Source organism: Archocentrus centrarchus, chromosome 9 (assembly GCF_007364275.1).
Source record: "Archocentrus centrarchus isolate MPI-CPG fArcCen1 chromosome 9, fArcCen1, whole genome shotgun sequence".
Classification (NCBI taxonomy): Eukaryota; Metazoa; Chordata; class Actinopteri; order Cichliformes; family Cichlidae; genus Archocentrus; species Archocentrus centrarchus.
Window position 1 is genome coordinate 1,566,557 of NC_044354.1, and position 144,179 is coordinate 1,710,735.

The following is a 144,179-nucleotide window of genomic DNA, read 5'->3' on the forward strand; positions in this document are numbered from 1 at the left end:
TAAGAGAAAACTTAATATCAGGGTGCACACAGCCTATTTTGAAGTGAGTGGCTCATGGAGGCTTGAAAATAAATCTCCACAGTAACCTCTATTTTCTCCTTCTACAGCTTGTTTGGGAACAAACTGCGTGACCATGGAGTGCTGACCCTGTTGAACGGAATAGCTGAGCTGCAGGAACAAACAGCAAGAGCTGCTGCTGCCATCCAGCAGGCGATGGTTTTCCCATCAGAGCAGGATATGCTACTGCAGCTGCCCTCTGGATGGAGCTCTTTCAGGGCTTTTACACTTTCAGAGCTGGATATTGGGGGGAACGGTCTGAGCAGCGATGGCGTGAAGGTGTTAGCATCATATATGAGATCCCACTCGTATCTTCAGTACTTAGGGCTAGCGCAGACCAGCGGTGCCGATCTGGCAGCATGGAAGGAACTTTTTGACAGCTTAAAAGGAAACAGCTCACTGACTCAGATCATCCTAGACGAAAATAACTTGGGTGACCCAGGGGTCAGGCTGCTGGCTGACATGCTGAAAGAGAACATGAGTCTACAGCAGGTGGATTTAGACAAGAACTGCATCAGTGATGTGGGAGGAAATGACATCATGGGGGCTTTGCTCTGCAGGACGCAGTTTCCGCTGAGGCATCTGAGCCTCCAGGAGAACAACATCAGCGCAGGGCTAATGAGCAGGATACAGGAGGAGGTAAAATATAAATGAGTCCTGCAGGGGTGGAAGGACATATTCACAAATCCTGAAAAACTATGAAACATAAACAAAACGCTGACTTAAAAGCTCAAAAGGTTTGTTGTTTACATTCCAGAGGTCAGAGAGGCAAAACCTGACTCATCTGACTTGTTTGACCATCTCTCACACACACACACACACACACACACACACACACACACACACACACACACACACACACACACACACACACACACACACACACACACACACACACACACAGATCTCTTCCTTCCTATACCGGGGTGGCCCTGCTAAGAAATGCTGCATCTCAGTTTAGCTCTGGCAGGTCGTGTAGGAGGCATGTTTACTTTGGTCTGGATGGATTTTCAAAGCGGTATCAATGAACTGAACCTCATTTCTGTATGCCAAGGTTACATCTTCATCTTGATTTTTTTTCTTCCTTCTTCCCACCAGTGTTACCCCTCATGACTCCACACCTACTTTGCTAAAATCGACTCCAGCAAGACTCCAGGCTCGTTGATACATCTGTCATTCTATTGAATAATTTGCTGCCTCCTGACAAAAAAGAAACCACAGTGATTCATTCCACCCACAGTATTTACAAGTGGATGACTTGCCCACAACATTTCCCCCTCCAGAGCACTGCAGTAGCCCTTCTCTATTTCCACAAATCAAAAAAGAGTTATGGACAGTTAAGCCACGCCACATCAACTAACCCTGATTTTGTTGTTCTTGTGTCTTCATGTGCTAGACAGTGCCTCTATTCATAATCTAAGAAGCAAAACTAGGCCACACTCATCTGGATTTCAAGGCCGTCATCTCATTGTTCTATCAACACAGACATTCTGAGAATAACTGTACCTGTGATCAAAGCTTGTCAAAGCGGTAATTATCTCCTCCTCTCAAGGCTGCCAGTAGTGATTCTGTTGAAAATAACCCATCCATATTTCATCTGCCGCTTCTGCGAATTCCTTTCTGTGGAACCCCGATAAAGGCGCTCCCCGAATCCCCCGGTGGATGACAGATAAATGAGGCCGGTGTTCCTGAAGATTACATCTGCAGACGTTATCCTGCTTCGCTGTACCACACTGAATACGCTTCTGTTTGTGGTGTTTGCACATTTAGAATAAAAATGTCAAAATTAGGGCATCATGATTTGTCAGGTAAATTCTTAGTCCTGCAATAGGATGCTATCAGAACCAGAATAAGCCCATGTTTCTTTTATTCTGAAATCTTAACAGCCACGTCCGCAATGGATTCAATACAGAACTAAGTGGTACACCATAACGCTTGGCTAAGCATAAGCCGGCAAACAAGAGTCACACTGTAATTCACAGACTCCTTCGATAAGGACTTTGTGCTTCTCTGTTACAAGTAAACCTTGGATCAGTGACCCCATTGTCCATCCGCTAATGTATTTAGCCTGAAAGAAATCCTGCAGGGCTACAAGCTTCTTTCAGCTGCTTTTCTAAAAACAAGGCCTTCAACCAGAAGCTCAATCTGTTAGGAATTTACAGGTTGGCTAAAGAAACAGTTCCCCCTTTCAGGCCTTTGTAGATTACCGCACAGGATTGCTCGCTGCCGTACAGTCACATAAGGTCTCAGATGTCCTGTGGTGTTCACTGCTGTTTTAAAGTCAAGGGATAGCCGAGTCAAACACATCATTCATAAGTATACTGCTAAAAGAGAAGCTACCTAAATCCTTAAAAAAGCAGCATAGGTGCTGCTGATACACAGGTACATGGGAGGAAGGTTTCAAATAACTGATACTGTGCTGTGGGGAACTGGATAATGGAAAGTCTTCTGAATTGAGTTTCTTGTCTCTGACTTAGGGCAAAAACAAAACAAATGAAGTGAACAATAGTTACCTAACCACCTCATGGGAAGTTCAGCGATTCACACGTCCTTTAGGGCAGCATGATGCAATTTATTTCCACTTACAGTGTATAAAGGGTCAGTGTCTGTTTGCAGAGCCATTCATTTTTGATGTCTTTGTAATTCTGTCCCACAGATACGTATAGGCAAATTCAAATTTCAAGCTAATTTTTAGACTTGCTTGTGACGTGGTGGCTATAAAGGTTTGAGTGACAGACTCAAATCCAGGATATAAAAAGAAGAGTTGAACCTCCTAATTTTTAATCAACAGGCTGAACTCATACACTTGTTAGCAGCTGGCAAAGCAAGCAAACTATGCGAGGAGCAGGAAAAAAAAATCTAATGATCTAATGATCCCAAATCTGCAATGTGAATTCCTGTCTGAAGAATAGTGGAGCTCAAAACCTCATATTCTTTGTGGTGCAATATATACATATGGAAAACTGGAGCTCAGCACTGTGCAAGACATTGATTGTCTTCTTTTGTTGTCTGTTTATGTTATGCCCAGCACCTGCCCCATTCTGGTGTGATTCTGAGTGTATGTTCCAGTCTTTTAAAAAGCTAAAATACCATATTGCATTATTTCCAGCACCAAGGCATGCCAGGGGAGACTGAATCCACCTCTATCTATTACAGGACAACACTCTGAGTCAGTGTATGACATGAGGGAACGGATGTGCCGAGGTGTATGTTGGTGTTGTGTGTTTTTTTATGGAAGCCTGGGGGTGGTGGACCATCTGCTCTATATGCCAGATCTATGCTGTCCACAGGCATACACTAATTTGTTTCATCTAGACAGGCCAAGTTGTGCATCTCGACCAGATGAGAGTTAACTTTGGTTCATTTCAAATATTTCTTCATGTGGACTGGGGACATGCTGCAAGCCCTGAAACATTGCTTGGCTTTGCGGCAGGCTAATTATAAAGACTTGGTTTGCCAATTTATGACAATGCAACACAAATCATCAAAGCCCTAGTGTTCACAAAAAATCTTTAGTTTCATCTGTTGCAATAAACAGAAGGGAAGCAGGAAGCTGATGTTGGCACATGCTTGCTGCACACAGCAAAGCAAAGAATAAAGATGAGGGTCTCTAGATTTATGAGATATACTGCAGGGCTGCAGGGATCAGAGATCATCAAAGGGTGCAATCCATAACACATTCCCTTCCGAATCCAGAATAAGAGCAATTTGCAGACTAGCTGTGATGACGACGTACGCATAGCTGCAGGAAAGCTGCAGAAAAGCAAACTGTTCATATTCCTACTGACATTCAAATGCAGCGTGCTCCATATTATGGCAAGAAAGAGAACAGCATCAGGTCAGAAAATGAGCAGAGGACGACTAGCAGTAAACCTACTGTTAAAGTCCTTTTTACCCCTCTGATTTTAAACAACTGTTTGTTCAGTGTGCACACTACATTACCACATTTATTAGTACACTGTGTGACACAGTATTATGAAGATGGTGAATGAAGAGCTTTAGAGTCCGCTCCTTGAACAATGGCTCCTGCTGCTGTCTGACATTTGGCAGAAAGAGCAGCTTTTCAATATGGATTATACATCAGTGGTTTGATCCTCCACTCAAATGTCACCACAACAATGCCTCTGACTTGGCAGCAGCATCTGTCTTTCTGCAGCTCCGCGGGGTAAGGAATTGGCAATAATTACTACATTACTAATGCAGCCTTCAGACAGATTCAGACTTTGACTTCTAGCACAAATTCAAATTATTATTAGCCTTTTATCAAGGGTTGAAATCTTGAGTCGCCATATCATTGCATTACTGTGTTCAGTGCACTGATAATGTATTTTAAATAAGCAGCAAAGATGTCCAATATAACAGCTGGTGCAACAGATCAGTGCAGCAGTTTATATAACGTTCCACACTGGTGATAGCTGCCTCTGAACTTCACCTGTCTGCTGTACATTAGTTTTTTCAGAGGCTTTTCCATTAAAATCAATGGAAACAATAAAGGTGAGACTGAACCGAACCTTAAAGCTTCAGGTTAAGGTACAGCTAGGCAGATCTGGCTTGGAGTAGATGAGTTATCTACACATATTCACAGACAAAATAATACAAACAGCGTGCTTTCAGATGTTATTATTCTCTGTGTACTTGAAGGGAAAAGCAGTGCTGTTAGTAGGGAAACTGCTGAAAATGAATGTGGTAGTATTTGATACAATTATATCACTTTATTATTTTTTTTCTCTAAGTTTCCTGTTGTAATATAAACAGAGCACCAGGGCACGCTCTTATTGGATCCAGCTGCGCCTGAGCAGAGGTTGCTGCGTTCGGCAGGCCCCAACTCCCCAAGACATGAGAGTAAAACAAAAGAGTCTGTGTTTATCAGCCAAGAGTTTCCATCTCCAGACATGAAAAGATACATGTGCTGCTCGCTAAGCTCATGTTTTAAGGCTCGTTATAAAAATAGAACAAAATATCCTAAAATATCCTTTTTATGTTTTTACTAAAATTGCATCCAAATGTAGTAGAATATATCAGCAAGCTGTTGCTCATAAACAATAACTGAACAAATATGTCTTGTATGCTAATTGCAATGCTTGTTACAACGACACCGTGTGCAGGAAAAAGACACCAATTTTCTGCAGACACTGAACTTCTCACTGCTGTCCTGAGGAAGAGAATCAACTATTAAACCACTCACAGAAAAACTGTTCCATCACAGCTCATTCATGATTTCCATGATTTGGGCTGAATGGAGGATGGAGGAGAGCATTTGACTGGATAGGAAGAAGACTCCTGTGAAACTACCATCAGGTGGAAAAGCAGAAATGTGAATCCAAGAGGACAAACTGAAACGGGCTCTCAAACTTTTTCATGTGGAGGACCACCGGCGTGAATTAGACCACAAACCTTGATGTGCCCAAAGGAGCCATATGTGGAAAGACTTCACATAACAACACATAACGTTTTACTGTCTGTCACACAGGAAAGCTTTTACTGAAGACCTTTCTGTTTAGGATAGCCTTTGCAGCCTGTCTGTAGTCGGATGAATCCAGATGCTCAAAAAAGTGTACGGCACACATTTACAGTGGCTGACATGTTCTCTAATTACCATGAAGATAGTAACTATAGTTTATGTCAGCACATATACAGTAAATTATCCTGCTGCTGTAAACACTCACTCACACAGCAGATGTGTATTGTATCCGTGGCCCTTTGCTAAAACCTAAAGAGTGCAGCTTCTAGAAGAGAACAGCTTACTAGCTAACGTTCATACTCCAGTGGTTGTTCAGTATTCTCCCCGAGGATATTTTGGCAAGATAATGCAGCAAGACTGCAGCAGAAAGGAATTGAACCACCAACCTTCCGATTAGTAGATGACCTGCTCTACCTCCTGAGCCACAGCCCCTTTAAGAACAAACAGGACAGAGTGAGGCATACACATTGTTGAGAACAAGTAAAATATAAAAGTTTTTCTAGAATTTACTTTGAAATGTAGGAAAATTAAAGGATCAGTCTGTCCTTTAATTTCAGGAATTACTAATGAAAAATTTAGACTGTGACATGAAACTATTGCCAGCAATTACTGTAGCTTACCTTAAAGACTGGAAACCATCTTTGGGGATGTCCATAGGTTGAATCACTGAAAAAAGTAAAAGAAAAATCAAGTCACAAAAAGTTGCTCAAGCATACAAAAAACCAAAAGCAGAATAAATCACCACATATCAAACATTTATGAAAGTCTTTTCATTAAAAATAAAAGTGGGCAGGCTGTTCCACAGCTTGAGAGCTCTGATGGCAGATGCCCTCTGACCTTTGTTTGTTAGTGGAGACCTTGGAATAACCAGCAGAGCCACAAAACCAGTCACTGCTCTCAATTAATGCCCAGGCACATACTGTAGGGGCTTAACACATCCTTGATGTACTTTAGAGAAAGATCATTTAATGCTTTAACAGCAATTAGCAAAATTTTAAAATCAATATGGAACTTAACAGGCAGACGGTGTAAGTTTGCCAGTACCGCAGTAATATGCTCATACTTCTTGGTGCCAGTTAAAATCTGGGCAGCAGGGTTGTGAATCAGCTGGAATCAATGAAGTGAGCTCTGAATGACACCAGTCTAAAGAACACTGAGACGGTCAAGGTGAGGAAAAAAGTGAAATGTGAGCTTCACTTTTAAGGCTCAATGAGTAATGCGCTTTGTCTTTATTCTGTCATACAAAAGCTAAACTGTAAAAACTGTAAGTTGGTAGATTTGTTACACTTAAACAGACATGTTACCTGGTTTATATTTTTAATGCCAAGCTAAAAAGTAACCATCTGCTTCTTCTTCTCATTTAATTCTTGGCAAGAAGACGAACAGGAATGCCTTTAAGAACCCCTTGGCAGTTCCTGGGCAACAGTTTGAGAATCACTTGCATCGGCTGCTGCAATAATCATTACAAACCCCATGAAACTTTACACTCCAGATTGAAGGTCTTCCTCTAGACTCTTCCACGGGACATAGCCCTCCTTGTCTGTAAACTAAAACTTGTGGTAACAAAAGCTCGCATCCGGTGATGCCAAGACAGGTACATGGGAAGTGCTCTTTCAAGGTGGTGAGCTCCCTTCCTTCCTGGTCATGAGAGGATGAACTGTGTGGGGACTCAGGAGGAGGAGGAGGGATCCAGTTGCAGACGGCTGAATCGGTGCTCTGTTGGGTCTCCCCTGGACACTGTCATAGCGTGTTTGTTGAAGGCGGGTCAATGAGGACTTTATTTGGCAGAGGAATTTTGCAGCACACGACAGCGCGCACGCACACACAACCAGTACAGCCCTGCAACCCAGATCCCTGTTATAATGGTGAGAAAGGAAGTGAACACTGGCGAGATGGGGGGGTGAAGAGGGGCTGTCACAAAAAGCTGGTTTAAGGGTTTAAATTTCACCTGATTAAATTAATTGTTCATTTGTTGTAGTGGAAATCTGTTCCTCATATTTGCTGGAGTTATGTTGGAGTTTGATGGAACTTGACACAGACGGAGTAGTTGCGAAGTACAAACAGCAGGAGTGTTTACACTGCAGATTTTTAAATGTCAGACAGATTATTCTGAAGAAGTTCAGTCTCACTTTTCACAAGATGCAAAATATTTTTCAGAGCACGAGAGTGGATTAGTGAGGCGAGTCCACAAATGTACTTCCATGTGACTTTGCCTCACCTGGACTGTTTATGTAGAAGGGAAAAGCCCCTGATACAAAATCCTGGTTTTGTTTTTGGTTATAACAATTTGTAGCAACAATTTCATGTTTTTGTGAAAGAAATTATCAGAGATATACTTTCAATATGAGCAAATGTGCAGAGCAAGCATCCAGTATCATGTTATATTCATGTTTCAATGGAGATGTTAAAACAAGACGAGCTGCACATTTGTTCAAATTTAGAATATTTAAATTGAATATTTTTTGTGCCAAAATAAAAATTTTGTGAATGCACGCACAGAAAAGTGCAGAGCAGTTATAAATTCAATTAAAGTCTTTTTGCAGTACATCAGTGCTGTTTAATAAATAAATACATACATAAACAAAGAAAGACAAAGAAACAGGTGAAACAGGTAAAACCTTTGGCTTGTCACAGACTGTATATAAAAGATGGACATAGTCACTGTGCCATAACACATGGATTTGTAGAGTAGATATTATGAAGCCTAACGTTAGAAGTTTAACTGCTGCCATGTTGGTATTTGTGTTGGAGCAAACCCTGGCCACATTTAGCCAAGACCTTTGACCCTTTATTGAGCCAATGTTTCATCCTATAGATGGAGCCGAAAAAACACACAAAGTGAGATCAACATGTAAACAATACACCCTCTCACACACTCCCACCAAAACCATACACAAGAAAAAAAAAAACACAACCAAAAAAAGAAAAACATATGAATTACCAAAAATCCAAAGCAAGTTCATCTCCAGTCACGCTGCACACGACCCTACTGACTCCCCAAACAGAAACAAAATCATCAACATTAGATACCATCTAGTGATACACAAACTCAATTTGTAAATGCACTGCCACCAGCCCCTTAAAAACAAACTCAGAGTTAACCAACCGCCACCTCAGTTTATTCTTCCGGGGCCAAGAAGGAGGAGTGCTAAGTTATCAGTTAATGCTAGCAAGCGTGATTAGCAAGTTGCATTCAAGAACAGATTAAAATGCATTAAAATTAGCAGAGTTAAGCAACAGCTGTCTGTTGGCACACTTCACAGTTGGTAGAAACTATCGATATTCTGCTGTGAAGTTGGACATTTTAAACATGAGAATCTGTGGAGTTTGACTCACTTGCTGAGCCAGACTCAAGTGGCCACTAGAGGAACTGCAGTTTTTGAATTTCCACTTGGGCTTCAAACCCATTAGGCCACTATCCCAAAACTGCAGAAGAGGTCTGGCTCCATAAAGAGTTGAGAGCTGGATCAAGTCCCAGAGGTGCTGGAAGTAGGTCCCTCAACCTTGGGCAAGCAGCTGACGTGTGTGTTTTCAGATTAGTCAGATTTATAGACTAAAATTAAAAATAATAATAAAAAAAATACTCCAACATCTCAGTAGCTTTATATCGCTGTACTCCTGACTCAGCACAAATGGAGCTGTTGTGGAACTTTACAAAACAAATATTTCCGTTAATAAACCCACAAAGTCTTAAGAGTACTCATTTTTTACTTAGCTCAGAACGAATTAACCTTTATTTTTAACATTTACAAGGTTCCGTTTACTGTGCCAGTGAGCTATGACAATGTGAGCTTTAATCTGCGCCATAACACAAAACATCATAATCATCAATTATCCTTAATTGATTCAAGAAAACCGAACAAGCTGGGACTTTTTAAAAGCTTTGTTTTTATGTCTGGACACCATATTTCTACACAAGGCTGACCATCTGTTTCTAAAATGGCTGCTGTTACGATTATTTCTAACATATAACAAAAAAAAAATTACAGGATTTTTTTCATTCATTAGATGAGCAGCACACTGACTGCACGTGCGACCTGACAGGCTCGCGCGCTCCGGAACGACACACCTTCAGCTGCGGGAGCGCCTCGTCACCGAGTGCAGCTCCACATTTGCTTCCCTTGGATGTCAGCTGAGGGCGACAGAGGGAGGTGGTGTCCCCCCCACTCTCCCGGTTCTCAAGATTTCTCTCAGTTCACAATAAACTTTCATTTTGGAAAGTCGACACACACACACACACACACACACCGCTGTCCTGCATGGATTCCCCGGGAAAGCCGGACGAGACTTGACGCTTGTTCTTATGAAAACGCGCGAGGGGAAGACGGAAAGAAATATAGGAAGCGCACAGGTGGAGCGTCTTTTTATTACTATTACTTTTTTTTTTAATTTGCTGTTATCTTCTGGAAGGAGACTAAAAGAAGACGAGGCGAGACGATGGCACAAAGCAGCTTTTTCATTGTTGGTTGATCCCACATCGTTTTTGCTGTCTTGCACTTTTACTCTTCGCGCGACCCTTGAAGAAATACCTGGGATGGAAAAACTTCATCTGCCTCCTCCGGACTGTAGTAAAAACTCCCAAGAAAGAATGAAGTAACCACTATGGAGCCGGACAATGCCCCGTACTCCAAACTGAAAAGCACTGGAGTCGGGGGGTGAGTCCACATATTCAGAAGTTCATAAATGAGTACTTTTCTTTCTCAGTTTTCTGAGTTCAAGACGGATTTGTTCGTGTGTTCCCGAGTGTAGCCGAATAAATTAGCTTCCATTCGTGACAGATACTGATGGCTTGCAGCACAGATACAAATAATATGTTTTACAGTAGTTTGAAAGTCTTGTGACAGTATTTCTGGGGTTATCCAGATAAATGACTCGAACTTTTAAAGGTATCTGAGAAATCATGCAGAACAGGTGGTGTACTTAATGGCTTGCAGAGTTAAGCATGTGGAAACTATTTTCTCTGCTCTTCACACAGTTCAGTGTAATCTGCTGTACTGTTCTTGAAGTTATGCCTTTGCAGCTTGTATCTGAATGACCTGCCAAACGATCTGGGACTGATTTAAGGGAAATGTATGAGAGGAGGAGATACTCCTCCTCCTCCTCCTTTTCTCTCCTCCCTGCTGTGCATCTTACTCAGCTGGTTGGCCTAGCCACCACAATGGGAGGAGATGGCTTATAAAAGTCCAGATGTTGCGTCACATAAAATCTGCTGGACATATAGGAGAGTGGTCACAAGTGGCACATACACACGCTGCTGCTGTAGTGAGGTTACAGGGAAACCAGAAGGACCAAAACTTTCTAAAGCTTCAACCAGCTGTCAGTGTGCCTGTGGTTGACCAGTGGTTTTATGGCTCTTCGGAGGAGAACCACAAATGTAAGATTTCCTGCAAATGCTTTAATTATAGCACTTGTCACTGAGTGTGTGCCGCTTCAAGTGGCACTTGCACAACTTTCATCCTGATTCATCTGCTGCATTTAAAGCCAAATGATGTGACGTGTGAAAACCCAGTATTATCCTAGAGGTCGCTGAAATGCTCATTCAACACCATTAGAACATCTATATGAGTAATCGGCCCCTCTTTTATCACTTGTCTTGACTTATAAATGTCACTGAAAAATCAATGGTGTAAAATTTGCTGTGCGCTGCCTGATGCTGGATATTAAGTGGCACCGTTGGCCTGTGAAAATAGAATTGATCTAAATCTAGTTGCATGATTACACGGCCCTGTGTGGGTTCACAAAAGCAGCTTTTTCACTGCTGTTTTTTTAGATGCGACCCTTTTTAAAACCCACAGTCAAAAAGTGCTCAGCTAGGCTGAAGCTTTCCTCAGATAAAAGTTAGATGCTCGTGATAAAGCACAGCGCTGACATGTGAGACATATTTTTTCAAAGCATTTTGTCTCTTTCACTTGGAATTGTTGGTTTTAAGGTGATGCAGTGTTTTTTTTCCCAGTTTGTCAGAGGTGTCCTTATGGGAGCATTTACCCGCCTCTGCTGGGCAGTAGATTATCTGGTCAGGCAGCGAGATAAACCAGAGCTTGTTGTCTTGAAACAGATGTGAGATTGTTTGAACAGTGAAGGGCTGCTGATGGTGATGCTGCTGCTGCAGCACCTGAGATCACTGTGGCACATGGATCTACAGATTTAGTGTGTCGCTTTGCACCTTACATGCTGTAACTCAGACTGGTACTGTATCTTGCAATTTCTAATGAAATAAAAAAATAAAAGATAGAAATTTAGGGCTCAGGTGACCTTCGTTAGGAATTTATTATTTTTCTGACACTTGATTGAAACACACTTGAAAGCTGGAAGATTTCACACGCCTCTAAATCTGCCCTGTTTCCCTTTGTCTCTCTTTTTAGGAGAGTTGTGATTCTTTGGACTTTACTCTGTTGCACCTGCTCTCTAAGACTGGCACAAGCACAAGGTAAGAGACTTTAGAGCAAAGGTGGGTGAATGTTTGTTATCCTTTTCATTAAATACATTATTGAGCATGTGGGAAAACCAATGGGAAGAAGGAAATTTAAATAAACGTGCAGTCTGCTGTCTACTGTACATAAACGCTGATTCACTGTGTTTACTCTTCCCTGGAAACCATATTAAGCTGTGGTTGAATGTGAGACAGTCACATCTAATACACAGTCATAGAGGCAGGAGGCTGAGGTCCTTAAAACCTGCTGAATTTTCCAAAGCACTTTAGTAGAAGTTCAGTTTCTGAAGTACTAACTTAAATGTCTCACATAAAACAGGTCTTTTTATAATAATATGTGCATTCGGATGTTTCAGACATTTTTTTTCTTGAACTTGCAAACCTCACGCCCCTTCATTGATAACTTAATTAAGGTGTCACATGACCTATCAGCCACACTTTGCAAAGTCTCGTCTGCTTTAAGTACACACTTCCACATTCTGGCTCACACTCAGCCGGGCATTGATGTCTGCTGCAGTCAGCTTGCTGTTATACATCTGAGAGGCCATTATCAGCATGTTGTCTCCTTCTGCTGTCAATCAAAATCTGCCAGATCTTTATTCGATCGGCGCTCTTCCCAGTTTATAGATGTCGTTTGATAGTGTAAGCCATTGATAACAGTTTCCGCCAATTTTGTCTGTAACTGTGCCTGCGTCGGATGATATTTTCTTCCTGTGATGACAGAGCGTCTAGAGACCTAGATTTTTATGTGTGAGAATGTGTTAATTTGCACTCTGTCGGATCCCACCGAGGCACAAATCTGTGCTCGCAAAAGGCTAAAATAGAAAAATAGTTTTGCCGGTCCATAAACCTGCAGACTGTTTGGATCATTTGCAAGAAGATGTTTTCTACTCAAATAGATCACATGGAGTAGTCATGCATATGGAAAATGACTATGCATGTTTGGATGCTGTTGGCTGTGCTGCACAATCCAGATTTTGTTATACCACATCTTTTAGTCTGTGTTGTTTAGAGTTCTACTACGTGAGCTGCTGCTTCTACATGTTGACATCAAACACCAGAAGAAATCTTCCTGCAACTAACGGCCCACACAGTTTTTCAGAAGGGTTCCCGATTGAGGTCAGCCGCAGTGCTGTAATCCCAGAGTAGATGTGGGAGCTCATTATGTATGTGTTGATGTAATACCAACCATCTTCGAGATGGCAGCTCATCTGTCAGTGGCAGACACTGAAGCAGCAAACCCCCGGGGTTACTGACTGAGTCCACACATCTACCTCTGTCATGAAGTCGCTTAGACAAGAAGCAAACATTTTAAATAATAATCATGATAGTAAATAGGAAGGCATACATTCGTGGGGCTGAAGTCTGCTTGCTAGTCCCCCCACCCCCGGTTGCTCTCTGGGTGCTTTCTAGCTGCCCCCTCCTCCACTTGTTGTGCTGTGTATGCTACACACTGCATGATGGATGACTGAATTTCACTGCATGTATATGTATGTGACAAATAAAGTTCTTCTTCTTGTTCTGTTAGTTAAGCCATTAGTAATATACACCATGTGTTGAGCCAAAAGGCGGTAATTCTTTCTATGTCAGTTGAGAAACTTAGTGAAAACAAAGATCTTCTTGTGCTTGAAGTTCTTGAAAACCTTAATTTTCAGCTCGTATGGACAAAGGACCGATGATCTAATGCCTTAACGAGGCACCCATCATCTTTCTGACCATTCACACACAAATTATTTCTCCTCCTGCAGTATTGTTTAGAATTTAATCAAACTTGCACAAATGATCACCTCATGGGTATTTTCCCCCCAAATCCTGCTCAGGGTCATGGCAACGGTCATGTTTGTCTTTTTACGGGTATTTTTCCATTTTCACAAGCATCACTGCTCCTCTTAGAAAGCATCAGATTTCAGTGAAAATTGCACAAAAATAATCATCTAATGGTATTCACCAAAAACTGTGCTCAAGGTCATGATCATGTGCGTCATTTTATGGGCAATGACTCGTGAATTGTGATTGATAGTGTCATAGTAGCTCATCCAGCTCACAATTGACCTGGTTCTTCAAACACAGGTTGTGGTTGGATTTTTTTTTTCTTTCTAGTCGTCCTACAAGGTGTGATCAAAATGTTCTGAGAACTACCTCACCAGATTTGTATTTGGCACTTCTCACATCCAGACTCATCTACTCTTGCACCCCTGTTTTCATCACCTTTGCATTGTTTAGCCATGGACAGCTAGCCGGCTGGGGGGGGGGGGGGGGTTTCTGCGTGTTCTCTCTGGGTACTCCGGCTTCTTCCCAGAGTTCAAAGTCATGTGTGGGTCTGCTTAATTGGCAAGTTTAAATTGTCCGTAGGTGTGAATGTGAGTGTGAAAAGTTGTCTCTGTTTGCCTTGGCTCTGCAATAGCCTGGCGACCTCTCCAGGGTCTAGTGTACCCTACCTTTAACCCCATGACCGCTGGGTTAGGCTCCAGCCCTCCTGTGACCCCGAATAGGACAAGTAGAAGAAAATGGATGGATGAATGCTATGTTTACATCTCTAAGTGGAAATCCGGCTATGTTCTGTTGTACATGAGGCTTTGTGATAAGCACTGTATCTCCTCCAGTGTGTCCAAATGGCAACCCCCCAGCTCGACTGTTATTTTTGGAAAATGGACAAACTTCCAGGAAGGATCTGGAGAGTGGTCGAGGAGTTGAGTAAACATTGTTTGCGTCACCAAGAAACATTTTCAGTGTGCTTTGAGCCGACACCAGATGGTACGCTGGCATGTGTCACAATTAAGACCGTTTCCTATAAATGCTCTCCCTCAGGTGCCTCAGGATGTTACTGTAGAACTCCCTGTTGACACGCTTACCCCGAAGAAAGAATTTACTGCGGATAAACTCATAAATGTTGAAAAAAAATGCAGAACATTTTTTCCGGTCTCACTCTCCATATGACACGCTGCCTTCGGGCTTGGAAACTAAGAAGTCTTCGATGGAAATCTGCTCAGTTGTAGCTGGAGACCCTCTCATCACCAGCGATGGTGGCAGGTCAGTTGGTGTTTGCTGTCTGAGCAGGTTTTAGGTCTGTGGTGTAATCGCACAGCAATGGTGGAAACCTTCAGAACATGCCAGAGAAGAAGACCTTGAATGGTCAAACTGAAATAAGGATTTTTACGGCCCTGTTCTCAGAACTTTTTGATCACATCTCATAAATGTAAAGAGCCACGGTTTGTTACTCAGCAGCTGTGCTTTTCTTGATTGCATCTGTAAAGTATACATCTCTATAGTCTTTGTCTCTGCAAGAATATTTCTGCTGTGAAGCTGCTGCAGAAAATACTGAGTCTACATTAGCTGCATACTAATAGTGGAAATGTATTAATCTTCCCCTGCTTTCTGTGAAAAGTTTTTGTTGTCAGATACACTTGTACTTTAGCTGTGCTTGTCTCCAGGATGTGTCAGACTCAGCTCTCAGTTATTATTTTTTTTCAGCTCATCAGGAGGCCACAAAAAGCCAGAGGCAGCCCGCCTACCCGCTTAGATTTAAATATGCAGCGTAAGCCCTGAAAGTACATCACACAATGAAAGAACAATTTTGCTTTCCTCATACCGTATTAACAATTCAAATCAGTTCTATATAAGAAATCTGACTGAAGAAGGCCTTTGTTCTTGTTTCAGTTACTGTTTGATGTGTCTTTTCCATGTGTGAATTTTTCAATCGAGCTGACCTCCCGCTGCCTGCACACACTGAGCTGGGTTTCCTGCCTCCTAGCAGGACTTGTGTCTATACTTGTTTTTCTTCTGCTGAGCCACGATTTATCACTTAGTGATTTATATTCCAGTCTTGCCCACATTTGTTTGTATTGTTTCAGAAAAGAATGGATATTTAAAATTTATATGTGAGCTTTTTGTCTGAGAAGATGGGAAATGTAAAGAGAAGATTAAAACTCTATATTTAGCGTATGAGATCATGAATTCTTTAGTTTCCAGTCCTGCTGATTTAACTAGAAAAGAGGCTTTGATTAGAATCACTGATTACCCAAATCAGTTGGCTAATAATAGAAAAATAATATAATGAACATTTCAGGTTTTTTGAGCAGTTCAGTCTACTGTACTGCTGTAGTCAAAAGAAGAACCTAATCCATTAAGTCAGACACAGCATGAAATGCATGAGCTGGGATTGAGGTGGGATCCTTGAAGATGTGCAGTGACCGTAGGAGGGCTAAAGCAGTTTAAAAAGCCCACCTCATGTGAGATTTGCCAATTTAATACATAGACGGGTGTCAGCTGAGCCGTGATGTGGGCTGGTATCGAGATCCAAATCAGCTGAATTTTATTCATCACACGCCGATTTATACTGTAGGGTAAAGACCCTGAAATATGAGGGAGAGGTGCAGTGATCAGATGATCTTATGTGAGCAAGCAGTTAGCGATGATGGGGAGGAAGCGCTGTGGGCCCGCCCTGACTTCTTGGCCTGCCTGAACGAATGCTTTGCTTCATGTTTGACTCATGAAATAAGAAGAGCAGTAAATGATGCAATGATCGTGAGTGCTGTGCCCACATTGGAAAAAAAACAAACAATTTTCTAATAATTAAAATTTTAAAATTTTGATGCTGTTGCTTTAATGGGTGTTGGTTTGTGGGTTGAGACCAACAATGTTATTAAATGCATAATATTTTTTATGTTTATATTCTTTGTTTCTGTTTAGATTTTGGTGTAATATGGGTTATAATGGTGCAGATTTACTAAAATAATGTGTTGCATTTCTTATACTAACCTTTTTCTGTGTGTATATTCTAATAGGTGGTCACCAGAGAAATGGGATACTCCCAAGTTTCACAAGAGTACATTTAATGTAAAGAATTCTCTAGAAAAAAGCCGACTGTTTCTTGCTACGATGAAATGCGGATTTAATTCAACTTTAGCACAAAGGTGTGGATCCAGTAAGGAGGAATATACAGAATACACAGCGCTGTAATGCGTCACTGTTACCTGCATTTTCCTCCCTTGAGAAACAAGTAGCAATTAAAACCCACAGAAAACACAACACTGTGTTTTCATGAGCTTTGGGGCCTTGTCAGAGTGATCATCTTTAATCAGCACACATTACCAGATAAAGCGAGATAGAATTTCTGTTTCTAATGCTCCTCTTTAAAAACCCACCACTTTCCTTTCCAGGGACTCGTTCAGCCTCCTTCCGCTGAAATTGTTCCAATTAAGACTGATGTAACGATCACACAATTTCCAGCAATCCCCAAAAGCAAATGCGGAAGTGTGACCGTATATTGGAAATTTTATGCAGCCTTTTAAAAATTGCTTTTGCCGCAGGTTTTTCATTAGTCTAATTTTAAACTTATGAATTCCCATTATGGTATCGTATCTTATTAAATGATAATTTATATTACTGCACTTTTGTTTTTACTTGGATGCAGATTGCATTTGAGTAAGATGTTAATAATCAGACTCTTGTGCGAACTGATACAGTATCTTTTAATTAGCTTGTTAAGTGCCAACAAAATGAAATGCATTATGCTTTTTTTTGCATTTTAATTTTAAAAGTAATATATTGCCTGCATTTTCCTTTATTTGTTGGGGGATTAGCTATCCACTAAAGGCATTTTTTTTTCTCTTGTTTCCCTAAAGATGTAGATGTCTTGCAGCAGCTTGGGCTTTCTGGGCGCAGGGCCGGCAGCTCTTCATCTTTAGGCTCTCGATCCATCTATAATGGCATCATCCCCTTCAAGTCAGGCGTTATCCTCACTGAGAGGGCACGTATCCAGGCACCTCTGCGCACTGTTATACCCGCTTCTTACAACACCACCAATCTCTCCCTCATCCTCAGCCTGTCTGTTCATCGCATCAACAGCGCTTTTCTTTTCTCGGCTCTGTCCAAGAAAAGAAAAGTTCAGCTCGGAGTGCAGTTTGTACCAGGGAAGGTCCTTGTACACGTAGGGCAGAAGAGCGCTGTAAGTTTTGACTATGATATCTATGATGGCCAGTGGCACAGTCTGGCTTTGGATATTCGAGGCCAACAAGTGTTCTTACACACATCCTGTGGGAAGAAAAACATACATGCAGATTTGCATTCTAAAAAACAGGATACTCTGGATCCAGAGGGCTCCTTCCTGCTGGGCAAAATGGACCACAACTCTGTGCCATTTGAAGGTGCCATCTGTCAGTTTGACATTTATCCCTCAGCTGAGGCAGCTCATAACTATTGTGATTACATTAAGAAACAATGCAGAGAAGCTGACACTTATCGGCCTGTGTTTCCACCCCTCCTACCTCTATTTTCCATAGACCCAAACATTGCTGTCACTCACATAACTCCTCTGTCTTTGACAGAGATTTCCAAAAAGGCTCTGACACCTACTTTGGCCTTTACCGAGGAAAACATCAGGACTACAGTTCTTCCTTCAACCGACTCAGTGATGCTGAACAAAACATCTGTGTATCAGGCTGTGAGCGCTCCCAAACCCAGTGCTGTGTCTGTTTCTCCACCAGTTCATCCAGGGCTTGAAAGCCCATCTAAATTTCCAGCTCAAGCTGTTACTACACCTCCTGGGATCTACATGACTCCACCGAACCCAAAACCAACCTCACACACCATAAAAAACACAAAGCCAGTGGATACTAACTCACCGCAACCTTCTGGGAAACGTATGCATTTACCTGTTTTCACCAGATCATCAGAGATGAAGCCAGATCGCCAAACCACAGCTGCTTCGACACAGGGGTCTCCTTCAAACGCCTACTTTCCCCATGAAAAGCAGCAAACCACAGTAGCTCCAAAGAAACCTGAGCCAAAGGTGACCATTGTGCTGGATGTCAAGCCCACCTCGCTCATTCCAGTCACTCCAGCTGCAACAGATGCCTTTCAGACATTTGACCTGGAACCGACCCAATTCTCTGTGCTCGCTGGATTACCTGGACTAAAGGGAGAACCGGGCCCACCGGTGAGTGTGTCAGCTCTAAACAAACAAGCCTTTTGCTGAAATCCGTGACTGAGTTCATGCTTCTTTGTTGCTGTATTAAAATAACTGTAAAATGATTAGATGGGTATATGAGTACAATGCTGGTGTTGCTGAAATCCATGATTTTGAATTGTGGTACAGCTTTAAGTTTTGACTTTGTATTGTTACAGTCTGGCCTAGTCTGTTACACACACTGTTTAACAGGCTGTTGTTTAAATGACGGCCTGTTTGCTGGTTCACTCTGTGATCTCCAGGTACTGGTGCTGCTTTATTGTGTGGTTTTGTGAAGTTGGCAGTCACCCAACATTGCGTGTTACTGTTCTGATTGTAGCAGTGTTGGTTGTGTTAATGACGGGGAGTTTTTAAAAAGCCGTTAAATCATTTTATATCACGGCTTTGATAAAGTGCTTGGAACCAGCGTTAATAATTTTTAAATCACATTTTCACTTTAGCAGCCGTGGTGGAAACAGTCAGGTTCATAGCCAGTTAGTGTTTGTCTTGGTGGAAAGGCTTGCAGTGAGGTGTTAGATTCCTCTGGGAGGGAGTGTGACTGCTCAGAGAATAAATACTTTTAAAGCAAGGTCGAAGGTAAAAAGGGATGAAGAACTTGTGCACAGTTAACTGTTGACTATTTCAATGCCATATAATATTAATGGATTGCAAGAAATACTAAAGAAATACTACTAAATGCGCATACTAAAATCTGTAATTGTTTATAATTGTTTAAAAATATGAATGTAATTGGTTTAGCCTTGTCAGAGCAACACAATGCATGTGAGGAGTTCAGTTATGGTGATGGTACTTCGACTGCTACTCACAGACATGTAAACTGTCGTCTTATTAACAGAAACTTGAACCTAGAAGTATTTCATCTCAGCGTGCTGACTGTGGAAAAGGTTACCTCCCCAGGGGTTTGTGTTGTATTTCTTGCTAATTATGTTGTCTGAACAGATTGCTGAGTTGGGTTTATAGTTCTTATTTGCCATTTAAATTAAAAACATTTTGATCTCACTCTACTGGGATACAGCTGATGTAAGTGGGCTGTTTGCAAGAGTTTCACAAGATTTGTTTTTAAAGTGGTTTTGATCAAATAAAATGTACAAATATACAAATGAATCTAAGCTCTGCTTTAAGAGAGGATAGAAGTGATGACGAGATAATAAAAGGTCTTCATTGGAGGACCAGAGTCTGTTTGATCCTCTGAGCTTTAGATGCTTATTGTGAATTAGAGAGGCATCCCTGTATTACAGAAAATCATAGATAATACTGAGAATACCAATGTTATTGTAAGATTCAGTGTTTCAGTTAGCTTTAGTCATCACTACTGTTCAGTACTGATGTATACAAGAGTATCAGAAAGGATGTAGTATTCTTAGTGGCAAATACTCATATATACATATGTATATGAAGAGTTCAGATGCAAAAGCCGCTAAATGCTACCTCCATCAAAAATGAGATAATGATATTTATAGAATCCTTTCCACACATACTATACACCAATCAAATCATTTTGTGTCATAACCCACTAAATACCGTCTCCGCCGAGCCTGAATTACCCGTGTGTTGTTAAAAGCCTTTAAACGCCACTTCCCGTTGCCCGCAAAGCCTCTACATCCCCAGAACCAATCAGAACGCAAGATTGAATCACTTCTTTTAAAAGAAACGTGTCCAGGTGGATTTAGAGGGTTTTGATTTTCTGAACATTGAAGAAGCGCTACTTTACAGCTTTGTTGTATTCAGGAACAAGATTCAATTCAATTCAGTTCAATTCAGTTTTATTTATATAGCGCCAAATCACAACAGTCGCCTCAAGGCGCTTTGGATTGTGGGTAAAGACCCTACAATAATACAGAGAAAAAAAAAAGATCTTCTATCTTGTCACTGTTTAGAGATAAAATTGTTGAAAGAATTAAAAAAAAAATCTCCTGATTAATAATCTCTAGTAAAAGTAGGATTCAACCCGCAAATAGTTTTGTGCCAGTGATAAAGTTAGCCAGAGATGTTTGAAGTCCGTGCATCCATCCTTCCGTCTGTCCGCCCATCCATCCGTCCGTCCGCCTGTCTGTCCGTCCATCTGTCTGTCCGTCCATCTGTCCATCAGTGCCTGAATCAGTGATTGAAAACAAAATTAAAAAGTTGTGCAAATGAAATTAATCAGCTAATGAAAGCAAAGGATAAGAGACTCTGGTCTCCTGGCTGGAAAACTGTTGACTTACCTCATCCACACCCCTCCAACCTAAATATGTGGGCTTTGTCTTTCTGTAAAATAGAACAGTTATCATTGGATGTCTGCTGTTGCCACACCAAGGCACTGATTCCAAGGGGGAGCTTGGGTTTAACTCTGGGATGCCAGAACTATCTGATGCCCTGGGAGCACATTAAGAATTGCTATCAATTAATATTCTATTTAAATGATGAAATATCAAAGACAGTGATTAATTTTAAAAATCTGCACTGCCAGCAGCAATCTCTCTCTCCTGAGTGGCACAGAATGCGAGGGTGGCTGGGGGAGTAAATGATATACACTGCTCCCAGTGCTGACAAAGAGATAAACGATTTAGCTTAATTGAGGAACATATGATCACAATTAGGGAACATGAGTGAGTGGGTGTTAGCTCAGCAATGTAAAAGCTAAGTCATAATATTTGTCTGCTAAGGCCCTGTGAGGAGGTTGGAGACATAATGTAATATTTGAATAGATTGATTCTGTGTTGTTTTTTTAAACACATGGTTCTTGGACAATGTTGACAGCACTTTTAAGACTACATCTGCTAAAGTTGACAAATGTTATAGGATGTCATTTTGTGTCCAAAAGGTCAAATCGGTGCTGATTATTTAGCCCTTCTGTGCCGCCGGAGTGTGAAGCATCCATGTTTCTGAGTTTTTAGCTTCTTTGCGACAGCATTTATTTAGCTTGCTTTTCTACCTTAGTCATGTTTTTTGGCAGACTGAATTAATGTGATCCTTTTTTTTTTGTTTGTTTGTTTTAATCAAATTCTGTTCTTCCTGGATGTAAACTGCAGTTGGACTGGTTAGTGGAGCCGGCGGCAGCTGCAGCTCAGACAACTTATCACGTGCGGACAGCCTGATGGTTGCAATCTAAAGAATCTAAAAGTTGTTGAAAGACTTTTGGATTTTCAGAGTGTAAGGGGGTTGAAATAGTATAATTATAGCTTGTGGTCTTGGCTGAGACAGACCAAAGTGCTCCATACATCTGACATTATTACAGTAGCCCAATTTCAGCAGGACTGCCGCAGGCTGTTTTAGGCCCATTTTCCCTTTCCCCTTTAAACTGCTTGAGGTATAAGAAAATAAGTAACAATGCCAACATTTCAAGCAAACTCAGGTTCCTCAGGTTGACCCCTCATTAAGTTTGACCTTTCAGAGCTTTGTTAATCCATGTATGAAATTGTTTCAAAGCTAGCCGATGCTTATAATTAATGTGATCGGCTGTGGCTGGAACCAGTGCCGACCTCCCAACCGGTGCAGTGACTCAGACTTACAGTGTAGGCACTTTAGTGGTTTTGGGCTGAAATAACATTGGCTGCAGAGGGAGAGTGCTGCATTAGTTTCTAACAAGACATCCTCATGCCTGCCAGCATCTCGCTGACCGAGTGCTTTGCAACTTATGACTAACTTCACCGGGAGGTGGGGGGTGGGGGTGGGGGCGGATACAAGCTCAACATGTTTTTACTGATTGAATCTTGAGCTTCAATGCCTTATTAAATGATTTTGATTTACTCTGAACACTCCAAACTTGTCTTTTATTATTCAAGACTGTTCAAGACTCCATTTAAATGACAAAACAAAAGGCAGCAGCTCTTATTTCCTCCTTTGTATTTCATTCTTTCTCTGACAGCTTCTATCTTTTTCCTTTTAGGGCCTTCCAGGACTTCCAGGGTTGCCAGGAAAGCCAGGCAAGAGGGGTCCACGGGTGAGCGTGTCTCAGTCTATCCAACCAATGACAAGTTTAACTGCAATTACCCACAATTCTTCTTTCTTCCCCTTCAGCTCTTCCACTGTGCCTTTCACACTCTAATCTATATGATGGCCTAATTATACGGAGATAACACCACTAGCTGAACACTGATGTGGATGAGCTTTGGAGTATTTTGACTCGTTGGATCACATGACTCGTTTGCTTGCTTTGGCTCTGGGTTTGATCCAGCTGATCTTCTTTACTGCTGTTTTCAAGGTCCATTTGCAAATCTTTAGCGCAAACAAACATAATCTACAAATATGTGGGTTAAAACGTAATTGAGCACATTATGCAGATATTTAATAGACATGGAGAAAAATTAAAGTTACAGAACATTAACAGCACTGGTACTTGAATCAGGCACGGGTCCTAAGTTAACATCGGTGAATACTTGTAGTGTGTTCTGATGTATGAGTCCTCTGGTGCCAAGTCTTTAATTTGTGGGCTCAGTGTAGGTCAACAGTTGATGGACGCAAATGGAGAAGTTGCAGATGTTGCTTCAAGCTCATGTTTTCAGAAGAAATTTAAGAAGAGAGGGAACACTGGGGCATGATTTGTCCTAAGGGATGATTTATTGTTATAATTTCTCTCAAAGGCATTGCCATTGATGGGTGTTTATGTAGGTTCTGCCCTGTAAACTACTTCTTCACCTCCCATGGATGAAATGAAAGAAGAAAGGTTTTCAGTGGTGGGATACTGCTCTTAGTTGCTCTTTTGCTGACCTGTCACTGAAGTGCGCCTGCAGAGCACTTTGTGTATGAGTGACCTGCTGCAGTCCGTGAGACTGCGCCCTGCGGTTGGGCCCCAGGGGTGGGTTGTGGAACCCAATCTCTTTAAACAAGGAAGAAAGAGGGCTTTGTCCCCATCTTATTAAAGGCATTTAAGACCCTGTCTGGAGCTCAGTAGCTCTCTCCAGTTGTACTCCATACCCTCTATAGAGTTCATTCATCATCAGGCTCTTTAGACTCAACTACAGGCCACACTGACTCAGATTGTGAGGGTGCAGTTTTTTTTAAAATTTTTTTTATTAGTTTATTTGACAGGGACAGTGTACATTAATTAACATTATAGTAAATGCACCAGAATTAGCCAAAAGGCTATTTTTCATCTGTTGTCCCTGGACAGATCTTAACATTGTCAACCTAAAAAGAGTAAGTATCTGGTTAGACACCATGTTTCTTGTTCTCGGCCCCACAAATTTAGAAACATGGTGTCTAACCAGATACTTACTCTGGATGGCATTACTTTGGCCTCCAGTAACACTGTGAGACATCTTGGAGTCATTTTTGACCAGGATATGTCCTTCAATGCACATATTAAACAAATATGTAGGACCGCTTTTTTGCATTTGCGCAATATTTCTAAAATTAGAAACATCCTTTCTCAGAGTGATGCTGAAAAGCTAATTAATGCATTTATTACTTCTAGGGTGGACTATTGTAATTCATTATTATCAGGCTGTCCTAAAAGCTCCCTGAAAAGCCTTCAGCTGATCCAAAATGCTGCAGCTAGAGTACTGACAGGGACTAGAAAGAGAGAGCAGATTTCTCCCATATTGGCTTCTCTTCATTGGCTCCCTGTTAAATCTAGAATAGAATTTAAAATTCTTCTCCTCACATACAAGGTCTTGAATAATCAGGCCCCATCTTATCTCAAAGACCTCATAGTACCATATCACCCCAATAGAGCACTTTGCTCTCAGACTGCTGGCTTACTTGTGGTTCCTAGGATACTTAAGAGTAGAATGGGAGGCAGAGCCTTCAGCTTTCAGGCGCCTCTTCTGTGGAACCAGCTTCCAGCTTGGATTCGGGAGACAGACACCCTCTCTATTTTTAAGATTAGGCTTAAAACTTTCCTTTATGATAAAGCTTATAGTTAGGGCTGGATCAGGTGACCCTGAACCATCCCTTAGTTATGCTGCTATAGGCCTAGTCTGCTGGGGGGTTCACATAATGCACTGTTTCTCATTCACCTTATTTACTTTGTTTATACTCCACTCTGCATTTAATCATTAATTGATATTAATCTCTGGCTCTCTTCCACAGCATGTCTTTCTCTCCCCTCAGCCCAACCGGTCGCGGCAGATGACTGCCCCTCCCTGAGCCTGGTTCTGCTGGAGGTTTCTTCCTGTTAAAAGGGAGTTTTTCCTTTCCACTGTCACCAAGTGCTGCTCATAGGGGGTCGTTTTGACTGTTGGGTTTTCTCTGTATTATTGTAGGGTCTTTACCCACAATACAAAGCGCCTTGAGGCGACAGTTTGTTGTGATTTGGTGCTATATAAATAAAATTGAATTGAATTGAATTGAAAAAACAACAATAAGAAGATTACAATGAACAGATATAAAAAAGCAATAAAACAGATTATCATTCTTCAAATCCTGTTGATAAAAACAGGATCCAAGTTAAATATAATACAGACAAAAAATTATACTTCATAATAACATAAAAACACAAGTGGCAACAGGGCTGGGTTGGGGGGAGACATTGTCCATAATCCTAATGCTGACATATCTGACATACCAGTTTTTTAGATGCTTTTTGAACAGAGTGTATGTGGTCAGTTCTCTGATGTTTTTCACTGTTTCTATGAGCCATCTGAATTTTCTTGGACAGTTTACATGATTAAAGGGGGGGAATACCAAACGACTACATGCATGAGCTGCAGAAAGCTAACAAGCAGACTCTGGCCGACAAATCCTTGGATTAAAAGTGACATTTGCTGTATTTTATATTTGCGGTTCATTTCCATATAATTCAAAACACAGTTGTTTTTTTGGCCCCAGTTCTTGTCCATTTGTCAAGAAAGTCATGTTGCAAATTTAAAGTAACAATGTTTATTAGAAAATTGAGTGAGTCAGGGTTGAACCAAGGCCAAATGTGACTGAGAAGCCTAGTGACTTTGTTCTGGTTGAATTCAAACTCACTAGAGCAAAGTCAAATTTAAACTAACGAAACTGTACACAGTGCACGGCTAAATTTGCAGAATTAAATTTAAAAAGTTAAATCACTAATTCAAGAGTCTAATCACTAATGCAGGAGATATTTGAAAAAAACTGAATGTAAGTGACTGTACATGAGGCTGTTCACTTATGGGACATTAAAGAAAATCATCTTACAGATTCTCAGTTTCTTGAGTTCAAAGAGCATCTCTGGTTTTTAGCAGATGATTATTTCATTTCACCTTCTCTCCTTTCTGTTCAAATATAAAACAAAGGTTCCAGGGAGACAAATATGTGAACGGTGCAGCGTTTCTAGGAAAGTGCAGGTCTTTTTGCCATCACAAACTTTTCAGCATGTGGAATATCGCAGCACTATTAAGGCTTTACCTCTCTGACATCGAGGTGTCATGTCTGACTGAGCAGACAGTCTCACCGCTGATACCACCTTAAAGCACCTCTTACACATGAGAACATCCACGTTCCCCGACACAGCCGTAAACCCAGCAGGGTGCCGGAGATCACCTGGCCCCGAAAGGGAGGCTTGAGAGAGGATCAAAGAGGGCTTTGTGCAAACAAACCACCCTGCCAGCGTATAATCAGCGTGCAGTGCCGGGTTATTGTGAAATTGAGAATATTCGCACAGTTGCTTGAAGAATGGTTGATGCTATCTGACACAAATTGGGTAGTCAGAAAATGGAAATGATTATGCAGGTTACATCTGTTTGTTTGTTTTTTTTTTTAACTCTTGAAATGCACCACGTGCAGTCATGAATAAACCGCCTCTTAAGGGTTAGATTAAATCTGGTGTTTTTCATGAGCACATTCGAGTTAAGCGACATTCTGAACAGTTTTTTGATTACTGAAAGGATCCCGAGCATGAACACAGAGACTGAGCGTATGCCAGTTTCACCTCAGGAGAACCCAGTTCTTGCTGCAGGCATGTTAAGTAAATGCAAACTCCTCACAGAAACCCCCAGCCAGTCAGCATTCGAAAGTAGAACCCTGTTTGACGGCTGCAAATAAAGGTGTTGGGGGCAGATTAGTCATTATAAAATGGATGTCAGGGTGCAGCTGCAGTTGAATTGATAGCCGTGCCACTGATCTTAGGGAAACAATTAGCACTTAGGTAGGACTCAAGCTCATAACTCAATAAAATTAATAAGCTAAGATCTTTTAATGTACATTATATTGCATAAGCATCATATAAAAGACAGTAATTCCATCCCTGTGCTCCAGAGAAGGCGTTAGCAGGTCTATTCTGGGTTAATGGTCTATAAAACTGTAGCGCTCCACGCACCACTCCTGTAAAAATCATTGGCCCACATCATAAACCTGGTCACAGCTCTGGCACATAGGTACCCTTCATCTGCAGGCCTCAGGTGTGTTTGCATGCCTCTATATCTTGTGTTCATTATCTTGTGGTTATTTGCTGGTGGTCTCCAAATGACTGCTTTGCAGGGCTCTTTTTAATAATTAATCATGTGACGATACACTGACAAAGTTCTGCTTTCTCCCCATTAATCTTTTCCCCATTGGGGTATCACCCAAGCAGCTTGTCATCATTATCAGTCCTTACCTTATGTACTGTGAGAATGCAATTTGTAATACTCTGTCCTGACCCCTCTTTTTCTCAGCTTCCCCTTCTTCCTTTGCTTCCTATCTGGAGGTAATGACTTCCATACGTTTTAATATTGAGCGAGTGAAAGGCAGAAGAGTCTGAATAGAAGAGGAGGAGGAAATCTGTAGATGAGCTCCTGTTAAGTGTCTCCATATGTCCAGCAGTAAGCGTCTGCTAGGGGAGAGGTCTGGCCAGTTTGAGGGGAACTGCCCGGGCTGTGGACTCCTTTCCACAGTGTGATGATACAGCACAGATAAATAACAGAGACAGAGACTGGCTGGATCACCCAACCGTACACTTGCACCTTTTGGCCGCGGTCTATTTTACTCAGAGTAATTCTATCCCTCACTTTCACCTCCAGCTTGGGGGGAAAACTGTGTCTCTTCACAACCCATGGAAAAGTCTTTACAACTCAAAGAACTGGTTGAAGTTACAGTAGCTTCCTGTTCAGGGCCATTTGAACATGTTTCAGTGCTTTCAACTTTGCTGGAGAAGATTTTCCATGCTCAGCATTTCATCCCCACTCTGTGCAAGAGTGCAGACGAACCAGAGACTCTTCCCTTGAAAGCCTCGGGAAATTGTGGCTTTAATTTTCCAAACATTCCCTTTTTGCAGACTGCTTGAATTTCTGATCAATTCAACTTGAAAAATAGAACTTGTCTCCTCATCCTCTATTTCTATACCTTCTCTGCTTTCTAGAGGGTGGCCCATTTGATAAAATATTTTGCAGATATGGCGCTTCATATTCCTACGGTTTGTGGCGCAAAGCGACCGAGCAATATGACGTGATGGATGAGTTGCTTTCACTTTGTGGGACCCCAGAAAACAGTGGAAAAGTGAGGAAAATCACATCCATATGTCATAAGGTGGACAGGCAGGCAGAGATGCAGCACATCTCAGAGGGTACCTATTCTCAAAGAGAGAGCACCTCAGGGCACTGCTGACCTGTCCCATAGCACACTGAGACTGTAAAGAGCTCAGCATGTCTGCACGTCTGTGAATACCACACATATTCTCCAGAGAATATCGGACCATATGACATAAGGTCTCAGAAGGATATAGCACTGTATCCCCGTTTTGCTTCTGTTTTAATGATTATCATGTGCGTCTTTGTTTTTAGGGTCCTCCTGGCCCCCATGGAAATCCCGGTCATCCCGGAGTGCCTGGAACGAAGGTACGGCGCTGATGATTCAACACTTTTGTTTCAGGAAGGATGTTTATGCAGATTCAGGATCTGGATCCCAAAAGTTAATGGACCACCAGACCAAAACAAAAAAAACCCCACAAACTTCTGCTCTGGGTGTGATATTTCCATCCATCACACAGAACATTACACTACACCAGGGCTCTTCAACTCCAGGCCTCGCCGTCCGGTGTCCTGCAGGTTTTAGATGTGTCCCTGATCCAACACACCTGAATCAAATGGCTGAATTACCTCCTCAGTATGCAGTCAAGTTCTCCAGAGTCCTGCTAATGACTTCTATATTTGACTCAGGTGTGTTGAAGCAGAGATACATCTAAAACCTGCAGGACAGGGGCTCTCGAGGCCTGGAGTTGAAGAACCCTGCACTACACCGTCTTCATACTTCAAACACCCGTTAACACAATCGATGTGCACCAATCCACTCATTGTTTACATTATTTTTTCTTATAAACAGCAGGAATACACGTTGTCATTATCTAACACCCCAAAAATCTTTACAAATGTTGAAGTATACAGTACTGTGCAAACGTTACCAAAGTTATGGGCATTTGAAGTTAGTCCTTAGTTATCAGTTGGCTGAAAAACCTTGGATCAGTTTTCGGTGCGAACCCCACAGGGATGCAAGTAGTTCCTGCCAGGCAAGATGGTATAAATAACCTGAAATAAACTGCAGGTAGAGCTTTATGTGATGCATAGAAACATCATTTCTTTCATTCTTCATATCCTACTGAGGGTAATGTGTGTGTGTGTGTGTGTGTGTTTCTTTTCCCCCCTAGTCATCCAATGTTTGGGATTTTACTGAGTTTGCATGTCTGAGGTCAGATCCTCTTGGCTCCTTCTACTTCTTTGAAAAGCCATTTGTTTCCCTTCAGGAGACAACAGCAGTTTTAAGTTTTTCTGTCTCAACCATTTGCATGTAGTTGACACCAGCCCACTCTTCAGCTGATTTCAATTGTCAGCACAGAGAGTTGCTTAGCTCCACAATATGTCAGCCTGCTATCACAAAAGGATCTCCTTGTTCAACTTTGTTGGAATAAAACGGAAATTGCCCGCACTTCAAGTCCATACCTAATCCATTTGAATGCATTCAGTTACAGCATTTTCCAAAACACAAGTCATATCTTGGTTTGGCCTGCTTTAACTGGGAGGAAAAAAACCTCCTGTTTTATGTTTATTAGTCTTATTTAGTACATATGTGTTAGCTGGAGCCTAACACAAAACCTGAGCTGGCTTGTTTTGACTCATTTGCACACAACCGACAAAAAGCATACTGTCTGATTTGGCCCAGTTTTCTGCACTGAGAAAAACTGAATCAGTCAAATGAAAACATGTTGGGTTTTTTTGTGCTTATTTTCATATTTTTTACTATTTGGGTATAATGATGATAAATTGAGACAAATCTTTTTTCACTTACTCACGACTCTACGCATCCATTAGGCTTAAAAATGAAAAGGAAGGAATAGAAAATGCATAAATCAGCAGAAGGTAAAAGTGCTTATTAAGGTCTTGAGCTTGCAGAAGTTGTTAACTAATTCCATGTATTTTTCCACTTAAACCCTTCAGATAATCTAGTTCAAGGAGAGTGAAAAGACACTGTTTACATATGCATGTTGCTCTCGTCTGCAGGAGCGCTCCTTGTACTGTAAAGAAATCAGTCTGGAGAAACTCTGCAAGAGGTTATTCAGTGCCAAGTGGTAACTGACACAAACATGCAAGTTTAAACGGCCCGATATACTCTCAAGGGGGGAATTATGCAGTACACTTGCCCGTCGCCCGGTGCAATAAAATCTGTTCTTTAGACGTAGTGCATGACTTTCCATTCATCCTGAACTGCTAATGTGATGATGCTATTTGCTGCAAGAGGTTTACTCTCTTTGAAAACAGGCTTTGGTGCAAGAGTGCAGCAAAGTGCGTCACAGTACGGAATGATTTATGTCCACACCCACCCATCAAATGAAATGTGTTACAGCGTTTGCAGTCAGCTGATAACAGTTGTTCTTTGATTACAGTCCTACCATTTCAGTACTTTGTCACATCACACAATTATTTACACGATAACCACCAACACAATGATATGCTGTGTTTCTTACGCTATCGTTGCATAGTTTAATGGGCAGCTCTTTTACTAGTAAAAGTGAACATTGAATGCTGACCCAGGCTGCGCTGACAGGACTCCCACTGCCCGAAAAGGGAGAAGAATGTACACAGTCACTCCACATCACCCCCCCCCCCCCCCCACCTCCCCCCAGCTTGGTGTAAACTGAGTTACAGGAGGGCATAAATGGACTGCACATTTGTGTAAATACGACCAGTAGATTCACCAATAAGTTGGATGAACTCATTACTCTTTGATTATATAAGCCTTAAAACTAAAATACAAAGCTCTACACTTTGTGAGGTTCAGCGTTGAAAATGTGCAATAAAAGCGTTTGTAGACTAGAACGAGTTGAACCCACTACAGAGAAGAAGTGTGTGTAAAAGTAAGAAAAACTAATGTGCTCTCCTTTTTATGTTCTAGGGACAGAAAGGAGATCCTGGACTGTCCCCTGGTCAAGCCCCACAAGGACAAAAAGTATACACAGTATCACATTTCCTTCCTTAAATCTGATCTGGGATCATTCACAGGCACAGTCATGTAAATATGTGGCTACACTGAATGTGACCTCATTCATTATTTTAGGGAGAGCCTGGTGTCACGGGCCCCCCTGGGCTGCTTGGCCAAGATGGACGGAAGGTAAAAAAACGAACGTTTTGGCTCTCAAACTGAAACTGTTTGCATTTGTTTGTAAATCCACCAGGAAGTAACTAATTGCTGTCACAGTTTGCTGGTTCTCTTCCACATGTGTGAAAGTTCATATTCTGGGTTTCTGTCCATTCTTCTTCTGTTCTGACGCTGTTTTCATGCATAAATCAGACACATGATGAATGAATGAGTAAATCAAATGAAGCTCTCCCTAAACGTCCTTTGGAGGTGGAATCTCTCAGACTGCTGTGCGGGGCTTTCAGCCAAACGTAGATGTTTGCGCTCATGTTTTGGAAAACAGCACAACGTAATGCAGAAATCAAGGAGCACACCTGTGTTCTAGCTCCCCGCCGGCTTTGAATATCAGGCCCGTTACATCATCCGTGTCGCGGGCCTAAAATATAATGAAGGCATTTGAGGGAAAATGAAGATGACTGGGTGAAAAGTTTTGCATGCTTTCTCCAGTTCTTATGTCATTCACTCTGGAGGGCGGTGCGGTTCTCCTAAAAAGTAGGACAGCTCATGAATGTGGGTTAGCTCTGTGATCCGGATCTCGTTCGCAATCAGCATTATTTAACGCTCGCTGTGCTGGGTTATCCTGACAGAGACTGATGGTTAGCAGAGTGTTTCTCAGTGGCCTTGTTCATTTTATCTTTGGCCTTTTCCCAAAACCCCTCAAAGTAATTACATGTCTCAAGTGGCCTGGTGCTTGTTGGGATTTCTTACTATGCATGGTGTGCAAATAAAATGGAAATTTGATCATATAATTTGTTTTACCAAAAATGCGTTAAATGATCACATGGGATTAGCGTTTGATACTGGGGCCAGTATATTATTGGTTTTCATCTTTTCATTGGATTTTTGAACATTAAGAATATCACCAGCCTCGAATCTTCGGGTGAAGAGCCGGCAATCTTTGATGTTTGGAAATGTGTCAATGAGAAATGCTGATTAGGTTCACAGGTTGCGCCTGCCAGGGTTTCGCCTAATTTTTCATTCCTAACATCGGCAGCTAATGGTAGAAAAATGTTTATTAGCCATCTGCAGCAATGGCTCATTCCAGTAAACAGCAGGCCTCACAGACGCTTCTTTGCACTTCATTTCCAAAATTTCCTCCAGATTCTGGGAGAAACGGCCCCCCCCAAAAACTGTAGGTCACAAAAACTTTCTGCTGAAATCCAAATGTCTTAAATTCACTGAGTTTTTCAAGGAGGCGACCCGCACTGCTGACTTAGAGGCAGGAAATCTAAATAAAGAACTGAATCAATATGCGGCTGAAATAGTTTAAAATGTTTACAGGTTACACGCTGTTTTAATTCTGGATAAAATGAGACAGAAGAAGAGAAACTTGGCAAAGAGCGTTAGCCGACGGTCTGCTGCACCAGTAAACAAAGTCATAAAAGCTTATGGAAGAAAATCCACAGACAAAGCTCCTTTTAAATTGCACTTGACAGTATATGATCACACTGCTCATCTTGTGGGCAGCTCTCAAATTTATACTCTGGTGAAGATGGAAAGAAGTAAAAACTGCATCAGAACAGTAAAAGGTCACAGAAAGGTCAGGAATCGGATGCCTGAAGAATGCTAATTAAAAACAACTGTTACAAAATATGAGAAACCCTTTGTAAGCAACTTTTTTCCCTCATTGAAACACACACACACACACACCCGTGTTCTCATCTGGGACCCGATAGTACGAGTGCAATAATGCTTTGGCGGGAGCTCCTGCAGTTTGTTATGCAATCAGACAGGGCTGACTGTGAAAAACCATCTGTTTCCCTCCATTCACTTCAGCAGTGGGGAAGGCTCTAGCCCAAAAAAAAAAAAAAAAAAGGAAGACCTTTCCTCGTCTTCTGAGTCATAGAACATGGGCTGATGGGAAAAACGGATATTCTTCCAGCTGATTTATGGTAATTGTGGATCTTTGGTCGACCGAGAGGATCGTCCTTGCAGAGGTTAAATGGCTGTAACAGAGCCTCAGTTCTTGTTCTTGTTATACGTTCAGGTGGGATTCTGGTAACACAAGTCCATGTTAAAGTTAAAGGGCCTGAGTCTGCATGAGAAACTGCTGACAAGCCTACAAAGCATTAAAATACAGTTTGTATCCAGCTAATAAAAACAAGGCAATCAGCTTGGCTCCCCCGAAAGTCACCAGACACCTCATTGTTTGCAGCTGTTCTTGTCTCTTGGCTTTTTTTGGATCATATGAAGGAAGGCAAAACTCTGGTGCATAGAAATTATGCTGAAATTCCATCACCTGCCTCAGATGAACCTCCAGTATTGTTCTTTTGTCTGTCTAACCAGCCTGTAAGGCTGTGACCCGTCACAGCTTGATGGACTGTTTTCGCTGACTTTTTTTCACTCAGTCCCTGGCTTCCTGCCAGAAACAGCCTTCTCCACTGTGGGAAATGTGTAAAGATGTAATGGGAAGGTTGCCTGGGAGTCAGTCAGTGGTCTGCACTGTAAAATAAGAAGGGACTTGTGTATGTGTGTGTGCGTGCGTGCGTGCGTGTGTGTGTGTGTGTGTGTGTGTGTGTGTGTGTGTGTGTGTGTGTGTCAGACCAAAACTCTGCAGAGAGCATTACCAATTCTGGAACCTGTGTCCCATTTACACAGCCAGCTCTGATGATGGCACACTGCAATAGCACTCAGCTTTTTATTAGGTGTGCATGCCTCCAGATTTTTTTTCCCTTCCTGCTCTTCAGCTCTGCATAAAAATATTCTCATACCTTTATTTGCTGATTTGTCCAAGAAAGAAGCCCAAGGCCTGCCAGGTGGGAATAGGTGTCTGTGTTATAATAAAATAAAAAAAAAAAATCTATGGAAAGAACAATGTATTTTTTTGTCTGCCAAGTATGATCTGTTACTTACTCTTTAAGCAGGGGAGACGCTGCTGCTGCTCCGCTTTGCCTGCTGGCTGCAGGACTGGTCTGGTGTCAGTTACACTAATTAAAACTGTTTGCTCGTCGTGGAGAAGGCGAACTAATGGAGAATGTGATAGCTTGCCATCTTTTTCTCACACAATGGATTTACAGGGCTGTGAAAGCTGACCAGTTTTTGTTTAGTCCACATACGACACACAGGCACAGATTTCTTCTCCGTTTTTACTGTATTCAGCTGTATCGGCTGTGCTGGAAAGCCCAGACGCATTCTTCTGTTCTTTTTGTGGCTGCATTGCTTCGGCTCCAGCAGGAGACTCATCTACTCCCAAAAATCCTATCAATTATTTCCATCTCGCAGCACAGTGCGGCCCGTCTGCAGATAAATAGACAAATATTCAGGAGTTTCACAAAATGGGAACACAACAGTGTCTGAGAGAATTACTGTGGCTGATTGGCTGACATCTGGCTTTGATCTGTTTGGAAAATATGAATCCCTTGTTGCCCTTGAAAGTGTATTTATTTATTTTTGTGAGGACTTTTTGAACTGAGGAACCATCACTGAGTCACTGTAACTCGTGAATGAAACTTCACTGAATTCACTGATTGCTTTAAGGATGCGTTCTTACATCACGATGACATCGTAAACTTGTCTCATTTAATTGGTTTGTAGCTCTGGGATATGTCAGATTTCTAAGATGTTTCACAAGAGTAATATTGGCCTTTTCTCATTTTTAATTATTAATCAGTTCAAGATGTCAACCTGCCAGCCAGATTTTACTTTTCAGCTTCAGGCCTGTCAGTCTCAATCTTCCTCAGCCTTATAACCCAGCCTCATGTTGTCCATTAATACTTACTATCTGTGTGCAGCCAAGAGAGAGGAGAGAAAGAAATAACAAAAACTTTATTTTAAATTCTAACAAAGACTCCAGTGTTTCCAGAAACACACAGGCACCAGGCTTTTAAATGGTTCCTTAAATCTATAGATTTTTCTATTTTGAGACCCTACTTGTCAAATAATTTAATATTTTATTGATGACAAGCTCCAGATAAGCTTTAGAGGTATGTTGAAAAAAATTACATGTGCTGTATTTTACATAAATTTATTTTTCTTTTTAAATTAAGGGAAATATAGAAAAGAGTTGCTCATATGTACTGAATTATTGACAGTAACTGCATTCTTGCTGACAGTGTGATACACTCACGTTGTCTATTAAATATGAACCTGTATGGGGCAGTAAGCATAGCTTCCCAGCCTGAGTGCTAAGCTAAGGTTTTCTGTCGGTTCATACCTAAGGTTTGCTGTTTTCGGGCTTTAGGCTGAGCTGACTTTGTGTCATTATTTTCTTATTTAACTCAGACTATCTCAGTCTTGTGATTGAAATGAAAACTGCTTATTTAAGGAAACATTTACAAAAGTAAATTTGGATTCCAAAGAGAATAGCAGCTACTGCTTTTTTTTTTGCACAAAAATAAAACTGGATAGCAGCACAAAAAAAGAGTAATTACAACATTAACTGTAACCCAGCTGCATTATTTTTTTATTGAGTGGCATTTTGTTGCACTGAGGACTGTATGAACTAAGAAACCTTTAAAGTTAACCTCTTACATCAATACTGCCACATGCCTCAGAGGCTGTTTGTGAAAGGAGAACTTTAATCTCCACGTGTACGTTCCTGGCGTTGGGTTTGAGGGTGCTGTGCATTGATCTCATGATGGCGACTTTATTTACTGTACACACAGACACTAATGTTTCAGCCTCTGTCTGCCTGCGCTTTATTTGTGGTGCTGCTGTCAGGCTGAAACAGCTTGCGGCTAAATGACTTTACACTTGAGATGATAAACTTTTTCTTCCCTCCGCGATGATTTCACATCTTTATTTAGTGCCGCAAGTCTTGATTGTGAAAAGATTAATACCTTTTGTAGCCAGCTGGCGAGCTCATTTGAGATCACAGGGCATGAAGGTGACCATTAATTATCCTTTTGGGTTTCATGCATTGCTGCCTAATTGGTTTATTGGTCTAATTAATGCAAGATGGTACTGAATTGTTCTGTCAGAGTGCAGTGGTGGCGATGATTAGACTAACCCAAAGCCAAGTAGCTGTGCCATGACAGTAAACACAATGCTATTGTTGTTGTGTAGAAATTGTAAAGAAGTGTCTTATTCAGGGTTCACCAGCCAGCACCGCTGATAAGTGGCCTATTAGTTTCACAGTTGTTACTTTTGCTTTTCCTGTGGAGCTTTTTAAGCGAAGCCTTCCAGGATTTCACGAAGTCATTTTATTCAACTTTTTATAGAGAAACAAAACGAAGTTTTCTCTAAGGCAACTGGAAATTCCTTGAGCATAATTTAAGCCCCTGCAATGTTAACTGAGACACTCTTGAACTCAAGGTGATAAAAAAAAAAAAAAAAAGAATTTGACAATTGAGCAATTTTTTTCCTTTCAAGACAAATGCAATCTTTGTGCTCCAGAGCTTTTCATTTAACATTGAACTGCCTTGTGGATTTGTGACTGGAATATTATATGCTACAAGAATTAATTGTTCGCTTCTTTGGATACATGTTTAACTTGTTATTTGTCTGTCAACAGGGACAAAAAGGTTATCCTGGTCCTGCTGGTCTCCCAGGTGAACCTGTGAGTATTTTTTTTTTTAACTGAATCATGGCAACAGTTTAATGTCATGTACTGAGGAAAGGTTTGAGACTCTTTATATTGGCCATCCCACGGTGCTAACAGTGAGGCATCAGTTCCACCTGGACCACCGTTACCTTCACCTTCAACATCCTCTCCAGCTCCTCTCTGAGCCCTCAGTATTTCTCGAGTTTCTCGTGTTCCTTCTTCTTGATGTTGCCATCACTTGGTATCACTGCGTCCATCACTATGGCTTTCTCCCTCTGCTTGTCCACCACTACGATGTCCGGTTGGTTAGCCATCACAAGTTTGTCCGTCTGTACCTGGAAGTCAACACCGCAGAGAGTTGGTCTGCACAGTCCCTCAGCACCCACCCAGGGATGTTGTCTGGGCCAGCAGATCCTCTGTAGAAGCAGCAACAACGTGAAGCAGTCATTTTCTGTGTGACTTCTTCAGCCTCACTTTGTTGTGGAGAAATTTTGGCCCACTCTGCATTGCAACATTGCTTTAGTTCATCGAGGTTTGTGGGCATTCATTTATACACAGCTCTTTTAAGGTCCTGACACAGCATTTCAATCAGGTTGAGGTGTAGACTTTAACTGGGCCATTGGAACATGTTGATTTTTTTTTCTTTTTTCAGCCGTTCTGCTGTAGATTTGCTGGTGTGTTTGGGATCATTGTCTTGTTGCATGATCCAGTTTTCCTAAGCTTTAGCTGTCAGACAGATGGCCTCAGTTTTGACTCTAGAATACTTTGGTGTACAGAGGAGTTCATGGTTGATTCAATGAATGCACGGCGCCAAGATCCTGTGATCACCCCTCCATCACTGTGCTTCACAGTTGTTATGAGGTATTTTTGCTCATATGTCCAAAGAAAGAGAAGAGGGTTTTCTCCTGGTAAGCCTTCTAAACAGCTATACTTTGACAGCATCTGTCTCATTGCACTGTCATGAACTTTAACCTTTAACATAGTAACTGAGGCCTGTCAAGTCTGAGATGTAGCTTTTGGGCTTTTTGCAGCTTTTTGGACGTCCACTCTTGTTTGTGGCGTTAACACACACTTGAATGGTCCAGAACAGCAAACTGCCCAAACTTCTGCTTTTATAGAAGTGCTCACACTTGTTGATGATCATTTAATGAAGTACATTTGATTTGTAGCACCTGGCTGCTGCTTACCCTCTTAATTTGTGGCAGGGGTGTACTGTTCTTAGTTTTTCACAGGACTCTATAGAAACCTGTGAAAACAGTTTAGGATGAGACCGAAAACACTAAGACTGTCTAAAGTTTTCTAAGATGAATTTGTGCTGGTTTAACGCCATAAGGTAGTTCCTCTAAATTTATAATTTATTGTGAATTTTTAGTTAAACTAATCCATAAAATCAATTTAAACAGTTAATTTTCCCTTTATTTTTACACCTGTAACGTTTGTATAGCATTTTATATCATTTTCTGTCATGTGTAGTATTAAAAAAATGCCAAAGTGCTGACTGTTTGTCTGATGGCTGCAGTGTGTGTTTACTTATCAAGTAAAAGAGCCAAGAGTCTACAGAGACACTTCCCATAACTTTCAGGCATGTCTTTCCATTTATAGTAACAAAACAGGAGGAAGGGAGAGTGACAGAGGAAAAGTTATTAGCATAAGAGACACATGGCTTAATTAAAAAAACAAAACAGCAGTGGTGATGTCTTTACACTTGGCCATTAGAGATGTTAGACTTTAGTCATTCTGGGATCTTGACGGGAAAATGGTGGGAGTTTTTTGGCAGAGGTGCAAGTAGGCTAAATAGTTTGAACACTCTCGATCATTCCTCTCCCTATTCCTTTCCCGCCTTCATGAATCCAAATCCTGTGTAATATCTTTTAGAAGAATGTCCCGTGTCCAATAAGGCGGGGAAAAAAAAAAGTTTGTTTTTTTTAAGCATTCTCTTCAGATGATGCATTTTCTTCTGTGGTAAGTGCCTCAAATAATTTATGGATTAACGTGCAGATCTGCTGCACTCGGTCAGTTACAGCATATGGTATGTAATTACTGCAGAAACTCCTTATTGAATTTTAATTTGATAGAATTTCTTAATTAGCTAAATAGTTGCAAATGAGATGTTTTGATTATACCAACACTTACAGCAGTCACTGTCTGGCACGCTTCCTGACATATTTCCCTCAAGTGAGGCTTGCAAGAACTAGATATTTTTTATATATTGCCCTCTGGTGTTGATAAGAATGTGTGTAACATCAATTGTATGCTTGTCCTGTATGTGTGTTCTTGTGTTGGAGAAGACAAATTAAAAAAACAAACCTCTACAAGGCATCTTTAAAGTTGGCCCAGTGTTTGCAACACATAATTAAATATGCCATTTAATAAAGCTGTGATGAAACGTCCGGCCTCTGTTTGCTGGACAGACTGTATTTGGCTTATTGTCTTATCTTAACCTTCTGTTGTGCAATTTTTCTTACTAACCAACAGTGTCTGCTTTATTTTGTGCACCTGTACAGTCTAATGCAGACCAATTAACGGTGATGCTTTAAAGGGCACTTTTTGGAACCCTGTAATGTTCTTGCAGTTGCTGCCACTGAAGAGTTAATGATAGCTTTTAGCTCTGATGTTCTGGTTGGTAATGGTGTTTTACTGGACTGCTTGAGATTGCAAAGTGTTTCTAATACTGGGGGCTGCTACAGTGACTTCTGTTTCTCTGATTTATGGTTTTTAATGACATTATGCTTTTGGCCTGTCTTAACATATTAATCCAGTTTTCCCAGGAATCTGAACATTCCGAAACCTCAGTGTTAAACGATTGCGGTCAGCTTTAAGTAGACTGTATGAACAGCCTGTACTTTACATTATTTCACTAACTAATTTTCCTTTACTCTTCTCATATATGTGCAATTAATGATTTGGTCTCACTGCAATGAAGGGATGATGCATGTATTATACAGTGTGCTGATAAGTATAAACATACCAAGGCAGAGCTGTGTGTACAGTAGTCTTAACAGCACGCAGCTTGACCACATTATGAAAGCACTTAATTGAGTGGTTATAGTGGCAATGTCTGCAGTGGCGCCTCTTTCCTTAGGCAACGCAACTAAACAATAGGTCTCTATTGAAAAGCTTAGAGGTTTTTAATTCCTCTATAGGACCAACTGACTGTTGTTTATTACTGCATAGTTTCTGTTTACTCTTATTACAGCAGTGCGTGCTTTCAGCTTTAATTGCTCTCTTTCTTAACTGTCTATTTTATGCAATCAGTAAGGCTGCAACAGAAATCCTGTGTGCACAAAAGAAGCCCCGATGACAGGAATGTGGTTTCCTTTTCCCGTCCTTCAGTCGCCTTTTCCTTCCTTTTCCTGCATTTAGTCTCTTGCATTCTTCTAGCATTTATTTCTCGACTGTCTTTGTCTTCACAGGGTGAGCAGGGAGACGATGGAAGCCCGGGGGCCAAAGGCTATCCTGGCAGGCAGGTGCAGTAAATCTAGAATTGTGGTGCTGGTTGAGCAAGGACAAACACACACACACACACATGCAAAGATAAAACAATAAATTGAGGCTGAGATATCATTTCTATTGTGAATTAAACTTTTTGAAAAAGTAGTGCTGATTTGAAACTTTTCAACAGATCAAATTTCATCTGGTAATTTTAACTTACTGTCAGAATGATGAATATACTGAGGACTATGGAGGAGCATGGGATTCTTATGTTTTCTTAAGCTAGGAAATAATTAAATGTAATGATACTGGATGCTGGGGAAAAAATAAAAATCTCCACTACTGGCGCCTCAGCATCAGCCAAAAAAAAAAAAAAACAGTTTGGTAAATCCAAATGAAAAGCATGTAGCTGCAGAATGAAAAGAAAAATCACCTGTAGTGGAATTTTGGCGATGGATGGCCCTGGTCTAGCGAGAAAATAAAATGTCAAAAGGGTTTCCATCGTAAGCAATACCCCGAAGAAAGAAAAGGTAATAAAAGTGTGACTAATGCCACATCTGCCTGTCCTTTCAGACTGTGAGCTTTACTTCACTTCGCCTCACTTCTAGGGATAGTTTAACTGAAGGAGTCAAAGCTGGGGAGCATTAGAGTTTCTCAGCATTAAAAATCAGCTTTAAAGAAATCTAAACTCCAACAACAACTAGCTGTCTGTTCACTCATTTACAATCCCTGAATGTTTGAGGTAACTTAGCGTTCAGGCGTGGGTCTCTGTGTTTGCCTCTGTGCCGTAATGCACTTACTGTGTCACACCTCTGATCCCTATAGGAACTTAGAAACATGTGATGGATTAGGTTTTAGCACCCCCTACCATCTGTAGGCTGGGAATCAGGAGGGCTGCATATTTATGTCGAGACTTTACGCTTTGCTGTAGGGAGTTCTTCTGCGTAGAAAGTTGATCTTTGTAGTTGCAGGGACGCCTGTTCTGTGCTGCTGGATTAGCTGGCAGTGTCTCCGGGAAACTGATGTGAATGCTGCTGAACCATTAACACTGCAAATGTCAGCAGTTATGCTAAAGAGAATGTTAAAGAGGATACAAAAGTCCGTATCCAAAAGTTGGTGCTAATTATCAAATAGAATAGTTAAATATATACATATACTTATATGACATTTGAAATGAATCCAGCTGTTTGTAATCACTGAAATGTGTTTTGTTGTTTACATTTAGGGGTTACCTGGGCCTGTAGGACTGATGGGGCCAAAAGGGGTGAGGGTAAGTAGTGGTGGTGGTGTGTGTATGTGTGTGTGTGTCTTTCTCCATTTCTTTGTTTCCTATTTTTGTCATGCGCCCTCATTTAGCAACTACTGATGGCCGTAGGGGAGAGAAGCATGTTTCTTCTCTGTTGAAGCTTCACTTTCCTTAAATGAGCTGTGAAATTCATGCTAAATTAATTACCTAACCAGCGTGGTTATATAAAAAGGCTTGTGTCATAAACACCACACGTCTTTCCATGTTAACGCAATCATAATGATAACAGATGGTTTTCTTCATATATTTAAAGTATGTTAGGGTCAATAGGGCTCTTGTTAATGCTAGCCAGAGATCATAAAACTTTACTGCTCTGCTCCATAATGCATCCAGATGTAAGCTTCTCATTTCATGTCATTGTTATTTCTAATTTTCCACCGAGCAGGTTTGGCGCAAAGATCCCCAGAGATCCCTGATGTGAGGGTATGTGCCCTTGGACTACATCGTGGAAGCCAGCACCATGCAGTCCATGGGCATATACACTTGCTTCAAGGTTTGGCTCTTCAAGACCACTCGACCTTAACAAAAACCTTGCAGATCGAACCATCGCAGCTGAAGGCTTTAAAGAGATTTTTAGACACGTGTTAGTGTTATCGACAGTCCTACACAATGTCCATCATCTTTGCTCAGTCTCATCGTGTCTCACCTTTTGATTTTCCATCTATTTTTGCCTTATCTATTCCTCTGCTCCATCTCTTATTTATCTCTCCAGGGTCACATTGGCATTCCTGGGCTTTTTGGCTTTCCTGGTCCTGATGGCGAGAGAGTGAGTATTAGTAGCTTTGAGAGAGGATACCCACTGGGCTGCATTACGTCCTGAAAATGATGAAATTGAAATAGATTTCATTCTTGAAGTAATGAGACACTGTGGGGAGATTTCACTAGATCATTATTCAATGCCTGAAGTAGTGCAATACTGTGCAGGATGGAGGTCACACTGCAACCCTCCTGCTGACCTGGATAATGTTAAAGTGTAGTGATGGATTTAGATTTACTTAAGCAAAATAAGAGAATTGGATCAAAACAGTAACCGCACACTGGCCAAACCAGCCACCTGTAATTTGATCAATCAGTTTACAATCTTATAAGCTAAGCTTGAAATTTCTGATCTGATGAAATAATCTCACCTCAAGATCCATTTAGTATCTGTTCTGATGAGTTCATCAGACACTCAGATTTCTACTTTTTCCTGGGCCCTTCTGAGGATCATGAAGTGATAATATAGAAAGCTCCAGTGTAGCTGTTGAATGGACCTTTTGAGATTGTTTTGTCATCCACTGATGCCGAGCTGAAGGATGCAGTTTAAATATTTTATTTTTCGCCCACACTGTTGGTACACTTGCAGGAACAGAAATGTTTTTATTCCGTCCAATACTTTTGTTCTTGGTGTGTGAAGAGCATCAAAACTCCACACAGACCGACACTTTGTGTCTTTCTGTCTCTCACTACCATGTTTTTCCTCTTCCTAGGGAATTCCTGGCATTCATGGGAAGAAGGGCAAGATGGGTAGGCCGGTAAAGTTTTCTCTCAACATACTTCTCAGTTATTAATGTAGCCTTATGGCAATGACAATGTTTGTGATCTATGAGATCTTACTGCAGTGCAGAGCTACCATAAAGCCCATTAAATGACCATTACTCTGACAGACTTTAGTTCAGTGTGGAACCCCTCCTGGCCTTACTCGTAAATATATGTATGAGGCAAAAAAAGCTCAGCCATCCCAGGAAGTACTACAGACTAAGATGAAGCATGCACTCCTTTAGTGCATATCAGACAATTATAATCAAATTTATTTAAAAAAAAAAATAAATTACTAGCTTTATTAAAGTGGGTGAATTAAAAAAAAATGCTATCGCTGTCTATAAATCTTATGATCAGTATGATTAATTTTCTCTGACTGAAGTTGATTAGGAAACTTTCTATGTTAAACAGTGTGCTTATTACTGTTCTTGTGTTGCATTAGACCGATATGCTAATGTACTGTGTCAGTTGTGGGTTTGGCCCTCCGGAGGCTCTACCCACAAACTAGGGAATTCTATCGTCATTGGCGCCTGGAAGCAAATTTCCCATCCTTCCAGGCTTACATGGAAAATACTAATACTGCACATAACCACTTGTATGAATCACATATTTTCCCAGGCTCAGTACTGCTGTACATGATTTTTCAATCTTATTACTCTGTAATGGTCAGTGACATACACTGAAGTGCAAAAGTAAGCCTTTCATTGCCAGGTCATGAGCAAGCTCTTTCTCTTCCTCTGTGGTGAAAAGTGAGGTCAGTTTGTGTAAGAAGTTTTTTTCTTTTCTTTTCCGTCCTGACTCAGCAGCGCTGTAACCGCTTACCTAACAGGAACATGTGCGATTTACATGTCACAAAAAACGTTCCAAAGACATCAGGGTGCTCCCTTTTTCATGTGTCAGCCATACAAATAGAAGGACTAGCTAGAATCTGCGCATAGCTTTGAGAAGAGACTTCCCTTAATTAAATCCTTTGTGAGATTTACTGTTGGTATGAGAACAAAGACTTGCATGTGTTTCTGATCAAACTGACAGAGTTATTAACAGTTTTTGGAGAGGCAGAATTCTCCATGTTTCCTGTTTTTTTGCACCAATTACTGCTTATTACTTCATCTACTTTTGCCTAATTTTCTAACGAAGGAATGACTGTTTGCCACACAAGCAGCCCCATCTCTGCCATCTGTTCAAAGCTCAAGCTCTTATTTGATCTTTTGGTCTGCAGACAGAATAAGAGCGGCCTCACTGCTGTTCTGCCATTTATCATTCGCCTAACCCTAGCACTCACCTTCTATAGGCAAGAGCTGAAGCATAATGTGCAGTGGGCTGCATGTTGACCTTGGCATACTGACAAGCACACGATGAGCGTGTGGCCTCTTGGCTGCATCGCTCCTCTTGTTCTGCCTCTATAATGGAATTACGAGCACCAAGCAAAAAAAAGGGGCAGAGTCAGCAATTCCTGGGCCAAGCAGCTTTATTCAGCCATTTAGGCAAGTCCTGGGGGTTTGGTTTGTGGGCTGCTGAGCAATCCCTGCCAGCGCGTGCACACACAGACACTCGTCACTTGGAAACAGTCAGCCATGGAATTTCCTGCTAGTCTTTTGGGAATGGGAGCGTTGAGAGCACATTTGATAACTTGGTGTTACGCTGTAAACTTCTGTTTTGGAAAAACAGTTTGTTGATCCCCTGCGTTTGCTGTAATAACTTCACTGACATCCCGTGTGATATCTAAATGCATTCAACATCAAATGGGCATTGTGATAAAGACACTCCCGTCCCTCTGTGGTTACATTTCAATCCTGTTTGTGTGCTCAGGGCTTTCCTGGTGACTTTGGAGAGAGGGGACCACCTGGCCCTGATGGGAACCCAGTAAGTGAAAGGATCCCTTTATGACTTAATCATGACTGGTGCAATGCAGTTCCTCCTGTATGTCCCTGAAGTCCTCAGTGTTACACCTGACAAAGAGAAAATGTTATACATCAAGATCAAAGCAACAGACAGGTGCAATGCAAACAAATACTCAAGTAGCACATAAAGTTCTTTAGTCTTCAAGGTCCAGATAACCTAGAGTAACAGTAACAGAGTTTACTTGCGTATTATTTTACAGCAGGAACATTTCACACTTACACAGAACTAACCAGGAGCCACATCTCGGCAGTTCAGTGACTCCCTCACCCATCATAATCCACACCGATATGAGGGCACCTTCAGCAGTTTCACTCGCCACTCATCTTTCTTTAGCTTGACCCTCAACACTTGTGATTGACTGGGTCAGTGTTGGATTGTGATTGGCTGACCTCTAAGAGTCTCCCCCTGGCTTCATTTCCTCTCTCTCCAGAGAGAAGAGGGGATGTTCCATTTGGCTGAATTCATCTCCTTTCATTCACAGAGAAAGAAAGGAAGCGACAGGAAGGCCACACTGGGCTGTGTGTCATCCATCTCTCTACTGGATGCGTGGCTTGGAGAGGATGTAGGCATAGCATGTGGCTGTGGGGTAGATCATTTGGGCAACAATCTGCTCTGTGTGTCGAGTGCCAAGTTGCTTACTCGGTGCTAAACTGAGATAGAGTGGAGGAAAACATTTTCTCAGGATAAGCGGAAAATACTAATCAACAAAACAAATATGGAAACACGCTGCATTCCATCACATCTCACTTAAAGCTCTGTGCTCCTGTCTGACTGCATTCGGTGTATATCTTCCTTCTCTTGTTTTTTTTCTCCTCTTCATTCTTCCAAGGGTGAACTGGGAGCTCCTGGCCCATGTGGAGTCTCGGGTCTTATTGTGAGTGCTATGCAATCCTTGTGATTGATTTTATAAAGTTAGATTTTGTGGTTTATGCACTGTGATTCCTTGTCTTTTGCTTTCTGTTTTTTTTTTTTTTTTTCAATTTTCTTTCTTATAAAAATTGGTTTGGATCTACTTTTTTGTGAAGATTTATTTATTTTTTTTTTTATGAGCATCAACCATGAATTTAAAAAAAACACTTTTTTTTTTGCTATTGATTAAAATGCATCCAAAGGACATTGTTTTAAGGCTGCTCATGGGGTTGTTTGCAGGGAGACATGGGCCCGGTTGGCATTATGGGATTACCAGGACCACCAGGACTCAAGGTAAATGTAGTTTTACAGTCATGACTCTGTTTGGGTTTTGAGAATATTTCACTATAAATTGGATGCATTTTGGCATCTTCAGAACTTCCTCAATTAGAGGTTACACTCACTTTGGGCGGACATGGTTAGTGTTGGTTTTAGTTATGCTACAGAGTATATTTTCCTCAAACGGCAACCTCTGGGGCTGAAAAATGAAGCCACTCTGAAAGTGCCAAAAACCTGCAGTTCCACTGCAGGGTCACCCTTCTCAGTCAAGTGGGTGGTGCTAAGTTATCAGCTAACACTGGGAAGCTAGGTTAGCGAGTTACATTTACATTGGTGGCTGTTATTGAGGCTTCAAACCACAGAGTTCAGAACTGTTTCAGGTCACACTGCCAATGTCCAGCTTTTATGCGTCCTCTGATACACCCCAGTGAACAGGGAAACAGGATTGCTCATGTTTTTATGTTATGCTTTTTTTTTTTTTTTTTTTTCTTTCATTGCTTGTAAGGGAGTGCCTGGAAATACAGGGGAGCAAGGACTGAAAGGTGATAAGGTGATCTGCATATGTCTTTCTCAAACTGCTACCGTCATATATAAATTAATGGTTAATGTGGCAAATTACAAATCTCACATGTAGCTCTCTCCTGAGAGAGCTACATGTGAGACAAAGCTAAAAAGCATGTGTTAATCATCTCTCATAGACCAGAAGATGCTGATTTAATTTTTCTCCTATTAACATTCACATTATTTTTTATGTTAATTTGTTTTTCCAGGGGGATGTTGGGCTGCCAGGAGAGCTGGGAGAGAGTGGATTCCAAGGGGACAAGGTAGGTGTATGTTTGCATGTGCTCAGGTGATGGCGCAGATCATCCATTATTAAGATTAGGGATTTAATGCCTCTCTTCTTGTAAATGCATTTTTTTTGGTCCGTGTCAGATTCCCCTCTAGGAAGATGATTCACTCCAGATTGCTACCAATTAGACCAGCACAGAGTGTGTCATCACAAAGTGTGTCATCTCTGTAACCATCTGGATGGTTGCAGAGATGTCTTGTTGTAAAGTCCCTTGTACTGCTCTCTTAAAAGGAAGTACAGTCCATTTACTGTAGCCATGTATCAGGTTCAGGCACTAAAAATAATGTGAACAATCTATTAAAAACGCATTGCACGATGGAAAAGGATCGTAAAATCTGAAGTGCCAAAAGGCTTTGCACAATACTGTTTGATTTTTGCTTTGATACATTTGATGTCTTTGTTTGTCTTGTTGACGGGCATTTATGTTACAGGGCAGCCGTGGCTCACGCGGGTTGCACGGTCCTTGTGGAAAACCTGGACCACAGGTATTTTCTCACACTATCCATCTATCCATCGTTAACTGCACATGTAGAGGAAAATCCTATTAGGTGTAGCTGAAACCTCGTTTAGTTAACATCTAACTGGATCGTAGTGATGTCCCCGGAGCCAGTGCAGAATCGGGATTTCTTTGATTAAAATATTTGAATTAGTGATGTTACAGTTTATGTCTAGGCTGCACGCTATAGCTTAATTTAGAAATTACACTTATTTCTTCTCTTGAGCAAGACATCATTTGGTTGTCATTATACTTTGGCTGCTTTGGTATCGAATTATGATGTGAAGAAAGTTTCTCCTTTTTAAACTCCACATGAGAATTTTGTTCTGAAAGCGTAGTGGTGTGCTCAAAGGATCCAGCAAGGCTTAAGATGCACTCAAGAAAAGAAGGTTGGTCTTCTTGAAGAAAGATGAGGGGAATTCTTCAAACGTATACAAAAGCAAACTTCAGGCATTTATGAGTGTGTGAGAATTTTGGTCTAATCAGGCACATACAGCTCAACTCTTCAAAGAGTAGGGCACAGGCAAATTCCCAGCGTGAATACTCTCTGAGCTTTGGTACTTATGCAATCTAAAAGTTTCCTTAATGTTTTCAGTGCTCTCTGATCTGATTTGAGGTTCTTGCATAGAAAACTAAGTCTCCTGCATGCTTGATCTACTTACGTGATTTATGCATCTTTCAGCAATGATAACAGCCATTCCAAGGAGCTCCACTCATTCTTCATATCGGGATCTTATCTGATTTTCAGTTGTTTGGGGGATTTGAAATTTCCTTTACGCCTGCACTGACGTAACCTTGAATTATTAAAATGCCGCATAATGTTGTTTGCACAAAATGGTACATTTAAAAATTTTAAAATGTGTGCTTTGATGTGGATTGGGGGTTTTCTTTCTTTCTTTTTTAAAATTTCTGATTTTTTTTTAAATTGTCACATTTCTAAGGGCAAACCTGGTGAGAAGGGTCCTGTTGGTTTACCTGGTCCTCCTGGCCCAGAGGTAAGGTTAGATTACACTCACATACAAACATTTTACCTAAATACAGCAATGTGCAAAAGTCTTGAGCCACCCCTTATTTCTTTGTTTTGCTTGGAAAAATGGGAAATTGGTGGAACAAATGGTGCTTTATTGAAATGTGCAAACATACATGGCAATGCAGTATATAAGGTAATAACAGCGTTTGCACAGATTGAAAGTCAACGCAGCCTGAACTCTCTGAACTCTCTTCATTAGGAAGCATTCTTGATAGACATCCCAAAGCTCTTCTTTGGATATTAGCTGCCTTTTAATCTGTTCTCTGTCAGGCTGATCCCACACTGCTTCAGTAATGTTGGGGTCCAGGCTGTGAGGAAGTTGATCCATGTGTTATGTTCTGTTTTTTTTTTTCTATGCAGGTATGTTTTTACTGTATTTGCTGTGTATTTGGGATCATTGTCATGCTGAAAAATGAAGCTGTTGCCAATCAGATACATTCCAGATCGTATTGCACGATGGGTCAAAATCTGATGGTATTTTTCTGTGTTCATAATTCCATCAATTTTGACAAGATCTCCAACACCACCGGCTGAAATGCAGCTCCAAACCACGACAGAGCCTCCACTGTGTTTTACAGATGGCTGTAGATACTCACTGTTGTACCTCTCTCCCGACCTCCTCCTCCAATTTGAACCAAAAAGTTCAAATTTAGATTTATCATGCCACTGATTTGCAGTCCAGCTATTGCATAATTTGGCATACAGTACCTCAGCCTTCTCTCTCTGATTCCCTTCCCATAAGAATGGCTTTTTGAGAGCCATCCTTCCACTGAGACCCTATATAATGAGGCTGCAACAGACTGCTAGTAAAAAAATTGCCTAAAGATAGAATTTAAAATGGGTTCTTTGCCACATCATGTGTAGAGACAACACTGGTTCGTCCCTTGAGTTAGGTGCCTGTTTTATACTTGTATGAGTCACAGGTCAGTGTTAAGTGGCCTAACAAATAAAAAACATTCCTCAAAATAGTCAGCTACAAGGACTGGACTGAAAATGGGTGAAAAAGCAGCCAATGTCCAAAGAAAAACAATTGCTCAAGTACACAAAAATTACAAGTCCGGCTCCTTGGAAACAACATGTAAAGACATAAGGGGTGGCTCAAAACCTGTGCTCTGTGTTGTATAATAAATTTGTCATTCTCTCATTATAGTAGCATAAAACATGCTATTATGTGGTGATATGACTGTGGTTAATTTCCTGTCATTTCAACAGGGCTTTCCAGGTGACATTGGCCCACCGGGACAAAACGGCCCTGAAGGTCCCAAGGTTAGTAGAGTGACAGTAACTCATTTCCACCCGTGAAAATGAAGCGAACCCTGAACCTCAGTGTTTCATTTATAGGGAAAGCAAGGGACAAGAGGTTTGCCAGGTCCAAGAGGAACACCTGGATTTCAGGTGTGGTTAAATTAATATATTTTAAATGAATATATATTTCAGCTTAAAGCTCAAATAAATGTTTCTTTCCTTGATGTCAGTGAGATTTTTTGTTTTGTTTGGTTATGGTCAGGGTGATGATGGACCAGTTGGGCCAGCTGGACCCACTGGACCCGAGGTGAGTACAACCTAAGACCAGACTCAACAATAACACAGTTATCACACAAAACCGCAGTACTTATAGGCTCATGTGTCTCTGCCTAAATTAGCGTTGGAAGAATAACTTTGACCAGTTGTGGATACTAGGGTCTTTGGCTGACTGATCTCTCCATTGTTTTCCACATGTTTTGAAAGACTTCCTATTGGACGCTCTGTGCTCGTATTACCAGATTGGTCAGCAAATTGCTGCTGTGCTCCTATCATAAAACAAACACACACACAAACAGTCATAAACAGAATTCTTTAAAATGTGTTTTCAAATCAGCACACTCAGGTTCCCATTGTTGTTTGTTTTTCAATTGAATTCAACAGACGTAGATTTTTTTTAATATTACTATCTAAATTGTGACCATTGTTGATAAAGAATTCATGTAAGGCAAACATGACTTTATAAAAGACAAATAGGATGGCTTTGAACTGTTCTGCAGTATAAAAATAGTCCACGGTGGCCGTGTCCGACAACAACAACAACAAAAAAGTGTTTGTTGGGAGTCATCCCAGGCCAAACAATAGAGACGCCTCTTCCAATAAAAATTCTATTTTTGCAGTAGTTGACTTCTCCCAAAAGTATATCCCACGAGTGAATATGAAAATACAAACACAAATGACCCAAAGAGTTTTGCGAGTAATAATAAGGCTTTGATGTTAGAAATACCTCTTTGTTTTTGTTTTTTATGGATCATTACGGGTGTTTTTGTCTTGGCATCAAATGTTGGTTTGTTTTGTGCCACAGCCTCTTAAGGGAGATTCCACCTTTTTACTGGAGATGCAGAGTTTGTTTGTTGAGCGGAGCGTCAGTACACTTCTCTCTCTCTCATTTTTTGCTTTCTGTTCAGGGCAGGCCGGGGAGGCAGGGATTCCCTGGACTGACGGGCCCAGATGGACTCAAGGTCAGACTTAATTGTCATACATTCACAGCCGAACCGCTGTCACCCTTAACTGAACACTCTCTCCCTGGTTTTCTTTTTATGATAATGTATCATCTGAATATGTGTAAATTAGATGTTAATTCCCTGTTACCACAGGGGAACCGGCCTCTGAGCACATTTCAACTGAATTGCACTAAAAACGAAAGGCATGAATAAGTTTGTGATATGCTAATTGGCTGCTTTGCTGTAGGGTGAGACCGGGATAACTGGCGAGGTCGGAAAGCTTGGCGAGAGGGTAAAGGCTTTTCTCCCTCTTTTTTGCTCGTTTCTGTTTGATGCTCACAGTGTGTGTCTGTTTTGTCAGTGCCCCAGAGCTGAGCAGCCTATTATGAGAATTACAAGTTCATAGGATTAAGAGAAATAAGAGACAGTTAAGACAGCATGTTTTCTGCCTCTCAGGGACTGCCTGGTTTTATTGGGCCCAGCGGAGAGATGGGTATCGCGGGAGAAAAGGTTAGCGCCGTCCAAATGTGTCATTCTTTGTTACTGTCAGAATTTGTTGTCTCATTTTAACCTTTTGAAATATTTTCTATAGGGCTCTATGGATTGTGCCAGTAAATGCACAGAAAATGGATTGAACATATTTCAAAGACAGTTATTTCAATAATTTCTCAACCAGGAAAACCACTGCCTCGTGGTTGTATGCATACACCAGCTGATCAGCAGTTATAGTTTCAGGAAGAAGTCTGATATTTTTCACACTTCAGCGTAAATATGACCTGAACCATCATCAGATCTCCGCTCAAGTTTCAAAAGTAGATACAATGAACTGAATTAAACACATGAAAGAAAATTATCATCCATTTATTTATTGATGAAAATGATCCAATCAGACCTCGACCTTCGACCACCCATATCTATGTCGTCAGTTGATCCTTGAGTCCAACTGTGCTTGAAATGAATCGTAATGAAATGTGAGCTCTTGAGTCAAATTTAATGTTAGTTTTAAAGATGTTCCAGACGTTTTGCATTCATAAGAATTGGGCTGATGTTTGGACAACCTGAAACTATAATCCCGTTTGCAACAACTGTTGCCTTCATGGAGACATTAAATTTGCTGGTAGCTTCTTAAATGTGCATATTCTCTACTTTTCTCTGTATTATGTAACTAAATTTCCAATCAGACAAAAACAACAGTTTCAAAGTATTACTTTGGACTTTATGATATCGTTATTGGCTATTGGGTGTAATTACGTATTTTAATTACATATATTTGACTATTAGATATAACAAATCCATTATTGAAGCCATTAGTTGCAGCCTCGCTTGTTTTTCCCTAATTGTGGCTTTTGATTCCTCAGGGTGATCGAGGGAAAACGGGCATCCCTGGGCCACCAGGTGAACGGGGGCCGATGGTAAGGAGTAAGTCTGGACCCCATCTCTCATACCAGGGGGCATTCTAAGGATGGGGGTGTGATAACAAATTTGATTTATCATGCAGTAATCATCTGATATGTAGATACTATATGGCCAGCAAGGGTTGTCAGATCTGAGAGCTTATTTCTGCTTTCTTTGAAAGAATGTATCGATAGCATTTAAGTACTGTTGTACTCATCAGGGTCACTCGGGAATACCTGGTGAGATGGGGCCATCTGGACTGCAAGGGATCCCAGTAAGTTTTCCGCGATCATTATAATAGCTGTGTCATAGCTGCACAGAAAGTAATTTCTGTGGGGGTGTGTGGGGGTGTCTTGTGACTATGCTGGCCTGTTGTGTAATCTACATTAATGAACATTGTCTAATACATAATACCAGCCTGAAAAACAGTGCTGTTCCCTGCCGTCTCTGATTGCACTTCTCAGCACACCCAACTACACTGATGCTTTGTTGTGTTTGTCTTGCCTCTATAGAGATACTAAAAAGCAGCCTTTGATAGTTTCTCCAATTTAGCTTTATTTATGAAGTGAAATTTCCCAGAAGATGCAAAGTAATCTGAAATTGTTTATAAGTGTAAAGTAAGACCTTGCAATATTAGAAAGAAAAAACTCCAACAATCAGATAATCAAGTGTGAGTAAGCAGTTGGCAGCGGTGGGAAGGAAGAGACCTCTGGGAGAACCAGGCTCAGGGAGGTACAGTAACAACTGTTTGGACGTGAGGGGAAAATGAAGGGAGAAAAGGAGAGCACAGGCCTAAAGACAAACTACAGAAGGGAGTAGATGAAAGTTAGTGACATGCAGTAGTGGCATACAAACGCATCAGGAGTGAAAAGAGGGGAGTGGAGAAGAACTGCAGTGCATCATGGGAAGTTCCTCGACAGCCTGAGCCTATAGCAGTATAACAAAGAAGTTTCAGGGTGACCTGATCCAGCCCTATAAGCTTTATCAAAAAGGAAAGTTTTAAGCCCAATCTCGTCACAAGGGGTCGCCACAGCGGGTCGCGCCGCATGTTTGATTTGGCACAGTTTTACACTTCCTGACGTAACTACAAAGGGAAGCTGAAGACTCTACCTCCTATTCTCTTGTTTGTTTGTTTTTAAAGGTTGATTTTCAAACAGACATGATCCTTATGCATACTTAGGGACAAACAAACAACAAGATGACACAAAATTGGTACTAAAATTGAGATTAGAAGAGATGTATGTGTCATTGTGTGTATGGTGTGTGGTTGAGTTTGAGAGTGCTCTTTTCTGTTCTGTTCTGAAATCAGTGCAATAGAAAGGGAGCAGGAGAAAAAACTCACAAATAGTTTAATATGATTATAAGCTCCTGTGTTTTGGAACAGCCTTTGATAGTTGACAACATGTAAAAAAAAAAAAAAAAAGTGCTGAGAGCAGCTGGAAAAACAAATACTGTGGTCTATGTGTATGGTAATTGTGCTGTTTGTGTACAATAATTTAACTTATTACTTTTTATTAATATAAGAATGAGTTTCCACATTCAAACTCAAAGGATATTTTTTCATACACTTGCAGGGGCCTCCAGGGTCCCGGGGATCTGTTGGCATCAGAGGACCTAAAGGCAGGAGGGTAAGCAACTGGACCCTGTGAGAAAAGATGATGTCACCATTATTTGACTGATAACAAATACAACATAATTTATTTGCATAATATATTTGCACCCAGCAAATGAAATTAGCATGATGGCATTTTAGGAACCGCAGTGTTGATGAGTCGGTTCATCAAATATTCAGTTTGTCTAATAACCAAAACAAAGACTCCTTAACATTAATGTCACATATCTGTTGAAATGCCAGCTTAACATGTACAATCTTATAGAGACACTACCCCTACTGTAGACTGGTTAAAGCCCTGCTTTATTGTAAATTGTATTTTGCATTCCCAATTGCAGCAACAGTTGCATTTTTTCCTTCAGAATAATGAGAAGATGACCTGCATAACATTGCAGCAGCTGTGGCAGCAAAAAATCCCAAATCATCACCCCTCCACCACTCTGTTTGACAGTTGGTATGAGGTGTTTGTGGTGATATGCTGTGTTAGTTTTTCACAAACATGGTTTTGTTCATCATGGCCAAATGTCTCCACTTTGGAGATTAGGTGCAACTTTGTAAACCTAAACCTGTGCTGCCACGTTTTTGTTTTTAGAGAGAAGAGGGTTTCTGCTGGCAGCCTTTCCATCTTTCTGTAGTTGCACATCATGAACTTTAACCCATTGTTCCAAAGACAGGAGTGTGGCCACTACACTATTCTGCTCTACCTATCCATCATCCACGCATCCATCCATCCACCCACCCACCCATCCATCCATCCATCCATCCATCCATCCATCCATCCATCCATCCATCCATCCATCCATCCATCCATCCATCCATCCACTGTTATGTTATAAAGTTTTACTAGATGGTCTCAGTACACAAAAGCTATATGCTTTTATCCAGCCTTAGTCCTGTAAATATAACCAAGTTTTCAATCTTCACATTATTCGTTTTAGCTTTTCACAGGCAGTTCATTAAAGTAATTTTCTCTCTGGTGGTTCTGCTGTACCATTTCTTTTCTTTTTCTTTTCTAAAGAGAGCTGGAGAAAGAGAGTGAGTGTTAGTGAGTGAGCTTCGAGCTAATGTTCCTGTTCAAGCTGAAAGATTATGGGATGGATGGATGCTAAATGCTTGCACTTGAGGATGTTCAGTCTTAATAAATGACATAATCAAGCTTTCCTTTCGCTCTGAAGAAGTGAAAAAAACAAACTGATTGATGCAGTTTCAGGGTTTTTAATGCAGCTTCACCTACAATCTGTTCAAAGATTTGTTAGGAGCAAATGAATTATGACAGATGACTCCCATATCATGTAACAAGAAGGCGTGAAGTGATTCAAAAACTGTAATTTAAACAGGAAATGGGTAAAATGATCCTCACTGATGTGTAAATATTACTCATTAATAGACAAAACATTATATTTAATGAAATGGAATCACTTCCTGAGTGAATCTATTAATCTCAGTTTTTGATGTTTATTATTAAATTTAATTTATATTTTACATCCTGTTAAACAAAAGTTTGCTTTTTCTTAATACTTCCAGTATAACGTCATCAGCTGCACACCGCTACAACCTCTAAAAGTTTCCCGCTCCCAACAATGCTGCTTTTCTAAGTAACAGCCTTGAACAAATTGGTGTTATTACTTACTGTGCCATAATGTAATTTTGAAAGCTTTATGAAAATAGGATTTACATATTGTACTCTGGCTCAGTTTACATTATTTATAAACAAGTAGAATAATGTAGAATAAGATCTTCAGTGTTTTCTGACACTGAATAGTTTTGCTCATTTTTTTAAAGCAAGTATGAATCAGCTGAAGGATTTGTAACCTTTCCCAAAGCGTCTTCAGAATAACTGGTGTAAAGACGCAGCGCTGTGTGCAGTCCTGGAAAAAGGAGGAAAAAGTGTTCACAGTGTGGATTGGGCACTGTGCAGCGCTAATATCCAGATGCCAACTATTTGCCAAATAGCCACAATCTTTGATGATGTCTCTCCAGTGTAAACCGTAGTATGCAATCAAACCAAAAGCACTGCCTCCCAGGCTCTGCTAAATGGAAATGACAAAAGTGGAGATTAATTGTCCAAAATCATTAACTTAATTTGTTAAACAACATCCCCTGTAGGTCTGTTAAAGGCCAATGCTTCTAACGCTGTTCATCAATGACAACTTTTATTTCTTTGGACAGGGTCCAAGAGGTCCAGATGGCCCAGTGGGGGAGCAAGGATCTGCAGGAATAAAGGTGAGCTCATGGTCAGAGAGTCAAAGGTCATGATAGAAACACATGTGGAGTGTGACGTTGAGTTCAAGTGTAGGGGGTGAATTCCTGGTAATATTATTTTGCAGCTGCCTTTGGGGGAATGTTTGTCATTAAGTTTCCTGATTAATCACATCAAATATGTTCCATGAAAAACAAATGGCACAAATTCCTGTAGTGAAAAATACAAATCATGAGAATTTTTACAAGAGGTTTTGTTCTGAAGACTGCGGGTATTAACTGTTTTTAGCATCTGAAGAATCTTTAGAGGACAATCTTGTTAAAAACAAATTTAACAACTGAATATTAAATCAAAGAGCCTTAAAATATTGATGCTGGTGCTCGTCAGTGAGAAACACTTAAACTCTGGGGGATTTCAGAACGCTCGGTTAACTGATGTTTTGTTTTTTTCTTTGCAGGGTCCTGATGGTCCACCAGGAAAATTGGGCCTCCCTGGAGATATGGTGAGGAAATTTCTTCTAACAGTAATTTTTAGCATTAGCACCAATCCTGGTTACATTTGATCATTTAGCCTTTCAACTTTCCCAGCGCTGCAGAAATAGCATTTTAAATAAGCAGATACGCTGCTGGTACTGCAGAAGTAACGCGCTTGATGCTGTATGTTTGTATATAATGATGTGCATTAGTCCATCACTGAGAAGGTGTGCTGCTCAGATTGTGATGTTGTTGGGTAGGTGTGTGTTTGTGTGATGCTGATTATGTGTTGTTGCTCAGGTTGTAATTTGCTATGTCCCTAATTGGTTCACAGTGTTCTGCAGATTTTTAAATTCTCCAATGACTGATTTTATTGCACTGTTGTTATTTATTAACCATTTTCAGTTTAGGAGTTAGCTTTGTAAAAGTCACATGAATAAAAGTAACAATACAACAATGTAAAGTACACAAAAGTAGAAGTACATTAGTATTGTCAGTGAAATGAACAGAAGCTGACAGGTAAAATATTTGGAATTATTGGAAATTGATTAACAAGATGAGAGGAAAGGAATCGTGGATGTGCAGTTTGGGGGCAAGTTTGGTGAAAATCTATACAACAGTTGCTCCGATACGATCTTACTTCCTGTTTAATTAAATTTAGCTGTAACAGTCTCAACAGCTTAGAAAACCTAAAGTCTCTCTCTCATTGGATCATTTTTGTGAGTCTTGGTTTGAAGATGATCGGTTCCAAATTTGTTGAAAATTTATTTTTGAACTTTTTGATAAAATTCAGTACGGCTCTCACTTCAATTATCTGACATCACTGATTAGCATGTCTTAGTTTTAGGACCTCCTGGTGATTTGGTAAATACATCAGCAGTTAGTAGGAATAACCACAATAATGGAAAAAAAACAAGTGCTTCCAGATTCCATGTGCCAAACTTGATTTTGTAGATAAAAGCAGTGCCGAGATGATCTCGTTTCCTGAGGATATGAGAGTACTCAAAAAAAAAAAAGTGAACCAGGACCTATTCTTAAGTTTGACAAATGGAAACAACACCATTAAACTCTAACTGGTCCCTCACTTCAAACTCATTCTTCCATTCGTGTCATTTGCTGCAGGGAAAACTTGGTGAGCCGGGTGAAGCTGGGCCTAAGGGATTTCCAGTAAGTGATTGGGGCTGAGAAAGCTCTCCTTTAGGTCAGTCTTGATTTTGGGGTGGGCATGTTTTTGGGGAATGGTAGTGGATCAGGCAGACTTGTATGTTACACTGTTTATCTTGTGGGGGGTTGTAGCATTTCAAAATGTTTATGAGTGCCTTTAGTGTGGGTGTCACAGATGACTGTTATTTTCAGGGTATCCAAGGCCGCTCTGGACCTCCAGGAGCTAAAGGAATTGCAGGAGAGCCTGTGAGTTTAAGGACGTTGATTTTTTTCTTTAGACTCCAGTTCCTCTAACAATAGCTGCTGTTGTTGGTCATGTTTTTTCTGTGGTGTTCACTCCATGTGGCTCAGTTATGCAAAATTTAGCTGTTGCAGAATTTCTTAGAAGATACAGTCATAAATCAGTGTCTCACTGTCTGCTATAACTCCAGCACCTTCTATGCACCCTCTGTGCTCCTGCATATTTAGACAGATTTTTTTTTTGACCCCATTATTCTGCTTAGAAACCACTATCCTGTTTGAAAAAGCCTTGGACAGTCTAATCCTCTTTCTCTTGTGCTGGCCAAGTCTCACAAACATAAGCAGAGAGGTAGTGAGTTGGAGACAAGTTGATTTACACCATCTCCTTCCTCCTTCCCTGGCAGCTTTATTGTAGCCTCAGTGTGTCTCTATAATACCAGCCCAGTTTTTAGATCTTTCAGGGGCTTTGGCTCAGTGTTGTAATGGCTCTTAGCCCTGCGGATTAACTTATCTTCACAAATCCACACGTTCTGCCTTTTTACTTATTTCTTTTCACATTATTTTTTTACTCTTTTAATGTCACTTTCAGAGGTCTGTCCAAGATTAGAAAATGCTCTTAACCTTTATATTGATGCCCCCGTTTTGTTGCCGCAGGGACCGGCGGGGCCACCGGGAACGATTGGGCCACTCGGAGAGATGGGGTTGAGGGTAAGTTGATCACGCAGCCGGTGTAAAACCTCCAACTGACTTTTACATTTGCACAGAATAATAAATACTGCCACTGTTCCTGACAGGGGCCGCCAGGGAAGACTGCAGAGAGAGGACTGCCTGGTGAACCTGGAGAGAAGGTGAAGGGGATGAAATGTTACCCAGTTACACATTCAGTTTGGATGCTGTAAAATGTAAACACAATCAGGATACAGCGATTTGCAAATTATTTAGTTCTATATTTAATATAAAATGGTACAAAGTTCTGGACAGCAGACAAACAAGTTTTGCGCCCAAGTTGTTAAAATTAATGCACAGATAAGTGAGGCCTTTCCTGAAAATTACATCATCACATGTCACTCCAAAGTCTGTGTATATCATTCAGCATTAATGGTACCCCCAAAACCATCAGGGATGTCACATAGTCCCTCTCCTCTTTAAGCCGGAGGATGTGGTTTCATCAGGCCACGGGGCTTCCCTCACTTTTTTCCATCCTCAGTGAACTCAGGCCCAGAAGGCAGCAGTGTTTCTGGATCTCATTTATATATGGTTATTCTTTTGCATAATAGTTTAAATTTGCATTTGCACATGCAGAGATGAACAGGACTCACTGGGTTTCAAAAGTGTTCCTGAGCCCACGCAGCGCTTTGCGATACAAAATCGTGTCTGCTTTTATTTCAGTGCCGTCTGAGGCTGTGCGATGTCGGCTCGTCCCTCGTGCAGAGATTTCTGCTCATACTCTGAATATTTTAGTTATACTATGTACACTAATTCAGTTCAGTTTCATTAATACAGTGCCAATTCACAATAACAGTTGCTTTATATTGTAACATATATTGTCAAGAGAAAACCTCAATAATCAGATAATAACATCTGCAAATGCTCTGCAGCTTTAAGTGTGGAAAGATTCTTTTTAAATTGCTGAACTGAGACAGTAATTAGTTTCCTGTTTGTTCTTTACACATCAGATTTTTAAACATATTGCCAACATCAAACTCATTGTAAACATATAACTTTATATAAGAGAAAATAATTTTCCATTTTGTTTTCATTTACAGTTTACACAGAGTCTCAGTTTTTCTGAAAATAGCTTCATACAGAGCAGATACTAACAGAAAGGAAAGATGTGGCATTTTACAGCTTACACTTAGGGGGTTACACTCGTTAGGGCTTTCTCCTGCAGACTCGGTGACTGTGGGTAAGTCTGTGGCTGTATGCTGTGTGTGTGAAGGTGAAATCCACACGAATGCCAAGATTTAAGCTTTTCCATTAGAACGTTGCTCTGTAATGAGATGTGTGCTACTTATTTGACCCTTCAGTGGATTTAATGTTGATGCACAAAAATAGCCTACTGGATTTGGACTTATCGCCCAAGATGGGTTTGGACTTCTGACTGAAATGTAGTTGTTCAAAGGTGAACGCTAATGCCAAAGCTTTATGAATTACCGCGGCCGTGGTGTTCCTGTATGTTATTTTCACTCCCAGGATTCAGATCATAGCAGCCTCCATAGGAGACAGTACTCTCGGTATCAAACACACCAACAGTAGCTTAACAATCCCGCTCTCGTGTTTAACAGGGTGCCGTCGGTTTACCTGGCAACATCGGCGAACAAGGCTTGATTGGCGAGAGAGTGAGTTTCCCTTTTTTTTTTCTCTCTGTGCTGTCCTAATGATGATGATGACGACGATGCTCTGGATTTATTCTGTTTAAAAACTAAACATTAAAACTGGACGCATCATCTGCAACAGAAACTGTAACAGTTTGAGCGTGGAATCACGTCTGTCTTTGTCCAACTGAAACAAATGCACATATTTTTGTCTATCAGGGTGAGCCGGGCATCGATGGAGAAGCTGGGCAAAGTGGACCTGATGGTGCTAAGGCAAGTATGAAAGTATATACTGTCATCTAAAATTTGAGATATGCATTAACTGTTGTACAGCCATGAGTAAATATAGTTAAATAGTTGCTAATAACTTCAGCTCTGATTAATTTTATGGTGAAGCTGTCTGTGAACTCTGTGAACTTTCCTCTTTACTGTAGCAGCTTATTGTAATTAGACCAAGTCAAGTATTGTTTGTGAGCTAGTGGCCTTTGTTCAGCTGGAGCGCATTGTGTTGATGCTCAGTGAAAACGGATAGTGGGGCTATTTTAAGAGCTCTGCTGTCTGGCAGATATTGTGACAGGAAAAAAAGAAAAGCATAAAAAAGTGTGCCTGTTCAGCAAAGCCAAACTGTTGGAAGTGCGGCTGACAGACCCACAAAGCGCTTTTTTGCTTTGTCAGGGTGGTTAAATGTGAGCTCAGAACATCGAGGATTAGAAGAATCAACCTGAGATTCCTTTCAGCTTCCTGCTGTACGTGCTTCTGTTTACAGCGGCGTAAACGACTGTGAGAGGTTTCTGGCCACGCTGCAGCTACCAGAGGAGATTAGCAGCTTTGCTGTTGTTCGAGGAATGAAAAGAGAATGAAAATGAGTGCATCGTAGAATTAATATGGGAAACATGAACTTTAAATTCAGCAGAAAATCACAAGATCAAACCTTTGTAAACAAAGTCTGCTGAATTATGGGAGTAATTAGGATACTTTGACATGTTATGGACTGCAGTATATTTGTTTTCATGTAAATATTTTGCAGTCTTGTCTTACAAAAGGAAGCCAAACTGCTGGAAGTACAGTTGGCAGACCCACCTGCCAGTTTTGGTTTTGAGAAGATGGTAAAATATCCCTAACACTGCCAAATAAAGTTCCCTCTGGCACTGAATTTAATAAGAACCAAACAGCTTTTCTCTTTGGGAAGTTTTATAATGTTATTAGCTCATTTGGGTGAAGTACCAGTCATAATTTAATTAAGCACACACACAGTGAATGTGCTCCAAATTGTGCTCAAGGGTGAGGTCACATTTGTCGCTGTACGAGCGGTAACCGGATCGGTCTCGTCTTCGTGTCAGTCTGTAGTTGTTTCCTGTTTTATTTTGATAGTAGTTTGTTTCTGGAGTTTTGTATTTAGATTACTTCTCTTATCTAGTCTTTCATAATTAATTTCAGCTATGTTCCTATGTTATTAATTAATCTGCTCTGTTCTCTAAGGTCTGAGTCTGTTATCAGTTTTCAGTTCAGTCTTGCATTCGTACTCACTTGGGCTAATCAGTCGTTTTATTTCTTATTGGTTTACACGGAGAAGCTTCGCTTTGCCTTTTCCTAAAAAGTCCTGTCAGACTGCGAGACGGGAGGACTTTCTTAGAAGACGGCATTTCTGCTGTAAAAAGTTAGACCACCAAGAAATAATTTTAGTGAACAAAAAAAATAAAAAATCTGTCCTCCTGATAATTTCTGATGATGTAACATCAAGTTTACAGCCAAGCATTGTCCTAATTTCTTATGACACCTTAAAGCGCATGTCAAGTCAAAATGATGCTTTTTATATTTTGTCATCTTCAAAATATTTCCCATGCACTGCCTGGTTGGTCTGCTATATTAGTCATGCTTTTGTGTCATTGTGACTGAACTGCTGCAGCTCTGTTTACAAGCCTGAGCTGAGACTTTGGAAACTGCAGCTGGGTCAGAGTGCCTCGTTAAGACTCTTGTATGCAGTCGGCTGTACCGCTTTCCTTTTCTGTGCCCAGGCTTCTTTAAGTGATCACTTTTATCATTGTATTTATAACTCACAACCCTCCTCAGAATCAAACTCATTAGACTGGTACATACACTACAGGTAGGGTCTGAGCTTTTGTTGTGTTTCATTCTTTCCAGGGTGAAAAGGGGGATGCCGGTGCTGAGGGCACCACAGGAGACAGGGGTGAAGTTGGCCTGAAAGGAAAGGAAGGACCACCTGGACCTCCTGGGCTGGTGGGGGTTAGGGTGAGTGTCCTGGCAGCCAACTCCTGATTTCATTCAGTTCCACTAAAAAGACAGTTCCTTCAGTCCACTAAACCCTGTTCGATTTTCTGTTATCAGGGTCAGGAGGGTAAACCTGGCAAAATTGGGGAAAGAGGAAGGCCGGGAGAAAAGGTTTGTCTGTTCACTTGCTTGAAGCGAAACGCACCTTTCGCTTCAATCTTCAATCTTGAATATCTGTCAATTTACTTTCTTCCACTGGGAGTTAAAATGTTCTCTGCTGTAGTGGTAAGCAAACAGCGAGGTCGGTAACCTCCGTAACAGCAACACTGGAGGTGCTTGTCAAGTTTTAGTGTTAGGTGTTTGATTTTGTCAAACTAACTGTTCAGGGCTATTTGTATGCTCAGTGAATACCTGCTCATTGAATTACTTTCTCCAGGGGAGCAAGGGTCACCAAGGTCATCTGGGTGAGACCGGGCCAGCGGGCGAGCAGGGAGAGCCAGGATTTGTTGGGCAGAAGGGAGCAAGAGGAACTATCGGATCAGTGGTAAGTTCTTCACAGAAGGACTGAAGGACTTAATTAATGTGTGTCTATGATTTATATATTTATATGAGCTAAATACTGTGTGTATATGTATTTCTCCAGGGTGCTCCAGGGACAATGGGCCAACAAGGAGACCCAGGCCTATCAGGTTACCAGGTAAGCCTTTGTTTAATTCAAGCGTTTAATGGGATTAATACACGCACATTCCTGTCACAATGCATCGCACAGCTTGCACTTCGTTTGCTGGTTTTATTAAGGTAACAACTTGCACATACAAAACATCATCGGGTTATAACTCACTAGCCCATTAATCCCCTAGTTACACCCCTGCGGAGCACGTTTACAGCTGAGCAAATGGGAATCAGATTTGACTCTTAGTGTCAGCATGTGAATCTTAAAATTAAACAATTTGAACATTTTTAAGTCTCATTTTTGCATTTCTTATATAAAAGAGATGATATTAGTGATATTAATGCACTGCACCATTCTATGCACATAATAGATTGAGGGTGGGAAATGCCTTAGATTATTAACACACATAACCACAAAACCGTAAACAAAATTGAGGTGATGGCCGCTGACAGTGCTGGATGCTGTTGTGTGGTTCTGTGTCTCACAGACATGTCACATTGTGTGCTTACTGTCATGGAACGAGGTTGAGTCATAGGCTTTTTCTTGTCATAGGGTCACATGGGACCAGCAGGCCCGCTGGGACCTCCTGGGCCAGAAGGTGAAAAGGTATATTCCCACTCTTATTTGCTGTCAGTTGCTTTTTGTAACGAGCTCTACCTAACAATGTAGAACTATCATGTAGCACACTGGCTTTGAGTGCATGGTCAGGATTGTTTGTTTGCTTTTTTTTTTGGATACATTGGAACTTCAGTTGCGTCCCTAATTAGTGCTTCCTGTGTCTGTCTTGTTGTCCTTGCGATTTCCCCAAAGTCATCACTAATTTGATCAGTGATATGAACTAGGACACACCCAATTAACTCAGCGTATCAAGTGTATATAATTAGCCGAGCACCTGGACTCCTCTGCACATGATTTTGGCGATATTAGCCACATAATTTGTGTTTATGTGACAGGAGAGGCACACAGTATAACTCACTGCAGCAGAGTTTTAGTAAGATGCTAATTTGCATTTTTTTAGTCCCTTAGCACGAGCCATCTGGATGTGGATATTTGTCATTTTCCCTTTGCCAATATCCTAGGTATAATGGCAACGCTTGTGCTCTAATTAAATCAATATCATCCAATCACATGGATGGCTGCAAAATTTATGACCATCAGTAAAAAAAAAAAAAAAAAAAGAGTACTGCAGATAAATACAGATCTGTCACATTGTTTGTGTTTTTGTCCGTTTACTTGGCCCCTGGTCATCCCTAATTATACTTTTATTTTCCTTTCTGAGCTCTTCAATTATTTATTTCATTCGATACATGCGCGACACACACCTATTAAAATTATACACATGTCCATGGCTATTGCTTAATGAATCTCATAAAGACTCAGGAACAAATTGTGGGTAATGGTGCATGTAATGATTTGCCATTCATATAAAGAGAACGAGCCGTGTGTTACAAACAAAGCATGCGTTCATTTTGCACAGGCGACTGGATTTAAGGGAAATTCCACTGATTTTGGTTGTTTGTTTCCATCTTGCTCGTTTAGGGTGAACAGGGAGACGACAGCAAGTTTGAAGGTCTCCCAGGTCCTCAAGGTGACAGAGTGAGTTTCTTAGATGGAGCCGTTTTTTAGGTGCTGGTTATTTGTGCTCTTCTGGATTGTTTATTGTGTTTTCCAATCTTAACCCAGGGTCCTCCTGGAGGCAGAGGAGAGAGAGGAGACCCGGGCGACCCTGGACAAGGTGTACGTACAATTTCATAAAAATGTGACATGTTCCTCTTTTACCATTATATTTGGTGTAAATTGGTTTAAAGTTAAAGTGAAGAAAATAAAAATTTTCAGGGTCACACAGGTGTTGATGGAGCAAGAGGGGAACCTGGTGCACCTGGACTTCCTGTAAATATCCCTTTTCTGTCTTTTAAAAACTTTACTGTATGAACACGGTGTAATATTGTTACAAAAATCTGTGATCTTCAAATCAAACACTAATCATCATTTCAGGGAAATCCTGGGCCAAAGGGACAAGCAGGGCTGAAAGGATCCAAAGGTGATCAAGTAAGGACATAAATAGTTGCATGATTTGATGTTTGTGACAACCTTAATCTCTTCTTGCAATATTATTGGGCTGTCTTTGCTCCCATGTCTGAGCTGTGGAACATGAACGTTTATGTTCCAGGGTCAGAAAGGAAAATCACGGGCAGCAGGTGCATCTGGTATCAGAGGACCACCAGTGAGTTGGATACATTATTTTGATTTACACAATCAAACCAAACTTAAATCATGTTACATGTTTATAACTGAACATTAACATAAAGGTTTCTGATGGTCCAAGGGTCCTGAGGGTCCTACTGGCCCACGAGGAGTTGTGGGCAGGGAGGGACTTGAGGGTCCACCTGGTATTGATGGTCAGCCTGGCAAAGATGGAAGTAAAGGAGTCAAGGTGACGACACTGTCCGTGGTGCCTGTTTCAATGAATGAAAAGAAAATTGTCTCATAATATTGCTCATGAGTTGTCTTCTATATTTAGGGGGCACAAGGAGAAGATGGAGAAGTGGGCTTTCCTGGAAAACCTGGGCAGCAGGGTGAAAAGGGTGTGACGGGACTTCCTGGAAGTCAAGGATCCTTTGGTCCAAAGGTGCTGACGATGAAATGGTGGCGGACAGTTTGCTCACAAGGAACATGTTAACTTACAGACTGCAGCGCAGACAAGTTTATTGCTGATATTTCTTGTAATTGCCAGAAAGCTTTTAATCTGCTGTAAATGCCTCCCTCAGCAACATAATGGCGCCTTTATCTGTGGAGCCTTTTGTCATTTCAAAGGCTGAATGCAGCATAAAGTCTTTATACCATCTCTCAGAAGAACTATCCATTGCAGTAATTTGGGGGAAGTTTGTGTTGGAGAGTATCAATGAATTGGCACAGTCTTTGTTTGCATGTCCTTGCCAATATTATATAAAATATGCATGGTTATGATAAACAGAGGCTTTCCTTATGAGATCTGTAGCTCTGGGCAGTTTTCACCACGCTGGCCCACTCGGGGGCTTCAGGTTACATTCTGATTCGGTCATATCTGATAATCTAAACATAAACAAGTCGAGTTTGTTATGAGGTGAACTGCAGCGTGGTTCTCCTTCATCTAACTGATGCTGTCTACGTGATCAGAGGCCACACTAAATGCAGTTAGCAGTGCCTTTTCACGGAAAACACAAAGACTGTGAAGCAGGTGCTCGCTGAACTATAGTGGCTTCTGCATTTTTGTTTAAGTGTGTACAGAGGTGGTGACATGCATGTGAATATGATGCATTTGTTCTACAGGGTGAGAAGGGTCTGCCAGGCCAAACCAGTCCAGCAGGGAAGAAAGGCTCGATTGGCGGGATGGGATTATTAGGAAAACGAGGAGATCCAGGAGTTAAAGGGCAACCAGTGAGGGCTGATTTTTTTTTTTTCTCCCCTATAATTCAGATTCCTTCATAGGACAACATTCTTTTGCTCAGTAATAAAAACAACCATACTTTCCTTTCTTTCTTACTTATTAGGGGGATACTGGTGAACAAGGATTTCCAGGGGTGTTGGGTCTCTTTGGACCAAAGGTAAGCTTCTACACATTTTCCATTCACAACCAAAGTGATGACCTAATCTGGAGAAAGTTTTTAACCTTTAGAATAGGCTTATTAAAGAAATTTCTGGGTTTAACTCACCTTAAGGCTAAAAAAAAAAAAAACTTTGGCAAAGTTTAAAAGTCTTAAATTGTCAAGAGGTACATAATATTATATTATTTTTGGAAAGATTAGACATGCAAGCTTCTTCGGTATTACTGTAACATGCCTCGGGATGACATCTGCTGCACCATAAGTTTTACTTACAGCACTGCTGCACTATAGATCATCACAGGCTTTATTGGAGTCTGAGTCTTTAAAACCCTGAGAGTTGATGATTTTCCTGCAGTGGGAGTTACACAGGAGTGTCGAGCACATGAGCTTTGTGTTGGTGCTCAGTAAAGTTTATAATGGGCGTTCTCACTCAGAGGAAATGGGCATGAATAATTAAAGCATACAAGTACTGTGAACTGATTAGCTTTAAATTCCAGACAGCTGATCAAAAAAAAAGGTTTTTAAAGAAACTGTGATTTCTAACTTTTTGAAACTATTTACATATTTGATGAATAACTATTTATTCATTTAAAAGCTGACTGACTGCTGTAGTGCTCTTAGTTCTGTGATGCTAAGGCCTTGAAACTAATCTAAGATAAAAAAATAAATAAATAACCGTAAGTTCTCACATTTTCTAAAGCTATTTGATTTTCTTTTTTAATGAGATAATCTGGTAAAATAAAGTGCAGTATTGATTGTATTAATAGTATAAAATGACTGTTATAATAGTATATGTTTAAATTTAATACAGTATGGGGCTTTGACACAGGCGGTCTTAGACCTGCTTCCTAATGAACTGCAGCTGAAGATATTTGTTCAGCAGCTTTGATGATGTTGGTTCCCACTTTATGATAAGTCATGAATTAGGGACAGCTACAGAGTTGCTCTTATTATATGTCTCTCAGGTCTAATTGGAGTTCATATGGAGGATGTGTGCTTAGTTGATCCATTGTAATATAATGCCTGCACAGCCACAACACATTGAAGGGCACACGGGTGTCTGCACAGAACTCAGGAAGAAATTGTCATCACTGGGACTCAGGCAGTTTAACACCAGCACAGAGCTGTTTGAACATATTAACACCAGACAACGTCAGGACAATGAGATTGTTTGGTTTAGCCAAAGAAAAACAAATACTCTTGTTTTTTCTTGTTTGTTTTTAGGGATACCCGGGAGACGTTGGACCAGCAGGGATACAGGGCCCAAAAGGACCGCGTGGATTGATGGTAAGATGAAGATTAACGGTAGTTGGGTAACTCAATGAGGTATTTCAGCCGATGCCTGTGCACTGAACTCTCACAAACTGCACACTTGGCATGAAAAATAAGTACTGCTTCATCAGATGCTCCATCATCCATCCTCAGTTACTTATGCTTCTGCTTTCCAGGGTATGGAGGGTGCTTTGGGCCCCGTTGGCATCATTGGCCCCAGCGGTCATCCTGTATGTACCTCGTATGTCATCCCATGTGCCAAGTTTTATGTGACTTCTCCCTGCTTTTTGGCAGTGATGGAGTGATCCTTTGTCTTCTTTCTCTCCATCAGGGACCCCAGGGTGACAAAGGAAGTCGGGGGGAGACGGTGCGTGGCGCTGTTTTGATGAATCCTTTTCTGTCTTTACTGTGAGCACAGAATAGGATACTTAGTATGGAGACAGCACACCGCTCAGCCTCCTTTGCCCTCAGGACTTTTCATTTCCTATTGTGTTCCACTGTTTGTTGTTACACTCACAGTGACACTTAGCTGCTGTGGAAATCCTGTCAGGGTGATAAATGTTGGCTGCTTGCTCCTCTCAAGCTTTTTAAGAGGTTTGTTGAGCGCTCATACACAGGCATAATTCACAACCTCACTCTTAAAACGCCAACATTCATGTATGAGTTTGCTGTGTGGAAATAGGATTTTGCTTGTGTGGAAATAAGATTTCTGAGTGTAGGCTTGCAAAGAAGCAAGAGGGCAATTCAAAATACAGTAGATAAAGACTGCCTGTTGAATTGGTAACACTAAGATGCCATTACACTGTGCGAAACAAAATAATATCTTGTCTGCACATGCATTGATTTTATTTCTTCCATCTCTCCAACAGGGGATGCAGGGACCAAGAGTGAGTAATTAATCACCTCTGTAGCTTTTTTCATTATTTTTTTTTTTTGCATAGACCTTAATCATCTTTTATAAAAGCCAAGTTATAAATATTTTGTAGCCTAACGTGTTGATGGAACTTTTCAGGGCTCGCCCGGTCCTCGCGGACCACCTGGACCACCTGTGAGTTCTTCTTTTTCTATATTTTAAAAAGGCATATTTTCATTTTTAATGCAATCTGGGCGTGATTTAAGTGGTTTTGTGTGTGTGTGTGGTTTTTTTTTTGGGGGGGGGGGGGGGGGGTAACCAGGGAAAATGATGTTTAGTTGAGATGGATGAAGTGTAGCTGAACTGTTGCGTGGTTTAGTGTGAGAACACATTTAGACTAAAATAATTTGAAGACTAAAAACTCATTTGTACATCTACACTTTAAACTCTGAACATACGGTGCTATTTTGAGGATAATCTAACTAGTTACACCTGCTTTTTCCCCCCACTGTGATCTAATACAAATAGCTTTTAGCTAGCGGCTTTTCTTTTCTGCATTTGATATGCTTTATTTCCTTCACTTTTCACGCCTCATTTCCTCTGCATTCATGATTGTGTCTTATCTGCACATTGGGAGAAAATTAAACACCACCACCGACAGCGTAGATCAGGATTTAGAGAAATGTTTCATGAACACCGATGCACAGAATGGCTGTTGTTACATAAATGCAGATTTTAAAAAAGCTGTAATATTACAGGTTATTTTCTGTTGGTTTGTAGGGCCGTCCCAGTTCTACCCTTTCACTTGTAAGTGTGCTTCACTTGTTTTGTTTTTTTGTTAAGTTGGATTTTTCTGGGATTAATCACATTACCTTCATGCCATGCTGTCTTTTTTTCACAGAGAAATGAAGCTCTTGGTGCTGCTTTTCAAGTCATCATTGATTCCCACGCTGCCCTGAGACAAGAGGTTTGTATTGATGGAAACTATGCAGCTAAACTTAATGAGGTCGCTGCAGTAGCACAGAATACTGACTGTCATAGTCTTAAAAGAATAGCTACAAATTTGCCAACTGTTAATAATGAAATTGTAATTTTATAAATACAAATTTCAAAACTTCAAGCAAATATTTATGTGCAAATCAGAATTATCAGAACATGGACCTGCCCATGTTAGACCAGGGCACGGAGATATTTAAGACGCTGCAGCATCTCAGCACTCTGATCCAGAGTCTTAAGAAGCCGCTGGGAACCCGCGACAATCCTGCCCGAATCTGCAGAGACCTCCACAACTGTGAGCAGAAGCTGTATGACGGTGAGGAAATATTTAAACAGGACCATCATTTCTATGCACATATGGTCTCTGGTTATGTAATTACAGTTGTTCTCCTGTTGTTTGCTTCATGTTGAAAGGTACTTACTGGATTGATCCGAACCTCGGATGCGCAGCTGACACCATTGAGGTGACGTGCAACTTCACTGGTGGAGGACAAACTTGCCTGAAGCCTCTCACAGTTTCCAAGGTTAGGATATCTATTTTTACCGATTTCCCTCAGCTAGATAAAACATGCAGTAAAATGTAAATACATGTCACTTAGATACAGACAAGATTGCTTTGCATCTTATGCAGATGGCGGGTAAATATCAAATCCATGATTGCTGGTGAAAAATGTTCTCTCATGTTGGCTTCAGAAGGATTTCCAAAGGAGTAGAGCAGCTTGGAGTTTAAGATGGGCTATGTGTGTGCATAATGTCACTTATGCAATAAATAAAGGAGCACAGCTGTTCGATTTCTTGCTCTCTACAATAAACTCGAGCACTATTTGGAGAGATCACAGTAGTAGTGAATCTTAAGGCGTCCCATTTGGTCTTCAGACTTGGCCAAGTCATCATCAAACACACACCGAGTCAATCCTCAGACTGAAAATACCCTTTATCCATTGATTCCTTTGTCATTTCAGCTTGAAGATATTGCAACAAAATATCAAAAGGCACGTAATAACACAAATGTGGACGGATCCATTTCCTTCATAAACTCTACAATAACAGAGATAGGCAGTCACAATTAAGGCACAATGTGTGATCCAGATGTACCTCATTCAGATTCACAGCAGAGCTGCAGTCTGTTATCAACATCCAAACAGATTGTGCTCAAGTCTGCTCGTTAGAAACAGTAACAATTGGTTATTTTTAATTGTAGATTCACAAGAAGCCTTTGTTAAGGACTGCTATCGTTTAGCTCAGTTTAACTGCTTTTGTGAATATACTATAATAAATTTACTTAAGAATTTGTGGTCAGAAAAGTACATGATATAAGATGAAGCCAATACATTTGGTACACATTACATGAGTTATTCATAACACCATGTATTCAGATTCTGAACAGTTGACCTTCTCACTACAAAAAGTTTAAATATCTTGACAAAAATGGACTTTCTTTATAGTTGGACACCGGGGTAGATCGCATCCAGATGAACTTCATCCACCTTTTGAGCACTGAGGCTGTGCAGCACATCATCATTCACTGCCTCAACGTGTCTGTGTGGGCAGCAGGACCCTCCCTGCAACGTTCATCCACAGCTGTAAGCTTCACGGCTTGGACCGGGGAGAAGATCCGAGCAGGAGGCCTCCTGGAGCCGCTCATACCCAGGGATGACTGCTGGGTATGTGTTCTTACCATTCTTCAGTCGTAATTGTATTATTTTAATTAATGAAAGCCATTTTGATTTTTAAATCTGTACACAGCAAGAAATGTGAAGTTTTTTTTGTTTGTTTTAATATGATGCAAATTAAAGACTTTATGATGAAGTGCAGAAACTTTTAACAAAGTTCCCTCAAAAACATAATTTGGTGTTTTCACAGTTTTGTGCACCGATTAACCAAATAAGATGAAGTTAATTTAACGTAGACACTGGTTGGCCAGGGTTTTTTCCTTTTTTTGGGGGGGTTTTGTCTTTAAATCTTCACGCTTCACAAAGCTAATCACCTTTTTGCCGTCGCTCCACTCTTCAGTACTCGACCTAATATAATGGAGGTTAGTGGAATTTGGCTTGATGTGCCTGCAGCATCAAAAAGGAAAAAGCATTAGCCTTCTTTCCATAAACGCTGTCCCGGTTACTTTGGATAATCCACAAAGCTCTTTGTCAGTAGTTTCTGGAAGGAGTATTGCTTTGGTAAAAAGTCATTCCAATTAAAATTGTTCCCAGTGACGTGTGAGGATTATCTAGAACAGGTCGCTTTTCTTTTTCAGTACTTTGACGGGCACAGTTAAATTCCATTTACCTCTTTTGCACTGGTTTTATGGGCAGAAATGTCCTGAAATCATAAAATTGTGTCAATATTAAAATGCCACTAGAAGAGAGGCAGAACTGACTCTTCCATGTTATTCTGTCATTATATCACATAACAACTGTGCATCTGTGACTTTCAGATCAAGGATGGGCGCTGGCATCAGACCCATTTTATCTTCCAGAGCCAGGATCCAAACCTACTCCCCATAGTGGATGTGTACAACCTCCCAACCACAGGGCCCGGGGCACACTATCACCTCGAGGTTGGACCTGTGTGCTTCTTATAAGGAAATGTGGAGCGCTCCTCAAAGGAATGACGGCATGGAAGATTTTGGACGGGGGGAGAGTAGCAAAAAAAAAAAAAAACCCCAATTTTTTTTTTTCCCTCACAAAATATGCTTGGACTGCACAAACAGGAGGGGCGCCAGATAACGGAGGCCCGTTGGAATTGCAGAGATAAGACTTCTGGCACTAATCAGCCTATGGAATACAATAAGCTCCTTTTCTTTTTTTTTTTAAGACTTGTTTGTGTGATACAAGACCTGGATGCCCCTTTTGGAAGGAAGTATTATGAACGTCTGTCATCTCTCAGACCACGCTGTATCATAGTTTCTTCACGGTCTGATGCTCAAGTTTGCAAAAACTTGTATGGAAATACAAAACAGCCAAGTCTGCAAATTCAGTAACTCTTACTTTTAATGTTAAGTATTATTTATACATGTATATGTACTGTATATTGTAATATAAAGTGCAATTAATGTTATTGTTACACAGCAATTAAGGATACACAGTATCAATGCCATATCACTCATTCAGGTATAGTGTGCCTCAGACACACACACACACACACACACACACACACACACACACACACACACACACAGCGTCTCCAGGTAAGTCTTTTTGAGCCTCAATGAACTGTCCAGCGCTACGAGACACCACATTTATACGGACATCGTCACACAAATAACTGCTGTGCGGTACTTTCCATATTAAGGTGGAGCAAAGACTTCTCGTGTGGACTGAAAGAAAGCGTCAAGATGCTACCTCGTTCTGTGCCTCTCGTCCCACAGCAAACAAGTGGTCACCTGATATAACCTGGGATGACACGGAGGAGACGCCTGGTGCTGCCGCAGACAGTCGTACGATAAACTCTCAGCGAAGCGACGTCTGCGCTTTTAAAGGGAAGACTGCTACATATACATACAGGCCAAATTTCTTAAATTATATTTTCAAGGTATTACCGTTTTCAATATTCTGGCAAAATATTTTATGTTTGTTTTGTCAAAATCTATAGTTACACTACATTTATTATCAAAGGATTCTATTTAAAGTCTATTTAAATTCTGATCGGTTTCCGGTTCCAAACAAAGCACCACAGTCACGTTTTCAGGATGTTTTTTGTCATTTGGAGCTTTAAACGTTCTCACTGAAATATGCAATAATGATGATGGTTGGTCCAATCAAACAACTCAGAGGTTTTTTTTCTTTTCTTTTCTACACTATACAACACTTACCTACCACGGTACATGAGCTAACAGTGTTTGGTCTGTACAGACATTGAAGTCTAACACCTTATTGGTTAATCAATAAAATGTCTCAAACCTTTGTTGGTAGGCAGCAAGTTTTTCATCAAAGAAATAAATGCATTTAAACTGCCTACCTGTGACACTGCAGTCTCCTATTTATTTCACGTGTGGAAATTTGATGTCATGCCAGGCGCTACCATTGTAAAGATGAAGAAAAATCATTGAACCTTACTGCAGCCCTATGCAATACAAAAAACACAGGCAAACCAAGTGTTTAAAAGTATTATATTAGCACAGTGTTGCATCGTAACATACACGGTCTTATCTTGGGCACATGGCGTGACGACCACCATCAATGGGCAGGTTGACTCCAGTAATGAAGCTGGCAGCGTCAGAAGCCAGGAAAGCAATGCTGTGGGCCACTTCTTCCACCTCACCTGGTCGACCGAGGGCGTGGGTCTGCTTACACTTATCAAGAAACTGGTGGTGAGAAGATACAAAGAAGAAGACAAATGTAATGTTACATTTTTGGTTAAGTTGCTGGCTGACAATTAAGATAACCTCGTGTTACAGTCGAGTCGCATAACCAAGATGTATTCAGCTGAATAAATTAAATATTACCTGGACATACTGCTCCTCATTTAGTCCTGCTCTCTTGTGGACGTCTGTGATGATCACACCAGGGCTGAACAGATAAAACCAGAAATGCTCAATTAATTTTAGTGATTTTTTTTTTGGGACAATCAGAACACATGCATTAACCTACCAAGACCCCGCATCCTCATATGGGGACATTAGATTTCGGCTCTGCAGCATGTCATACTTGCTCAGTAGTGTTTTATACTTTATGCCATGTTGACTTTGTTGTGTTATGCTGTAAAATAAATCTACTGTCCCCATTTTTTAAACTAAAGTATGTAACAACCATGTAACAAACTTCAGGTTTGAACAGGAAGCTTAGTTTATATACATATCAAGTCCACATACATCTGCACTACATGTTTGAAAAACTGCTCGAAAGAAAAGTGAGGAATGAATGTGATCTTAAACGTGAACCGATGCAACAATACAAGACTTATTGCACTTACCAGACAGAGTTCACTCTAACCTGCTTGCATGCCAGCTCTGAAATAAAACAGCAGTTATATGATATTCCATTCTTAGGTTCCAATGCAAACTTTTACATTTATGTCCACATGAGGAGAAAAACCAACTCACCAAGTGCTATACAACGTGTAAACTGGTCAATAGCAGCCTTGGACATGCAATAGGCCAACACACCAGGAAACTACAGAGAGAAAAATCACTTCTTAAACATGCTTTATAACACATAGCTTCATATATAAAGTTGGTGCTGTTCAAATATTGTGTCTACATGCAGAGTACCCACTGATCTCTGTCCGTTCACACTGGATACATTGACGATGGAGCCTTTGGTCTTGATCAGGTGCGGTACACAAAGTTGGGTCAGGTGGTATACAGATCTGTGACATATGAACTAAAATTACTTGAAATATCTTTGCATATTAAATATGAAGTTATGACTTAGTGTAACCACCAATCACCAGCTGGCAAAGGGCGGTTAACATCCTAACATCTGCAAATGGATTTACCAGTCGTAACCGCAGCATTCCACCAACACCCACGTTAATCAGGATACATTTCATCTAAATGGCTGATTATTATTATTACCTGTATTTTACCAGGAAGTATTTTTGCTGGAATGTTCTTGCAGAAATCATTTATAAAAAAACAGAAAATAAACTGGGTCCCTCAAGGGAACCCTGTGGGACACCTTCGGTAAGATAGTCTATGTAGAAGGCCGTGAATCTGATTGAGTTCGATTTTTTCCACCAGCAAGTTATGATCCACTGAGTCAAATGTCTTAGACAGATCCACAAATAAAGCAATGCAATGCTGTGTCCTGTCCATGGCACATAAAAATCATTTATCACAGCTGTGGCAGTATTAATGGTGCTGTGCTCAGTTCTAAAACTAGACTGAAAGTCACTTAGAATATTATTAGCAGATAAAAAGTGCTTTAACTGCAGATTTACCTGAGATTCAGGGATTTTAGCCAGAACTGAAAGTTTAGATATTGGACGATAATTGTTCAACATGGATGGATCTCTGCCTTTAAGTAGTGGGAGAACATAGGCAGCTTTCCACATTTTAGGTATGGAGCTGGACCGAAGACTCAGATTAAAAAGGGAGTAAGTGATTGGCTCTGCAATAATATGCAATGAGATCTTTAAGAGATAAGGATCAAGATTATCGGGACCTCCAGACTTTTTGTCATCAATATCTTTCATAGCTTTACAAACTTGAGCAAGTGAAATAGGCTTAAATTCAAACAAATCTATATTTCTGATAAATGATTCTGCTGATATAATTATTAGAGCCGTAGAGAATTCAGGCCAGTATTTTTGTTTGTATTTACATAAATATATGTATCAAGCCGCATTTAAGTATTTTGGTATAATTTTTAATTCGTATCACTTTGTGTTTGATCTTGATTGTTTAAATTGTAATTTGGGATGTTGTGCTCCATTGGTTTGTCCTGCTGCTATGAATCTGTTTTTGTTGTCGTAAAATGTGGGTTTTGTTGTGAAGGGGAGGGTGTAGTGAAGCCAACCCAGGCAGAACGGGGAGTTTAGCTAGTAAGCAGGATGTGGAGCAACAGTTTTCTGACCGTCGCCGGCAGTTTAACAGTTTAACCAGGACGCCGACAGGAGACATCGCATTGTAAAGTTACCAGGTCGGTGTGGAATAAATAACCTCTTTTTTGCCTTTACGTCCATCTCATTTTTGATCACTGAAAAGGAATTGTAAGCTGCCTCCTAAGAGCACAAGTTGGAAACTACATCCTGCAGAAGCGGCAATAGATGTTTGAAGATTGCCGTCACAATAATGCTCATGTGGATAATGATAGTGTGAAATCTGTATTTGCGCAGCACTGGTTTTCTTGTAAACTACAATTATGTTTGAATATTAACTTCTTTTTACAGCACAAATGGAGTTAATGCAGGAATAAATGGGTCCTACATTAGAAGGACTGGCCATGTGAACTATACGCACTAATCAAGCATGACCTTATGACCACCTGCCTAAGATTGTGTTGGTCCCACTTGTGCTGACAAAACAGCCCTGACACATCAAGGCCTGGACTCCACTAGACCCCTGAAGGTGTGCTGTGATATCTGCACCAAGATGTTAGCAACAGACCCTTTAAGTCAGGGGTGGCCAACTCCAGGCCTCGAGAGCCGGTGTCCTGCAGGTTTTAGATGTGTCCCTGATCCAACACACCTGAATCAAATGGTTGTATTACATCCTCAGTATGCAGTCAAGTTCTCCAGATTTCTGCTAATGACTTCTATATGTGATTCAGGTGTGTTGGACCAGGAACACATCTAAAACCTGCAGGACACCAGCTCTCGAGGCCTGGAGTTGGCCACCCCTGCTTTAAGTCCTGTAAGTTGTGAGGTGGAGCCTCCATGGATCGGACCTGTTTGTCCAGCACATCCCAGTGATGCTTGATTGGATTGAGAACTGTGGAATTTGGAGGCCAAGTCAGCACCTCAAACTTGCTTTTGTACTCCTCTACTGTTAATGAACCATTTCTGCTTTGTGGCAGAATGCATTATCCTGCTGAAAGAGGCCACAGCCATCAGGGAATATTGTTCCCATGAAAGGGTTTACAAGGTCTGCAACAATGCTTTGGTAGGTGGTGCATGTTTAAGTAACATCCACATGGATGGCAGGAACTAAGGAGCATTGTACTGCTTCTGCCAGCTAGTCTAATGCCCTTTAGTGCATCCTGGTGCCAGGTGTTCCCCAGGTAAGGACACACATGTACCCGACCATCCACGTGATGCAAAAGAAAGCGTGATTCATCAGACCAGGCCATCTTCTTCCACTGCTCCATGGTCCAGGGCCTCTACTCTGTCTTAAATACATTTATTTTATGCATGTGATACAATATTTTTCCCAATTTTACATCCAACCAGTCCTTTAACCAACCACTGTGTGTCTGTGTGCCATTGATACTAACACATCTTCATCACAAAGACAGGCCTCCTACCTCACGTTGACGTTCATAACCTTGTCATACTGAGCCAGATCTGTTGTCTCGATACTGCCCATTGCCAGGATGCCAGCACTGTTGACCAGCACATCCAGCCGGCCAAAGTGAGCGACAGTTTGCTCCACCGTCTTTTTCACGATCTCCTCATCAGTCAGGTCTCCAGGAACAAGCAGGGGCTGCATGCACACACACACCTCTCATTAAGAATTGGCTTTAAAATTATTTATAGAGCTGTCAAAATGTATACCTTCAACATTGAACAAATTCTTCACCAGTCATAAAAACAGCCTCTTTACACTCACCAGCCACTTTGTTAGTTCGCCTGTTCAACTGCCCGTTAATGGAAATATCTCATCAGCCATCTAATGGCACCGACTTAATGCAATTTGGCATGCAGACATGGTCAAGATGACCTGCTGAAGTTCAAACCGAGGATCAGAATGGGGAAGAAAGGTGACTTACACACACACACACACACACACACACACACACACACACACACACACACACACACACACACACACACACACACACACACACACACATCCATCCCTTTATAACCACAGTACCTATCTGACTGACAGAGGTTTCTCTGTGAATATGGGCAAATATTCTTCTTCTGTAGCCTCTCTTTCCTGTGGTGTGCCACAAGGATCTATTTTTGGGAAGTATAACCTGTAATTTAATTGCTTTGCTGATGACATTCAGATTTATTTTCCTATGAAATCGAATGAGATTGTTGGCTAAAGTGAAGCCCTATCTTTCTTATAATGACTTTGAAGGAGTCATACATACTCTTATCATGTCATTACTGGATTATTGTAATTCTTTTGTGTGTAGGTTTTCCACGTTCATCTCTTCGTCGGCTTCAACTGGTCCAAAATGCTGCTGCTCGACTTTTACCAGGGACGAGGAAGCGTGAGCATATTACTCCAGTTTTAGCTTCACTTCATTGGCTTTCTGTCAATTTTAGGATCAATTTTAAGATTTTATTGATTGGTTTTAAGATTTTAAACGGGCTGGCCTCTCTGTATTTGTGTGATCTTATTCATGTTCATACTCCTGTCAGAGCATTGAGGTCTGCCAATCAGATGGTCCTAAAAATTCCAAGAACTACACTTCAAAATAGAGGTGACCGAGCTTTTTCAGTTATTGTGCTGAGCCTCTGGAACGCCTTACCATCTCATATTAGAACTGCTCGGACTGTTTCTACATTTAAGTCTTTGCTCAAGACACATTTCTACTCTCTGGCTTTTAATTCGAGCTAATCTTGACATCTTGTATTTATTAAGTTATATTTTGTCTGTATTTTTGTTTATTGTTTTTTCTTTTATGTATGGCATTTATTTTATTTTTTTGGATGCCTGTGAAGCACTTTGGTCCACTCTGGTTGTTTCAATGTGCTATATAAAAGAAACTGACACTGACACAGTGTACCCATTGTCTGAGGGCTGCTTCCAGCAGGATAACACATGATGTCATAAAGCTCAAACTGGTTTCTTGAACATGACAATAAGTTCACAGTACTCAATAAAGCACCTTTGGGATGTGGTTTAATGAGAGATTCACATCCTGGAAGAGCAGCTGACAAATCTGCAGCAACTGTGTGATCCCATCATGCCAATATGGACCCAAATCTCTGGAAAATATTCCCTTCATGTTTTTACATCTATGCCATGAATCAAGGCAGTTCTGCAGGCAAAAAAGGGGTCTAACCAGGTACTAGTAAGGTGTACCCAACAAAGTGTCCAGTAAGTGCATCTCCAGTACATGTTTGGTTTTGTAAATCTGATGTAGTTACAATAATAATTACTTAATTTTAACAGGTTCTGCTCAGTAAATTTACCCCAAATTTAACGGTAAGCTCTTAGCCTGACAGGAGATCACACCAGCCTCCATTAATGGATAAAAACGAGTAGAATATTCTTATTACAGCCCCGTATTCCAACTCATGCTCATAAATAACTACATTATGGTACCGTGTGCAGACATCTACAGTTCCTAATCTAAGTCATGATGTATGAAGTTCATAAAGCAAACCACGCTGCGTACCTCAGCGGCTCCACACTCTGTGCACTGTTTGGCTACTTTGTTGAGGTTTTCCACGTCGCGGCCGTTCAGAGCCAGGAGAGCTCCGAGTTTAGCGAACAGGACGCTCGTACCTGCTCCGATCCCCGAGCTGGCACCAGTTATCAGCGTCACTTTCCCCTTCAGAGAAGACACCTACAATACACAGCAAAAACCTCCAAATCTTTCTCCGAGGTAAGAACAAGCCGTAATTTAGTTCAATTATGACAAAAGGCAATAATGAAGAACTGCAAACTTACTTTAAATGCATCACCTGTGGCCATGACTCCTGGGAGGTTTAGTGTGGCACAATTTGTCCACTACTGATGGCGTAATATGACGTAATCTCGGCACCGACTTATTTGTAGTTCAAAGTAGTTCATAGGACTACAACATATGAAGTGGACGTTTGCGAAAATACTACTTCATGCAAAAGATCTAAAAAACGTATATTTATTAAAAAAGTTTTATTTAGTACACAACATTGGCAATTTCTTTATACAGCATGCTAATAAAATAAAATGAATGTAGCATTGTTGTACAAAAAAAATGTTTTCTTTTTGGACTAAACTGCAAATGAATGGAGAGGAATCAGCAAATGAATTATGCTTCATTTCAAAGCCTTTTTCAAAATGGGTTTAAAGCACAGACAGAATAAAACATGAACAGAGCTGTAAGGTCAGAGGTGAAGCCAATTTCAAGTGCCTTAAACCTGCATTCTTTCTAATGGCCAGCAGGAGGCGACTCTTACGGCTGGAAAAGGACAGGTCTCCTGCTATGTGACCTCAGTCAACACTTTCCTGATAGCTTCATGGGTTCAGCCGCATAGTTTTACATCATCGTAGTAAAATATGATGTTCAATTTGTAAAATACAACTAAGAATTATGCTGGGTATTTCCACTGGCTTATTAGTCATGTCAGTGATGGGTGTGGCTCCTCAGTTTCACCATCAGTTCCACCTCTAACTTGTGACATTCGGTTTCAAAACACAACTTTGAAACACTGAGCTGGAGCCTTGAGAGCGAGACTTCACCAACCAAAGGGTGACATCACAACAGCTGTGTCCATATTTGCAATAGTCTATGGTTTAAAAGGAACAGAATACCCCCCCCCATTTTTTTTAATTTTGACATGAAGCTTCAAAATCAGGAACTACACCCTATCAAATATTACAGTTTAACTCAAAGTCACTTTAAAATGCAGATTTTAAAAATAAAAGAATTTTGGTAAGAAAATTTGAAGTCGGTTTCCTGCCCACCGCTACTGTCTGGGTACGCTCCGATTTCTAGCATCTCAAAGTGAATATCTGCTATCCAGCAAAAGGGTTAGCATGAATGGTCACGTCCTTTATCCGGGTTTCAGTCAGCGGTCGGAACGTCTTTTCATTCACAGGCAGCTTCTCCAGCTCATCCAGTGTTTCCAAGCCATCGATGATCCTAAATGTTTGAGAGTAACATGTCAGCTAATGATTCCATGTCACCTGAAGTCACAGTGACACATATTAGGTTTACCAGAAAACAGGATACATCCTTTAGATTCCAATCTCTCTCTAACATCACTTCACGTAATCATAAACCTGTTTTTCTGACTTGTATAAAACGCTTACTTTCCAAAGACTGTGTACTTCATGTCCAGATGAGGCTGTTTGGCATAGGTAAAGAAAAACTGAGAGCCATTCGTGTTGGGGCCGTTGTTTGCCATGGAAACCACTCCTCTTACATTATGCTGAAATCGGAAGAACACAAAAACATTCCCGTCACAGAACCCTCGAGTAAAACCAACGAACTCAAACCAGCTGCTATAGGATTTACTCACTTTTAGGTGTTCACTGAACTCATCTTCAAATTTACGCCCCCATATGCTTGTTCCTCCTTTACCTGTGCCTGGAGTTTTAATGAAAAGAAAGATGCAATGAGCAGGAAAGTGAGCATATTTCTTTTTGACACTTCAGGTAACAACAGTCTCGCACCTGTAGGATCTCCAGTCTGAACCATGAAGCCTTTTATATTTCGGTGAAAGACGCAGCCATTGTAGAATCCGCTGGCACACAAAGCAAGAAAGTTCTGTAAAATAATAATAATACTTATAATAATACAGCAGCACCATTTAATACAAATTCTTCTGTCATGTTTTTAGTTACCATCTTCCAAATGCTTCTAAAACAGAATCTACCATCCTCATCCTCCTTAAGCCTCGGCTATCTTCATCTACCTGACACAAAACTGACTCCAGATTGTAAAGAGCTGTCAGAGGCGACCACATCACATCTATTTCAGCCTCACTGCGGGCAGAATATTTTAGAACTGGTTTTGAAATTGACTTTTAAGGTCTCTGATGTCTTGTGACACGCTGGAATGCATTTCTGAACCAGGTGCACACAAAGACGACTTCTATCAGCTGCAATGGAAAATGTGCCCGAGGAAATCAGGTCAGTAACCTCTTCAAAATGTCTTAAGTCATATTTGTAATGTGGGGCCTTCCCTGATTTTGTTCAACTTTAATGTCTCACTATATAATAGTTTTTTTTTTCCAGATATTTTAGAATAGAATAGAATGCCTTTATTGTCATTATACAGGATGTACAATGAGATTGGATTGGATTGGATTGGATTGGAGATTGGATTTACATTTTATTTTGTACTTACTTTTAAAAAAAAATCTATAAATATTATGATTATCATCTTTTTTTATTCACATTTACGCCAACAGCCAATTAATAATCACCTATTAACCTAACTCCACGCATGTCTTTGGACTGCGGGAGAAAGCTGGAGCACCCACACAAACATGCGGAGAACATACAAACTCCACACAGAAAGGTGCCAGACTGGATTTGAATCTAGGACCATCTGTAAGTCTGCTCACTTCAAAACAAATGAAGAGTCTCTAATTTTTATGGGAGTTTCATTTTAATGGAGAGAGGCAGAATATCAGCCAAAAATAAAATAAAACACACATTACATAAAAGTTATAAATTGATCTGTGTGTCACTCAGTGAAATAAGTATTCAATCCCCTACAACTCAGCCAGAATTCTGGCCCTCACAGACTGGCTGGGTGCCACATCACAATCAATCAAAATACTCCTGATCTCAACTCGTTATGTGTATAAAGCACACCGGTCTACAGAATCAATTTCTTCCATTCCAACCTCTCCACCACCATGGGCACGACCAAAGAGGTGTCAGAGGACATCAGGGACAAGATCCCAGATGTACACAAGGCTGGAATGGGATACAAGACCATCATCACACGCTTGGTGAGAAGGTGACAACTTATTTGGAAATGGAAGAAATATAAAATGACAATAAATTGCCCTCGGTCTGCAGCTCCATGCAATAGCTTGTCTAATGGAGTGAGGATGATCAGGAGAAAGGTGGTGGATCAGGCCCAAAGTACACAGGAATGGACTGGTTCTCATACTTTACTTCAGCACTCAAAGTGCTTATACAACAATTCATACAAACACTTTTTTCCTACATCTAAGTGATTTATAGCTAACATTCGGACCCCGAACTTCAGTGGTTCCGTATCTTGCCCAAGGATACTCTGACTCATGGACTAGAGCAGCCAGGGATCGAACCACCAACCTTCTAATTAGTAGACGACCTGTCCTTTAGAAAATCTGTGGAGGGAGCTGAAGCTCTGAGTTGCCAAACAGCAGCCAAGAAACTTAAAGGATTTAGAGAGTTTCTGTATAGAGGAATGCACTAAAATCCCACCTGAGATGTGTGCAAACCTGGTGACCAAATACAAGAACGGTCTTACCGCTGTACTCACCAACAGTGGGTTTCTCCACTTGCTAAGTCATGTTTTGCTTGGGGATCAAATAATTTCTTCACTCAGTGGCACGCAAATCAATTTGTAACTTTCAGGTTGTGTTTTTTCGGTCGATATTATATCTATTAAAATGAAACTACCATAAAAATTAGATACATTAGAGTGCAATAATTTCAAAAACAGTCACATCTCAGTTATTGGTCATATCTTGAGGTAAAGTTCTCTTCGTTTCCTACATAAAGAGACTTCAACTAAAACGGGCCTTTTAATTATTTTAATAAGCTGAACACTGCGTACATTAACGCATAGGTGGCAAGCTTCAAGTCACAGTAAAGCTCCGTTTTCATACAGCTTGGAGAGGAGCTCAAATGTGAAGTTTGGTTACTGCTGTCGTCGTTTAAATGCAGTATAAAACTTTACCTCACATGCCTTCGGTGTGCGCTCGCAGAACAGTTCAATTTTAATTTCTCCTAGATCTGTGTGAAGAGTAACAGCCTGAAAAATAGACGATAACAACAAAAACATTAAGTACAGGAAATTCTCCCGAACTTCAACTTCAACTTCAAAATCCACACTAGCTTAGCCTATTATAGCAAAGAACCACATCATTACACGTCTGCTGGACTCGTAGCCAGATTAGCTACACTAAAACGTAATATTAGTTCATTTGTTTTTGACTGAAAGCGGCTGGAAATGTCTACAATGAAACTCACCATTTCAAATGTTGAGTCTGAGACCAAGTGCGTCGAAGAAACGTGTCCGTGTGGGGATGGGTACCCAGCGTTGAATAGTTCCGCAATGAATTTGCAGCCATTAAAAAAAAGCGCTCTCTCTTTCTCTCTATATATATATCGAAATGAAAATTACTCTTGCATTTATTACTGTGTTTCAGGTCATTAAAATGACCCTTTACAGCCCGATGGTTGAGTGTGGTTGACTTACTATATTGTGGCCAAGTAAACAGGTGACAAACTAAAGGAGAAAAATTAACCCCTGACCCCATCACTGAGGGGAAGGGCGTTTCGCTGGCATGGTTTGGGCTCACTTGCCCAGTTACTGGAAATGGTCTTTGCAAAAAAAAAACTTTACTGAGTGATCACCTTCAACCTGTGATAAACATTTTGTAAAGATGGGAGTGGTATCTTCCTGGACGACAATGGCTCTGTCCATGAGGGCACAAAGTGTCATTGTTCATCATTAATGGCTCAGTCACCCTAGAGCAAAAATAGGGCAGCCACGTCCTTGCGACTAGGAAAAATCTGTGGTTGCCTTGTAATTGCATTGAATTGTCACAGACCTGGCCCCCACCTGACAAGATAGCAAGTTCATTGCATGTTGTCACAGTAGTTTTGGTCAGTTTTTCTTGTGCAACTGTAGTATGAAATGGGTCTTTGCAGCCACTATCAGTCCAGTTGTACACCTATGGGAGATTTTGTACTGGTATAGTTTGGACAGTGCCAGTGGCACCATACTGTGGTGGTTTACAGTATGGTGAAAGGATACTGGTTCAAGTCCAGCTGGAGGCACAAATTCCCGCTGGGGTTGTGTCACAAAGGGCATCTGGACAGTGCCCTCCACCACCATCACAGAAAGCCCACAGGAGGAAATGCCGGCTGAAAGAACGGTGTTTTTGCACTGAAGCTGTTCTGGTGGCCCAGCAACACTTTCAGTAGGGTTCCAGTCATAGTTACAGACTCAAAGGAAAAAAAGGAAGATCTCTGTTAGAAAAGTATTTAATGTTGGATTAGGCATAACCCACATCCATGGAAACTAAACCTTTGTGATTTTTAACCCATCTGTGGTGATGCTATTAAGAGCTGGGTAGACACTGGCAAAAAGCAGAGATGAAGGTCATTAAGCTAGATGGCAGCTCAACGTTTGGTGTTAAAGGGGTTCTTTATCATGTCAGTAGAAAATGAGCTGAAATACAGCATCACCCCTAATGAAAATTCTGGGAGTATTCAAGGTTTGCGTTTATGACCTGTTCTCCGTGCTGGTGTAAAATCCCTGAGAACAAATGAGTTCATAAAATCTTCAGTGTAAATCTCATTAGCACTACAGTGAGCAATTTCTGAGAAAAGTTTGTGCCAAAAGCCCAACACCAAGACAAATTTGGCCTATTTTTATTTGTTTTTATTCCACTGGAGTCAGTGTGTACGAGACAGGAAGAGACACATTCAAGCTCACTCATGGTTCATGCCAGCACTGATGCATTGATGATGTTCCTTTGGCAAAAAAAAGAAAAGAAAAATCAGCAACACTTCTGATTGTAACTGAGAAAAGTGGAAAAATAATTTTGTACCCAAAAGAAAGAGGAAAAAAAGACAAACATGGAAACCAAGGGGTGAGAAGGTCCCATTATTTAAACATATATACAGTAAACACACTCAGACTGTGTCCATTTCTCACAATGAAGACAAAATTCAGACATGAGATCTTTGACAGAAACACAATCAAGGTCAAATAAAGTGGTTTTTCTTTAAAAACACATTTTGTTTTAATTCAGCCGTTAATATTAAATACACCAAACCAGAAAATAATGTATAGAAATTCAATATAAAAATGTTATCACAACAGTTTAAATTAATACAAATACCAGCAATAATAATAATAATAAAAAAATAGGCAATCAAAAAAATAAGTGAGTACTGGCCGGTTTCCTGAGACATTTAGTTCTATTATAATAATCCTAATAGCTGTCAAAATGAAAATAATAAATTCAGTCAAATAATAAAAAAGGAAAATAGAGGAAAAAGTGACTGAGACAAATATATTTAATGATGTCACTCACTGTGCATTATGTACTGACCACTTATTTACAATACTGACTGCAACACTTCAAATATGACACGAGGTTTTCTGATGTCATTAATGACAAGAGCTGATTGTCTTACTAAATAAGTCTATTGCTGATGTGTTGTGGGTGCCACTGCAGACCAAAATCAGTTCGACTTTCTGGGAGTGCTTCTGTATAAAAACATAAACACTAATCTAAGTTTAATCTCGTGGTCATCCAGGGAAACCTTCCCACACTGGAAAACACCCCAAGCATGTTTTTGTATGTGTATGCATTAATCTGTGCAACTTCTGGAAGAGGAGCTACAGTGCAAAAGCTTTCTGTAAGCTCAACAATCTCTGATCTACTTCACTTGAAATTCTCACCATGTTCATAGCAAAACCAACGTGACCAAACCAATACAGCACATTAGAAACCTATATAGCTACTAACCAATATAGCTTAAATAAATGTAATATTGCACAATATAGCATAGCTAACCATGTCACTAACATAGATGCACATAGCTGAAATGTTAGTGTCTCTATTAAAACACAGACTGGTGTTTTTCTCGGGTAAACACAAGAACCCCTGTTGTGTGTTGTGCTGCATCGATCTCAGAGTCCACGTTTTTAGCTTCGTCTTACTTACTGTGTCAAAACACAAACACACAACAGCCGCTCTCAATCAGGCAAAGCAAGTCAAACTTTACCCACAGATTTAGCTTTCTTAATTAAAAATTAAGAAAGATGAAAATAAAAATTGTCTTCATTCATGAGGAATAAAGTCAAAATTTTGAGAAGATAAATGTGGTGGGTCTTGTTTGCTTGGAGGCAGTAACTCACTTTTATCACGTAGGTCCAAAGTAAGTCTGATTGATTAAAAAAAAACAAAAAACAAACTCTTATCTATGTTCCTTAGCAGGGACCAGTTTCTGCAATATGTGCATCTGGAAATCTGGTGCTAAAACAAACATACAAACAGAGGAAATGCCAATGACGCAGTAGCTCAAGTTTGATTAAATTCTGACTAACATTGTAGAAGAAGAAGTGATTCTTGTGAACTGTAGATGAAGAATAGACCACGGACGCCTGGCATAAGGTCAACAGTCTTTTGGCCAGATGAGCTAAAAAAAAAAAAAAATAATCAATGAATTATAAACTACACTTTTATTCCCTAAATGACTTTGTGCATCTTCAGTAACTAAAATCTAAACTCAACAGCCTCACAGATGTTTTAGTGGACGGGTTGAATTGCGAGCTTTGCTCCCTGCTGTAACACTGGTGAACAGATTTACCAACAAAATTAAAGTCACACAGCCAATGTCACAAAGTGGTGTCATGGGTGGGGAGTGTGGGGGGTATCACCTTAAGACACTAAATATCTTGCATGTTTTTGTAAATGAAATATTGGTGTCAAGTATGGTCGCTTCTGAAAGTGAAAGAAGAAAAGAAGTGAAAAATAACTGCAGAATATGGCAACAATATTTCCATCATCATTTGGGGCCGACTAGACTGGAGCTCTTCAAAGGAGAATAAACTGAATAAAAAGATGTTCAGAAGAGAGTTTAACTTTCATAAATAACAAAATCAATCCATAACAATGAAAGGAGAAAATAAGGCAACTAATCTGATCGACACGACTTTTCAAAAATGATGAAAATTCATAATCTTTCCCACTGCTGACAAATTATTTTGTAAGATTTTCTTTCCATTAGATGGAATGTAGGTTGATTCTGCAGAAGTACAATTTAAATGTATTTACTATTGGTTTTCAGGAATGGTTAGTGTTGTGTTGCTTTTTGATAGAACAGTAAACTAGAAGTCGATCCTCAGCTCAGTGAGTAATGTGTAACAATTCAGACGTTTTACATTTCGGATGTTTGTTTGTTTCCTCACACGCAGGTGAGCAGCTCCTTCACTGCACAGTCATGCAGTCCAGCAATATTAAAGTAACTGTAATCCTATCAAGGTAGAAATATAATATTACAATGTCATAGACAACCATGCCTAAAACACAAATCTGAAGACATGACATGTCTGCTCTTTCTTATTTGTAGCTATTGAGCTATCATTGCTTATGAGACCACCAGAGATTCATTTTAACAGACACAAACCTGGTCTCAGTTCAGCCTCCACATGTAACAGACACATTACAAATATTTGCAGGCTCCATTTCAATTTCAGCACTGTGTTATTTCAGTATAAACTTAATCAGAATTCTTATCAAACAGAAATGACTCATCTCATTCAAAAGCTTTAAGCATTTGTTGATTAAGGGTTGGGTATTCTGATATGCTTCACTTATGTAATTTTAATGCTAGTCCAATAACTGATATTCAGCAGAATAATTGCTTTTCCTCCAGCACTTGATCAAACACACATCTGCCCACAGAACGAGGCAAACAACATTTCCATTCTGTCAAACTGTCTACATCAAATTATCACCCCCCCCCCCCCCCCCCCCCTAGAGCTTTAGCTCTACAGCGCTAACAGTGTCCTCTATGGCCCTCTTCTTCCCACTTTGTAAGTCACCTTTAGATGCAAGGCTCTCAGTATATTCATCCTCTACCCACCACTAGTTATCCCTGATTTGTTAAGTCATACTATCAAATCACTCAATAGTATCTTTGTAACTCAAAGCAGGTGATTATTGCCTGTACACAGAAATAAAGAGGTCTTGGACATCATTCTTCTATCTCATTGCTTGACAGAACATTTCAGTGTATTAAACCTTATTTTAATATTGAGCAGTGGTATTTTTCTGTTTTTAGTAAAGTTGGCTCAGAGTTTTGCATACGCTGATTTCTATATCATAAATGTAAACACGTGATTCTGATCACACTGTCACAGCTACATTATTGCTAAAAAGCATAATTACTGGATTATAAAGTAAAGGCCTGAGAAACTGTTTGCCAAGGAATTAATAAATGAAACGGACTAACAGGACAACCAGAAGTTTCCAGGATTTTGGTTCTGCCAAACTGACCTTGATACCCAACCTTAGAAACAGCACACTGCAGCAGGAATACTGCCTGTTACAGCAAGCATCTGGGACCAATGTCTATGTCTAGACCCAGTATGTAAATACCTGTTTTTACTTGCAGATGCAAACCTTTTTTAAGCTTGTTCTTTATCAGCTTTCCATAGCTGTTCCTTGACCTCTGTGGGCAGTGTGTTGAACAGATCCTCTTCCACCACAAGACCAGTTCTTTTCAGCTGTCGGCACTCTCCCAGCTCCACTGGCAGACACTCCAGGCGGTTTCCTCGAAGCTCGAGCTGTATCAACGCAGTCAACTCTCCAAACCGTGATGGTAGTGACTGCAGGCAATTGTTTCCCAAGTTCAAAGTGCGAAGCTTCTTGCACTGGAAGAGTTCATTGGGAAGGTTCTCAATCTGTATTTTAAAGTCGGGGGGGGGGGGGGGGGTCCATTGGGAAAGAATGGAAAAGAGATTATGATTTCCAGCTTAATTTATTGTTTTAGTAATAAATAATACACATAAAGCACTAATGATAACCTCCAATCTACAATTAGGAAAGATTAAAATGGATGGGAAACAGCACTTATTCCATCACTTACCCTGTTGGCTGTCACTGCCAGGTGCTGAAGATTTTGGAGGAAGCCAATGTCTGTTGGGATATAGGTTAGGTTGTTATGGCTCAAATCCAAGAAGCGCAGCTTGCGGCAGTAGAACAAGTGGCTGGGGATCTTCTCAATCTTGTTTCTGTTCAGGTACAGCTTCTCCAGGTTAATTAGGGTGCCAATCTGAATAGGAATGTAGGCAATCTGGTTGTACCAGAGCTTAAGGCAGACCAAGCGATGAAGATGCTGGAAGCTGATGATCTCCTCGATGGTCTTCAGATTGTTATCCTTCAGGTCAATCTCCTGCAAGTTGTGCAAACTGAAGATTGAGTGTGGTATGCGTTCAAGATCGCAGCGAATGAGCTCTAGTTCTGTCAGGTTTACCATCTTCTTCAGGCTATTGAGCACCATCAACTTGGTTCCTTCATTATTGATGGACAACTTCTGGAGGTGCATGCCCACATCAGTGACCACTTGAGGTAGCTTAGTGAGATTGCTCTTCAGGCGAAGAACCTTGAGCCTCTTGAGCTCCCGGAGCCCATCGATGACGATGTAAGGGTTATTTTCTGCACTGAGATTACCTGTCAAATGGAGCTCACTGAGATTCTTCAAACTGTAGATCCATAACGGGATTTCTTTGATGTCAGTGAACTTGATGTGCAGAGACTTTAGGTTTTCACGCAAAAAAGCCAACGCTGGAGCTTCGATTTTGGCCGGGGTGTGATAAAGCCACATCTCTCGCAGGTTAACCAGCTGGGCAATGATTGGGGGAATGGTAACATCTGGGATTAGCTCCAGTTTAAGAACCTCCAACTCCATCAGATCAAACACTGTATCTGGAATGCCACTAAGCATGAAAAGGTGCAACTCCAACTTCTCCTGAGAGTTCTTAGTTATCCTCTGCCTAAGCTTATCCAGTGTCCACTCATTGTTGAGGTTGAGCTGCCTCAGCTTATTTTCGCTCACTTCTGAGAGGAATACGGCAAAGCGTTTAGAATACAGAGGATCATACTGATCTATCATGTGCAACATGAATGCAAAGTCATTCTTCACATCAGGTATGTCACTGTAGCTGCTCTCTTCCCGGATTGACTCAAAGGAGTACTTTTTTAGGGAGCGCCGAAGCATCCAGAAAAGTGTGTACATGCAGATCAAACCATACACCACCACTAAACTAATGTAGAAACAGGCTAAGATTTTAAAAAGTGTGGCGAGTGGGTGAGCACAACGATACACGCTGTAACCAGTCAGGCTCTCTATTTTTACCGAACAGTCAACACTAAATTGAATATCGTGGACATAATACCCTGTGTAGCAGATTATCAAAATAAACTTGATGACTTTGATGATAGTCTGGCGAATGTACAGTCTGTATACAATGTCTCCTTCTTCCACATGTATGCGGAATTTCTTCACTTTTTCAAACAGCGCTTTTGCCTGTTCACCCTCTTTCTTGTCCAAAACTCCTGTTTCTGTTCTATCTACAATGCCTTGCTCAAAACGTGACTTTGTCTTTTGAAGCATAGGAACACTTGCTTCTACATCTTCACTTATTACAGATTCCTTGTGGTCCACTGAGCCGTTCATTTTCATTGGTTTTGGGTCACTTTCTTCAACCACTGTCTCCGATAGTGCCCTGGTTGTCCATGGGGAGTCAAAGCATTTTAGCAAAATAGATACAAAATGCTCTAGTTTGGAGCTAGTCCGTGGAAATTTAAACCAAAAGTTGCTGCAAGCTAGGAAAATAAGGGTGTGGAGTAATACTAGGTAGGGAAAATACTTGGCAAACCAGTGCAATGTATTTTCATAACACACAGCATCAACATAATTGTACTGGTGGCGGTCCAAATCATACTGGATCCCTTTGGGCTCCATGAACAGTGATGACGTCAGGGTTGAATTGAAGTTCTTCTTGCAGGTCTCATTGACCACCCATTTACAGGGCAAGCAGATCATCTTATCCTGGGTCACCTGCAGTGTCCCCCCAAACACAGAAATCATGAGCATAACAATGGAGATATAGTCAGTGAAGACATCCCACCAAGGTTTCAGAATGCGGTAAGCTGGCTGTGTGTCCACAAAGTACCGCAGCTCTGTGATGGGGATCATGGTTTATCTGTGGGAACAAAGAGAATTTAATTGTAGACAGTGATCTGGTGACTCAAAGAGCCTTGTCAAACATCAAAACAATACAGAAATGACTGTTCACAAAGAGAAAAACTAAACGCCCCTTCCCCCATAACGCTTAAGCAACCTTTGCCTAAACCACGGCACAAAACCAAGCAAAGAAATCAATACTATAAATCTAACTAACAAGGTCGCACATCAGAACACTGACCATGGTTAATTTGAAGGCTGTCAGGAATAATGAAGTAGTGATTGTGACAAAGACTTTGCTGTTTGACTTTACTTGGTGGGCTACCATGTTATTGATTTAGCTATTGTTAAACAGGCACAATTAATCTTGCTCTCAAAGGACTGTCATACCAGACAAGGCGTTTCAAATGTTACGGCCAAATGGCAATCAATAAAATATAAAGCCAATTTGTCTGTATTTTAAATTACTCCTACAAGATTAAGGAGAAGTATTAGTGGGATGTCCCCATTAAGGAAAGGGAAAAAAAAAAGAAAGAAGATAGACAGCAGCCTTGAATATGAATGCAGGCTATAAACATAATAAATGACCAAGTTAGGTGAGCAATAATTTCACACTTGTTTAATCGTGACAAAATTTATAGGTCTGATATTCATCAGAGTAATGAAAAATACATTTCACCTCTTTCTGAGGCTGATTAGAATATAAAATATGAGACCAAAACTGCAAATATACTGATACAGTATTTTAAAATGGGGGGAAAAAAAATACAGATAAAGACAGTATTGTAAATCAGTCATGCATTTAGACAACAACCTGTATTAAAATTTTGCTTTGTTACCATTTCACATTATTGATAGATCCATTATTACTAATGAGGGCTTGATTTGATAATATAATGATGAGACAACATGAACACTCATCTATCCCTTTAACACATGTGCTTGGCTTCATTACCCATATTGGCCTATCAATGAACAAGAATACTCTGAGGTAGGGTTCCATGCATAAGAAAAGGTTTTGGCACCCACCAAAGGAAGGAGTTAATCAGGAGTGGTATATAAATATTTTTAACCAGTTTTCTTTTAATTTTAATTTATGTGGGAAGTAATTTACTTGAGTATGAATATGAAATACATTTTTGTTTATCAAATGACTAAAAATCCCAGCCAAAATGCAGACTTCTGTTATGTAAGGGCAAACAGACTCTTTGCCTTATCGATACTCCTGCAGCAAAGACAATTTCACATTGGGCAGCACACACACGCAGACAGGCTTCCGTCCCATAGCTTACCCACTCAGGACATCATCACTGAAAGTACACTGTTGTGAAACCATGACAGAAAACAACTTTGAAGCAAAGTATAAGGACCGCTTATCTAAATGGCTTAAAATACCCACCACATTTGGAGTAGTTACTTTAAAACACACAATACAATGATTAATTTTAAAAATTAATTCAATTTGTTACTTATTTACTTGCTGTTACATAAAGATGGTCTGACATAATGTAAATTGTCACACTGTCACCAGTTAACAATACAAACATTACACTACAGTCCCACACACTGACACAAATCCTCATCTTAATGAGGACAAACACAAGATGTTACTTTTACTGTTTAAGTATTAACACAAGGGCAACAGTAAAGATGATGAACACCAGTCCAAAGAGAAGAATGCTGTGGCCAAAGCGATGCTATCATAGAAACAGGTAGCGGTACAAATGGAGGCTAGAGTGTTAAAAGCCTGACTGATAATCACTCCTTGGGTTTGGCACACACTCAGCTTTAACATCATTCCGGTTTCTTTGTTAGTAGTAGTAGTTAGTTAATATGTGGTTGTTAGAGCCCGACTGATACAAGATTTTTAAGACTGATACTGATATTTGGTGATTTAAAAATCTGATACTCATATATTGGCTGATATTTTTTTTCTTTCAGATACAAGAAACATGTACAGATTTTCCTAAAATCTGTTATGTTAAGTAATTTATTTACTCACTGACAGTTAGCTGGTTGTTGTGTTTGTGCTGTTACAAACGTGTTGCCAACAGCAAAGTTGCAGAGTGCTGATACTGACAGATCGGCAATATACTGCCCAATAATATCTGCCCATCAGCAAATCAGTCATACACTAATAAAAATTCAACTAATGTTAATGTCTCCATTCTTCAAAAGTTGCAGATCACATGAACTCTAGCAAGTCCACCCATCATGGAGATAATTGACATACTTATGCAACACGAGTAACAGCATACGTATTTGAGTAATACTGAAATTAGTACAGTAATACATTACAGGAAATATTTATCCTATTACTGGAATGTGCCACCTTGTGTCCTCAGTATTGATTATTGCAGTGTGAAGTAGATGTGATGAAAGTCTGAGAAAAGTGGATAACAGACACACAAACATACAGAGACTCTTTCCATCAGTAGCTAGGTAATTGTTTGGGGGGTATTGCTGGACCAGCCCAAATCATGCAGTTGCCTTAAAATAAATCCAAAATCTAAAATTAAACAAACAAACAAACAAAAAAAAGCGCACAAAACAAAACTTATTTCAAACTACACATTAATATGCTCCAGTCAAGTATGAAAAATTCTTGTACTTACAAATCCTAATTGCAAAGCACAAGTCCTCCATACATAAACAGCCAAGAGCAACCCACAACTAATCTCCCTTACCTCTGCTGTACATCAGAGCCAGATAAAACCCTCTAAATTGCCACACCCAGTATGCAAGCTTGAGAAGTCACTTTTCTTAAGATGTTCCGTTTTGGCCTGTTTAACCCAAACAACATGACCGGCAGAGGAGCCACCTTGCTCCCCTGCTCTCTATTCTTAGCAGTTTCCGTTAATAATACCCAGAGTATTGTCTGCGGGGGCCTTGAGAAGCACCTCCCTCGGCCTTCAGGAAGAGATCCTGTTTACCTTATAGAAGCTGCTGTCTCCAATCAGTGTCTCTCTGGAATACTCTACCGTCACCTTTTGCACCCCCCAAACACACACCTCCACACACACACACACACACACAAAAAGAATGAAGACCTGGCATTCATCACAGCGCTTGTACTTTGGTAGGAAACAGTAAAGACAAATAGTTGCAACGCCTAGTCTGATCCTTGGCCAAATAAGCATATTTAGACTGGCCTGGGTTCAGAGAAACTTTTTTCACACAGCTAACTGTTCTATTGCAATAGCCTGGATGGATGGATGGATGATGAAGCAGCAACAAGTACTCCCAGTCAATAAAACACACCAGTTTGGAGTTGTTATCTGTGCTCCAGTGCCCGATGATGTCCCTGGTGGACTAACCACTTTTTGAGTATCCAAAACTCTTCATGGAGCATTGTCCGTCTCATCAGCATGCAGTTGAATCTGGGGGTAAAAAAAAAACACAAATGCGGTTTTCTAGCATTTTTGAAGGAGAGAATAAATAAAGTTACCCATGCTTATACAAAGTGATGTTTTATCCTAATGACTCTTAAAGATGCTATTTATTTGTTTATTTTTGCACAGTTAGCAATTTAAAATGTGTTTGTTTGGTTTTTTTAAATTAGATATTTATTTTTCAGACGTATGTGCCGGCTTTCCATCAGTCACCCCTCATAACCACAGCATGGGTTGCCTTTGTCATCTAGCTAGGTAGCTGAACAAGCTACTCAACAGAAAGTTAAAGCCGGTGCTGTTTTTAATATATATATCCATCGTGTGCCATTAAATAACATGACACGCTGTCTTTCAGGGAGTGCACTGGAATATGACAACAACCAGCTTATTTGTCAGTACTGAACACGAATAAAACACGTTAGCAAACTAAGCTATCCTACTGCTGCTAAGCTAGCTACCGGCTAGCAGTTTTTGCTTCTTTCCATCTTCGCAAACGCTGCACTTAAAACGACACTGGTACACTTCTAACAAGCACTGAAAATTCTGAGGTGTTCAGCTTACTTCATGTGGCGTGCTGCGTTCAAAACTAAGGTTACGTTATCAATAGTTCCTCACAAATTGTATTTGCTGTCGCTAGCTAGCTTTGTTTTTCCTCCAGGAACTCGAAAGCTGTCGAGCGGTGGCGGTGTGGCAGTGTCAAAAAACGTAGAAGAAGAACGCGCTTCTTCGTTTTTCATTTCCGGCAGGAGATGTTTCTGTTTTGACAGGGAACATTTTGTATATTTACTGATTGCACGACAACGAGTAGTGCATTTTAATTCCAGACATGTTGTCAGTCAAGTCTTTGAGGATAGTTAGCTCATCCCGGGCTGTACTGCACCCATGTTGGCTGACCACTAACCGACTGTCTGTTTCTAAAGCTGTTACATGTTCAGCTCACTGTATGTCTGCCAGCCTCCACAAGAAGTGCACATGGCTCAGCAGCATGAACTTCAGAGCACTGAGAAAGGAGAGACAGCTGCTTTTCTACACTCACCGAGCCCCTTCACTCAGGAATTGCTGCACAAGTCAAGTTAAACTGAACTGCTGGAACTGTAAGCATCTTCTTGACAAAACCCCTGCATTTTTCTGCGTGTCATGCAAAGCAGTGCAGCCCCCTGAAGAAGGGGCATCCTACTTCAAGATCATGGATTGGTGAGTATATTGTATATCTTATCATATTCCACCATCTTAAAAAGTGCACAAATTAATTCAGTCTTTTCATTTTAGCATGTGTTGTCTTTTTCAGTGACTACACATTCACACTGGACACACAAAAGCTGCAGAAAACATATTTGCAGCTCCAGCGATGTCTTCATCCAGACAACTTCAGCCAGAAATCTGTGGTAGGCAGGGGGATTGTAAGGAGAATAGAGATTTGCCGAGTGAGATGGTCTATGAGTCAGATAACACTTGCCTTTCTATTAGTTGCTCTGTGACGCAGGAAATTGGGTCTGACCCCTTGTCCCTATTTTTGTTTTGTTATGATGATTCATTGTGACTTGGCCATGGGAGTAACTCTGGGCAAAGTAAGAAAGATGGGTTTGTTAAAAGACACTGACAAATGTAGGGCCTGGTAAGGGAACTTGGTCCTCTGTAAGCTACCAAGCAATCTCAAGGCATAGGAAACAGTTTAAGAAATCAAAACTAAATAGCAGTGGAGATGACCAAGCATTTTTCCTTTGATAAAAAATATGGAAGGGCTAGAAAAAAGAAAAATAAACAAAAATGGAAATGGTGTATAAATGGGTCAGTGTGGTATTAAAAAGTGCTTTATATAAAGGAATAGGTGTATCTGAAGACACTCGTGGCTGCTTATTTAAGTTATGTATCTCAGGAGGCAACTCTAGTAAGCCAGCATGCCCAGTAAGCTATTATTTATGTTGATAATTATACCTGTGCTTTTCCTGCTGTGAAATGTAAAAATGTGAACTGGGACCTGCATTACAAAACACTTTCCATTATAAATATATAAAAGAAGAAAAACACATAAATATCAGAGAATATTTAATTATAAACTGCAAGTTTGTAAATCCAGTTAAATACATTTTTGGTATATACAGGTTAGGCTAAGAGAAAATGGTAAATTTTGACTAAAGAGTCTGAGCAGATTAGAAAACGTAAGTAGCTGAGATTATTCCTCTGAAAATAGTCAAGTAGAAAAAAGGTAACACCTTTACTATTCAGGTGCTTAATATGCTGAGTATTTTCTTGGTTACTCAATCTAGTTTGAGCTGTTTCACTTAATAATGTGACTAAAACAATTACTTGTCAAAAACAGCTGCTGATTATGTTTACTAGGTAAACTAATTACAGTACGGTCCAAAAATATTTGGTCAGTGTCACAATTTTTGTAATTTTGTCTCTGTGCTCCACCACGGTGGATTTTAAGTCAAACAATCAAGATGAGATTGAAATGCAGACTTTAGCTTTGATTCCAGGTTTTAACAAAAGTATTACATTAATTGTTCATGCGGTTCGTGCGTCGTAGTTGATTGACGAGCACTTTCATGGTGAGGTTGAGCTCTGTTCCCTCATAGCAGCTATCATTTCTGCTGAAACTGTCATGTCACATCTGCTGAAACACTGATTCCAAGTGTTGAACTTGTGTTTGGTAGCTCTTCACTTAAGTTTTCAATATGATGGCAGGTTGCTGCAAGTAAATAAGGTCATCATTATGCTGAAAAAAAACTAAATAAACCTATCAGTGATCTAGTACAAACTCTAGGAGTGGCCAAATCAATTCTTAAAAAGAAGGAAAGCACTGGCTAGCTCAGCAACACCAAAAGGCTTGGAAGACTGTGGAAGCCAACTATAGATGGTAGACTTCTTTTCTTGGTTAAGAAAAACCCTTTCACAAAGTCTATCAGTATCATTATCAAAGTCTGCAGTCAGGAGATGCCTTCATGAATGTAAATGCAGAGGTGCAAACCACTGGTTACACTCATGAACAAGGAGGTCGGATTAAATTTTGCCAGTAAACATTTGAGAGAGAATGCACAGTTCTGGATGAAAAAACCATGAAACCAAGACGAACTTGTACCGGAATGATGGGAAGATAAAAGCATGGAGAGGCTCATCATCTGCCAAATATGCTGGATGCAATGTTATGGCAGGGACATATATGGCTGCTAGTGGAATCAGGCCACGAGTGTTCATTGATGATGTGACTGCAGGTAGAAGTAGCAGGATGTATTCTGAAGGGTACAGGGCTGTAGTTTCAGCTCAGATTCAAACAAGTGCTGCAAAACCGATCAGACAATGGATAATGAACCAAAGCAAACTGCAAACGCAACCCAAGGGTTTCTCAGTGCAAAGAAATGGGATATTCTTCAATGGCCAAGTTAGTCACCTGAACCCGACCCAATAGAGCAGTGGTTCCCAAAGTCAAGAGTGCTGCGGCCCCCTTAAAAAACCGAAAATCTCACGGGGCTAATTGACTGATGTAAATATCCCAGTCCCTCCTGATGCTTGCTGTTTAGTCAGATTTGGCCAAATTGAGTTTGACAGTGAAACATGTAGAAAGTAGAAGACTCATTAGTGGCATCTACCATTGAGGGTGCAGTTTGCAACCATCTGAATACCCCTCACCTTACCATTTTTCCATATTGTTTTTTTAGCTGAGGATACACTATTGAAATTATTTTTGATATTCTTTTCTGACAATAAATCCTGCACAGTGGACATTTAAGAGTTCCCTAACTTTGTGAAGTGAAAACTAAATCACTAGAGATCTTTTCCATGAAATATACAATGATAGGAAAGACGTGTAATTTAGGTTCTCCCACTTGTCTTTTGATGAAGGACTCACTTACTGACGCTTAGGAAACAAGTCTGATGTTTTCTTCGTCTTCACTTTTGAATCGTCGCTTCCTTTAGTTAAACAAGAAAAAACAAACACACACAGGTTTGTGGTCGTTGCTAAATCACACTGAGCCCACGGCTCATTTAAGGTGAGACTGGATGGTCATGTGCATAACACTTTCAGATACATTACACAAAGAAATTAAGGCTTATCCCAGTGCATTAGAGTTTGACTGTGTTAGATGTTATTTTACAGTGTGATAAATGGTGGTAAATCTCTCCATTTTCCTGTTCCCTCCCTTGTAGATCATTAAGAAAAATGCATGGCAGTTTAGGAAAATAAGCATTATGAATGCAAGATGGAGAGGAGATGTATTGCTTTGGGTGTAATTTATTCTGTACACTCAGGTGGAGAAGCAAAATGCAGAATGTTATGATATGAAAGCTAAACTCATATTCAGCAGAATGTGAGAGGAGAGACGGAGTTTCTTCATACACAATCTGTCCAATATTATACTGAACCTGTTTTATTTATCACCACCTCAGGACATTTTTTTCTTAATTAGACATCTTCCACCCTCAGGGGTTTGCATCATATATAGAAAAGTCATTACTTATATGAGGCAGCCACCTACTGCACTGGTTGTTATTACAGAAACAGCCTCACACGATGGGCCCGTGGGTCAGAGTGTCTGACTATTGATTTTCAACAGACCTGATAGCTGCAAAATGTTCTCAGATGTGCCAACCATTTTTGAGCCATCACTCCCCCAACCCCACACCTTGTTTCCACACATCTGTTGCCTCAAACTTACACCTGCCTTTCCTGAAGGATCCCAAACTGCTCGACTGCAAGAGTTGCTGAATATCATACAGCTAATTGTCAGTATCACCAAGGATTTTGACAGTGCTATAGACCGGGTTTGCAAAGTGTAAAATCATTCAGCTCTTGTTCCCTTTTCTCACATATACTGTGAATACTGTGAATGTTGGTTGTTCCAAATGTGTAGCATGTTAGTAGAAACTCATTACATTATGTGCTGTCTTTTCCTTTTTTAAATGACTTGAATAGGATTGAATTTGCTGTCCTTAGAAAGAATCCTAACAGATCCCTTTTTTGCAGAAAGAACAGGGGTATTCAGAAAGCCAGTCTGCTCTTGTTAACAAAGCATACAACACTCTGCTTAAGCCTTTGAGTCGTGGTCTTTACATGGTGAGTCTGAAATCTCTGACTTAACCTGTAACAAAATTGGTAATTGCACGCTCTGTCTGTGTGATCGCTGTGAAGACTGGTGTCTGACATCTAAAGGAGCGCACTGTGATGGATTCCTATCATATGTTTCAGCTGGAGCTGGAGGGAATGAGTATAGAGGAGGGCACAGCCTCTGGAGTTGATTCACATTTTCTTATGAAGCTGATGGAGATTAACGAAGCCCTCGATGAAGCACGGACTCCAGAAGAAGCCAATAAGATCGGCCAAGATACAAAAGGTAAACAAAGTTGTTAAGTGGATTTCTATTAAGTAATGTGCTCAAAGTAGCAAAGGTGGAAGTGTAATACATGTATCTCTACACATCAGATATGTCTACTTTGGTCCAAATCAGCAATTATTAAAATGAGAAATGAGAATCACTTACTGGCTGAACCGCACACCGGCCGAGACGCGCTTGTTTTTAAGGGTTAAGGTTTCAGTCCCTTAGATTTCAGCTATGGTCTATCTGGAAACACCTGTGGTTTCCATAGAAACCTCAAGTGCAGTGTAGCACTGCATCTAACACTCCTCGAGGAGCTACTCTTGTCAGAAATACAACAGAGGAGCAAGAGATTTACCCATTTACACAGCAACCAAACAGATTGGTACCAGTGGAGTGCATATGTAGGCGGTTTGAATCCAAGGTAGGAATGACACAAACCCTGAAAAATACTAAGTGAAAAGGTCATCAAAGGATGTAATTACACTGAGTCATTAATGCAGAATAAATACTGAAAATTGGACGCAGTTTATTTGAAAATTTTAATTCTGATTTAAGGTCAATTTCACAAACTGGAGAAGGAAGATAGGTAGATGGATAGAAAATGTCCCTGTACCCTTGCTTTAGATTTATCAGACAGAGCCAGTTGCTGGTTGGTGGACCAGCTACCATAAGCGTGCCTTCAGATTCGATTCAGTGTAGCTCACATCATGCCACATGTGGCAGAAGCTGCAGATTTTGTCTGGTTTTTATTGAGGTCAAGAATGATTAAAATTTAACCTTGTCTCTGAAGAGGACAAACCATGGGTTTTGATGTTCTGATATTAGGAAGTATGCTCTCTAATGAGAACAGTTTCACTGGCTACAGTAGTTTTTAATTTGCCCCCAATTTTACGTAACAAATGACCCATTGCATTACAGAAACAGTCATAATTGCCTCCCAGTAAAGTCAATACGTGACTGACTTACCTACAGGGTATGTGTACAGAGTCTGTACAGTTTATAAAGGAGTAGATATTTATTCACTGTGAATAAACAGCACCATGTGTGCCGTATGTTAACACGTGCAGATACAGAACTCGTCTTTTCCTTATCTGCAGGAAAGCTAGCAGACTTGACAGTGCAGATAGATGCTGCTCTTCTTAAAGGTAATAATATTCAGATGTTGCACTGAAAAACTATTCCTCCCACATATTCCTTTGTTTGTTCTGTAATCTAGTTGAAGCTTCCCTTTAAGTCGCTGAGTCATTGATTGAACCTCCTTTTTCACCCTTTTTTCTTCTTTTTTTCCAGGAGAGCTGCAGGCTGCCAAAGCACTGCTTGTCCAAATGAAATACTATGCAAACATTGACGAGAAAGTAAAGGAAAAACTTTCAGAATTCATGTAGTTTTCCCACTATTTAAATAACTTAATTAAGCATTTTAGACACTTTAAAATGTTTTGTATAGACTTGCACACGGTGTTGTACATTTATCTTTGGAGTATGTAATTTATTTTTAAACCCGAATAATAAAACTTCACTTGTAATGCACTATAAATAAGTGCATTAATGTTTAATTGCTTTTTTTCCTAATTAAAAAAAAATCTATAGATATGTGGCTGTAATTGGATGAATGCAGTATCTCCCTTGAATTCCACTAATTTCACAAGCCTAATCGTATCCACTTGTACCTAATGTGTCATTAAATATGACAGAGATCTATAATTGGCCCTGATTAAAATGCTGCTCTGAGTGTTTATATGATTATCCTGCCTATCAGTTCAGCTTTTTGTCATGTGGGGCTCACACACAGATGAATGGCTCCCACGCAGTTCCTCGGAGTGCCTTTAGGTGGAGACATAACACCTTAACAATTATGGAGAAAACCAGTACATGTTGTACAAGGCAGATGAAGAAAGTCTTTAATTGAGGCAGACAACCTTATGAATTATTAATGGCTGCTTCATATGTAGCTTTAATGCTATAATAATCAGGATGACCCCCACTGAATGACAATTATTTGATGAACCTACGATTTGTGATCCACGTCATTTGTCGCTCATAAATTAATGTAAATTGTCCCTGTACACCTGTGCCAGCAGCATAGTGGTACATGCATCAAAATGCAAATTCATCCGCCTTCACATTCACAGCATTTAATGTTTTTCATGTTTTTTATATAATAGAGAAAAATCCTCATAATCTGTAATTACTTGGCTGATGCTGATAAAGGTGTTACTACTCTGACGTGTGTGGCGAGGCACTTAATCTGAGAGAGCCATTACAGCACATTTGATATGAAAAATGATATTTGAGACATTATGGGCACACAAACTATATGTGTATGAGTAGTTGTACTGTGTGCGACAGTCCTCTGGAACATCCTACTGTAACACATCCTGACTGGTGGTTTATTAAGTCTGGAACAACAGTGTCGTATGTCTGAGGCTGTTTGGGTTTTCTACACTATGGAGAAGCAGTTTCCTTAATGCACATGGATAGTGAATTAAACAGGGCTTCACCCACCACAAGGAGACTAACAGACCTATTTGTTATGCAAGTCGTAATCAAAAGGCATCTACGGTGCTTTTAAATTAATGAGAAAATGTGATCGACTAACAGGGAGGCCACTGCTGTTTCCCAGAACTCTCTGAAATTGAGTTTGAAAGAGACGAAAGGAGAACACAAAAAAAAAAAAAACTCGCTGCAGCCAAGCTGTGAAATTGAGTTGGATGGGATGGCTTGGAAAAGGAAGTAGGTGCATGTGACCACTATGCAGCTTCTGGAATGAGTTAGGTCAGCTTCAGGCTCATAATGTACTGCTGTCGATGGAGTGTTTACTTGTTATGGTGCACTGGGTTAATCCAACTGTCATATCGAGGTCTACACGACCCAGTACATAGAATTCCTCTTACTTAATTTTTAGTTACTGCAGTGGTTGGTCATCTGGTGAAATAAGCTTTTTCAATTTTGAGACTTAGATGAAAAGAGAAGATACCGTGGTCACTGAATATGAAGCTACAGCCTGTAGTTGGTTAGATTAGCCAAAGCTCTTCTAGATACAAGTTTTGGACAGTTACTGAAGCATTATTCAATTATCTAGTGAGCAGGATAACTATCATCAAAGATCAGAATCACAAGGACATCTGATTAATAAAAAATGCACAGTAAAGTTTTATAAAGATTGTTTCACCATCAGTTTTACTGTTGAGGAATTCCCCCGTAGATTTCAGGATTCTCCAAGTGTCTGTGTAGATGCTCAGGTTAGCCTTTTTAATTTTTCTGAATCAGATTCACCTCTTATCCAGGAGGCTTCTTCAGCTCTAAAACCAAAAGGTACCAGGTATTTAAACCCTAATGGGGGTTGTCCGATTTGAAGGTGGTCATTGACCTACTATTAATCAAGGTGTGGAAAAAAGCATGGGTCATTACCACCGAGGGTTTCCGGTGAAAGAACCAGCTTTACCCCCAATCAGAGACAAGAGATTAAGGGCGATTGAGCAACTAGGCCTGTGATGTCACCAAAGGTGGCCTAGCATCCGCCATATTTGTTTGTCTGTTCAGAGCACCGGTGTTTATAATTACCACAAGCTCCCACTCTCAAAAACGCAAACGATTCATTTGGGGCATATTTTCTCCTTTTAACAGATATAAAGAATTGAAAAGAATCAAGCGAGGCCTCGGGGAAAAAGCTGTGGAGCATCCACAACTCTTTACTCTGGGGGAGGCTGTAAAACTGTACGAAAGGAGTCTGATACGGGTCGATGAGTGAGAGATGCTCACTCCTGTCCGATGACAGGAGATGAGTTGTTGAGGATTTGCAGGACTTCTCTGTCAGTGACCACGTCTGTTTTTTTGAAGTTAGCTACTGCTAGCTGGCACTACTGAAACTTTAAGGCGGATCCAACATTTACGATAACTCAGGAGTATTTTCTTCAAGCATGACATCCCAGTGTACCCAGCCACACCCAAAAACTAGTTTATCCCAGGGACAAAACTCCCAAACCCATGTTAAGCAACATAGTGTATGCAGTGCAGTGCCGCTCCACAAATGCATGGCACAACATAGAAAAGCCTCCTCGACTGGACAAGACTCAGCTGAACTTCTGCATCTAAAGAACTAAGGACAGTCTTTTGAGGATGCTAACATTCACATTGTTTGAAAGAGGAGTAAAATAATAATCTATGGCCACTGAGAATGACCATCACTGAACAGAGGTGGTGGCTTACAACACCAGCTTGTCAGCCACCTACACTGCAGTCTTGAGATCCCTTCCCAGGCGCCTCAGTCACCACTCACACCTTACGCTAGGCGACCTCAATAAGTCACATGATAGTAAGGGGCAAGGTCTCAGTGGTTTCACCGAAACCCTTGGTGGTAACGACCCATGCTTTTTTTTTTTTTTTTTTTCACACCACGGCTCATGTGATGATGCACATGAACAACAGTGGGTCAAAGACCACCTTCAAAGGGGACAACCCCCACCAGGGTTAAAATACCTGGGACTCTCCACCTTTTGGTTTTAGAATTGAAGAAGCCTCTTGGATAAGAGGTGAAACAGCTTCAAAAAATTAAAGAATTCCAGTTGCCTTTTTCCGAGCTCCTGAGATTCCTTAAATGCCATGTGTGTCCCCTTTGATGTCTCCGATTTAGCATATAATGGAAAAAGAAGAAAAACTATCTTGGTGTGGTCTCAAGGAAATAAAATTAGCTCACCATCGTCTTTTAATTTGTGTCTCATTATTTTAATCTTTGTAAAAATCAGTGTAAAAAAAACAACCAAAACTCAGTGTACAGCTTTAATAGAGTATATACATTGGACTGGCACAGTGACAGCAAATAGACTGTTACTTTGATTCAGTTCCAAAGTAACGGAAGGCAATGCGTCTGCAAAACGTCTGCAGGTAAAGTTAACTAGCTGCTGGCTACAGTTTAATACTTAAAGGATGCACATAAGAGTGACATAAATCTTCTTGTCAAACTCTTGTCAAGAAAGCAGATGTCTCAAAATTTGACTATTCCTTAAATTTTGTGTAAATAATAATTAGACAATGAAAATACACATCCTTTTGCTTATCTAAAGTTGTATGATGCGTGATGTTTATTTTGCATTTCAGGCAAGGATTGTATCGCTTTCAAAAGCCTCCAACAGTGTGACCCAGAGTGTTATTCATCTCCATATTACCTTAGCATAAATATCACAACAAGATTAATATATTCTTGTGATCCATCTCTTAATCATAATGTCATAATCCCATTAAACTGCAAAGGTAGTGAGCCACTGCTGCACTCTGAAGCCTACTGGAAATATCCCTCATTACATAATCTTTGGCTTGTACCGAAGGAGTATAAACACCCAAGGATGCCATATAGACCTTCAGCTATGGATGTAAACAGTCAGGAGTTAAAGGTCTGACTGACAAAGGTCAAAACCAGTGGAGGATGACTCATTGGAGCAGCGCTCTTTTCTGCTCACAACTGAGCAGCAGTCTTTATGATCCTCACCCCTCTGCTTAGCTTCTGTGTGACTCATCTGCTGAGTGTCAGTGCCATCATCCTACAGACACCTCAAGCCTGCTGCGTGTGCCCAACTTGTCTCACCAAGTACTAATGCCATTATAATCTGCCACCATTAGGCTTTCTTGCCACTCTTAATTTGTGCTTTTATGTTGTTCGCCTCATCTCTTTTAATAACCTGAGTCTTTGCGTCATAAAAGAAAATCTAAGATAGAAGATATTTTAAAACATGCCACTCTACAAATGTTCTTCTTTGAATATTTGAATCAAGTTTTTGTTTACACTTTGTTAGGTGTTCAACTGCTTGTTCATGCAAATATTTTATCAGCCAATAATAGGGCTACAACTCTTACTTATGCTTACACATGTATACATAGTCAAGACAACCTGCTGAAGTTCAAACTGAGCATCAGAGTGGGGAAGAAAGGGGGATTTAAGTGACTGAATGTTGCATGATTATCTGATTATTTCAGAAACTGCTGATTTACTGGAGTTTTCCTACACAACTATCTCAATGATTCACAAAGAATGGTCCAAAAAAGAGGGATGGTGGCGTGGTGGTTAGCACTGTTACCTCACAGCAAGACGGTCCTGGGTTTGATTCCACCTTTGCATGTTCTTATTGTGTTTGAGTGGGTTTTCTCCTGGTACTCTGGTTTCCTCCCACAGTCCAAAGACATGCAGTTAGGGGGGGTTAATTGGTCATTCTAAATTGCCTATAGGTATGACAGTGACGTGCAGTCAGGGGAGGCAGGTGAGGCACGGCCTCACCTGTCATCGTGGAAATATAAAATTAAAAAATAAATTAAATGGTTATATTCATTCAGTGATTTGTATTTTAAAGTTCTTTTCCATTTAACTACACCATTTTTAGATTAGTTTTTTCAAAATCGCTGAATTTTTGCATTTGCCGGTCAAATACTAAGAGACGAACGGTGAGGCACCAGCCCGGCGAGCCGCACCACGGATTGCGCAATCCGTGGTGCGGCTCAGTATAGTCATTGCCAATGACTACTAACTGTGCTGGCATGCTATGCAGTGAGACCGGATTACTTTCCCTTTGCATGTGGCTATTAAAATGTTCTAACACTTTTACTATATGAACTAAATTTCTATATTTTAGCTGGTGTATATAATGCACAGTTTTTTTTTTTTTTGTTTTTTTCATTAACAACTGTATGTGTGTGTAATGCATTCTTGTGTTGAGCGATCATGAAACTGCTGCGAAGAGACACTAGGTGAGGCACGCAGTTCTCGTGCCTCATGGTAGGGGGCGCTGGTGATCCCAGGGACTCTACGACTCCTCGGCGGCAAGCTACCATAAACAGTTAGCAAGGCCAGTTAGTTTTTCCTGTTGCTTGGCCTTATGTTCAACATGGAAGATTACATAACTCAACTGAAAGAATTTTCTAAACTGGACTTTCAATCGAAGCAGAAGATAATAATTAAAGGAAGACCAACACCGGAGCTAAAAGGTTTGCTTCAGACTATGTTAATGTTAAACAAAACAACTGTTGCCAATCAAATGGTGAATAAGCTATATGTTTGTAAATCTGATGTGATGACGTCAGTGCCTCACCAGTCACGACCCTCACCGCACGTCACTGAGGTATGAATGTGAGGGTGAATGGTTGTCTCTCTGTGTTAGCCCTGCGACAGACTGGGAACCTATACAGGGTGTGCCCTGCCTCTTGCCCTATGACATCTGGGATACCCCCTAACCCCTCCCTGCGACCCTGAAAAGGATAAGCAGAAAATGGATGGATGGTCCAAAAAAGAGAAAATATCCAGCAAGCAGCAGTTCTCTGGGTGAAGATACCTTGTTGATGCCAGGGGTCAGAGGAGGATGGCACACACCACATTACAAAGCTCAAGATTTGACAATGAGTTCTCTGTACTCAGATGGCCTCCACAGTCACCAGATCTCGATCCAAATTAGCACCTTTGGGATGTGGTGGAACAGGAGATTCACATCATGGATGTGCAGCCAACAAAGCTGCAGCTGTGTGAGGCTATCATGTCAATATGGACCAAAATCCACGAGGATTGTTTCCAGCAACTCTGCCACAATGAATTAAGGCAAAAGTGGGTCCATAAATGGGCTGTTGAGGGTATATTATATTACTGTTATATTGCTTATGTGCATAGATTTTAGTTTGGTTTTTTTTGTCAGAATCATGCAGCAGCCCTAAGGTGCAAAACACACAAACAAAAAGAAAAACACATTTCACTCCATGGAAATGCACAGAGAATATTTTTGTTTTGAGTGGATTTAACCCGAGTCCTTGGTGACAGGTCGATATCATTTCCTGTTTCTGTAGTACAATCAGTAAGTCCTTTCCTTTAAAACTGTTCAAAGGGATGGAGGAGGAGATCAGAACAACAAGGACATTCATACAATAAATATCAGTATGTTTTCAACACATAACATGAAAATGTCCCTCCAAACACCAAAACTACACTGGAATGAGTCAGAAATGCTGATATAGGGTGTTATTATGCAGAGTCCTGCCGGCCTGTGTTATGCCACATGCTGTATGTTTGCCGGAGGTGCATACCCCCATACACGGCTACAACAGAAACAACACTGAGGCAAAAGCAATGTAATATTCTCTGTCACAGGGTTTCCACCAGAAAAGCTGTTAATTCTCGTGGCTTTGACTACCATGAGAAGATGGACAATTTAGTGTTGCACTCATAATGTGATGTGATGCCATCATGCAGCTATAATGCTAACTGTGAGGCTCAGATGGAACAGCTGAGCTGTGATGGTCTAGCTGTGTTTTTGATTATGAGAGAGAGAGTATATATAAAAGACAAAACAAAAACCAAAGATGCTGAGGAGCAGTCTATGGTGTATAAAATTCTAATTTCAATTATTATTTTTTTAAAAACATTGCTTTATGAGTCCAGTCTCCTCTTCCATTCTTTCAAATTCAGATCAAAATTCATGTGAGTACATACGAAGACTGAGAAATGACTTTTACCTGCAGCCACAGACTTGATTTAAAAACAACCAATACTGTCCCTACATTTTCATTAAGAAAATGTTGTGTTTTCTGTATTATTGTTGTGTTTTTGGTTATTTTATTTCTAAAATGTTCTGTGTTGTTGTTGCATTTTGCATGTCAGGACATCAGGGCCCCCTGTGATCCTAAACTGGATAAGTAGATAAGAGGATGGATGGATGGATGGATGGATGGATGGATGGATGGATGGATGGATGGATGGATGGATGGATGGATGGATGCATCTCTGTAGAATCTAACAAGCACGGCAGTAACATTCTGTTTAATCTGAACCAGCATTTTATGTTAAACACGAGCAACAGAAGTTGGCAGCATGATATGAATACTGTACTGATATTTTCCCCCCTTTGCTTTTTAAATATGTGGAAAAGCTTTCATCAGTTTTCACATTGATTGTCTCAGCTTATTGTTCCATTTTATCTTCAGCTTTAACGGCAAATCGGTTCACTGAAACTTTGGATGAGATATCTCATCCGGCCTAGATTGCCTTGCTTTTCCTCATTGAATGTAATTATAAGTTAAATCGGAACACACTTTGACAATAACTGCCTTTGTTCTCAGCTGCGTGTTTGTGGGGAGAATTCCCAGAGGTGTGATCCCTGCTGCAGCACACTAAGCTTTTGATATGGGCCCGGCTGGGAGATTTCTGGTGGAATCTCTGCTCTCCTCAGCAATATGAGGCAAAAGCTCGAGCATTTAGACGCAGTGTTTTTGTGTGTTTGTGCACAGAAGGTTGTATGTGTATCTTCAAATCCCTCTGACTTCCAAGAATGGGGTATTGGCCTGCCAAAAACCACCAGTCAAGTAATCCCCTTATCAACTGCCCTGTGAGGGACCTCTTGTCACATGTATTCCTTCAAATGATTTTTGGTTTGATGTGGTACATTGCACCAATCGAATACATGTGCTCTTTCTTCTTGCAGTCCACATTGCAATAAAAGAAAAATGATTCAAACAGCTCCTAGTCTGCGTATTACGGTTGCCTTGTTAATTAGCTAAACAGTTTGTGAGCCAGTCAACATATTTAGTGGAAAACTTTGCTAGTAACTGGGTCACTATAACCTAGCTGAAATGGAAAGGTGTGCAGATCTTTCTAGGAAAGTGCTCATACAGGAAGCTTATTTCAAACTGCTCATTCTTGATATGCCATATTTTACAGCTGCATTTTCCTGCACCTAAAGGTGTGGCTATGCAAAAATAGAAAAGAAGACACAATACATCTTCAAAATCAAATAAGCCAATGAAAACAAATAAAAAATTTACTATGTTTACAACATTTCTCCAGCTCAGATGAGAAATCTCCAAGGAAAAAGTGGGGTCTACTTTTAATTAAGTGTCTGTGAAGCAGCAGGCTGCTTGTGGATCTGCAAGTTAAGAGAGATTTTTAGGCGCTCGGCTGTCCCATTGAAACACCAGGAGATATTCCTTCAAAAGGCTCCTTTGTGGCTCTTGAGTTTGGAAAGCCTTTGAAGGCAAAGAACCAGGGGTTTTAAACAAGGTGTAGGCATGTGGATGCACAGATCAGCCATTCACTTTCAGCTGAGTGCAGTGCAAAACACCTGCCTCTGGTGAGATCGCTCTTCTCACCTTATCTCCTGTTGTACACTGCAGACGCTTCCTGCTGCCTATCTTACAGCAATCACATTGTCCTCGGTTCAGATCTAGCCTGTAAGTTTAGTCATCTCATCTGAATACCTTAGACAGTGCTGTGTTTCAGTGCCTAACCAAGCTCTGGATTCCACTCTAACAACTCAAATGGCTTAAAACTTTTACCAAGCTGAAAACTAAGAAATGCACTCCCTGCACTTCTTTTTGCCTCTTGTTCTTTCTTTGAGAGTAGTAATCTACACTATATTGCCAAAAGTATCCAGTCACCCATGCAAATTATTGAATTTAGGTGTTCCAGTCACTTCCGTGGCCACAGGTGTATAAAATCAAGTGCTTAGGCATGCAGACTGCTTCTATAAACATTAGTGAAAGAATGGGTCGCTCTCAGGAGCTCAGTAGTACCTTGATAGGATGTTACCTGTGCAACAAGTCAACTGTCAGCTGTTAGTGGAAGCGATTGGGAACGTCAGCAACTCAGTCACGAAGTGGTAGGCCACATAAAATACAAAGCAAGGGTCACCGGATGCTGAGGGTCATAATGCGCAGAGGTCACCAACTTTCTGCAGAGTCAATCACTACAGACCTCTAAGCCTCATGTGGCCTTCAGATCAGCTCAAGAACAGTGTGTAGAAAGCTTCATGGAATGGGTTTCAGTGGCCAAGCAGCTGCATCCAAGCCACTGCTTTGCAAAATGTCGAATGCAGTGGTGTAAAACACGCCGCCAGTGGGCTCAAGAGCAGTGGAGACGTGTTCTCCGGAGTGATGGATCACGCTTCTCCATCTGGCAATCCGATGGACGATTCAGGTTTTCACAGTTGCCAGGAGAACGGTACCTGTCTGACTGTACTGTGTATAAAGTTTGGTGGAGGGGGGGTTATGGTGTGGGGCTGTTTTTCAGGAGTTGAGCTCGGCCCCTCAGTTCCAGTGAAAGGAACTCTTAATGCTTCAGCAGACCAAGACATTTGGGACAATTTGATGCTCCCAACCCTGTGGGAACAGTTTGGGGATGGCCCCTTCCTGTTCCAACATGACTGCACACCAGTGCACAAAGCAGCTCCATAAAGACATGGATGAGCCAGTTTGGTGTGGAAGAACTTGACTGGCCTGCACAGAGTCCTGACCTCAGCCTGATAGAACACCTTTGGGATGGATTAGAGCGGAGACTGTGAGCCAGGCCTTCTCTCCAACATCAGTGTCTGACCTCACAGATGTGCTTCTGGAAGAAGTGCATCATAGCTGCAAAGGGTGCGCGGACATCATATTAAACCATATGGATTAAAAGTGGGATGTCACTCAAGTTCATATGCGTATGAAGACAAACGAGTGAATACCTTTGGCAATATATTGTATGTATAACACTGCTGCCCTTTAATTTTAGAATATTTTATGTATTAGTATTTAATACAGAGATATATAACTCTGTTAAGTTGATAGAGTGAACGTGGACAACAGCTCAAAGGTTCATATTGATTATTTGTTCTGAAACATATTGAAGTGTTTCCACTTTAAAATAATTTTTTTGTCAAAATACACCCTTTTACAACAGCAAACATGAGTTATAAAGCTCAATCTTAAAGTTATCATGGTGCAGACTTCCACTGCATTCACAATACATTTGGCCATTTTTATGTACAACTATATGTCCAACCCCATCACCCTCTGCATGAGACCGTGGGTGAGCTGAGCAGCTCCTTTAGTCAGAGACTGAAACATCCTCGCTGCAGGAAGGAGCGCTTTCGCAGGTCATTCATCCCAACAGCAGTTAGACTGTACAACACTTCATAATGTCTTGAGTCACTTGGACACTTTACCTCCTCTGCCATCACTTTATCCATACAGTCCAGATACATTTTATTTATTACACTCACCCATATAATGCATACCGTGTATGCTGTGTACCTTACCGGCTACAAATGTATATAATATTTTGATATCTGTATATAGTGTTTTGATGTGTGTGTATATGTACATGTGTGTATTGACTATATATTTTCTGTATATAGTGCTTATGTATATGTGTATAGTGTTTTTCTATTTTATTTTATTTTATTCTATTCTATTCTATTTTTAGTTTTCTGTACTGAGCTGCTGTAATGCGCAAATTTCCCCGTCGTGGGATCATTAACGTTTTATCTTATCTTATCTATACTGTAACAATATACTTTTTTTTTTTTGTTAACATGGATAAAAACAGTGGGCAATGTTACAGTTTCTGTTTAGAAAATGGCTCCACACATCATAGATTCCTCATTACCACTTCTTTATAAAATTGATCTGAAGTGAAAAATTTGCTGTAAATAGCCTAACGTTTTAGAGAATGTAGGCCGTATTGGGGAGGCTCGGTCAGGTTCCCCAGACAGTTTGAATGCTAATGTGCAATCTTGAAGTTAAAAGACATCACACCGAGGCTCAGCTTTACTGCGTGCGGGCCAGCCAGGATTCATTTCAGAGGCGAAGGAAGACAAGATGATTGCATTGTAGTGCAGGTACCAACCAATTCTGTGCTTTGAAAACAAAATTTTGTCACTGACTTTTATTACTATGCAGGAATTCAACCAGATCTCTGCACCTGTGGCAGTATATTGCCTTGACTCAATATTGCCCGTCCGCCTCGACATATTCTCCTGCTTTTTCATATAGCGCAGGAACATTTGCAGTCACCGGCACACATTAATTTGTAAGGCCTTGCTTTCTAAGCAAACAAAAGAAGCAACAGTCCCCTCGATGCTTTTGCTGCTGATATCTCACGTAATGATGACTCTTTTTCGCTCCGTGCATCCTACCAAGTTCAACAACAAGCTAACCTTTTTCTACTGCAGCTGTTTCTATGACAACGCAAGGGCCTGCTGCAACTTTAAAATGTGATAAACACAAAAGCCAGAAAATGGATTTGATTGATCTTGTTACCCTCCATGGGAGTGATATCAGGACTGATAGGGGTATTTCTGCTAACAGGCGAGATCAAAAGGTGATGATGTTTTTGCTCTACTTGCCAATTTGCTGCAGTTGATTATTTATGAACAGCCTGTTAGGATTATCACTGGATTTCTTTAAACTGTCATCACGATGTTTATCAGAATGTTTACAATAATATGCAAATATTCAAGTGGATCTATTTCTGAGGCAAAGATGCAGACCTGCCTGTCCACGGTATCAAACTATAACTGCATTACTGCTGGCAGCAGTTATTGAATTGTGTATAATATGAAGCTCTGGTCACTGGGAGAAAACCTTGGGCTTTTCACTGACTTGCTTTCCTCATTGCATTTGACAGGACAGACTCCACATTAATCAATCCCATTGCCAGCTCAAAGACCTTTGAGAAAGCACTGTGTCATTGACCCTTGGGCTTCAGCGCCTCTTTGGCTAAAAACTCAGACAAATATGTTGTCCACCTCACCAGTGCCTTAAACTGCAAAGTAATAGGGACTGCTGCTGAAATCCAGACTCTGGAAAAAAAAAGGGCAACATGTGATGATGTGTGACACAACGATGATGCACCCTCCTCAGTTTGAGTCTCTTGCCAATCACCAGAGTTGAGTGAAATTAATCACTCTCAGGGCTGTCAGTTGGCGTCAGCCAGGAGACATTTATCTTTGAACCCGTGTCAGTAATTTGGCAATAACGGTTCCTTTGATTAATTCACTGCCTGAATCTCTGCCAGGAGAGCAGGAGTTCACAGACAGTGACAGATTGATGATGCTTGTATCCTGTAATTCTGTGGCCCTCAAAGTTTACAGTGATTAGGCTTGTGTTAAAAAAAAAAGACAATATAGATAAATGTCATACTAAACTGCTCTTATCATGATTTACTGTATACAAATTATTGTCTGAGTCCACACACATCTTCTAAGGTGAGTTGTCACTGCAGATGTTTGTTGTATCCACTGTGTTGTCACAGCTGATTTCAGGCTAGTAAGAGAGCAGTACTGCAGATCGCTTTCCAGCGCTGCCCGTGTCCTCAGATCAGCTTTAGTCATGCTGCTTAAGCAAAACTGTTGACACATCTCGAGCTAACAAAGTTCATTTGAGCGAGCATCGAAAAAGTTCAGCCAGGAAGGGAAGACACGATACTTTGTCAAACCTGAAAAGGGAAAGCGCTCATTCAGCAGGTGCTGTGGCACATACTGCCACCTCCTCTCCATTCGTCGTTTGGACAAACTTGATGTTTACTTCAATGGCTCTCAAGGGGTTTGCCTGAGAGGTAAACAACACTCTTAGGATATCTTATTCTTTTTCATTTGACAGCTCAGAATGCAATCCCAGGTTTCCTGAGCATTGTTTTTTTTTTTTTTTTCAGATTTCCAAAACAACCTTTTTTTTTTTTTCCTTTCTTAACAGGCTAAATGGAAATTAATGACTGTTATCTTCCACACTGTTGAATCTATTAGTGGGAAACACTAAGCATCACTTGTGTTATTATTTTAATTCAGCTATATGTCAAAATGAAAAATTGGCATCATTACTAAATTTAATTGGTATTCTGAATTTAAAAAATGTTTTTAGTCACAAATTGGCATTATTCATAAGAAAAAAATTAGAAAAAAATATATTAAAAAAAACTAAGCCTCTATGGGCCGCTTGTCAAAATGAATAATGTCATAAAGTCAGCGTTTGCAAACAATCTAACTGCTCTCAAAGAACAATGTGCCAGGGTAGTTTTGTAGCTGGAGACACACATACCGATGAATGGAAGTCAAAGAATGCAGGAAATAAAGCCAATCTCGAGTTAACAAGTACAGTAGCCGGCTATCTCTGACTGGTTTGTCAGATAGAGACAGCTCCTGTTTCCAAAGTGAGTTCATAGCTGCATTTTTTGACAGTGCAGGTCATAGGAAACTGTTTTTTTTTTTTTTTTTGCCAGCTGGTGGTCTCATCTGGCTTATCAATTTCCCTCCTCTCTGTGGATCTTGATCTCTCTCTCCCTGTCTTCCTGCAGTCATCTCTCCTCCAGAACGTCTCAATGAAACATGTTCTTATTTCTTTTGTCTCACCTGTTCATTTTCTGCATGACTGTTTAGACAAATATAATCTTCTACCTATCCATCAATTACATGAACTCCTGCTGTGGGGTTGACTAGTGTGACTTTGTGTGTTTTCTATGCCTGACAAATACTTGCCCGCTGATGGGGGGTGGGGGGTGGGGGGGGGGGGGGGGGGGGGGTGCGCGTTATATTTCATTCATGTGTAGATTTTTGACTGTAGCCATGGAAACACAACCGCACTGTGACCCCTCCCTTGGTAATACCTTATTAAAGTGAAATTCTGTAATTTAATGTAATGGAATAGCTGTAATTGGATTAGTATACTTTACAGCCATTATGCTTATCTTCACAGCTCTCCCTGAAATCTCTTAAATGTTCTTCTCACTGATGTACTTTCCAGCACTGGTTAGTCCCCTGGCAGAGCAATTGCAAGTGCTCTAGCAAGCATATCATTCTCACATTCATGGATAGATATGAAATAACCATTAAAATCACAGATAGCAACCTGCTACACTGTTCTGCACAGAGAACACATTATAAAAAAGAAATGACAAAAAAAAAAGGAGGTTCTATATCAAGACTGGTGACTTCTTGAAAATACATAAAGAGCTCTGAATGGCTGCACAGCTGCTAACTGCTACTCCATCTTTGGCATGCCCCCTTGGCTGATTCCAGCTGCCTGCTGAAGGAATTAAGGAGATTTGGAAAGCCTGGGCAGATGTAACAGCTGAGTTGATGTTAGCCTGCATGGGCCAACATACTGCTCGGATAGAGAGGAATGCTCTGCACTGGTAACCGGGAGGCTTAAGGATGTCGCTTGCTTCATTATGTCCCTGACAAGCTTTCCGACTCGCAAGCCAAAGTGTATTTTCTGCCCGCTGCCCACGTGGATTTTAAGGCATGGAGATAGAGGACCGGTGTGCAGGTGTGAAAACCTGCAAGACCTGCAAAATTTGACCACCTGAGATGACCTCAGGGAAACTGGCTGCCAGCTTAGCAGCATGTAAGTAGGATGCAAATTAGTTGAAGCTTCGGCAAAACTTCTCTTTCATGTTGCCCATCTCAGAAATAAGCAGCGAAGTTGACACTGAAGGATTTAATCAACTGTTGGCAGGTTTCTACTGACATGTACGTCCTACTGACATGTGCTGCCCATCAGGATTCTGTCTTTGTAAGATATGTGATGACCCCTGGGCTTCAAGACCCACTTCCTGTTAGGTTGCTGGGATCTGGGAGTGATGGCTGACACCTTGATTGGTGTGACAGCTCACTCTCTCTCTCTCTCTTTCTCTCTCGCTCTCTGATTGGTTGCTTGTTTTATTTTACACATGTTCACACATTTATACACCACACACATTTGTGATGAACTGACTGCATAATTAAATTAAGTTTCTTTTCTAATAAAGGTACTTTTAATGAATAAGTCATATGGGCTCTCCACATAAGGTCCCGCCCTATGAGGTGTGACAGATACTGATGGCAAATTGAATGATATTCCACATACTGCATATTGTATAAAGTCACTACAAATGCCTTAGTAAGTACTTTATTTCACACACAGGTTTGGAAGTTTTGCAGCAAAATCATGATATGAAAATGATAAATGGAGTCATCTCTCTAAGCTGTTTGTTTTTCCCATCCATAACAGATTTGTTTATTTTCTATCATTTGTCGCTATGTGAGAACAAGTTGTACTGCACCAGCATATGTGAAAAGAAACATTAAATATTAATCAAGGTTAAGGGGCTCTACGTCTCAATGTGAGAATGCAAGAGAATTAAATTTGTTCCAGTTTATGAACTCAAAGTGTTTGCTCGCTGCTCTTTCAGCTCTTCTGAGAAAGTGAACAAAATGATGCAAGCTCTCACCTGCTCGCCATAAAAAATTCAATGATCAAGCACATCTGTAATAATTTCATCCCAGCAGACTTTCATATGTATGGAAAGCATACTGATTAGAAGTGTTTCAAGGCTGGCTGGGAACATCGGTTTTTATCACACAATTACATGCATTCACTTAAACCACAGAACTGCACTATGTCTGATCTCGCATTATATAACAATAACATTATAGAGTGCAATAGATGCACAGGAAATATTTTGTCACACAAAAGTCAAGGAGCTCTTTGGGAAAGGAAACAAACTAACAGTTACTGATACATTTACATGTTGATTAAACATTGATTGGCTTATTTTTGTCTGCTCCATACATGAAATTCATCAGAGCCCCCAAAGCTGCTTAATGGTGCATCTAGCAGAAGATAACTTAAATCCACCTCTGAAGAAGGAATTACAACATCCATGACAAATCTCCTCAGCACACCGCACCCTAAACCCATCTCAAACTCTGCAGGGATTGCAGACTCAAAAAGGCAAACAATAAAATCAAGTTTCCCCCCATTAGAGAGACATAAGTAAGTAATAAGTAATTAAAACTCATAAATAGATCATATGACTATGTGATAAATGTTAGTAAAAATTGCCTTAATAGCTGATAAAAATGATTCTTTGTCATGAAGAGTGTAGCCTTCTGTATGGTAAAGCCTCATGAGACAGGTGCCTTTAAATGCCAGCGGTACTATAGGAATTTAAAGTTTTATTTTAAAACAAAGTTTCAGGCAGTAAAAAGGGAGCTTTTAGAGCATTAGCCTCTGCAGATATATTAGGGTTGTTTTGTGCTTTAGCAGCAGTAAAAAACATACTTATTGCTCCCTTTCAGGGATAGTTGGGGTCTCTAATGAGATTGTCTGTTTTGTTGTGGACTGGAAGTCTTTTCTCTCATTCTAAAACTCATCTCTGCATCGCTGCTTGAAAGGAAACTTGCCAGGGCTCTTATGGAAACTATCCACCACTTTTTTTTTTTTCGTTTTGTTTTACTAGCCTTGCTAAGTACTTGAAGCGCTTTAATATTCATAAACGTAAGCGCTGTTTAGCTGGAATCCAAGGACTTTTGAGATTGATCAAAATAGTGTTCTTAATTTTTGTTATCAGCCTGAAACTACCCATCAATTCCTTTGATGCACAAATGGAACAAACAGAACTGCCAAAGCTAATTGAAAATCAAACACTGCATTTCAACATGAGACCTTGTATGATGAGATAAAGGCAAAAAAATCTGAGACTGCAGTTGTTGCATAATTATTGCTGGTGAGATCCCTGCAGGCTGAAATGTTTAATCATACAAACAAAACATCTGCTTTCTCCTCACAATCTTCTGTCTGCTTTTTACACCTCTTGCATTCATAGCACTGTTTTATTTCACACATTCACAATTATTTTAGCTTGCTTCACAGGACAGGCTATTACCACTGTTTTGTGCTGGTGTCCCTGGTTGCAGTGCTGACCTTAACTTCATTGTTTGGTGGATTAATCTGCCAGCAGGTCGAGTTTCTGCCTTCCCTTTTGCTCCTGCTACACAGCCTTAACAGTGCACCAGACTGGGCAGCACTGTCACCATTTCTTTAGGCTATATTGTGATGATTCACATGAGTGAGCCATTAGGAAATGGATGTTTTCATGACCCTGTGTGGAGAAGAGCGAGTGGGTTGAAAGTGCAGGCTTTCTAAAAAAGCAGGTGCCCTAAAAGCCCACAGAGCATCTCTATACGTGTGAGGCAGATACATTTTAGAAACGATTTGACAGAGCCTTCTTTTTAATTGTCTTTAGGCTCCTCTTTGTGGCCGACTTGTTAAAAAGTCTAGAGTGTGTCTATAGTGTGAATCTGCTTAATATAAATGAAACAACCAGAGCTGTTAGGCTGCTTTCTCGTGGATAAAACCTTTGACAAGGATCTAGTTCTCCATCTCTTGTTTGGGCAGCCCCGTTAGGCATTCAGCCTGTTGAGAGCTCTGTGAAAACATGAGAAACACTTAGTCCTTGTGAGGAAGGATCTGTTTATAAAATGCCTATGCTTTTAAGGATGCAACGTGTTTTTCTTCCTTTGACTTAGAAAAGCTTTGGGGGGGAAAAAAGGTCCAAGGAGCCGAGAGCAACGCTCTCTGCTCTTCTCCATTTAAATCCTTAAAAGGGCATCTTTAGCTCAGTGTGTTTATTACACCTCTTTTTATGTTTGACTTTACCCGCATAGTCAACTTCTTTCTCCTGCTACGGCCCTCGTCGGCCGGGCAGGCAGCCACAACACGGCCAACGAATTCACAGTCAGGACCACATCACTAGGCTGGTATCCCTCCCACTGAGAGCCTGAGGTTTGCCATGAGCCTGACCCATCACACACTCAAGAAGCAGCAGCAGTGCCAAAGAGTTTATAGAAGTCCACATGGGAGATGCCTGAGGGGAAATTACCAGTCCTACTCCTCCTCTGCGCTTTTGTACATGCTGCCTATCTTCTCTTTCTCTACACTCTCCTACACTGTACAGGCGTGGCTGGGGCCCCCACAGGGACCCATTTGCCTTCTATAAAGCCCATTCCTATGAAAATTGTGTGTAATTTCAGGGGCCGTTAACAGTGAGAGTGCGGGCGTGCATATAGAGCACCATTATCATCACACTGGAGCAGAAGATCACCCAGGGCAGAATCTCATATTTGTTGCTCCTTTGCTAGTCTTCGCCCCGCCAACATGACATGCATCACTTGATGCTAGCAGGATAAGGAATGGATAGGCTAGGGAGTGGGCAGCTGGGGAAGGGAGATGAGAGGTGGATTGACTGAGAGTGAAGATCGAGGAGGAGACAGCAGTTCTGAGCATGTGTGTTGCAGAGAGAGAAAAAAAAAGTGTTTAGAAACAGAGGAGATTGGAATATTATATGAGAGATGGAAGAATCAAAAGAAAGAGTGAAAGGGAGAGTGCAATGGGATTCGAAGAGAGAGGAGCCTAAATCAATATTTATACTGTGAGGCGAGACAATTCTCAAGCAGTAATTAAATTGGTGTGTCATATTTCATTCCATTACTAGGCAAGCTTGCATGCAAATGATCCAAAAGGCCTCGTTTTCAAGTGGATTTCATTTCTTTTATGACAGCGAATAGAATTGTGCAGGCAGAGAAAAATAAAATACTACTTCAGCATTCATGAGCCTATTGTTGGGAACTTGGGGACCATTCAACTGCAATTCAATAGGGGATGGGGGGCAGCCACTGTAAAGCGTTTACACTAAAACGAAGGACTAGGTGGGGGAAGCAAATCAATTTGAATGATGATTAGTGAAATGAGGCAACGCTGTCGCTGATTGGAAACACGGTCTGATTCCCGACATCGCCTCCCCTCCTCCCTTCTTTGGAGTCAGGAGGAATGAATAAAACATAGCACAGTAAATGTTGCACTGGAACACTGCTTGTGCAGATATTTTGGGTCAGACGCAGACTTCTTTAATCATTTAGCAGCTACACACCCCCTGTCAATTATACAAATGTGATAGCTGACAATTTGAATATCTACTTCAGCAGTGAAGTGGCTGGTTTTCTGTCCCAGGAAATTGGAAGGATGACTCTGGAAGGTCACCGCCCTTCTATAAACCCTGCGACCAGTATTTACAGTATGTATTAGCTTTAGGTGCCTGCCTCCCTGTTGCAGTGCTCTGCACTGCTCTGACAAATGGAATTTTGGGGGCAACAACAAAACACAGCTGTGCTCTGTGCAGCCAATTAAAAGTTTCCCTTTCACCTCTTTGCCTCTCAGTATTGGCTGTTCGCTTTCACTTTCAACTCTATGGTGCAAGGAATGGGATCAAAAGATAGAAGAGGACATCCAAAGCACAGCATCAGTGATTTTTTTTTTTAACCTAACCAAAATTGCTTTTCCGTACCTTTTTCTATTCTTACTCAGTCTATTCAGCCTCCCGTGACCTGACCTGTGTGTGCTTGCAAAGGCACTAAATGGCACGGGATGGAAAGCCTCTGGAGTGGTGCCATGTTCAGCACACAGGTTCTGCCAATGGCATCTGAAGCACTGCCAATGGGAAACACAACATTAGCGTCTACAGCGGTGGAAAGAACAACAGCTGCTTATGTTGTGTATTCCTCTGCCAGAGCCCATAGGGAAAAAAAAAAAAAGGATGTCAGATATCGAGGTGCTTCTGAAGACTTCTGGAATTTTTATGCTTGTGTTTGTACTTCCTTACATGCAAGAGGCGCATGTGAGGAAGCACGGTATCAGTCATAGAAAAAAACAATCCATATGGCAGTGGCAGGAAACTTATTTGGAATCTCAGAATGAGGACAAGTCAAAGTCATGAATTAATGTATTTTTAAAATCTTGAAATAAAATTTACTGGAATATTGCTGACAATATGAACTATTACATGATCATATGTTAAAATAGTTGAGTGTTACTAACATTTCAAACAGGTGCTGTACCTGCCCAAAGTGTAGAATTAATCACAATATACAATATTTTCATGAGGAGTATCAAACAGACAATTTATGGAGGGTAATATTTAATCTGTAAATGCTAATTAAATAACATTTTAAGAATGACGGGAATCATGTTAACTCAATATGAGACCAACCCTTTTAGATAAGACACTTCAGGAATATTTTTCGACAGGCGAGTTGAGAGAGCGAGAACACCGTGGGAGCAGTAATAACCGGCGTTAGCTGATGCCGGTGGAAGTTAAACTCAAAAAATGCAGGGAAAAAGTTAATCCTCGTAACACCAATACCCCGAGGGATAATCACTCTGCTGGTGTCGACAAGCTGATAACGCTTCATGCATGGCTTCTCGCTTTGTCAGGAGCGACCATCCGGAAGAATGACACATCTTCTCATTAATGTGAAGAACATATGTGAAAGCACACAGCTGCCAGAAACGAGGTCTGGCGCGTGGTCGCCCTCGGCCAGCCCTCTGCTGTTTGCTGGTCCAGCTGAGACTGAGCACTCACTGGGACACTGCAGGGTGAAAGACAGAAGTCTTAATTTCTCCATAAGAAGCTTTTAATGACGTGTAGCTTCAAAAAACATATTCAATCATTAAATTTTTCTGCTAGCCTCCGTCTTTTTGTAGTCATGAAGGGCTGCTGCTTCACTGAATGGCAGCCACAAAAACAACTGACAATCATTCATATTCATTTATTCATGTGAGTGATTGTTGCTTAATGGCAATCGCATGTCTTTGATCAGCGGGAGGAAATGCTGTGAACATGAGCATGCAATCTACCCACACTCTCTCTTTGAGCCACCATGACAACGAAACTAAAACCCATAATTGTAATATTAGCATTTTTCATTCACATTTGGGCAATCAAACTCTAGATGGCACTGGAGACCCAATGGAGTGTTTCCCCCTGTGCTTGTGTGCGTGTGCATGTGAATGTGTGTGTGCATGAAAGCACGTCTGTGTCTACATCTGTGTGTGTGCCTCCCAGATTCAATTATTCATAATTTCCAGTGCAAATATGGTTTGGCTTTTCTATGTCTCTTCTCTTTTTTTTTTTCTCCCTTCCTCCAGTTTTGTTTATTATTTATTATGCTGAGACTCACAATGTTTGGGTAGAATAGAAAGGCGGGTAGCAATAATGTCACTGTGTGGGTGTTATAATTATGTTCAGATGCAAACACACAGGAAAAGGTGCTGGCCGAGTGCTGCAGTAGCCGGTGCTGGCTAGTCAGACACATTTGTTTGCCTTGTGTCTCAGCGCTGATAGCCGGCTTCTGCAGGGTGCATTATTTCACCAGTAATCAGCAGACGTGATTCTCAAATACTGTATCTGTCTCCACCTCGAAATCTGCTAATGCATCATCCAGCATGTTCCCGCACTCCTCCATGGTAACGATTCATTTTGCTCTCTCCATTCATGTTTTTCTCTGTCTGTGAAGGGGGATTTTACATGTAAAGAATTATTCATAACGACATATTGAGACTTTCTATCTATGCAAAATTCATGAGTCACTCACCACCCATGGTAAATACATTTATTGATCGTCATGCCTTGCCATGGATCTTCAGGGCACACATGGCGATTTATGAGGCCTTCAAGCCACAACGTGAAAAATGCTGTGGTTGTCCCTCTGTTATGAATATTTAGGCTTTTGAGCTTATATTCATAAACATTACAAGAATATTTGCAGTGAGCTTGCAAAATTGCTTCAAAATTGTTGCAGGAAGGTAGGCATAATTTAAAAAAAAAAAAATTCTCACAGGAGCAAGACAGATACAAAACCTTTTATTGGAGTGGAGACAGTTTTCAGTCTGTCGCTGATGATCAAGAAGTCTCAGCGAGAAGCTTTCAGTAATGCTCCAATCTGCACGTGAATCCATTGTAATGTAATTTAGCCCATATTAAACTGTTTTTGGATTCTCTCTTAAATGAAAATTTATCTTCATTAAATATTTAGAATGATTAAATGTTTGGGATGTTGTGAACATGGCTGCTGCCCGTGTTGAAAAGGCGACATAAACAAGGTTATTAAATAAAAGCAGTCCAGCAATGAGTCAAATATGCTTCATAATTGACACCCATAAGAGAACAGCAGGGTGTCCATTAATACTAATCTGTTGGCTTGTGATTTGCACACAAGTGAAACCAATAATTAAGCTTCCTACAGTAACCCTGGATTCACCTCCAACTTTATGTTTCTCCATGAAGACGTTTGCTTGAAAATTTTGTAAAATGTCAAAAGAGTTCTGCGCTAAAAGGCTTTATGTTAGCATTTAGAAGAATATCATAAAATGAGCATGTCTGTTCAAATGTTTTTGGTCCATCCAGCCATTTTCTGATGCTTGCCTAATTCAGGGTTGTGGGGAGGCTGGACCTATCCCAGCTGTCACAGGGCTAACAGACAGTCAGTCATTCACATTCACACCTGCAGCCAATTTAGAATCGCAGGAGGAAGTATGCGTACCTGGAGAGAGCCCCACAAAAAGGCCCCAGCCACCTGGTGGTTAGCTCTGAGGCAACAGTGCTAACCCCTGCACCACTGTGCCCCCCCGAGATTAATTTAAGAGTACAACATCGCGTTTTCTACTCAGTTGCAATCATGATGGAAACATAAACTTTCCCAACCACGAGTTCTACTTGGGAAATTCTTTCAAAATTAGTTGGTCTGATTTTGTTTTGATCCACCACATTTTTCTAAGCAGTGATTTAAACAATGATTCTGATATTTATATATGTAATTTACTGTTGCATCACAAAGAGGCCCTTTGCTTCATTGTTGGGCTCAGAATCTGAACTGGATGGTGTGAATGTGAGAGTGAATGATTGTCTGAGCTCCTGCTTCAGCCTCGTGAATGAAAGCCAACCTGTCCAAGGTGCACCACATTTCTCAGCCAGCGTCAGCTGGGAGAGGCTTCATGCCTCCAACACAATGGGATTTGGGGAGATTTGCATTGATTTCTTCCAAAACTGAATATCAGCAAATCAAAAATGATGCCATGATTTTCAAAGCACTATTTACAGTATATAACATTTTTGCATTTAGTCAGACATGCTGCACAAAGAAGCTCATTTCATGCAAACCCTCCTCTGGTGATACAGACCGGTCCCTTTATTAATCACTTTGTACATTTGCATATTATGAACTTATTCTGGATATATGTATGTAATTTATAGCCCTTCCTTTAGTCTAAGCTTTGTATTTTGACATGTTCATAATTAAAAGTTTTTTGCTATTTTGAAAACTCTTAAGGACAGACTTTTTTTTTGGAAACTGTCCTCAGGTGCCTGAAAAACTTGAGTTATCCCTTTTTATAAAATTCTTTACAGGCTGTGTATAGACACATACACAAGCATGATAACTAAGTCAACTGCAGAATCGTCTGAAGAGATAAGGTGTCAAAGGTTCTAATCTGCCAACTCAAGGCAAAGTAAAGCAAACCCTTTGCCTGCTTCTTTTTTTCTATCACTCCTCCAACTCTCTGCTTGCTGGCAGGCAGATACATGACCCCGCCAAAGCCACGGGGAAGGAGAGAGGCAGAGAAGATGGCAACCAGCCAAGGAAATGTAAGTACTCGCTGTTTTTTGGTCATGGTTGGCATTGCTACATGGAGGCTGGAGATAAGATGGGAGCCAGGATATTTTTTGCTTAAGACTAAAAGAGGGAGGGATCGTGAGAGACATATACTGGAGGGGCACAGTTAAAGGAAAAGGGGAGGAGACAGAGGGAGATAAGAAAAGAAGAAACAGAAGAAGGGGATGGGAGAACGTGCTTAAGCAACAAAACAAGCCGGGAGAGATAGATTTAGAGGAAAGAGGAGATAAAGCGGAGGGACGGGACTGTTGGGATGGAGAACGAGGCAGAGTTAGAGGAAAGGGAAAATCCAAACACAAGCAGAATGTTTAAGCTGGCTGCTCTGTTCAGAAACAGGAGGATTTTGATGAATGATGAGATCCCTGCACATTCAGATCGACTGCTGTTTTCACTTAAATCAAGTTCATATATTTGGGTCTTACGCTACCATGTTGTAATATATCATTTATCAAAATAATTCCTTTCAGTTTTAGTAGTATTTGGGGAAAAATGGATATGTCTGGGTATATTACTATATCAATCAAACCATCATCCCTCAGAGTTTGACTAATTCTTCCTGTTTATGGAATGACAATAGAAAAATTAGAGAGTTGAGGAAAAAGTTCCACTCTCCCTATGAAGCCGGTGGGACAGAGGATTTTAGTGAAGATTAGATACAACGTCTCACTGTGAAAGCTCCCAGTGAGGCTCTCTGGGTTGGAAAGTTTACTTTGAATGATGCTCATTAGAAAATCATGCAAAGAAGCAAAAAATTCAAGCACTAACTAGATTTTTTTCCCCTAGAAATCTCAGCCTTGTTCTTGAAATAACAAAATTCCAGAGCAAAAGTATTAAAGCCTTGGAGGTGGTTGGGAAAATAAAGAGGAGAACCACTGTATTGAGGTTTGAAATATGTCATCTTGTTGCCCTGAGAGAGTTCAGCCTGTATTAGCAACAGTGAGTGCTGTCTGCCACAGACAGAAACAAGAGAAAAGAGTTTGTTCCTCCCTGTTATCATAGTTAATGGAGCAGCTCCAGGCTGTACATCGATGTGACAATGCAGATTAGAGTTTCAGCACTCTGGTTTTGAAGCTTTGGAGGAAAGTTTTTCTAAAACTCTGCGTGAACTTTCCAGGGCCAACAGAATCACACACATGAAATTTCAAAATGAGTCTCTCTTCCAATTCAGAAGGTGTGAGCGTGCGGTAAAAAAAACTTTGTTTTCTCGGCGTGCAAAGTAACAGTGCTGCTGAAGAAGAGTGAAAAATCCCTTGACAGTGTTTTGCAGTTCCTCTGACAGTCATCAGTGTACCCTGAGACTATAGTAATGCAGCTGGCGTCCTATACTGACACCATCACATGAGTTACAGTGCTGACAGGAAATGTTGTTTGCTCCCATCTATCCTCTGTTTGGGTCACAGCATCTTCAGTATGCCTGTATAAGCCACAAGAGAAAAATAGCAGCGGCCACATGGCATAGAAGATATTTCTTGTTTTTTGTTTTTTTAGTCACATCATGATTGTCAAGCGTTTGCAGGATTAGGATCCAAATGCAGACTGAGACAGAATATCTAGAAGTGAGCCTTTTATTAAGGTTGGTCCAAAATCCACAGATTACCAAAGTCCACAGGCAACGGAAAACTGAATCCAAAACAGCCAGGAACACGCTGGGAGGAAATCGGTGAGAAGACAACAGATGTCACAACAAGGAACACAGCCAAACTAAGGCTGAGTGTATTACTCAGACACAGAGGGCAATCAGAGAGAAGTGGAAACATGAGGGTAACACAGCTGAACTCAATCTAGATAACGAGACACGGGGGAAGCAAAGCTAAACATGAAACACGACCAAACTAAAACAGGAAACCCGTAACAAGAGAACACCTAACAGTAAGTTACAGGGAACACAGAAGAGGCCAGATAAATACAGTTAATATATTAGTTAAATATAACTAAAACTATAAGCACGATTAAAAACTAGATAATAAACAGTGGCAAAACTAAGACAAAAACCATCAAACCTAAACAGGAAATATCTGTCCCACCTCAAGTCCCTCACAGCCCCCCTTCTGGACCCCCTGCAGTTTGCCTACAGAGCCAACAGGTCTGTGGACGACGCCATCAACCTGACTCTGCACTTCATCCTACAGCATCTGGACTCCCAGGGAACCTACGCCAGGATCCTGTTTGTGGACTTCAGCTCTGCCTTCAACACCATCATCCCTGATCTCCTCCAAGACAAGCTGTCCCAGATGAACGTGCCAGATCCCATCTGCAGGTGGATCATTGACTTCCTGATGAACAGGAAGCAGCACGTGAGGCTGGGGAAGAATGTCTCGGACTCCCGGACCATCAGCACCGGCACTCCTCAGGGCTGTGTCCTCTCTCCTCTGCTCTTCTCCCTGTATACCAACTGCTGCACCTCTGACCACCAGTCTGTCAAGCTTATTAAGTTTGCAGACGACATGACTCTCATCGGACTCATCTCAGACGGGGACGAGTCGGCCTACAGGATGGAGGTCAAACGTCTGGCGTCCTGGTGCAGCCACAATAACCTGGTACTGAACGCCCAGAAGACAGTGGAGATTATAGTGGACTTTAGGAAGCACACAGCCCCTCTACCCTCCATCATCCTGACTGACACCCCCATCACCACAGTGGACTCTTTTCGCTTCCTGGGAACTACCATCACCCAGGACCTCAAGTGGGAGCCCACCATCACCTCTGTCATCAAAAAGGCCCAGCAGAGGATGTACTTCCTGCGGCGGTTGAAGAAATTCAACTTGCCAGCAAGGACCATGGTGCAGTTCTATACTGCCATCATTGAGTCCATCCTCACCTCCTCCATCACTGTGTGGTACGCTGGAGCCACCACTAGGGACAAACAGAGACTACAGCGCGTTGTGCACTCTGCTGAGAAGGTGATTGGCTGTAACCTCCCATCTCTCCAGGACCTGTACACCTCCAGGACACTGGGGCGTGCAGGTCGGATCACAGCCGACCACTCTCACCCTGGGCACAGACTTTTTGACCCTCTCCCCTCAGGCAGGAGGCTACGGTCCATATGGACCAGAACCTCCCGCCATAAGAACAGTTTCTTCCCCTCTGCTGTTGGACTCATGAACAATTACCCTAAGACTGTTACCACCACCCTCCACAAACGCTGATGACCCTATGTCTATGCACCTGTCTGACTGCACTGATGTACATATTAGTGGAATATAGTTTACATTCTTTTATCTTTTAATTAGTCTCTGCACTGTATATTTTGTAATTTTGTAATATTGTGCTATAGTTATAGCTCTAATATCTCTGTATATTTGCAATTTGTATACTTGTATATTGTCTTATAGTTTTTATACTTATTTGTTTTTTTCTGTACGCACGAAGTACCGCAGCAATTTCCTAATGCTGTGAACCTGTTCACCCATATGGCAATAAAAACCTTCTGATTCTGATTCTGATTCTGATTCTGATCTGCAAAATGCAAAAGAATACAAGCTCAAAACTCTATGAATGACAAACAAGCTAAGAGTCAAACAGAAAATATAAAATAATAAACAGAGCTTAAAAGTCCAAACGGAAAGCACTGGGTCGAAGAACCAGTACTTCATCATTATAGGATTGTTTTCGCAGATCATATCTATCCCATTGAGTTTGACCTGGATACAGTTATTTGCCTTTATCCTTTATTTGTGTACTCGTATAATCTAATTTCGGAGACATGATCTCACTGATAAGAGCCGTCAAAGCTAATAAAACTCAAAGTAATCAGTTAGGCCAATCAGGTCCACTTATCAAAATTGACTACTGTCTGTTGCAGCCGATTTTAATCTACTCTGTCAACAACAAATGACCTTACCGTCTCCATCTTGAGTGCTCAGATTAAGTGACTTAAACCTTTCTATGGCTGTAGTAACAAGATGTTATCTTCCTCTTCCTTTCAGATGGCATGAATGGAGCATAATCTTATTTTTGCCTTATTACAGGGAAAAAGTGTCAGTTTCTACTCCGTACGGAGCAAATAATATCACCGTTAACCCAACACGTGATTCATCATTTACTGCACACGTGTCAGGCATTGTGCTGCTGTGTGTTTTTTGTATGTCAGTGTGGACAAGCACAGATTGATGGTTAGATAAGACCCTGAGGCAAACTGAAGCCTCCATTGAATGTTGTGTCATGTCAGCCCCCCACCCCACCTGTCTGTCTATCCGGCATCATCCTTATTACTTTCATTTGTGTAACTGCTGGAAAATTGTGTTTCATTGTCATATGTCATGTGATATCACTGTAACCCACCCAGTGCTAACAGCCAATAAATACTGAATGTTATTCAGTTTAAGGATATAATAGATGATTTAATTGATCACTGACTACAATTGCATATACACAATAATGACTATTATCAACCCTGGAAAGCAATAGTATAATTAAGCTGTTAACATAATCCTCCACACTGACAGCTCCCTCTAATAATCCGGTGCATGTGAGTAAAGTGCGTTTCTTGAACGAGAGGCAGGAATTGGAGCGAGTTTTTGTCAAATAGAAAGGACACGAATGGGTTCTGATCCTGCTGCTATCAAATTTTGCCCAAAAAATAATGACAGCAATGACTTTGCAGAAGAACAAAGGCTTTTATTTCCTGTGGCTTTCTATCAGAGCTGTTCTGACACTATGTCTGCCTTCCTTACTTTTGGCAAACTGCCACCTGCACTGCATTTATACTCGTCCAAACTCAGCCATGTTTTGCAATATCTGCAGTACAAGTCATGTGACTGTGCACCGCATCTGGACTTACCTGCCATCATGGGAATGAACACCTGTACAACATTGTGAAATTCAGCACACCACTTCACGCGGTGGTTTTGCCGAGACTGAGAGCTGTTAGCTTGATTCAACCTAAGGCTGAAGTAGATTTCTACACATTGAAACATGGACACGAGAAATAAAACATTTTTCTCAACTGTATACACCATTCCTCATCTAATTACTCTTTTGTGTGCTGTATGTGAAATATAAAATGCGCTACCACATTGCTGAATCAAATAATTATGCTCTAACTCTGCAAATCTACTGAGTTTGTTGGTGACTTAGCTTTTTTGGTCTGTCCTTACGTTACCTTCTCATGCAGCCCAGCTTTCTCTTTGTTACCTCCATTCTGCCTCTTTGAAGTCCCACACTCAGCACCTGTTTGAGCTGCATGAGCAGGGGGCTAGGGGGCAAGGAGGTCTGCAGTCTGGAGGCCTGTCACTCCAGACCTTTCTGGCAGTGTGGAGAGGGAGCAAAGTGAGTGAGTACCATGCAGCTGCTTCCAGGATCACCGACTCTATGACTGTTGGCGTAGAGTGAACAGCCTGTTGTGGGAGTAGATTTCCTCTGTGTCTGGGGTTTTTCTCTGTCTCTGCTTTTCTTTCTTTCTCTTGTCTGAGCTGGGTAATGAGCACTGCTGGCGAGAGAGACAGTCAATGCCATTGTGTGTGTGCATGTGTCTCTCTGAGCGATTGCTGATTGCCTGAATATAAATTGGATGTGCTCATTCACCTAAATCAAGGCCACATGGTTGGACCCACAGTGAAGTGCTGTGGGTGCAATGAAGCGTTATACTGTATCTGCCACTCAGCTTAGGAAATAAAGTCAGCTACTTTCCTGCCCTACATGAAATACTCAGGGTAACCTTCAAAGACTGTTGTTGTAAACTGACTTCATGACTGACCTGATTCTTAAAGGTTTTGTTATTTTTCATGTGCACTGCATTTTTCTCATGAAAGCTGCCATTTTTCTCACACTTGGCCTAATTTCCTTCATCTCATTCATATATATATATATATATATATATATATATATATATATATATATATATATAAAAATCCCAGCTCGCCCCTACGGGCGGTCTTTTTTCCTCCAAACTCGGGTCCTCTACCAGAGGCCTGGGAACTTGAGGGTCCTGCGCAGTATCTTAGCTGTTCCCAGTATTGCGCTCGTCTGGACAGAGAAGAGAGCAATGCTGGAGCCACTCTCCCAGCTTGGGGGTCACTGCCCCGAGTGTTCCGATTACCACGGGGACCACTGTTACCTTCATCTTCCACATCCTTTCCAGCTCCTCTCTGAACCCTTGGTGTTTATCGAGCTTCTCGTGTTCCTTCTTCTTGATGTTCCCATCACTTGGTATTGCAACGTCTATCACTACGACTTTCTTCCTTTGTTTGTCCACCATTACGATGTCCAGTTGGTTAGCCACTACAAGTTTGTCTGTATCTGGAAGTCCCACAGGATCTTAGCTTGGTCATTCTTAGCCACCCTTGGGGGGGCGTGTCCCATTTTGACCTCGGGACTTCCAGGTCATACTCAGCACAGATGTTCCTGTATACTATGCCGGCCACTTGGTTATGGCGTTCCATGTATGTCCTGCCTGCTAGCATCTTGCACCCTGCTGTTATGTGCTGGATTGTCTCAGGGGCATCTCTGCAAAGCCTGCACCTGGGGTCTTGCCTGGTGTGGTACACTCCAGCCTCTATCGATCTTGTGCTCAGAGCTTGTTCTTGCACTGCCATGATTAGTGCCTCTTTGCTGTCAGTCAGTCCAGCTTTGTCCAGCCATTGGTAGGTTTCTCTATGTCAGCCACTTCTTCTATCTGCCGGTGGTACATGCCGTGCAGAGGCCTGTCCTTCCATGATGGTTCCTGTTCTTTGTCCTCTTCTTTCTCAGGTTTCTGCTGCCTGAGGTACTCACTAAGCCAGGGTTCTTCAACTCCAGGCCTCGAGAGCCCCTGTCCTGCAGGTTTTAGATGTGTTTCTGCTTCAACACACCTGAGTCAAATATAGAAGTCATTAGCAGGACTCTGGAGAACTTGACTGCAGACTGAGGAGGTAATTCAGAACATTTGATTCAGGTGTGTTGGATCAGGGAAACATCTAAAACCTGCAGGACAGGGGCTCTCGAGGCCTGGAGTTGAAGAGCCCTGCACTAAGCACATGAGCCTTTGTGACCATCTTCCTGATGTATTCATGGATCTTTGTTGTTTTGTCTAGGATAGTGGTTCTGACACTCACTAGACCCAAATGGAGGACTTGAAGGCTGCATGTGAACTCAGAATGCAGCTTTATTGCGGGATACTCGGAAACTCAGGAACAGAAGCTCAGCATGGAGCCAGTAATCCAACAGGCTGAGGTTCACAAGCAAACACAGAACAGGAAACTGCCCTACCTCAGCAGGGAGCCAAAGACAACAACACAACAAAGAACAGGAGAAAGACGCAGGCAATATATACACACAAGGTAATCAGGGAGATAGGACACACCAGGGAGCACAGCTGAACTAAATCTAACTAACAGGACAAGAGAGAACCAAACTAAACAGGAAATGACAACATACAGACAGAGACGCAGAGTTGACACAGGGACACCAGAAATTAGATACAAATAAACTATAACCAAGAACATAACTAAGAAGGTCTGAGGACACCAATAAGGAAACCAACCAGAAACTATAAAAAAAAAAAACCCCAAAAAACCCCCCAAAAAAAAAAAACAAAACATACAAACTCAAACCTATAAAAATAAACTGAGAATGACTGGGAGACATTAAATAACAGAATTTAAAAGTCCAAAAACTCACAGACCCAGGACCATGACATGGGGCATACACATATTTCCCTACCAACAGGTGGTTTTCAGATGGTTGCAGACTGGTCTCCAGCTCTGTATGACTGGGACCTTATTCACTTGATCTTCACACATCCAAAATGGCAGAAAAGTTAATGTCATATGGTTAGTAGTTTTATGTCTGCATGTGGCTGTGGCCACATCGAGACATATGTACAACACATGCCTTTCAACACTACTTTTCTTGTTGCAGCTGGTGTCTCCAGAAACACATGACGACACACAAACGAGCACGTTTCACAGGGTGAAAACAACATTAACCTCAGGGTCCAGTGAAGTATGCATGATTTTTCAGTTGACAGTCTATGCCAAGTACTCGCTGACCCTCGATCGATCTTTTTATTGGATAAAATCTGACTTCACTTCTCCTCTAGTTTTGACACAAACTATAAGCAATAAAACACTTCACGTTGTGGAACTTGTCTGCAATTATCAAATACAGAAAAAAGGACTAGGAAACATCAAGACTGAGTAATTTGTCACTGACTTTAAAAAAATCATATATTGACAGGGTGTGTAATCATTTGCTCTTCTATGTCAAACAGTATCAGCTGCTGTAAACGTTGATAGTAGAATGACTTTGAATAATACATTACTACATGTTCTGTTTACTAATAATGTGCAGTGACTACAAAGTGGTGCCAAAATGATAAAAGATAAGATATCCACAATAGCAACAATGTAACCGTTTTGCATAAAAATATCATTTTCTTTCTTATGTCTCCTCTGAACATTGCTTTTGAAATAAATCATGTCACAAATATTACAAGCTGCATAGAGGTTTTGGCATATCTCAGCACATTTTAGCTTTTTCTGGCATGGTTAAATATTGGACTGTATGCATAATATAGACACAGAGTGGGGAGAGATATGAATCCATTGTGTCTTTCTGTCACTATTTCAGTGTTTTTTTTTTTTTTTAACTGTGTGCCAGTAGAGCTGAAGAAAGACAATGATAAGCCACATTTTATTAATTATTGTGTAATTTTAGGTTATATTCATTAAAGGCCCAGGCTAATCAATGTCATAACAGTGATCAATGTTAAATAGAAACTTCTTTTCACTTCCAACTTCAAAGTGCAAAGGAATTATTTTCTGAGTCAATTATGAGTAGGAAAAAAAGACACACAAACATGTGTGCAAATACCATCCATCCATTTTCTTCCGCTTTTCCTTTTCAGGGTCCAGGGGGGCTGGAGTCTGTCCCAGCTGTCATAGAGAAGGCAGGGTACTCCCTGTACAGGTCACCAGCCTGTTGCAGCACTAACACAGACAGACAGAAATCCATATATATATATATATATATATATATATATATATATTAGGGGTGGGACTTTAACGCGTTAATTTCGATTAATTAATTACGGGGAAATTAACGCGTTAAAATTTTTAACGCATTTTAATCGCACTTTGCACTGTGGAACGTTTCTCAGTGCGCGAGTTCCCGGCATACAGATTATATCGACGCACAATGTCCAAATTAGGGGCTGCATCCTGCGAAGGACCCGGCCCACGTCTTTCGCAGCCCACGAACACCACAAAGGCCGGAAGTGAGCAGCTAGCCTTCATATCAGCTGCCGTCACCTCTGCGTAGCTCATGTCGCCTAGCAACCGTGAGTGCGAAGCACAGCTGTGTAAAAACAGCTGGTTAAACGGAGAACGAACTTTTTCTCCTTTTTGTGGTTTAATTTTAAGTCTTTAATTCAAAATAAGCTGTTAAAACAAGCATAACACATTTCAACATCAAGGAATACAGCTGAGCTAATGATTAATTTCCAACTATAACAAGTGAGACATTAATGTTGAATAAAACTATCCAGTTATGATGCTTAACTTTAGTTTCAGGAGTTTATCACAGGAGCACTTCCACCCTTCATTGGTCTGTGTAGTAGACTGGTGGGAAAATAAACAAGATTTGGAAGTTTAAGCTTATGTATATTGATTCATTCATCAACTAAACTTAAATTAATATTTATCATGTTAAATATTGAAATGCGATTAAAATGCGATTAATTTCGATTAATTAATTACAAAGCTTGTAATTAATTCGATTAATTTTTTTAATCGAGTCCCACCCCTAATATATATATATATATATATATATATATATATACACATACATACATACATACACACACACAGATTATTATTTGGGCTGTAAAATCAAATTTATTAAATAAACACATGGTGAAAGGTACTGTCAATTCGAAGCAAGCAAGCTCTACTGGGACGCTGCTACTGTCCCAGTAGAGCTCATCATATAATTTATAAAGAACGTTTGCCTTGGACAGCGTTGGCCCAAATACACCAAGGGAAAGTTTGAACACTTTTCTTTATTCATGATCAAATTAAATCAGTGAGGGCTCGTTGTGCGGTGCTTGTTGAGCTTTTCTTTGACACTTGATATGTTTCAACTTGTATGTCACGGCTTTTATTATCTGCGTGAAACGATCGTATAAAAAGCTTCTGACTGTGGTTGGTATTCAGCAGCAAATCAAAGCTGCAGTGAGATTTATGGGAAAAAAAAAAGAGCTTGATGTCAAAATGGTGATTTTCTCCTACATATCAGTGAGAGTGAGGCCTTTGCTTCTTTAAAATCAATTTATCGTTGCAGATAAATCTTAATATTGATTTAATCCGTTTAATTGATTTATAAGAATTGATTTATCCACACAGACTCATAATTACTCGTCACCGATGTAAAACAAACCACAATTATTTTAATCTTAATGCTTCATTTCATTCATTACTAAAACATATGATGTAAAGCAACTCTGACACTCTATTGCCTTTTTATTTAAGAGTCCTGACACACTGATCACAACACAGTGAGCGTTCAGAAGTAGACACTGAAACGCTGCCTCACGGTTCGTGGCTTTGAAACAGCTAAAATGACACTCTGAACTTGTGTGCTGTCTTTCATTACTCTTTGCATTGCGGCCTGGTGTACCATTTTCCAAAGGGCAAAGAGAGGAGTGAGAGCTGACCTATGCTGCAGGCCAGCTGCTTGTAAATAGACACACTGCTGTTGTCCTTCAGTAGAGAGACTTTCTCACTAGTGTAATTCATCCATGCTGTTCTCTGATTTACGAAGTGTCGCTCGCAGACAGTCAGGGTGGTGCCTTTATCTCTACCTTGTCTGGGTAAATGAATTCCAAATGGCACGCTGCCCAGTTATTTGTCAGTGCATTTGTTATCGCTGACAACCACAACCCCCCTTTAAACAAATATAAATCTGTGGAAAACAATCGCTGAGCAAGATGCAGCGTAACCTTTTGAAATATCACGCTGGCCATCAGTTTCCGCAGCACATCATTTCCCCCCCTCTACACACGAAACATGAAAGTAATGGCTGCACGAGTCGTCTTAGAAACTATTCTGCGCTGTTTCTTTTTCTAATGTCAGTAACTCGAAATATGACAGGATAAGTATGCGCGTATCATTAGACTGCGGGAGCTGCTCAGGGGTCCGATGACAAATAGTGTAGCTGCAGTAATAAAAGTAAGTACATTTGAGATGCCTCTTCCATACGGCACAAGCAGACGTGATGGAAGAACATTTGTTATGCAGAAGATTTAAGCTGAAACAATTGTGTGGAAAAGCACATTTCATATAGAGGCTGTGAAAAAAGAAGAAATGACAGCTGAATTTTCAGGCACACTTGAGTGTAGTTACATGGGGGCTGGCAGGGAGCGGAGCTGCCTGCATGTCTGTAATTGTTTGTTGGTTTACAGTGAGGATGTGATAAAGTGAAAAATGCTCACAGGGTGTAAAAAAACAAAAAAGCATAAGAATATGTCTCATAACTAGCTAAGGTTTCTACTCAGGATTTAGCACTTTACAAAAGAAATCCTCAAACATTTCATAATTGACTCCAAAACTATCCAACACAAAATCCCCAGAGAATGAATCTCACTGACTTGGACAATACCCTGATGTTTGCTCCATATCTTATCATATAACATTTGGTGCAGTGCCCATCTACAGGCTCTGAGTTCAAGAAAGTGAAAGTCAAAGAATGAATGAGAAGATGAATGTTAGAGTCCTGGTTTACAGTAAATACTCAAAGTAGCATTTGGGACCACGAACCCATCAGGGAAGTGTTTACTGAGGTAATAAATTTAGGTGAGAAGTTTTCCTCACTGTTCAAGACATTTGGACTAATTTTGCAAAAATGTGTTATACACCAATCAAGCACAACCTGGTAGTGTGTGTGTGTGTGGGGTATATTAGGGAGCAAATTAACATTTTGTCCTCAAAGTGTCATGTGTGAGCGGTGTGGCGAGCAGGGTGGACCCAAACGCAGAACTCCAGAGGCAAAACTGAACTTCAAAAGTGACTTTACTGTAGATAAGTGAAGGTAAACCCAGATGAATGGCACTGAAACAAAAACTCAAACTGAACCAATAACAGGACAAACCCACACCTTCATGAGGGAGGACGCAACAGAGCAAACACAGGGGCTTAAATACACACAGGAGGTAATGCTGGGAAACAAGAAACAGCTGGGAACACAGGTGAACCGAATCTAAGAAATTAAACAGGGGAAGTGAAACTAGACATGACACACAGGGAGCACTGGACTATCAAACTAAAACAGGAAGTAAACAAAGACACAAATGCAGACTAAGCACAACATGAGGAAATAACTTAGACAAGAGGCCAGTAACTAATAAACGCTGACCACCGAGACGTGGAAAGACAAGAAAAGGATACAAAACCCCGACTAAACTCAAAACCACAACAAACTGAAAACCCACATGAAAGAAACCAAATAAACATAATCAGAAATATAACAAAACATAACCAAAAGAACACAAAACACTGGGCCACCGGCCCCGAATCATGACACAAAGTTCATGTGTTAGAAGCAGGAAAAATAGCCAAGTGAACATAAGGATTTGAGCAAGTTTGACATGGGCCAAATTGTGAAGACTGGGTCAGAGCATCTCCAAAACTGCAGCTCCTGTGGGGGGTTCTTGGTCTGCAGTCAAAAGTGATCCAAAGAGCAGCGGTGAACCAGCTGTAGGGTCATGGGTGGCCAAGGCTACCTGATGCACGTGGGGAGCAAAGGCTGGCCTGTGTGGTTCGGTCCAACAGACGAGCTACTGAAGCTCAAACTGTTGAAAAAGTTAATGCTGGTTCTGACAGAAAGGTGTCAGAATGCACACAGTGCATCACAGTTTGCTGCTTATGGGGCTGCATAGTCCCTGTCACCCACCTAAATGCCAATAATGGGCACGGATACCCCTGCAACAAAGGCTGTGCACCAATCAAGGAGTTTCTTGATAGGTGTACAGGTGTGTAGTTAAAATCAAACTGAAGGTAGAGTTCAGAGACAAACATTGTTCAACCCACGAGTGATGAATATAATAATATACAGTAATCATTAGTCAGGACTTCAACATGTTGACTGGTGTCACCAATGTGATATCATGACTCCGTGTATTTAGACCTGTAGCATGTCATGTTTACTTGAAAATGTCTACATGAGTAATCCTGGAAAAATAGTAAAGTCAGGTTTGCTGATTATAATGATAATAAACAGGCTGAGGTCAGAGGTCAGGTTGAGGCCAAGGTTGGAGTCAAACAGTGAGCAGAGGCTGAATGCCTCGAAGTAACATGCAAAAAACAAAAAATGCAAATTAATAACTTGCAAGATGACTTACAGAGCCTGGTGTGTTACCTTTGAGGCATTTCATGATACATAATATTTCAGCCAGTTGACCACTCTCACCAAGCTTTAACATGACTGTGTTCAGCCTCTGCAACACTGGAAAATCATGTAGAATAAAAAGTCCTATTTGCAATGGATTTTCAATTTATTAGTGCCACTTTAGCAGCCATTTATTGTTGATTTGTCATCAAGAATGACAATATGCTGGAGATTCTTGAAATGAGCACCTGCAGGATTTAATAAGAAGTGCTGACAGGTCAGCACACCTCACACTCTCACAAATACATCCAGGTAAATATAAACAGAGAGGAGATAAAGCAGCCTAAGCCCTTCAGAAGAACACTTCAGGGGGCGAACGGGGGTGGAACTAATCTTGCGGTCAGAGTGCGTTGGGGAGCCGAGTCTAAGGGAATATCATTCATGGGCGGACGCAGATGACACAGAGATGTGCAGAGAGCAGAGGCCGTGAGACAGGTTTGCAGATACCAGTGTGGAAGGCAGACGCCGTCATATTTGTTGCTGCTATCATGCAACTCTTTAAGCCAGATGCTGCAGCGTTGCGCTTTCTTGCTTGTTGCATCATACAGAATCCTAGAGATGGAAGTGAGTGATCAAACACAACAACATCAATGGGACCCTCACCCAAAGCTGGTGCTGCATTGATGTGCGAGTATAAGCTGTAACGTCTTATATAAGCGACAATTCTTTTTTGTCCTCCTCTCATCATCAGAATCTGAATTCTGTCTATTTAAATATGCAAAAGAGAGGAAAAACGGCTCAGACTGATTGATGGGACCTCAGTGAAACAGACACAATTAGACATAATTAAATCTTGCAAAGCCTATGCTGTTTGCCAATTGCTCATTGGGAGATGATGCTATTTGCCAAGGGGCTTTGGTAATGTTGCACAAAACTCTTAGTCAAACAAAAGAAAGCCCTAATCCCTCTCTTCTTATATAGTGGGCCATTCATCCGAATTCCATCTGTGGCTCAAACAGAATTTATTTACAGCAAAACCACATGGCAGGAACAAATTGATGGCAGAGCAGAGGTGATAAATAATTCAGCAGCTCCTTGATAGGCATTTATCAGTTTTTTTCAGGAGCCCCGATTCTTCTTGGGTTAGCTCCAGCCTTATTAGCGTTATTGTTGAATTTCAGGATTCATTCTGCCATGTGAGGATACACCTTGACCTTGCCTAATGTGCAAGAAAACAGAGCTGACTTCCAGCATTTTTCGACCGGGGTGTTTGGACATTCATGTATTCATCTCCAGAGGAGTCCAGATGCTGAGATGTTGGTTTTTTTCCCTTTAAACGACCTCATGCTGGGAACAGACAGTGGCTGGCCGGTGCTCAGTCTAATCCAAGGCAACTAAAAAGAGAGTAAACAAGCTGAGACACAGGCTACTTCTGGCAATACCACTCAAAATACAACAGCCAGCAAAACTGAAACCAAGAGCTGAAGCGAGAGGTTCAAAGCTTTTTCGAGGTCTCCTTAGGTCAAGCTTTTCTCAAAAACTGTGATGTTTTGCCTCAGTAAATCAAATGTTTACACTTTAGCTATGGAGCCGCAGCACAATGATCTCCGACCTGAGGGATATTCATGTGGTGGTGGGGAGAGAGGCTGTGAGTTTTGAAATGACTCATCTCGTCTCATTGCTGTTGGTTCGACTTCATCCTTTGGTTCTCGTCAGTTTTCGGCAAAGCCTGCGTTCAATTAGCCGATTACTCAGTGGGTCCGTTTACTCCTCTGCTTCCATTTCCTCCTTTGTACTTTGAGTCGAGCACTCCAACAGTTTCTTTGTATCTCTCGTGTATGACTCTTGCTTTTGCATATCCACACAAGTTTCAGCATTACTTGAGTTTTGGATTTTGGACTGCTTTTCTGACTCTGCCTCATGGCGACGATGCTTTGTGGACAGATTAACTTATCACTTATTAACTCCTGGTTCAAGCTATTAAGATGGTCAAAAGCAAAATCAAAGAACATGAACAGAGAAATAATACCGAGTTGCAAAGAATGTGTGAAAACACTCGGAACAAATGAACAGAGATGTCCTAAATTAACAAAAAGTAAAAAGGGAAAGTGATCAATGAAGTTGTTGATGACAAATATAAAATATTGGTTATGATTGGGAACCACAACAACTAAAAAAAAGATACTAATTGCTTTGATTTTGCCTGACTGACAATTAAAATGCTGATTCTTACACCAGTGGGGTCACCCTCGCTGCCCACCACTCGAGGCGGTGATCTTCTATATTTCTTCTGTCAGTGAGGATCACACTCACTCTCTGAAGTGGTTTTTAACCTCTGGTCCTGGAGAGGAGCATTTATTCCAAACAAACCCTCCAAGCTGTCTTCTCCGGCACTCCCAGAAACTGCCACCACTAATCAGAATGTAAGTACTCTGTGGATGGGCACACTTCCTGCTGCGCCAGTTGATGCACACCAAGTGGCTGGATGTGATATAGAGACATGGACAAAGTCTGCCTACGGTCCTTGACTGTCAGCACATGCTATCTCTGTGAAATCATTCTTTTTTGATTTAAAAAAAAAAAGCAAAACAAAACAAACCTGTTTATTAGTAGATGTGGAAGAGAAACAGAATCTCCATATTTCAAACATGTCTGCTAATTATGCAGCTATCCCTCAGGCCATATTCAATCAAATGGGCTCATTGAATTGCAAGCGAAGGCAAGACTTCTTCATCTTCCTCTGCAAGAATGCAATTCTTACTGCATGTATTAAGTGCGAGCATCTTTACCCTGTGAAATTTAAACACTCGCGACCGGCTCATTTCAGCGCAGGTCCAGAGTACCTCAGACCTGGTTAGAACGTAAACCATAGTTGATGCCAATCTTGTGGGAGAAAATTAAAGCAAGCTGTTGCACAAATTAAAGTTAGGTTCCACTGTTGATTGTATTTTAACTTTAACAAGACCGAGGCTTTCGGGTAGCCAGGCAATTTCATTAAGTCTGTTTTTGAACAGAATGGAAATGGAGGAGCCAGTCTTTAACACCCAGCCCTCATAATTGACTGAAATGGAGCTGAACGTTTAAGAATTGTCCCTCGGCCCCCTCAGACCAAATATCGCTCTGCAATGCCTAGTAATTAAGAAACACTGATTGCCGTTTTAATGACTTCCTTCCAGTGCTCAGTATATTGGCACTGAACAAGGGACGCCGTGTGTCTCTCAGTGTGTGTGCGTTCACGCGCGTGTGTGTCGGTCTGAGTATAAAACGGCTATTTTGACAGACTCTCTGGGGAGTCGAGGTGTCATTCTCAAGCCATTATCAGACCGGATCCTTTTCATTGCCAGTGTCCACACCTCTGAGTCACAGCACGCGCGCGCGCACACACACACAGATGTAAAGAGAGACCATTTTACCAAAGCTATTACGATCACTGGTTATTGATAAAAACATGAGGAATGAACAAATGCTTTCCCAGTGTGCGGTACTTATTCTCAGTCTCCTCAATTACTGTGTTTACTTTTATTTGACACAACTTGTATAAAATCTAAAAACTGAAAAATCCAACTTAGACACCTCAGGGTGCTGAGGCAGTGCAACTTTCAGATGCAACACCAGCACGTCTGATAATTGCTGTCAGACTGGCAACATCACTTTTGTAAGGTAGCAGGAAACTATTAGTGTTAGTCCCAGAAACAGAGAGGTAACCTAAATTCAGCACTTTGCTTTACGCAGTAGCTTTGTTGGGTATTTTCTACATTCGGGCACTTAGTTTGAACAATTTGCAACAATAGCTCTTTGAATGTAGTATTGCACAAAATAGTTTAAGAAAGCCTCCTAGTTTAAAATAGTTAGGGTAGAGTCTTCCTAGAAAAAGACCAGTCACGCCATGTAGGAGCAGAAAAAATGTGAATACAGAAAATCTGACTATGCTCACCAAAAATTAGTGCACAACACAAAAAAATCATAAGAACTGCAGTTTTATTTAAAGAAAAATCAGTATGTTTTGGTTTTCACGTCAATTCAGTTCAATTTAATGTATATAGCACCAAATCACAACAAACAGTTGCCTCAAGGTGCTTTATATTACAATAATACAGAGAAAACCCAACAGTCAAAATGACCCCCTATGAGCAGCACTTGGTGACAGTGGGACGGAAAAACCCCCTTTAACAGGAAGAAACCTCCAGCAGAACCAGGCTCAGGGAGGGGGGGTCATCTGCTGTGAGGGGGCTGAGGGGAGAGAGACGGGACAAAAGACACACTGTGGAAGAGAGACAGAGATTAATAATAGAGGTGAATGAGAAGAAACACTCAGTGCATCATGGGAACCCCCCAGCAGCCTAGGCCTGTAGCAGCATAACTAAGGGAGGGTTCAGGGTTACCTGATCCAGCCCTAACTATAAGCTTGATCATAAATCAAAGTTTTAAGCCTAATCTTAAAAATAGAGAGGGTGTCTGTCTCCTGAATCCAAGCTGGGAGCTGGTTCCACAGAAGAGGGGCCTGAAAGTATCCTAAGAACCACAAGTAAGCCAGCAGTCTGAGAGCAAAGTCCTCTACTGGGGTGATACGGTACTATAAGGTCTAAGATAAGACTGGGCTTGATTACATGAGGAGAAGGATTTTAAATTCTATTCTAGATTTAACAGGGAGCCAATGAAGAGAAGCCAATCTGGGAGAAATCTGCTCTCTCTTTCTAGTCCCTGTCAGTACTCTAGCTGCAGCATTTTGGATCAGCTGAAGGCTTTTCAGGGAGCTTTTAGGACAGCCTGATAATAATGAATTACAATAGTCCAGCCTAGAAGTAATAAATGCATGAATTAGCTTTTCAGCATCACTCT

At 40.8% G+C, this 144,179-nt stretch overlaps 5 protein-coding genes across 7 annotated transcripts; 2 read left to right on the forward strand and 3 right to left on the reverse strand.

Annotated features, from left to right (window-relative positions):
• Positions 1–9,815: 9,815 nt before the first annotated feature.
• On the forward strand, positions 9,816–73,220 carry col27a1b (collagen, type XXVII, alpha 1b). The gene is made up of 61 exons (XM_030737281.1): positions 9,816–10,173; positions 11,881–11,945; positions 17,573–18,885; positions 22,784–22,837; positions 28,560–28,613; positions 31,162–31,215; positions 31,324–31,377; positions 36,857–36,901; positions 40,300–40,353; positions 41,544–41,588; positions 42,337–42,390; positions 43,094–43,138; positions 44,955–45,008; positions 45,877–45,921; positions 46,197–46,250; positions 46,741–46,785; positions 47,006–47,059; positions 47,517–47,570; positions 48,523–48,576; positions 49,824–49,877; positions 49,953–50,006; positions 50,119–50,163; positions 51,041–51,094; positions 51,324–51,368; positions 51,533–51,586; positions 52,435–52,488; positions 52,692–52,745; positions 54,046–54,099; positions 56,253–56,306; positions 56,741–56,785; positions 57,879–57,923; positions 58,113–58,166; positions 58,815–58,868; positions 58,955–59,008; positions 60,446–60,499; positions 60,695–60,748; positions 62,618–62,725; positions 62,822–62,875; positions 63,141–63,248; positions 63,348–63,401; positions 63,930–63,983; positions 64,917–64,973; positions 65,061–65,114; positions 65,214–65,267; positions 65,373–65,426; positions 65,548–65,601; positions 65,704–65,811; positions 65,899–66,006; positions 66,687–66,794; positions 66,908–66,961; positions 68,186–68,248; positions 68,410–68,463; positions 68,565–68,600; positions 69,103–69,120; positions 69,246–69,281; positions 69,867–69,893; positions 69,988–70,053; positions 70,230–70,398; positions 70,497–70,606; positions 71,528–71,746; positions 72,514–73,220. The coding sequence occupies exons 1-61, from the start codon at positions 10,121–10,123 to the stop codon at positions 72,658–72,660; spliced, it is 5,106 nt and encodes a 1,701-aa protein (XP_030593141.1). The 5' UTR covers positions 9,816–10,120; the 3' UTR covers positions 72,661–73,220.
• Positions 73,221–74,022: 802 nt separating this feature from the next.
• On the reverse strand, positions 74,023–80,373 carry LOC115785555 (3-oxoacyl-[acyl-carrier-protein] reductase FabG). Its single transcript, XM_030737282.1, has 8 exons — positions 80,314–80,373; positions 80,039–80,209; positions 77,984–78,162; positions 75,293–75,386; positions 75,121–75,190; positions 74,991–75,027; positions 74,524–74,587; positions 74,023–74,382 (listed from the first exon to the last, which is right to left on the reverse strand). Exons 1-8 carry the CDS (start codon positions 80,335–80,337, stop codon positions 74,224–74,226), a joined length of 798 nt encoding a protein of 265 aa, XP_030593142.1. The 5' UTR covers positions 80,338–80,373; the 3' UTR covers positions 74,023–74,223.
• A 213-nt stretch (positions 80,374–80,586) lies between these two features.
• On the reverse strand, positions 80,587–84,583 carry ppil3 (peptidylprolyl isomerase (cyclophilin)-like 3). Its single transcript, XM_030737283.1, has 6 exons — positions 84,547–84,583; positions 84,254–84,328; positions 82,024–82,117; positions 81,870–81,937; positions 81,661–81,779; positions 80,587–81,490 (listed from the first exon to the last, which is right to left on the reverse strand). The coding sequence occupies exons 1-6, from the start codon at positions 84,547–84,549 to the stop codon at positions 81,364–81,366; spliced, it is 486 nt and encodes a 161-aa protein (XP_030593143.1). The 5' UTR covers positions 84,550–84,583; the 3' UTR covers positions 80,587–81,363.
• Positions 84,584–85,951: 1,368 nt separating this feature from the next.
• Positions 85,952–96,366, reverse strand: lrrc8ab (leucine rich repeat containing 8 VRAC subunit Ab). 3 transcript variants are annotated; one of them, XM_030738089.1, is made up of 5 exons: positions 96,243–96,366; positions 95,551–95,669; positions 90,190–92,308; positions 89,724–90,004; positions 85,952–87,735 (listed from the first exon to the last, which is right to left on the reverse strand). In XM_030738089.1, exons 3-4 carry the CDS (start codon positions 92,299–92,301, stop codon positions 89,729–89,731), a joined length of 2,388 nt encoding a protein of 795 aa, XP_030593949.1. In that variant the 5' UTR covers positions 92,302–92,308; positions 95,551–95,669; positions 96,243–96,366; the 3' UTR covers positions 85,952–87,735; positions 89,724–89,728. The 3 variants fall into 3 exon arrangements, with proteins under 3 accessions (XP_030593949.1, XP_030593948.1, XP_030593950.1); XM_030738088.1 differs by having other exon boundaries at positions 89,700–90,004; XM_030738090.1 differs by lacking the exons at positions 85,952–87,735; positions 95,551–95,669; positions 96,243–96,366 and adding an exon at positions 94,905–94,931 and having other exon boundaries at positions 89,104–90,004.
• A 141-nt stretch (positions 96,367–96,507) lies between these two features.
• Positions 96,508–102,587, forward strand: hscb (HscB mitochondrial iron-sulfur cluster cochaperone). Its single transcript, XM_030737934.1, has 6 exons — positions 96,508–96,875; positions 96,970–97,066; positions 100,648–100,737; positions 100,870–101,014; positions 102,097–102,144; positions 102,290–102,587. The coding sequence occupies exons 1-6, from the start codon at positions 96,508–96,510 to the stop codon at positions 102,382–102,384; spliced, it is 843 nt and encodes a 280-aa protein (XP_030593794.1). The 3' UTR covers positions 102,385–102,587.
• The last annotated feature ends 41,592 nt before the right edge of the window (positions 102,588–144,179 follow it).

Excerpts from the sequence above, each read along its gene's own strand:
- col27a1b (XM_030737281.1), top strand. The coding sequence starts at position 10,121 with ATGGAGCCGGACAATGCCCCGTACTCCAAACTGAAAAGCACTGGAGTC. Across the intron at positions 10,174-11,880 it reads AAAAGCACTGGAGTCGGGGG|GAGAGTTGTGATTCTTTGGA; the intron begins GTGAGTCCACAT and ends CTCTCTTTTTAG. Across the intron at positions 64,974-65,060 it reads CAGGTCCTCAAGGTGACAGA|GGTCCTCCTGGAGGCAGAGG; the intron begins GTGAGTTTCTTA and ends ATCTTAACCCAG.
- LOC115785555 (XM_030737282.1), bottom strand. The coding sequence starts at position 80,337 with ATGGCCACAGGTGATGCATTTAAA. Across the intron at positions 75,387-77,983 it reads GTTATGAACGTCAACGTGAG|ATCTGTATACCACCTGACCC; the intron begins GTAGGAGGCCTG and ends CATATGTCACAG. Across the intron at positions 74,588-74,990 it reads GTTAGAGTGAACTCTGTCTG|CCCTGGTGTGATCATCACAG; the intron begins GTAAGTGCAATA and ends TTATCTGTTCAG.
- ppil3 (XM_030737283.1), bottom strand. Across the intron at positions 82,118-84,253 it reads GCACACCGAAGGCATGTGAG|AACTTTCTTGCTTTGTGTGC; the intron begins GTAAAGTTTTAT and ends ATTATTTTACAG. Across the intron at positions 81,780-81,869 it reads AGTTCAGTGAACACCTAAAA|CATAATGTAAGAGGAGTGGT; the intron begins GTGAGTAAATCC and ends TTCCGATTTCAG.
- lrrc8ab (XM_030738089.1), bottom strand. The coding sequence starts at position 92,301 with ATGATCCCCATCACAGAGCTGCGGTACTTTGTGGACACACAGCCAGCT. Across the intron at positions 90,005-90,189 it reads TGGCAGTGACAGCCAACAGG|ATTGAGAACCTTCCCAATGA; the intron begins GTAAGTGATGGA and ends TTTAAAATACAG.
- hscb (XM_030737934.1), top strand. The coding sequence starts at position 96,508 with ATGTTGTCAGTCAAGTCTTTGAGGATAGTTAGCTCATCCCGGGCTGTA. Across the intron at positions 97,067-100,647 it reads ACTTCAGCCAGAAATCTGTG|AAAGAACAGGGGTATTCAGA; the intron begins GTAGGCAGGGGG and ends CCTTTTTTGCAG. Across the intron at positions 102,145-102,289 it reads AGATGCTGCTCTTCTTAAAG|GAGAGCTGCAGGCTGCCAAA; the intron begins GTAATAATATTC and ends CTTTTTTTCCAG.